Here is a 144,179-nt window from a genome sequence, read left to right on the forward strand (position 1 = left end):
TCTGTTGAATCTCTCTTGAAATACTATTTCTGTAACAAATGCTATAAATTAGTTTAATAAGGCCTAGCCAAATGTGAAGAATGTAAGAAAGGGGTAAAATGTTCTTCACAATAGAATCTGTTAAGGCTCAATTTAAATATAAATGTTAGGTAAAGGTTTTCATATCCTGTCAGTAGGGTTATCTGCAAAGCTTCTTTTTGTTTTCCCTTTAGAATGTAAATCTTCCACTGTTTCCAATAGATACAACGTAAAATAAAATATTAATAAAGTTAAATAAGTTAGAAGACCAGGCTAAAACCACATTTAAAACTACAAATGTTTTTAAAGTATCGAATTAAAAGTTAATTAAAAGCTAAAAACTGAGAACTATAAAAACTAATCAACCTACCAGATATAAGCAGCAGATAAAGCATGAACAAGCCTCTTTAAAAAGATGTTTAAGTTTTTTAAAAACAACAACACTGAGGGAGGGAAAAGGGTGTTTCAGAGATGAGGGGCCACAATTGAAAAGGCCCTGTCTCTAGTTCCCTCCAACTGGATCTCTGTTAGTGGCGAGGCTATGAGCAGGGCCTGAGATGTTGAGCAGAAGGCCCTGGAAGGTTCATATGCGTGAATGACGTCTGATAAGTACTGCAGCCCCAAGCTGTGTAGACCTTTAAAGGTCATGAACAGCACTTTGAATCTAGCCCAGAAACAGACCTATAACTAATTAAGCTGCCACAGGATGGGTGTGACATTCATTAAGCGACTTGCGCCCACAAGCATCCTTGCAGCAGCATTCTGGACCAGTGGAAGCTGCCAAACCATCTTAAAGTCCCACGTAGAGCTCACTGCAAGAGTCCAATCGGGATGTTGCCAAAGCATAAGTGACTGAGGTCAGGTCTGACTTCTCCAAATAGGATTGCAGCTGCATACCAGCTATAGCTGGTAAAAAGCACCTCTGTACACTGCTGCCACCTGTGCCTCCAAGGATAGTTTTGAGTCCAGAAACACCACCAAGCTGCAGACTTTGTCTTTCATGGGAAGCGTGTGCCAGTCTAAGATCAGATTTACCTCACTACTCGGATGATCAGTTTTTCCAGCCCAGAGCACTTCTGTCTTATCTGGATTAAGTTTTAGCTTGTTTGTCCCATCCAGTCCGGAACAGCCTCCAAACTGCAGTTCAGAACATCCACTGCCTCCCTGGTGTCTGCACACTTAAAGGATAGGCAGAGCTGGGTGTCATCAGCATATTGATGGCACCGCAGCCCACACTCATGGATGACTTTCCCCAGAGGAGTCATGTAGATGTTAAGCAGCATAGGGGACAGAATAGATCCCTGTGGCACCCCATAGTCCAAAGGCCAAGGGGTGGAGCAGGCGTTCTCCAGCACCACCCTCTGACTATGACCCTCCAGGAAGGAGCAGAGCCACCATATAACCGTGCCCCCAAGTCCCAACCCAGAGAGACAACACAGAAGGATACCATGGTTGATAGTATCAAAAGTCTCTGAGAAGTCCAGGAGAATCAACAGTCTCACATTTCCTGTCTGTCTGTCTCATGGTCATCAGTCATAGTACAATCCACTAGGGCAACCAAGTTAGCTTCTTTCCTGTAACCAGGTTGGAAGCCAGACTGGAAAGGACCCAAGTAATCAGATTCATCTAGGGCTGCCTGGACTTGAGACATCATCACACTCTTCTACACCTTGCCCAAGAAGGGGAGGTTAGAAACTGGTTGAACGTTATTTAAATCATCTGGGGCTTTTTAAGGAGGGACCTAATGACTCCCTTCTTCAGCTGAGGGGGCACTATGCCCTGCCATAGAGAGGCATTCATCACCCTTGCCACCAATGGAACAAGTCCCTCCCTAGCAGCCTTCACCAGACATCAAGGCCAAGGGTCGAGCACACTCATGGCAGGCTTCAGCCTTCCAAGCAGCCTGCCCAACTCCTCAGGCAACACAGTCTGAAAGCCATCCAATATAACAAGACCAGCAGTCTCATAACAAGACAATAAAATATAAGCAATTTTATCCATAAAATGTAATGCAGATTGATCACTGCAGGCTGTTTGATGGTCTTCGGGGCCCTCACATAGGAGAACCCTAACCACTCAGAAAAGCTCTGCTGGATGACATTGAACAGATGAAATGGTAGTGGAAAAGTTGGCAAAAAGGCACCTTTTAACGTGGTGATTCTCTTTATTTAGCAGGGGGAGAGTAACCTGCCCTATCCACCCCCAGCACAGTACCTCCAGTGATTGTCGCTGGTGTCTATCTTATGTTTCTTTTTAGATTGTGAGCCCTTTGGGGACAGGGTTCCATCTTATTTGTTTGTTATTTCTTTGTGTAAACCGCCCTGAGCCATTTTTGGAAGGGTGGTATAGAAATCGAATGAATGAATGAATGAACAGTAGGATTTCTTCGCTGCCATCACCGTCAGAATAGGCCTTAATATGGGCTCTAGCCTGTGTTAGACCAGGGCATCAACAGGATCATTCACTCTCTCAGCAGGAAAATCCCCAGAGCCTCCAGGAATCCATTAGGATACATAAGCCTCTGAGGGCAGACAATCCTAACTAGTCCCCCACCCCTGCAGAAGAGTATTGGGTTCACCCTCAATCCAATCTCACCAGATAGCGATCCATCCATGACAACAGTATTAAGCCTCCTGGACTATCCACAGAACACCACTGTCCACTGTTGACCGAAAAACTAAGTTGAGTGTATGGCCTGCCACATGTGTGGGATCAGAAATCAGTTGAAACAAGCCCATGGTTGTCATGGAGGACATGAAGTCTCAAGCTGCATTAGACAAAGCGGTCTCATCATGGACATTAAGGCCCCCCAAGACTAACTGTCTCGGGCTCCTCACTGCCATACCCAACACCACCTCAAGCAGGTCAGGCAGGGTCAGGCTGGAAGACTGTTAGATAGAGAGGTGGTTGGTATACCAACAGAATCCCAACTTTGTCTCATGATCCAATCACTGCATGCAGGAACTCATACTGGTCATAATGGCGGACAATACATCTGGCCAGAGGGATGGTCTCCTGATGAACTAGGGCAACCCCACATCCCCACCCACCCTGCCTTGGCCGACCTTGTACCCGGAAACCTGGTGGGCACAGCTGGGAGAGATTTACATCTCCCCCTTCATCCAACCAGGTCTCCATAACCAGGTCATCATGCTCATCTGGGATAACCTCCTGGATGGCTGTCACCTTAGCACGTATGGAACTTACATTTAATAGCATCAGCTTCAGGCAAGGTGGGCTGCTGGGAGAGTTACTGGGATCTCCTCAGATGGGAGAAGGACCAGAGGGTGTGATGGCTTTGATATAGCCAGTATGCTTTTGCCTCATCTGGCATGTCCTACTCCCACTGCCATATTGCCTTCTTCCTCAGTTGGAAAGGTCTCCTTGGAAGTAACACACACCCCAAGTCACATATTGTGAAGAGCAATACCTTAATAATCACAAGACAGAAAAACTCTCTCCTTTTAAAATAGAGGCAATGTTCTAAATAAACCCCACCACTTCTGGTGCTTTGGCTACTGGTCACAGTGTTCCAGGGGCAGGGCTAATCAGCTACTCTGGTAGGTTCTATGTAGCTGCTAAATCTCAAGCAGGTATTGGGGAGAGGGGGTGCTGTTCTCAGTGTTTTTGCTCTTCAGTCCTCCAGGTCTTTGTTGCACTTCTTCACCCTCCTGACTTTTCAGGTCGTCCAATGGCTGTTCCCCACACAGAGCTATGAAGACAAGAACCCTTGTGCTCTCACCCTTAGGCTCACACCAAGGGCTTATGCCCTTGGCCCAAGCTGCTCTTTTATGGAAGGACAAGAGGTACCTGCTGAGGGAGTGGAGCAGATAGAAGCATTCAGCAATCAAGAGAGGGCTCCACCCAGCAGCTGCAGGTCAAGAGGTTGTCAACTTCTCCTTCCTTCCTACATCATGTAGGAGATACTAGCTAGGCTGATTTCTAGTTTACACTAGTTGGTTTAGTTTATTTCTAGTTTATTCTAGTTAATTTCTGAAACTATAAATTAGAATAAATATAAATCAGAAGGTTTCTATACTTAGAGCAGTTTGGTGGCTCACAGCATATCTGGTGGGCCATGAAAAACTGACTGATCATATGTTTATCTTCCTTGTTGTTTCCAGCTGCTAAGTTACACTAAAACACAAATAGTTTCCCATGTTCCAATGATATTATATTTCCAGGTGCACAATTTCTTTAGTTGCCTTAAAGACACTTTGGGAGGAAAGGAAATACGTGTGCAAGCTCAATTTCAGACTATCATGCCATACTAACAAAAGTCTGAGTAGTCCTCCAATGAATTGTCAGTGGTGTTAAAATATGGTATGTTAGGCAAGTTGATATCTTCAGATGAGAAATGCAATAAAGGTGCTTTCTTTTCCCTATTAATTGTTTTTAAATAGTTTTGGAAGATGCTTGTAATGTATGGAGGATCACACAGAGAAAGCAAGACTGATTGCAGTGCAGGCAGGCCTGCATAATTTTGGGCCTAGCAAGCCAAATGCAATTTGCCACCATCTGTATATGGAGGTCCACTTGAAGCTCAATCAAGTTCCTGTTTTTGTTGCCTTAATAAGGAGGTGTCAAACAGTCAGCAGCCATAATAGATAACTGGTAGGCTTCGTAGGTGAGAAGTTACAGAGTCCTGGTCAACTGAGTCCCCCACAACATTTACAAGCCTTCCCTGTTCCTCTTCACTTCATAACTTAAGGAGAGGAAAGCTGGTCTTGTGGTAGCAAGCATGACTCGTCCCCTTAGCTAAGCAGGGTCTGCCCTGGTTGCATATGAATGGGAGACTAGAAGTGTGAGCACTGTAAAATATTCTCCTTAGGGGATGGAGCTGCTCTGGGAAGAGCAGAAGGTTCCAAGTTCCTTCCCTGGCATCTCCAAGATAGGGCTGAGAGAGATTCCAGCCTGCACCCTTGGAGAAGCCACTACTAGTCTGTGAAGACAGTACTGAGCTAGATAGACCAGGGGTCTGACTCAGTATATGGCAGCTTCCTATGTTCCAAACTAACTGTAGTCCCTTCAGTAGTTCATCTCATGTAGCATGGATGTGTTTTGGGGGCATAGGGGAAAGGGCTTCTCACCCTTGCCTGCTCATTAGCATGTCTGTAGAGAGCCTGCCTGCCCCACCCCCGTCCCACATCTGCAACTGTATGTTATGTCTGAATTCCAGATACCAGACACAGCGCTGAGGTAACTGGTTTATTAGGCAGACATGTTGCTTGCTTAACTCTTTGCTTTGTTCTGAATGAATACACTCAGAGCAGCAGAAATCCTTCAGACTTTACAAGAGGCTTGAACATTGGACACGCATGGCACTATACACAAAGAAGCAATATACTCTGTTTCCATGCAGATATGCTAATAAATGCATATGTGTTGGGGTATGGAGCCTGCTGCCATGATGCCCATGTCATACATTCGTTACAAGGGTTTATACTTTGTGTGTGGTCATTGCAGGAAAGCTGCTTGAAAATCTTGTTTGTATCAGCACAGGATCATCCAACGCAGATTAGAGCCCTACGTGGAAAGAGAAATGCTGGAGGTTCAAGCTGGTCTCAGAAAAGGCCGAGGAACAAGAGACATCATTGCTGATGCACGCTGGATAATTGAGAAAGCCAAAGAATACCAGAAAGAAGTCAATATGTGCTTTATTGGCTACAGAAAAGCCTTTGATTGTGTCGACCATGTCAAGTTGTGGAATATCCTTAGGAAAATGGGTGTCTCAGAACATCTCATTGAGAAACCTGTACACAGGACAGGAAGCCACAGTCCAGACAGAACATGTCTGTCTGTAAAACAGATGGTGAAACAGACTGATTCCAGATTGTCAATGGAGTAAGACAAGGCTGTATACTTTCTCCTTATTTATTCAGCCTATATGCTGAACATATACTGAAAGAGGCTGGATTGGAAGATGAGCATGGTTTTAAAGCTGGAGGAAGATAACTTGCACTACACTGATGACACCACTCTGATAGCTGAGAATGTGGATGATCTGCAAGCTCTAGTAATGAAAGCCAAGGGGCACAGTGAAAAAATGGGATTACGACTAAATGTCAAGAAGACTAAACTAATGACAATGGGTACAGCAACCAGAATTGATAATGAAGACATTGAAGAGGTGGATAGCTTCTGCCTTTTAGGATCGACCGTCAACAATAAAGTATCCAACAGTCAATAAATACTCTGCAGACTAGCACTTGGCAGGGTTGCAATGAAGGCCTTGGAAAGGATATTTAGGTGCCATGACATGTCTATACCTACAAAGATTATAATCGTTTGGACAATGGTTTTTCCCGTGACGCTCTGGATATGAAAGCTGGACTTTGAAGAAGCAAAGTATTGACGCTTTTGAACTTTGGTGCTGAAGAAGACTTTTGAGGATACCATGGACAGCCAGGAAAACAAATGAATGGATCATAGAACAATCCAGACTTGTCACTCAAGACACACATGACCAGGCTCAAACTATCATACTTTGGACACATTATACGAAAACCCAGCTCCCTTGAGAAGTCCATAATGCTTGGAAAAGTTGAAGGAAAGAGAAGAAGAGGATGACCAGCAGCAAGGTACATGGACTTGATTATGAAAGCATTGTATGCACCACTGAGGGACCTTAAAGGCCAAGCTGAAGACAGATCATCCTGGGGAGAATCTACCTATGTGGTCGCTAAGAGTTGACATCGACTTGATGGCACCTAATCAATCAGCTCACTGCTTCTGGTAGATGGTTATGATTGTCCCCATTTGTAGGATTAGGCTTTTTATACCACCACCACCACCACCACATGCCTTTTCCGTTTGGTTGGTTGTACTGGATGCTCCTGATGGCATCGACTCTTAGCACCAGGAACCCTATTGACCACTAGGGGCATTAAGGGTAGAGAGAGCCAGTAAGGGCATTCCTCCTCTGACCATGCTTTCTCTACTCTGATTCCCCTTTCTTAGACTGATAGTTTCAGGTTTCATTCTCTCTCCTGAGAGAGAGACTTCAATCTTCTCTCCTTTCCCACTTCCTGTATGTAGCTATAATGAGGTATGATAGATCTTTTCTATCTCCTTGATGGATTTCCTAAATAAACTACTTCATTTAGAACTCCATGTTTCCAGAATAGTAGTGAGCAGTGCTTCCTTACCTGTGTACTTCCTCTGTAGGAGGGGCAGATAAAGGAATCTCCCCTCCTGAGCTCTCTAACAGTTTGTACAAAAACTTAGTTCTGTGTGTGGCCAAAAAGAAAGAAAGAAAGAAAGAAAGAAAGAAAGAAAGAAAGAAAGAAAGAAAGAGGTGTTTAAATCTCAAGATTGCCTTCAAATCACAGGAGTTGAAGATTCAATGTGATGCTGTCTATTCTATTGGGCTGCTTTAGTTAATAGCCAGTTTGTTCACAAATGCATCTAGAGATTATTGTAGAGAGAGTGTGCATGCCTGGTGAACAGGCTGAGGTTTTTTCTTTAAAACCAGTAAAAGAGAATTCCAGTATTAAAAAAGAAAGAAAGAAAGACTCATCTTGTTTTTCATAATGCAAGTGGAGATGTAAGGTCAAAGGGAAAATTGCATATAGTAATAGCATATTCTGTTAGGTTGCGTCCTATATGATTAGCTGTGTCTGGCCCCAGCTTGAAGAGTATTGTATATAACAGAAGGGGAGGCAGGGATAGAAGGAGGTCAGGAGAGAGTGTCTTGGGAGGAAATCAGTGAGAAATAATGCTCTAAAATATGTGTGTTTAAGTGAGGAAATCTACATCTGCTAGCTCTTTGTTCTGTTTTGGGGGGGTTGTTAAAAATATTGTGAGCACATAATAAAATCAGAAAAATATGATCCTGAAGGGAGATACTGATTGGGGAAAAGTTTGGTAGTATCGGAAAAGTAGGAGGCTGCTATGGATAGCAATAGAAGGTAATACTGAAATTTATAAAATTATAGCACCCTGGGCAGTGATCACCATAGCTGTACTGCTTAATCAGTGTTAACAACTGCTTTTTATGTCTTGTAATTTTCAGGCAGCTCTCCAAAAAGTCAGAATACATAGAGCATGCAGTCTGTGCACAGTGTGCAAAGTGTTTAGGATGAGGCAGAATCGTCAGTGCTCTAGCACGTCATATAGCATTAACAGCTTTGCCACATTGGGTGTGCAAATGTTGCCCAAAACTCTGCAAAATGCAAAATGAAAACAATACATTATGGGTGCAACCGTGGTAGAACTTATCCTTACATATGTAGTATCATAAAGGCATTTATGTTTGCCATAGCAGAACCAGCTTACAGCTTTCCTGATATACAGTAATAAGGAGCTGGAATTGGAATAATAACAACAACAGTTAATATACGGCATATCAAGATGAATGTATCCATCATACTGCGTTCAGGATGCTGTCACTCAAAGGGTACATTCTGCCGTATGCTAATTTTGGGATTTGGATTCCTGCATAGTGGACATAAATATTTTTGTACAGCACACATCATACTGGATTAGCTATTACACATTGGCATGATAGCACCTGAAACCATGCACTGTCATGGAATATTCAATATATTGTGTAAGGTATAAAAGTCTGCACTTTAACATCATCCTGCCACAACTACTACTTTCTAAGCTAGGCATCAACTCTTTTGGCAGAAACAGAAGCCAGGATTTGGAGAATTCTGCTGACCTACCAGATCCTGGCATCAAATAATTCATGGGGCACCAGTGCAAATTCCTAGATCCCCTATGAACTTTTCTGCTCCGATATATGGTGTTTTCTGATGTTATTTCTGCATGATGGTCATGTAAAAACTGCATAGGGAAAAGGATTTATGGTAGGCCTGTGTTAGATCCTCTGGTTGCTTTTATTTTCCTTCAAAGATCAGTACAAACAGCTAGGGAAGGTAGGAAGATCCTTACACCTTTACACCGGTATCTATTACCACTGTATGAGCCTGCTCTTATTTTTATGGATTTTGCAGTGGTTTCTCTGTGCCGTACATGCTTCTCTCTCTCTCTCTCTCTCTCTCTCTCTCTCTCTCTCTCACACACACACACACACACACACACACACGTCCCAGCCCTGTATCTCTCAGTGCTCACATACAAATAGGAGACAGAATCTTGGATATCCATCTGTATTTTTGCAACAAACTGCACAGTTCTGATTTTCAAGGGGATATTTTAGCACAACAACTAGGAATGGGTGAACTGGCTTGACCTCAAGCCAGTTTGGCATTGAACTGTCCCAGAGCGGGGTGTGGTGTAGTGCACATAGGGTGCCAGCCACCCCCCAAATGACCAACCCCAGGGGCACTTTGTTGTTTCGGAGGCGTACTTCTGAGAGTAGACTCTCTGGTAGGAAATGAGAGTGGATTCAATGACAAACATTGAATTTGTTTGCCAGTGCCCCGTGGCCTTGTTGGTTTGGGCGTGATTGGCACCCTTTTTGCACTATACCACCACTTGCTCTGGACCACCCTGGTGGCCTCCAAGTGGAGTTATGGGGCTGCTGATATTCCCCATTATTCCCTATGGGAGAAAAGCTTAAAGATATACAAACTTCAGAAATTCTTTAAAAACCACCCCTTTCACCAATTTCTTTGAAATCTGGGTGGTAGCAGGCACCCATTAGGTCACTACCACCTGACCCACTCTTCTGACCCCAAAACCCTTTTCTGCACCAAATCTGCCCCAAAGACATTCCAACTTCAAAAATTCTTTAAAAATCACCCTTTGCCCAATTCCTTTGAAATCTGGGTGGTAGCTTCCTTGCACCCATTGGGCACTACCACCCACCACAACTCACTCTGGGCCACCCTGGTGTCCCTATGGGAAAAAGCTTAAAGAGGCGTAAAGTTCAAAACTCATTTAAAAATCACCCCTTTGCCCAGTTTCTTTGAAATCTGGGTGGTAGCAGGCACCCATTGGGCACTACCACTCAATCCACTTTGGCCACAAAATGGAGGTCCAAATCTCCAAATTTTTTGGGTCCAAATCTGGGGTGATTTGTTTTGTACCCGAATCTGGGCAATTGAGGATAGGGGTGATTTCTTTTGTCTACAAATCACCCAAATCAGCCAGATTCAGGTACAAATCATTTTGTACCTGAATCATTCCACACATCCATACTGGTCACATCCAGACTTGACTACAGCAATGCACTCTGCATTGGGCTGCCTTTGTATGCAGTTTGTTGTTAGTACAGTATGCAACAGCCAGGCTGGTTTTCAGAGTTGCCCAAAGAGATAATATTACACCCACATTTAAAGAACTACACTGGCTGCCAATATGTTTCCGGGTGAAATACAAAGTGCTGGCTATTACCTATAAAGCCCTAAATGGCTTGGGTCCGAGGCATTTAAGAGAGCGCCTTCTTCTTCATCAGTGCCACCGCCTGTTAAGAACCAGTTTGGTTGGTAGCGATATGGAACCAGGCCTTTACTAGAGTTGCCCTGGGACTCTGGAACATGTTTCCTAACGAAATTAGAGTTTCCCCTTCTCTGAATATTTTCAGAAGGACCTAAAGACATACCTATTTAGTCAGGCTTTTAGTTTATAGTTTTAAAGCTTTGGTTTTTTTTAGTTTTTATTGTATTTTATATTGTTGTAATTATGTTAATGTTTTAATGGTTTTATATTGTGAACTGCCCAGGGACTTTTTTTTTGGTATGGGGCAGTATATAAATGTACTAAATAAATAAATAAGTTAAACATTCTTGACAGATGACCACCTAGCCTCTCTTTGAAATCCTCTAGAGGAGGATTGCAGTGTGGAAATGACTTGATTAGCAAGCCAGGGGTTGCCGGTTCGAATCCCCACTGTTAGATTTACTTTACTATCAAACCCCCACTTAGTCTTCTCTTCTCCAGGCTAAATGTGCCAAGCTCCCTCAACCTTCAAAGAAATGGTCTCCAAACCCCTTACCTTCTTTGTTGGCCTCCTCTGAACCCATTTCAATTCATGAATATTCCCATTCAGAAATAACATTAAATGTGCCTACAGGTGTCTATAGACATCTACATATTTTGTTTGAATGAATAAATCCTGTATGCATCCATTTTTAAAATTGAACCTTGGTACATGCCCCCTCAAATGTAGGGTACAGATAAGAAGTGTACTACTGTATTGTGTTGAACATAAAGTGTGAATAATGATGCACATGCAGAGAATTGTACATGCCTACACTGCACACAGATTGTATGTTCATGTGTTAAACTTATCGAGAACAGGGCTTTCTTCATTCAGCTGTGCTGCTTAGGGAGAAACTAGATGTGAAACTGAGGGATTCATTATTAGATTTCCCTCTGTTTTTTAAAAGTTTAATAGGAGCTGTGGGGGTCCAAAATCTGCACTGTTGGGATAACCTTCCCCCCAATAACGCTTTCTCAATGAACATCTCCACAAAGTTGATATGTGCCCTGCAGGACAAAATATACAGGTACTAATATGGTAATTTACCGTATGGGACAAATAGTGGGTTTGGAGGATGAGGGTGATTTTCATCAGAAAATTCCACAGGGAACACACTTAATCCCCCCTGCTGCCCCGTGCCATATCCTGATTGGATTTGGCCCCTACAGCTGCTATTACTTTTTTTAAAAAAAAATCAGCTAGAGATCTGATAACAGATCTTTAAATACCATGTCTAGTTGTACCTTTAGTGCTGGACTAAAGGTAGACGTTTGAAAACTGTTGTTGGGAAGGGTTTGGGGAGAGGTATTCTGCTCTGTAGTGAACATGCATGATCTTTCACAGTGTTTTGTTAAAATAAGACCTGCCCTTTAAAATAAAGGGATAGTTGTCAAATGACCAATTGACCATAAACTGGGGGAAACATTTTGGTTTTGGATGGCTAAATCTAAATATCTGCCTGCCAACCTTTACTATATTAAACCTTTAACATTTGCTAATACCCTGTATTGTTTTCTTTGGCATGTTCCCACATAGGAACTGTTCTGAAGCAAGTGATTTAAGTACAATGGCCCATGAATAACAAAAAGCTGGCCTTTAAACATTACGAACTATAACCCAATTCACTTTAGTTTATTTGCATTTGGTGCACTAGGTTTTTAAATGAAAGAACATATGTCGAAAGCCTGTCAATAAGAGGAGCCACATGCAATAAACAGTGCTTGCAACCTCATTCTAAAATGTACTCCTGCCATTGGGGTGGGGGGTGGGGGGAAGGAGGCGGTGGCCAAGAGGGGGGGAAAGGAATGATTGCTCCAAAACTGGTAAAACAACAAATTTAACCTGTATAAGATCTTTTAAAAGCCAGACATTTTCTACAACCATTTTTATGAGGGCATGTGGCGAAGCTGCAGCAAATATTACTGTTTGTGAATAAAATAAAAATTAGTGCTTTGGTGTTCACCTGTACGTTTTCCTTTAAAGCCAGCGATTGCATTTGAAACCTGCAATTCTCAACAAAAAGAGAGAAGTTCAGTGCTGATTGCTGGATATTTGGACCTCCCAGTGCAAACATTAACTGGCTGAGAGGCACTCTGGAATGTAATGAAGGAAACAATACTGGGAAAAGAGCCAAAAAAGCAGAAACACTGGCGCCTGGAACCTAGGGATTTGCCTCCTAGTAATAGGAGCTGAACGAGGCCCAGCACTTCTGTTAGGCTGGAAATGACATACTGTGATCCTTGACTTAGCCAAAGGGATTTTAAATGGAGGAAAGAGCTGGCAAGACAAAATCTCCTGCACTTTTCACAGTGTTTTCTAAATCAAGCAAAGGAAATAAGGAGAAAAGACTGAAGTCTATTACATTTGATCCAGTTAAGTCAAGAGTAGAAGCTTTTTAACTGCTATTATTTTTTTTTAACTTTCTCATCATGTCACACCACCCAGAAAGCACAGACATAAAGCAGAAACTTGAAACTGCTTTCATTCAAGAAGAAGGGCACCCCAACATTGCATTATTGACAGGAGGTCTGAAAAAACTGACAGCTGCAGAAATTGTACAGTTGAAGTTCAATTCCCAGGAGGAGGAACAATATACTGATGGCATTAATTCTGTTTGGAATTGTTAAAATAAGAAAAGGTTACGGGGCTGAGGAAGGAGCTTGGGCTTTCTCTCTCTCTCTTGTATCAAAGGCAAACCTTCCTTCTTCCCTGGTGTCCTTGGGCTGTCATCTCCAACCTTTTGAAACTGTATCTGATTATCCATGTGGCAATTAATCATAATTAAGCAGGCTTGAGATTTGGAAAGGTACAAAGAAGGTGGCTATAGATCTGGCTTTTGTCCTAAGCACCCCCTTCCCCCTTTTTTTGGCTGCTCAACCTCTAGTTTGGAATCATAAGTAAAACGCTAAAAAAAAAAAAATTAAAACCAGCTTTCCCCCCTTCTTTCCCCTTTTAAACATTATAGCCCCTACTAACTAAGTTCCGCAGAACTTGGAAACAGTTTTGAAGAGGAAGCTAGGTAACAAATTACCTTTCTAATGCCAAGTTATTTGGATCCATTCTTACAAACCAGATTTTTTCAATTTATTACAGGAAAACATTCAATCATTATATGCTGGCACTCTCTCTGGGGCACATGGAATACCATTCTACCCACTCCACCCACATCCAGCTTTTTAAAGGCTTAGTAAGGCCAGAATGTCATCTTATTAAAATGTTTTATATATTTATAATTAAAAATACTGGGCTGGCATTAGAATCACTCTAGCAGATGTAACCCGACACATACCCAGGGTCAGCTTAGAAAACAATGGGTTCTTTTAATCCTGCATTCTGCTCAGGTTTCTCTTATGCACATGGGTCCAATTTGTTCCATTTATGATTAGCTTTAAGTAAACTGATGTGCTATTTATTTAGGAAAATTGCCATTTCAGAATATTACCATATTCCTCTTCACAGATGCATTGCAGTGTGGTTCATTCCAGCACCATCCATTATTAGGCTATTACGGTGCAGAAATGGGCCTCCCAATTCACCAAAACAAAAACAACAACTAACTTGACAGAGACACTAAATGATTTATTACAGATCTCTACATCAGAGTTAATGTGCTGGCTGAACACATAAGCCAAGGAAAGAATCAAAACCTAAAGGCTTAAAGGGCAATGTGCTGGCATGGGAAAGGGATTTAAATGTCTACGTAATTGATTTAAACATCAAGCATGTCTGTTAGACAGGTAACATGAAAGGGCCGGGTTTTGCCACCCATATTTACTGAAGCCTATTGGTAGATGAAGGTGTCAGTCCACCCAAGAAACAGTAGAAGAATTTTGCTTATAATTAAAAACCACACAGCAATTTCCCTGACCCCCACCAGTAAATGAGATGTTTCTTTCCTCTTTACACAAGCCCACATGGCCAGGTGCTGTTACTAATAAAATATTGTTTTGTCTTTGACACAGCAAGGAAATAGGAGTATAATTGGTCAAAAAATATATGGCTGGCTCTTTGCACCATTTCTCCCAGACACATAGACTTACTCCTGCCCTGCATACATTTATTGAAAACCAAAATAATCCTTCAGTAATTTTCTAGTTCCTCTCAGCTGCAGAATTCTATCCTGACCCTTCACTTTTCAAGTGACTCACATAAATTCTTCCGGATATCATTCCTATGTATAACCAGCTGCCAGATCCCTCTTGCTAACCATGATGCACAGGCATGATAGTGGATCAGCAGGTAGAATTTACACGATATAGTTAGCCTACAGCGGATGCATTCCAAAACGTATTAATGCATACAACACTTCTATTTTTTAAAATTAAAATACCCATCCACCTTTGTCAAATTAGATTTAAAAAGAGTTCAGAAGATAAAAGTTTGCTTTTCTTTAAAATAATATGTAAAAATCAGATTGGTGGAGAACAAAAAGGCCCTTACAAGATTGTATGTGCAGGAGGCATCACCACAGTACTGCCATCAATCAGAGGCACGGTTAGAGCAAATGATGCACTTTCATGGAACAGCCTCTCGGGATTTTGTGGACCAGGGGTGGCTGGGAATGAATCGCCAATTGTGGATCAGACCTCCCTTAACACAACCAATTGTGCGGCTTGAAGAACTGGCAGCAGACAAATGACTGTTGTGTTGTTTGGCTCAGTTTGGTCACTAATGATTGGTGGAAGTGGTAGAGTATGCACAGAACTGTTTATGGTTGTTCGGTTCGAATTCGAACTGAACCACTGGTCTGCAAACCAGTTTGATCGAACTGGCTGGCAGTTCGGTCTGTACGATCACACAAATTTCTGTGACCACATAAATGGCCTCTGGGTATGTGTGGAAGTCACGCAAATGGCCTCTGGGCATGCATGGAGGCCAGAACTACACTGCCGCTGCATGGGCTGCACTGCTGCTGGAGTTTAGAGGAGGCACTACCAGTAAGGTGCCTTCTTGCCCCCCTCTGGCCACCCTTTGAAGACTTTTGAAGGATTTCCTCCACCCCTTTGCTTGTAAAGGGGAATCCTCATTGGATTCCCCTTTACAAGCATAGCCCCTCGAACCATTGAACTGGGTCAAACTGATCCATAATGGATCAGGCCCAGTTCAGTTCAAACTTGGACCAGCTGACTTTTTTGAGGTAAGTTTAGTTCAAGTTTGAACCGGTCAAACCAGGCCAGTTTGACTTGAACCTGGTTTTATTTATTTATTTATTTATTTATTCATTCATTCATTCATTCATTCATTCATTCATTTAATAAATTTCTATACCGTCCAACACACAAGTTCTCTGTACTACTCAGGGGTGTCACTAGCATTAGGCAAGGGGAGACAGTTGTCTGGGGTCCCCCAACTGTCTCAAGGGCCCCCCAGAGGCACATCACATGACTCCCCACCTGCCTGTTTTGCACCCCCTATTAATTAATATTGAGTCTCTTGGAAATCGGCACTTCAGCAGTAGCAGAGAGTCAAGAAAGGGTTAACTTTTCTCCCAACCCTATTGGTTCTCCTGGCGTCTTGTGCTCCTCCTCCACTTGGAATTTGTATGGAACTGCAAAGCTCAGGAAGCTGGCTGTTGGCTTGTTGGTCTCCCTCCAAGAATGAAAGTAAGAAGATATTTTGTAGAAATCAACCCTTTGCTGTTTGTTTGTTTTTGTTTGGTTTGTATGTGATTTGTTCCCATTGGTCAAGCTACCATGTTGCTTGCTCTCTTCCCCCACCCCCATGAACCATGTGTGTGTTGTACTTGTGAGAGAAGTCCCATCCTCTGTGTGTGTGTGTGTGTGTGTGTGTGTGTGTGAGAGAGAGAGAGAGAGAGAGAGAGAGAGAGAGAATACTTAAGCTTAAAAAAAAAGTTTTCAAAGTATGCCAAAACTATTCTAGTGCAAACTTGTAAGAAAAACCCTCCCCATCCCAACAGTATACTTTGTTGTGAGGAAATTAGTGCAAAAGTATTAAAAGCTTTGAAAAGAATGGGGGGGGGGGAATGCCCTGACAAATGGATTTTTTTGTTTTTGTTCCTTTTTATTCCTGAAATTACACTGCTTATAGCTCTAATCTGGTCTCTGTGTGTGTTGCTTTCTCTCGCTTATTAAAAATATTTATATGCTGCTATTTTAGCAACAGAATTCTCACAATGGCTTAAATAGCAAAATATGAGAAAATGGTCCTCTCTCTTCCCCCCCCCCCAGTAATTTTAGCTTTATTTGATAAACCTGGATTGCTGTCACAGATTATCACCAAATCATGGTTTACTTTACCATATTGTGGTTTGTTTGGGTTTCACCCACTCTGTTTACCTAACCTCCCATAATTTTTTTTAATATTTAAATTTTTATGGATTTTAACAATATCTAAACAATCACAACACATTAAACAAATATGGACTTCCTGCTCACACCTCCTCGTGAATCACCAATTATAGAATTAACCCTTGCTATAGTAATAATTCAAAACATACATCTAAACCTTATAAACGAGAAAATGGTTCTCTTATGTTTCCCCTTTTAAACATTACTATTTTATTTTATTTTGCTTTGTGCTTGTAGCATGCTCCCCTACCAAAAGTCTATTTTTGTATTGTGTATACTTGCTTCAAAATAAGGCTTTGCAAATCAGTTCAGAAGAAACTCATTTTTAAATTGCACATGGAATGATAGGTTGTCTTTAAATTCTGCAAAATCGGGGTAACTCCATATATGACATTCTGCTGTCCTATTTGAAATCAAAATGTGGCTTTTCTTTCTGTAGCGTATAGACACACTATACAGTGTATATATACTGTAGTATATAGACATACACTATAGTTGCATATGATTTTTTTGCATATGATTTTTTTGCTTAAATGAAATGTACTAAATAAAAGATCAAACTGAATTGCATGCTGCTGCCATTGGTGTAAAAATGCCATTTGAATGTGCTTCTGAGTACATGCTTAGGATTGGAGTGCATGGTGGCTAAAAGTCATATATATGACTTTTATAAGTCAGGGTAGTGTACATGTTCTTCCTCCCCACTTTTATCCTCACAACAATCCTGTGAGGCAAGTTTGGAGGGGAGAGAGAGAGTGTCTCAGCTAAAGTCCCACAGTGAGTTTCATGACTGAATGAGGAACGCAAGTCCCCCAATCCTAGTCTTGACACTCTAATCACTACACCACACTGCTTCTCAGCTGTGTGCGCAGGACACAGGAGAAATCTGATGCAGGAGAAAAAGGAGATTCATTTTTAGCTGTGAAGCAAACTAGTGGGGAGGAGAGTGTTGAATACCTTTAAGAGAGCATGAAAGGGTTTCATTATCAAAATGTGGGGAGGCTGTGGGCCCAAGCCCTGGATCTTTTAAGTATTTGTAAGGGAGAGAGAAAGAGTGATAGGATTTTCCATGCAAAAGCTGGTATTAGCAGGTATGTTCTGAATTTCTTCTAAAAATAAAAAAAAATCAATCTTTCCCTAAGTGTATTTTAGTGTAAAAAGCAGTGAATTCAGCTAATTTAAGGGGGGAGGAGAAAAGGAATGAGAGGAAGAGGAAGATAGGTGGTGTGAGGTGGGCGCAAGGCTATGTGTGGCTCACCAGAGGTTCAGCAGAATCTAATCTGGACCACCACCAAATTTTAGTTTGACACCCCCTGGCATAGTGCATTTGCAAAAGAGAGAAAATCCAAGCCCCAATATTTATTTGGAGGGGATCTTTTATGGAGGGGTATTCTTGTTGCACCCTCTGTAATTTCCTGCTGGATCCACCCCTGTGAACTAGATTCAATGTGAACTAGATATTCACTGTATTCATAATGGGGATGTGAGTGTGAGTGCACTATATATTGTGAAGTGTGTTTGTGTGTGTGTATCAGTGAGGGGCCCATTTTAAAATCTTGTCTCTGGGCCCATTCCAACCTTGCTATGCCCCTGGTACTACTTCCACACACCTCTAATTGAAAGGCGGTTTCTTCCTCAGCCATAGATTTGTACCTGCACTCTAGGTTAACTGATATTGCAAATATATCTTCAAGTTTGATTAATAAGATGTAACCTGAGTTTTAATGCGTACAATGCTGACTCATCTTTTGTTTGGGGGGTGGGGTGGGTGTCTGCGTGTAGTTTTACTACTCCAGCATGATTAAAGCTAAATTAAATAGATAATTTGGAGGTTCCTCTTCACATACAGCATTTGAGGAATGTTGAATGTAGTAGATAGTGAGATGCGTGTATGGCACATCACCAATAATTTTCCATAATATGTTCAATAAATATGTTACACTGCAGCCATCTTTTTTATACCACCAATGTTCTGGGTTCATGTTAATCTTACTGTCATGGGTCTGCAACTTCCAAGGGGTTAGGTGTCCTTTTGAGGGTCCTTTTCTTGTTACAATAATATAAAATGTAATTTCTTCCAGTATCTTTCAACAAATGTTCAGAGAGTATATCTTTATAGTATAATGAAGAAACAGGCAAGTGCCTTACTACAAAATTTGTAATTTATTTGCATTTGAAGCACAAGGCAATTTCTCTGATTTTGGATTTCCATCATCTTAGTGAAACACACAGAGTGAAAAATAAACATACCTTGCTGTGTTGCATGGTTGATAAAGGAACTAGCATGCTTGTGTCAAATACTGAAGCCATGAACACTTTATAAACATCTGTAGTCCTTCATCTTAAACATTCCACATATATACTAATGCATTATTCCTTACATTTAAAAGGTTTTTAAAGCACTTTTTAAAAGTGCATACCCTTTTAAAAGGAAGCATACAACCTAGCAGAACAAATTAAAGACCTTAATCTTATAAACGACAACAAAAAACCTGCCCTTGTTTGGCCAAGTGATTATCTTCCTATTCTTGGCTTGCTTTAAGGCTGATGCAGATATTGCCCCTGGACGCACAGAATACCCAGCACTGATTACCCAGTGACAAAGCCCTCACTGAGATTTTGACTGTCTAGTTGGAAAAGAAAAGCAGACTCTGCTCTATCTCTATAAAATACTTGGCTTTACTGAGAGAGGCTGAATCAAGATATTCAGCAGCCTATTGGCTTTCTATAAAGATGTGTGTATATAGTAACTAGCCTTATATACAGTGTGACATCCTCTTCTTTAAAAATGCCACTCATTTGTGCTACCTGAGATGTTTTTAGGACTTGAAGAGACTCACCAAATTTGGTAGTAGCAACATGGGAGCCTTTTGGGTTATTCAAACAATTGGAAAACACAGCACTTGGCCTACTTTTGAATTCCTATTTGTCTTCTTTAGTTCTCCTGTCTCATCCTTGTCACTATCAGTGGAGTTGGAGCTTTGAAATGCCTGCATCCACATTAGTTTAGGATTGCTTCCAGGTCATTTGGAATTCAAGCTGGGAATTTGATCCAAGAATCGAGTCACATAATGTAGAGCTATGAGAACTTGGGAAAACCTGCTTGGCAGGTTCTCTTTTTTTTAGCTTGGTTTAAAATATCATTTATTTAGAAAGCCGTTTTCTATATTCACCAAGCTTGTAAATCTATCCTAAGCAAAATCCATTGGAGAGTTTTTAAGGAGGGGGTGGGAAGGAGGAGAAGTCTTGACAGCCAGGAAAAAGCACATTTTTAAAGTTAACTGTGGATTTTTCCTCTAATGGATTCCCCCATCACAGCCCCCTGACCATAGTAACTGACATGTGGAGTGTTCTGCAGATGGATCAGAAGTGGCACACATACAACCTCACATAGTTGCTGCACAGATGTTTGGGCATGTGTGTGCCAGACCAACTGATTTTTTGAAAGATCATACACAGTCTCTGTACAGATACACAAAGGGGAGCAGTCCATAGGAACTGATAATCCTTCACATCTAGCCCAAAGGCTCCAGCCACAAAGACTGTCCTTGTCTATGTGCCTTGTTCAAGATGGCACTAGAATTCCCTCCTTTGGAGGAAGATGTGTTTTGTGTTTTTCTCTCTAAGTGTTCAATACTTAGTTTTTCTGGTGTTTTTTAATGTAAGTATTGGTACATTGCCTTAGGGCTGCAGGAAGCTTCCTATTTCTGTCTTCTGGATGCCTCCTGCTATGGTGTATCTATCTAATCTATCTATATATTTATAATAAAAGACCCACCAGAATGTGGGTCACACAGTTGTGGCAATTCGCAATACATGCTGTTGTCTAAGTTTTCACTGTTTATAGTTACCTCTTACAAATTTTGTATCAAAATATTTAAACCCATGTTATTAAAGCCCACACTGGCATCTGCACAACAGCTTGACTCTTATTCTGCTCATGATTGTTAGGGAAAGGAGGATATATTTGATAAATAAAATAAAAAATATATGCAACAAATTTGAATCATCCAACTTTAGGAATCACAACCAACAAGATCCAGTGTAGGATAATGGAGTATTGGTATAGGAGTGAGGAAGACCTGTTCAAATCTTCACTTAGCCACAAAGCTCATGGGCTTTCCATGGGTGAGTTATCAGCTCATGGCCTAACCTACCTTACACAGTTGTGATGATAAAAGTGTGGGCATGTAGCCTGAGCTTCTTGAAAGGATGGGAAAGAAATGTAATATTGAACACTAGCTGTGCCAGGCACAGAGTGTCTGCACCTCTAGTTTCCCCTACCTGCCTGCTGTCGATTTCTCTCCCAGCCCGCCCGCCACATTTTCTCCCCCGCCGCCTGCTTCCCCGCCCGCCCCTGCCCATCTCCGCTGCCATTTTCTCCACCTCCCACCCTGCCACCATTTTCTCCCACCCGTGCCCTCCCCTCACTGCTGTTTTGTGTCCCGCCCCACCCACACCACCATTTTCTTTCCTGCCTTGCCTCCAATGGTGCCGCTTTCCTCTTCCCCTGCCAGCAGCTTGCTCACAAACTCTCGTGAGAGCTGCCACGTATGGGATTAGTGATGGGTACACCTAAGAGAAATATAGATAGATAGATATTATTTTTGAAAATATTACTAGAACTCCTCTTTTGTTGTTACAAATAACTATTCTTAGTTTTCCATGTCTAAACAACAAGAATAGGATACTCTACAGCACAGGGACTGTGTCTCATTGGGAAAACATATGTTTGCAAGTAAAATGATTTTAAAAATTCAGCTACATGTGTGGTTCTGTTTGAGCATCACACACGCACTTGTATGAACCAAATATCACTTTTAAAATCATTATAACAAATGTTATTCTATTAAGCAAGAGCTCTATTTGAGCATGTTTACTACTAGGCCCCAGAATGCATTCATTCATTGTCTGAACTAGTTTTCCAACCATATTAATCAGAGACTTGCATTCTTGAATGTATTTGATTGATCTTCTCCACATCCCCTAATGTATACAGTGAAGTCTACTGTGATTTAAAAAAAATTTGCAGCACTGACTGTTAACGTAACCCCATACATGTGCCTATACGCTCTCATTAACTGTTATCTATTTTCATTCTCACTGGGGATTAGGTAAGCAGCTAGCAGTATTTCCAGCTGCACTTTCTGCATGACTATTTAAAAACCATGCAAACCACAAAGAATATAATATAAGAATAAATCACAATATAAAGATTTGGCAGAGGGGCCTGTTGTATGTTCTGCAAGTTGGAAAGAGGTCTTTGCAGTCTTCAGCAGAGTTCCCAGAAAAATGATGTGGTGGGCAGTTATAATTGCATGTTTTTACATTTTAATGGCAGATATGAATGAAAGTTTCTGCATATCACTCATGTTCTCTCAAAGCCGGAATAATGATATCCCTAGGAACAATTTACCACTGGGTTTTCTTTTTGGAGTCACTTGGTACAGCACTTGGTTTCTAAGAAAAGAGATGCCAGGACCTTGTATGTCTGGAAGCAACACCTAATGATCTGTAAGTCCCTCGTCAAATCTTTGGTGTGTGCTGTAGCTGGCTAAGAAAATGGGCTCTGCATCAGGACATTTTCACCTGCTATCACTTGGTATACTCCAGAATTGAGACTTGACACAGAAAACAGATAGCAAGACTGAATGTTGGTGAGCTCTGGCACAAATTAAGCCCTATTAGGGACAAGCTTAATTTTGCTGCTTAGGCCTCCTGTGATCTCTCAGGATTTGGCTGCTAACAGTTTTTCAAATGGCCAAGTATTTCAGTATCATTCTAAAGCAAATTCCAATCTTGCTTCATTGCTCAGTTTCCCCATCCTAGCCTACCCAACATCGCTTTGTCCTGATGGAGTACAGTATTCCTCTCTGGCCTGGATCTTCACCACCTTTGCTGCTTAAGGCCATTGGCTTTCTCATTATCAGGGGTTACTTTGTGCATGAGAGGCCTTTTTGTGGGACGAGGGAGGGAACTGTTAACTCTTGGCACAGGATGTGCTGAAAGAGAAAAGTGAATGACAGACACCTCCACTTTTTGTGTCCATCAAAATTTGTAGAGGAGGACGTTCTGTTTCTCATCCAGGGCAGAGCGATCAGTAACTGGAGCTCATCCATCTTTCTCTGGGGGAGACAAATGAGTTTTCTGCAGCAACACTTGCTCTTCTCTCTTTTTATAATATATTAATGATTCCCTAATTACTACAAACAGTTGGAGATGCAGCTCCTCCCTGGGTGACCAGATTGGCTGCCCAGATGATTACCGGCTCAGTCACAGAACCAGTGTGAGCAGAGGGGCTTGGGGGCCTCCCAGCCCCTGGAAGTCCCTGAAAGCACCGTGCAAGTGTGAAGTGCATTCTGGGGAGCCTCCCAATGCTGGGAGGTTTGTTGTAGCCACCAAGTCAGGAATCTACTCATGAATCAGTGCAGCACGAAGCCTCACCTCACCAACACACAATCACTTAACCCGCTTTTCGGGCACGCTGGCACCCAAAACTAGGGTTAAGAGGGAGGAACTGAGCCACCTCCAGGAGCCACATGGATCCCATTGGTTCTGACACATGGCTAAAATATGGCTGGCTTTTAGCCATTGATTTTAGCCATGCATGAGAATAGCCTTATGCTCTCTTAGCACCAGCAACCCTATTGACCACTAGGGGCATTAACGGTAGGGACAGTCAGTAGGGGCATTCCCTCTCTGGCCATGCTTTCCCTCTCCTGGCCATGCTTTCCCTCTCCTTCCTCTTTTTTTAAACCGATAGACTCAGGTTCCATTTTTCACCTGGAGAGAGAGAGACTCTTCCTTCCTCTCCCTTCCCCTCTTGCTGTATGTAGTTAGCAATGAGGCATGTATGTCTTAATCTCCCTGTTTAAGGACCAGTTACTTCTACGATTCCAAGACCAATATGGTCATAATCATGGAGGAGATACAGTGCAGTGATCCCCTGTTGCTAATAAACAAAATTTTACTACTTGAAATGTAACATTAGGATATTTATCAGCTAAAAGGATATGTGACATAAAATTCATCTGGATGGCCTGGTAATTTTTAAAATAGTTGAATCAACCTTAGCTGAGAATAAGAGAATATGCATCATAAGAGGACATGAGCAATGGTCTCATCATCATCAGAGCCACATGGGCATAGCCACAGGGAAGCTGGAATTTTACAGTACCTGCCCTCTAGAAGTACTGAGAGGAGAGTGTTAAGATGTGCTCTAGAAAAGGCCCCTCAATACTTAGCATAAGTAAGTGAGAAAATGTTCACTGCTGGGAGAAATCTTAAGGACTGTCTGAGAGATTGGTACAAAGCTGGTTCAATTTAAATCATTATGCAACTCCATATCCCAGATTCATTGATTGATAATATCTGTGGCCTTTTCAAATTTTGAAGATAATAAATAAAGGCCATACGATAGCAGCTTACATATAATGCTCTTCCACCAATTTGACTGGTAATTGTCAGACAGTATTAAAGAGATCAACCCAATCGGAATTAGATTTAGCCTTAATCATGCAGTTAAAATAACTAGCAAAGTCTTAGCTCTTATTCTAAGCAGCCCAGCCACCGATCTCAAGGCTACATTAGGAATTTATCTAGGGGTCAAATACAGATATCTTAAAATCCATATTATACTTTTTCAAGAGGCTCAAAGTTGGAATAAGGGCTTAATTGTTCTCCATATACAAGTTGTGCTGTTGAATTTGCGATAGATAATTTAATGGCAGCTTGAAGACAATTCCCTCCCTGAGTTCAATGAAATAACACTTATTTGGGCCGGGGAAGAGACATAATTAGCTTCGGCAGTCTTTCTTTTAGAAGCCTGGAAAACAACTCACAAATATTTGGAACAGCTAACCAGCTCCATGCCATGGTATTTGTGACTCTTAAGACCATTAGAAAAACCACAACCTTCATTTTTTAAATAGTTAATAACCAACAGCTCCACCTTACAAAGCTGAGCAAGAGCTCTCCTAAGGTCAATATGGGTCTGAAACAAATAACAGCATCATACGCATAAAGCTAGGGAGCTGACTGTCCACTAGTTTTGGAACATGCAAATCTATACTCTGCAGACATTTGCTTAATGAATTCATATAAATATTAAACAAAAAGGGAGCCAATATACAACCTTGTTTGACCCCTTTAAAGGTCATAATTGGATTAGTGAGTTGACCAGCATGGTTACATCTTACTCTTAAGTCTATTATTATCATAAAGATTATGTATAAGCAGTCACAAATGTCGATTGTTGAATTTTAAAGTTTAGCCCACTCTTAAGTCCACAAATGCAGCAAACAATGAAGAGCTGGAACTCCCTGTATATTTCTCTGCTAAATACTGTAGGTCCAGAAATTATTTATTGTAGATCTTCTGACCCTGAAGCCCACTACTACTAGCTACTAATTTTATTGTAATAGTAGTATCACAATCCAATACTATTAGCATTGATCTGATCGTGAGACTATGCAATATGAGACTCAGAGAAGGACAGAATTTAACTGAGCATGTTAAATCCTAGTTAATAACCAGCTGCTCCTCAAGAAGGTGTTCACAAGAAAATGTTAAATTACCAGATCAAGCAGTTATTGGATTTATCTTGAATAGTCTGTCAGAGTGGTTCCAAGTGATACATTATGCTTTGGGATCAAGAAAACAAATTGATTTGGAATTTTTGATTTCTAGACTTCAGGACTTTGATTTAAACTCAGATGCAATTCCTAGTGAGCTCTCTGACCAAAAGAGTAAGGTTACAGCATTCCAAACCAAACGAAAGGGCAAGGTGTGTTGGCCCTGTAAGAAGAAGCCAGGCCATTTGCAAATGAATTGTTCTCAGAACAAAGGCCCTCACCACAGTAGCCCTAATGAAAGAAATTCCCAGAGGAATGATTCATCACCCAGAATCTCTCCAAACCAGAAAAACAGGGCTACAAGAGATTCCAAAGAAAAAGTGCAAAAAGGATACAGAGCAAACTCAGAAATTTTTGAAACTGTTAAATCTGCTGAAAATAATATTGAAAGTGAATTCAAAAATGACTATGGGAATCTAATCGTTGATAGTGGTGCAACTTCAAATCTGATTAAAGACAAGGAATTGTTTACTGAACATAAGAACGATCCTGCTGGATCAGACCCAAGCCCCATCTAGTCGAGCATCCTGTTTTGCAGAGTGGCCCGCCAGATGCCACTGGAAGCCACAGGCAGGAGTTGAGGGCATGCCCTCTCTCCTGCTGTTACTCTCCCCTGCAACTGGTACTCAGAAGCATCCTGCCTTTGAGGCTGGAGGTGGCCTTTAGCCCTCCGACTAGTAGCCGAAGATAGACCTCTCCTCCATGAAGTGATCCAAACCCCTCTTAAAGCCACCCAGGTTGTTGGCTATCACCACATCTTGTGGCAGATAATTCCACAAGTTGATTATGGTTGTGTGAAAAGTATTTCCGTTTCTTGGTCCTAGGTTTCCCAGCAAACGATTTCATGGGATGACCCCAGGTTCTAGTGTTATGTGAAAGGGAGAAGAATTTCTCTCTATGCACTTTCTCCACACCATGCATGATTTCATAGATCTCTATCATGTCTTTCCTCAGTCATCTTTTTTCTAAACTAAAAAGCCCCAGGTGTTGTAGCCTTGCCTCATAAGAAAGGTGCTCTAGGCCCCTGATCATCTTGGTTGATCTCTTCTGCACCTTTTCCAGTTCTACAATGTCCTTTTTAAGATGTGGTGATCAGAACTGTACACAGTACCCCAGGTGTGGCCACACCATCGTCTTATATAAGGGCATTATAATACTAGCAGTTTTATTTTCAGTCCCCTTCCTAATGATCCTTAGCATGAAATTGGCCTTTTTCACAGCTGCCACACATTGTGTTGACACATTCAAAGAGCTGTCCACCACAACCCCAAGATCCCTCTCCTGGTCAGTCACCAACAGGGATGTGCGAAACGTTTTGGATACAAAATGTTTTGTACCCCAAACAGCCTGTTTCGGGTGTTTTGTAGACAAAACAAAACACCCATTTTCCAGATCCAAAAGTTTTGTATACAAAACAAAACGTCCCTGTTTTGGCTACAAAATGTTTTGTTGTTTCGGACCTCCATTTTGTGGTGATCTCTGAGTCAGTCTCCATTTTGTGTTTGACATCTCTTTGAATTTCCCTCCCTTCCAGCCTTCTGACCAGAGACCTACATCATGGGCTGACCTGCTGACAATTCCCTCCTTGATCCCCATTGGCTCTTTTGCTTCTAGCCACTCTTTACTGACCCCACATTGGCCAGGGGAAGGGTTGCTAACTCATGGGGTGCTGGGTTCTGTTGTTTCTGTATTGTTCTGAGTGTAGATTCTCTGGTAGCATATGAGAGTGGATTCTTGTTTTTCACTGAAAATCTCATATGCTACCAGAGAATCTACAATGAACACCTCAGAAACAACAAAACCCAGTACCCCACAGGCTTGTGGGTATGGGGGTGGTTGGCACCCTATGTGCACTACACAACCGCTTGCTCTGGGCAACCCCAGTGCCCCCCTAATGGAATTATGGGGCTGCTGAAATCTCCATTATTCCCTATGGGAGAAATCTTAAAGACACGTAAACTTCAACAAATCACAAAAGATCAGCCCTTTGCCCAATTCCTTTGAAATAATTCTGGAGGTTTCCTTGCCCCCATTGGGCACTACCACCCACCACACTCCGCTCTGGGTCATCCCTTTCCCCTTGATCTGAAGTGATACATTTGCTGGAATCCCCATTATTCCCTATGGGAATTCCCTTTGCCTAATTCCTTTGAAATTTGGTTGGTAGCTTCCACCCATTGGATACTACCATCAACACCCACTCTTTTTGCCCTGGGACCCTTTTTAAAAATCCAAATCGATTCGGATTCAGAAAATTCGGCTATAAAACAAAACAGGACTGATATGGATTCAGAAAATTTGGGTACAAAACAAAATGGGGGTGTTTCGATTCGGATACAAATCAAAACAAGAAAATTCCAAAATGCACACCCCTAGTCACCAACAGCTCAGATCCCATCAGCATATACTTGAATTTGGGGGTTTTCGTCCCAATGTACATCACTTTACACTTGCCAGCACTGAATCTCATTTGCCACTTTGTCGCCCAGTCACCCACTTTAGAGTGATCCTTTTGGAGCGCCTTACAATCTGTTTTGGATTTCACTACCCCAAGGAGTTTGGTATCATCTGCAAATTTGGCCACCTTGCTGCTTACCCCTGCTCATGAATAAATTAAAAAGCACCAGTCCCAACACAGATCCCTGGGGGACCCACTTCTTACTTCCCTCCATTGTGAAAATACTAACCTTCTGTTTCCTGTCTTTCAACCAGTTAGCAATCCACACATGTACTTGTCCCCTTATTCTATGACTGCTAAGTTTCCTCAAGAGTCTTTGATGAGGAACTTTGTCAAAAGCTTTTGGAAGTCCAGGTATACTATGTCAACTGGATCACCTTGATCCACACACTTGTTGACACTCTCAAAGAACTCCAGATGTTTTGTGAGGCAAGATTTACCTTTGCAGAAGCCATGTTGGTTCAATATTGTTCTATGTGCTTTACAATTTTTTCCTTGAGGATGTTTTCCATCAATTTGCCTGGAATGGACGTTAAGCTAACCAGCCTGTAATTTCCCAGATCGCCCTTAGATCCATTTTTGAAAATCGGTGTTACATTTGCTACTTTCCAGTCCTCCAGTACAGAGCCTGATTGCAGGGACAAGTTATGTATTTTAGCAAAGAGGATGGCAATTTCACATTTGAGTTCTTTGAAGACTCTTGGATGGATGCCGTCCAGCCCTGGCGATCTGCTAGTTTTCATTTTTTCCAGACAGTTTAGAACATCATCTCTTGTCACTTCTATCTGACTCAGTTCTTTAGCCTCCATCTCCGAAAAGCCAAGTTCAGGAACAGGTATATGCTCAGTATCTTCTGCCGTGAAGATGGACGCAAATAACTCATTTAGCTTCTCTGCAGCCTCCATATCCTCCTTAATAATTCCTTTCACTCCCTCATTGTCTAGTGGTCCAACTGCCTCCCTGGCAGGTTTCCTGTTTCTGATCTATTTAAAGAATTTTTTGTTATGCCCCTTGATAATTTTAGCTAAATGTTCCTCAAACTGCCTGCCAGCCTGCTGTCTTCAGAAAGCCTGACAACCAACACCTGTGTCGGCCAACAGTTCTTTGTGGCAGAGGGGGCTGTTGGGAAGCTTAGAGACATAAATACTGCTGAAGATACGCTGGCAGCGTGGCCGGCGGCCTGCCTGTAGGCGGCTGCCGAAGCCGGCCGCCAAAGGGGGCCGGCCTTTGGGGCTGGGCCTTTGGGGCTGGGGGATGGTTCTTTTGTGGGTGGGTGGAGTTTTTGGGACAAGTGCTGTTTTTATTGCCCTGAGTTGTGCCAGGCCTAGTTGCTGAGATGTGTTTGGGCTCTCCTGAGGATGATGATGCAGGGGGTGCGCCTGGCAGCCTTGGGGCAGCTATTGCTGTAGTGGTGGGGAATAGAAGAATTGGTGCTGGAAGAACAGCTGGCCGTTACAGGGGAAGAGAAATTAGTAATTTAGTAACTATTTCTACTTCCAACTGTTCTGACAACAGTCAGGCCTTGGGGAGCAGCACCAACTACCCACAGAGCCTGACCTTGCTCCTTTGTAATGCCAGGTCAGTTCAAAGCAAGACCGAAATTGTCCACAATCTAATCATGGATGAGGGAGCTGACCTGGCAAGTATAACTGAGACCTGGTTGGGGGAAGCGAGTGGCCCAGTGTGGGCTCAGCTTCTCCCTCCAGGTTACTCTGTTGTGGAGCAGGTTAGGGGAAGTGGGCAGGGGGGTGGGGTGGAGTGGCTGTGGTCCATAAAAATACTATCTCTCTTACCAGGGCCCCTGTGAGACAGTTGACCTATATTGAGTGTGTATTCTTGAGGCTGGGAACTAGGGATAGATTGGGGATTCTGTTGGTGTACCGTTCACCCCGCTGCCCAACTGACTCCCTAACTGAGCTGACGGAGCTGGTCGCGGAGTTGGTGTTGGAGTCTCCCAGGCTTTTGGTGCTGGGGGACTTCAATATCCCACTGGCTTGTCTGGTGCGGCTCAGGAGTTCATAGCGGCCATGACAACTATGGGCCTATCCCAATTAATTTTTGAACCAACTCATGTTGCCGGCCACACACTGGATTTGGTCTTCTGTTCGGATCGGGGGGGGGGTGTTCCGTGGGTGGGGAATACGGTGGTTACCCCATTGTCATGGACGGATCACTACCTGGTTAAGGTTGGTATCACGGTCACAATCCACCCCTGCAGGGGTGATGGACCGATTAGCATGGTCTGCCCAAAAAGGCTGCTGGACCCAGTTGGTTTCCAAAAGGCCTTGGAGGGTTTTGATGTTGGTGCGGCCGGTGATTCTGTCGATGCCCTGGTGGGAACATGGAATAGAGAACTCACCAGGGCAGTAGATATTATCGCTCCTAAGCGTCCCTCCAGGCCTGCTTCTAAGATGGCCCCCTTGGTACACGGAGGAGTTGCGGGGGATGAAGCGGCTTGGTAGGCGAATGGAACGCAAGTGGAGGAGAACTCGGCTCGAATCTGACAGGATGCAGCATAGAACCCATTTGAAGACCTATGCAATGGTGGTGCGAGTGGCAAAAAAGCGTTTTTGGTCGGCGCGCATTGCGTCTGCGGGCTCACGTACGGCAGAGTTATCCCGGGTGGTGAGGAGTATAATCTCTGCTCCTTCTGCCTCAAATCAGCTCCCGGAGACACTCTGCTGTGACGCCTTTGGTGGGTTCTTTGCAAATAAAATCTCCTGTATTCGGGCCGACTTGGATTCCACTATTTCTGCAGGGTCTGTGAGGGAGGTATCCAGCAATCCCTCTTGCAGTGTTAGGTTGGATCGGTTTCAACCTGTGACTCCTGATGACGTGGACAAGCTGCTTGGAGCGGTACGGACTACCACTTGTTCTCTGGATCCTTGCCCGACCTGGCTGCTTCGATCTAGCAGAGAGATAGTTGGAGATGGCCTAGTTAATATCATAAATGCATCACTGGGGGAGGGTAGGGTGCCTCCTTGTTTGAAGGAGGCAATAGTTAGACCTCTTCTTAAGAAGCCTTCCCTGGGTCCCTCAGTGATTGGTGATCCCTCCAATCTCCCCTGGCTAGGCAAGGTAATCGAGAGGGTGGTGGCTAATCAGCTCCAGGCAGTTTTGGCGGAAACTGATTATCTAGACCCATTTCAAACTGGCTTTAGAATGGGCTATGGGGTTGAGACAGCCTTGGTCGGCCTGATAGATGACCTTTACCGGGGAATCAACAGAGGGAGTGTGACTCTGTTGGTCCTCTTGGATCTCTCGGTGGCATTCGATACCATCGACCATGGTATCCTTCTGGGTTGCCTGGAGGAGTTGGGAATAGGGGGCACTGCTTTGCAGTGGTTCCGTTCCTATCTCTCGGGTAGATCCCAGATGGTGGAGCTTGGTGACAGTCGCTCCTCAAAGCAGGAGCTATTATATGGAGTCCCTCAGGGCTCCATTCTGTCACCAATGCTTTTTAATAGCTACATGAAACTGCTGGGTGAGGTCTTCAGGAGATTTGGTGCTGGGTGTTATCAGTATGCTGATGACACCCAAATCTACTTCTCCTTTTCATCTTCAGGAAATGGCACTCACTCTTTAAATGCCTGCCTACAGGCAGTAATGGCCTGGATGAGGGAGAACAAATTGAAGCTGAATCCAAGCAAGACGGAGGTGCTCATTGTGGGGGCTCAGAATCTGAGGGATGAGTTAGAACTCCCTGTGCTGGATGGGGTTACACTCCCCCAGAAGGAGCAGGTGCGCAGCTTGGGAGTACTCCTGGACCCAGGCCTCACCCTGGTTTCTCAGGTAGAGGCCATGGCCAGAAGTGCTTTCTATCAGCCTCGGCTGATTCTACAGCTGCGTCCATTCCTTGAGGAGGATGACCTCAAAACAGTGGTGCACCAGCTGGTAACCTCTCGGCTTGACTATTGCAATGCACTCTACATGGGGTTGCCTTTGTAGTAGTTCGGAAACTTCAATTAGTTCAGAATGCGGCAGCCAGATTGGTCTCTGGGGTAAACCGGAGAGACCATATTACACCTATTTTGAAACAATTGCACTGGCTGCCGATATGTTTCCGGGCAAAATACAAAGTGCTGGTGATTACCTTTAAAGCCCTGAACGGCTTAGGCCCGAGTTACGTTAGAGAGCGCCTTCTTCTGCATGATCCCCACCACACATTAAGGTCATCTGAGGAGGTTCGTCTCCAGTTACCACCAGCTCGTCTGGTGGCGACTCAGAGGCGGGCCTTCTCTATAGCTGCTCTGGGGTTATGGAATGCGCTCCCTGCGGAAATCCGTAATTTGAATTCTCTATTAGCCTTCAGGAGAGCCCTTAAAACGTATTTCTTTGGCCTGGCTTTCCAGGGTTTTTAAATTCTAACCCAATTTTGGGGCTTTTAATTACTGTAAACTGTTTAATCGCTGTTTTAAAATATTTTTAAATTGTTAATTGTTGTTATATTGTTTTTAATTTGTTTTAGCTTTTTATTGTTTTAGAGGCTTGTTTTAATTGTAAACTGCCCTGAGCCATTTCGGAAGGGCGGTATATAAATCAAATAAATAAATAAATAAAATAAAGAAAGCAAAAAATCAGATGCAAGCTGCCAAAAGGAAGGAGCATAGCTTTGACAATTGAGAAAGCTTTTTATGTTCCTGCACTTGAAAGCAGTTTAATTTTTGTGCCACGTGTAGAGGCTATCAAATAGAGTTCAAGGATGGTTACTGTTACATCAGATACAAACAGGAGTTCTTAATGAGAGGCTCTTTAAAGGAAAGTGGCTTATATGAAATTGATTGCATTAATGAGAAAGCCAATGTTGCAAACAAATGTCTGCATAAACAATGTGAAACATAATGGCATCAAAGAACTGGGCACAGAGAAGTTAAAATAATTTCTCGAGAAGGGGGATTTATCAAGAGGCCTGAAAGTTCAGCCCTGCACAAGTAATAACTCATGATGTGTGTACTGTTTAAAGGGGAAAGCAAACAACCAACAAAGGCTTTCACCAGAAAACAGAATGGGGCTATTCCCATGATCGGGGAAAATCATACTAGGAAAGCCTAGCCCTATTTTTACTGATCGTGAGACCCAGCGGGCTCGGCTGAGAGCCCAGTGGTTCCTAGGCGGGTAACCTGCCTAAGTGCCCCTGCCCTTAGCCTGGGCTTACAGAGCAAGCGCGCCGCAAAACCGGGCTCCCTGATCATAAGTAGCCGCAGTGCGGCTCTGCGCCATGGCTAATCATGAGTAGACCCTCAACCGCGAGGTGAAAAACCGCCTACTGTCTCCGGGGGTCTCCCTAGTATGCCCTGCACGCTCACGCAGGGCATACTGGGGATTCCGGGGGCCACACGGCCCCCAAGCTCCCCAGCCCCCGCCGGCTCCATCACGGAGCTGGCAATCATGTGGGTGGCTGATACGGCTGCTCAGGGCTCCCTGCCCGATTGTCTGCGGGGAGAGCGGGCTTAGCCCGCTCTCCCTGCAGCTTTGCAAAAAGCTGGTTTCACAGATCGTGAGACCCACCTCAATGAGTCACAACACCCCCTTGAGTTGATTCATAGTGATGTCTGTGGACCAATTCAACTGGAATCATGAGTAGGAAATAGATATGTCTTGACTTTCATTGATGATTACTCCAGAAATACTTTTACTTATATGCTAAAAAAGGGGGAAAGTCCAGTTCTGTAGAAATTTAATGAGGCTCTACACATGATCCAGAAAGAGGGTTTGCAGGGAGAGTGGGCTTGACCCGCTCTCCCTGCAGACAAGCAAGGAGCCTTCCCTGAGTGGCCAGATTGGCCACCCAGATGATTACCTGCTCTGTCACAGAGCCAGTTGGGGCAGTGGGGCTTGGGGGCCTCCCGGCCCCTGGAAGTTCCATAAAGCACTGTGCAAGTGTGCAGTGCCTTGTGGGATGCTCCCCCAACACCAAGAGGCTCATTGTAGCCTCCCAGTTGGTAAGGTACTCATGAGTCACTGCAGCGTGGAGCCATGCCATGGCACCACTCAATCTTTTAACCTGGTTTTCAGGCGCTCTCAATCCCAAAACCTGGGTTAAGTGGCAAGCTCCATAGGCAAGCTTGCCACCGAGCCACGTTTGGGAGCTTCTCATGGAGGAGTATGTGAGCAACAGGTTTGACAGAATAAATCAAAGACTAAGAAGTTATAATGGGGGTGACCGTAGGGTTGTGTGTCCCCCCCCCTCTGTTTTATTTTTGGCCTGAATCCGAAACACCCCCATTTTGTTCTTTGTTCAAAATCAGCCAATCCGAAAGACCCCAATTTTGTTCTTTGTTCGAAATTGCAAAATCCGAATCCGAAATGTTTTGGATTTTAAAAAATGGCCCTGGAGAAAAATTAGTGGGTGGGGGTGGTAGCACCCAATGGGTGGAAACTACCACCCAAATTTCAGAGGAATTGGGCAAAGGGCTGATTTTTGGTGAATTTTTGAAGTATAGGATTTTTCCCATAGGGATGAATGGAGGTTTCAGCAAAAGTATAGCTTCATGTTGTGGGGGAAGGGGTGGCCCAGAGCAGAGTAGGGTGGGTGGTAGTGCCCAGTGGGGGCAAGGAAGCTGCCAGAATTATTTCAAAGGAACTGGGCAGAAGTCAGCCCTTTGCCCTATTCCTTTAGAATCTGGGTTGTGGCAGGCACCCCTTGAGGCACTGCCACCCAACCCACTGTTTTGCCCCTCAGGCCTCCTTTCTGCCCCAAACCTGCCCCAAAGACATGTAAACTTCAGAAATTCATTAAAAATCAGCCCTTTTCCCAATTCCTTTGGAATCTGGGTGGCAGCAGGCACCCATTGGGGCACTACTACCTGAACCACTCTTCTGCCCCCAAAGCCCCCTTTCTGTTCCTAATCCACCCCAGATAACATCAACATCACACATTAACAACAGCAGAGCTTTGGAAAATATCAGGCAGATTTCTAAAGGTCATGCACATCCACATTCTCCCCCCCCTCCCCGTCTGAAATGCAATTGATCTACACACAACAGCGTGAAACAATAACAATGAAATGCACACTGCCCCACTGGCCAATGAGGGTAAATGCACACTGCCCCACTAGCCAATGAGGATAAAATTTACACTTAAATTTGCTTAAAAGGAATAAGGAGGCACTTGCCAGCAGATCAGCCCATGCTTTCGCTGGCCAATCTGCAGGCTGGAAGGGCTTCAGATTCAAACAGATGTCAAAGCTCAAAATGGAGACTGAAGAAGAAAAACTTTTTGCGATTGCAAAATGGAGTTCCAAAACAGCCGAAACAACAAAATGTTTTGTAACCGAAACAGGGACATTTTGTTTTGGCTACAAAATTTTCTGTTTTGAGCACTGGGTGTTTTGTTTTTGCTACAAAACAGCCAAAATGGCCTGTTTTGTGCACAAAACATTTTGTATCCGAAACGAAATGCACATCCCTAGGGGGTGAGTTTACATCAAAGGGACAATTCATTCAACATAAATGCACAGTGCTTTGCACCCCACAACCGAATGGCATAGCAGAATCATTCCCTATTAAAGATGACAACATCCATGTTGCAGGATGCAGGATTGGCAAGCAAAAATTGGGCAGATTCAGTCATGACTGCCAGTTACCTACAGAAGAGACTGCCAACCAAAGCAACAGATGCAACACTTTATGGCATAGGAACAAACCCTGCTTAGCACCTATCAGAATGTTTGGATCAAACGCGTATATATATATATATATATATATATATATATATATATATATATTCATTCCTAAAGAGAAAAGAAATAAACTGAACTGAAGACTCTCTGGATATACACTAGGAGGAAAAGGATACAGACAGAATCCTTGATGTGGCCACTAGAACAGTGAGAATATGCAATGTAGTATAACTTGATGAAAGACAAAGGCCAAGTGAAGTGCCAGATATTAGCCAGAGATCCAGACAGAAAAGGAACCAAAAGTAGAAGAAATTCCCATAAGCCTAGAGCTAACAAGCAAACCCAAACCAGAAGTGGAAGCAGAAATTGAGCCAGAAGTGAGACACAAAGACACAACAAAGGGGTTCCACCCAGGAGACTTTCCTACATGGCCAGAGAGACCCAGGAACCCTGCACATGAGAAAACATTGTAAGACTACCAACATCTGAAGCTAAAAGTTGGGGAAAGGCTGCAGAAGAAGAGATAGAATTTCTGTAGAAAAATAAAACTTAGACATTTGTGGAACTACCTGCTGGAAGAAAGTCAGTGGGATGCAAATGGGCCTTCATAACCAAATACAATGCAGAAGACTTTGGGGCTATTCTCACGACCAACAAAAGTCAGGCTAGCAGAGGCTAGCCCGATTTTTGTTGGTCGTCAGAACCACTGGGCGCGCAGCCGAGCCCGGTGGTTCTGGAGCGGCTAACCCACGTGATAACCCCTGGCAAAAAGCAGGTTTGCAGAGCGAGAGCTCCTGCAAACCTTTTTGCTATCACGAGTAGCCGCGGCGTGCCTACTCATGAGTAGACCCCCAGCTGGGAGGCTTCAAAGTAGCCTCCTGGCTCAGGGGTCTCCCCAGTATGCCCTGCATGCTTGTGCAGGGCATACTAGGGCTGGCAGGGGCCGCGCGGCCATCACTCCCCCCACCCCCGCTGGCTCCGTCTCAGAGCTGGCCATCGTGTGGGCGGCCGATCCGTCCACCCAGGGCTCCCTGCCCGCTCGTGAGCGGGGAGAGCAGGCTTAGCCCGCTCTTCCTGCTCACCAGACAAAACTGGGTCTCACTGATCGTGAAACCTGGTCCTTTGAGTGCTACAAAGCCAGATTAGTAGCCAAGGGAAACTTTCAAAAATATGCTGAAGCCTATATGAGACATTTGCACCCTTCAGTAAGAACACTTCTCTGCACAGCAGCAAGAAAGATGCAAGTTGATCACCTAGATGAGAAAACTGCATTTCTGCATGAAGAAAGAGACGAAAATATCTACATGGAGCAGCCACCAGGATTTGAAGAACCTGGTTTTTTACAAGCCTCTCTCTGGAAAAGAGATGCTTGTATGCAAATTCCAGAAAAGTATCTTTTCCTTGAAGCAAGCTGCTAGAGCATGGAATGAGAAGCTGAATCAGATGTTAGTCAAGGAGGGGTGCAAACAAGGAAAAAGTGACCCCTGCCTATACTTGAGATTCAAGAATGACAGGTGGACTTACACTGATGACTTGATTATTTGCTATGAAAGGAAACAAGAGAGTCATAAGATTGTGAAACACCTGAACAAGGAAGTATAAGTGGAAGAACTAGGGAGCATTTCCTATTATCTTGGCATTCAAATAGAAAGAGAATTGGGTGACAGTTACCTTCTCAACCAGAAACAGAAGATAACGATAAATCCTAAAAGCCTAAAACTGACAGAAGCCAATGAGGTCAGAACACCAATGGAGACAAACTTATTGAGGCAAGAACAGGACAGCGAGCCATTGCCAGACAACAGCCTATACAGAAGAGCTACTCGGAAACTTCTGTACATAACAGTCATGAGGAGAGACATAGCTACAGCAGTGGGAATTCTAAGCAGAGGAGTAAGTGCACCAACCAAAAATGACTGGACCACAGTCAAAAGGCTGGGCAATTACCTGAAGGGCACTTCAAACCCTTGATACCAGCAAGCAGCAACCCCAGGACTAGTGGGATACATGGAGGCAGATTAGGCCAAGGACAGAACTGATCGCAAGTCCACAAGTGGAAATCTGTTTTTCTATGGAGGCAGAGCTATCAGATGGACTAGCTGGAAGCAGTCAATTGTTGCACTTTCATCCACAGAAGCAGAGAACATATCAACTGACTAAGCATGTCATGAAGCCACATGGCTACACAAGCTACTGTTAGATTTTGATGAGCCAAACTCAACTGAGATATTTGAGGACAACCAAGGGCGAATCCAACTCTTTCTGATGGAAAGGACAATCTCTCAAACAATAGATGTAAAGCACCAGTGTTTGAGAGGCCAAAGAGAATGGGCTTGTTGTTGTTGTTAATTCGATTTCTATACCGCCCTTCCAAAAATGGCTCAGGGCAGTTTACCCAGAGAAATAATAAATAAGATGGCTCCCTGTCCCCAAAGGGCTCACATTCTAAAAAATCCAGTTAAGCTGAAGTGCTGCCCAATTCAAGACATGATTGCAGATGGACTGACCAAGCTGCTACCAAGAGACTGGTTCCAAAATCTTTAAGATAATCTTGGTGCCTGAGACGATGAGAAGGGGTGTTGGAGATGCAGCTCCTGATGGCATCCACTCTTAGCACCAGCAACCCTATTGAGCACTAGAAGCTTTAGGGGGAGAGATCGCCAGTAATGGCACTCCCCCTAGGTGGCCAGATTTGGCTTTAAAAAAGCCAAATTCTGGCTTACGGACCATTTGACCCACGAGTATACCCCTTAGGTTCTGGCAACTCTGCACTCCCCCTCTGACGATGTTTTATCTACTCTGATTCCTCTTTGTTAGACAGATAGAGGCGTGTCTCGCCATCAATGAAACTCGCCAGATGGGGTTGGGGGAAAGAACAGGCTTAGCCCACTCTCCCCACAGTCGAGCAAGCCTGCATCCCTGAGCAGCCGGATCGGCCACCCACACAACTGTCAGCTCCGTCACGGAGCCAGCGGGGGGCTGTGGGGATCAGGGGCCATGTGGTCCCCGGAAGTTCCAGGATGCCCCATGCAAGCACGGAACACTCGCTCCGTTAACCTTGGCTAAGGGAAGGCGTAGTTTTGGCAGTTTATGGCCGGGAGCTGCACAGTTCCCATGGCAGCACACAATCACCAAAAAGCGGGCTAGGCTAGGCTCCCTTAGCCCTCTTTTTGGTGATCGTGAGAATCACCTTATAGTGTCAGGTTTCATTGTCTCACCTGGAGAGAGAGACTTCCAACTTCTCCCTTCCCCTTTTCCTGTACGTAGAAAGCAATGAGGCACGTAGGTCTTAATCCATCTCCCTGATGGATTTCCTAAATAAACTACTTTATTTGGAACTTTAACTCCATTTCTCCAGATAATATTAATTAGCAGTGCTCCCTTACCTGTGCACTTCCGCTGTAGCAGGGGCAGATAAAGAAATCCACCCCCGAGTTCTAGAAACACAAAATACTACAAATACTTACATATCACTCTTCAACAAAATTTCAAAAAGTACACACATCAACTCTCTGCCCCCAAAGCGCTCACAGTCTAAAAAGAAATGGAAGGGAGCTACCACTGCCACGGAGCTGCCTCCACCAGCCGCTGGAGAAATGCTGTGCTGGGTTACAGAGGAACAATTGCTCTCCCTCTACTAAATATAAAAGAGCCTATTCCCACAATCACCAGAAAATGGGCTGAGGGAGCCTAGCCCGCTTTCCAGTGATTGTTGGAAACTGGTGGTTCCAAGGCGCCTAGTCCACCTAATTCCCCCTCCCCTTAAACAAGGTTAAGGTTTAACAAGGTTTGAGCTCTCCATTAACCTTGTTTTTCAATCGTGCGCTGTCGTGGCGCTTGACAATACATGAGTAGACCCCTGACTGGGAGGCTACAAGTAGCCTCCCAGTGTCAGAGGTCCCCCCAGAATGCCCCCCACACACATGTGGGGCATCCTGGTACTTCCGGGGGCCAGGCAGCCCCAATCCCCGCAGTCCCCACTGGCTCTGTAACAGAGCTGGTAGTCATGTGGGCAGCCAATCCAGCCGCCCAGGGTTAGGGGTTTGATTGTCTACGCCAAACCCCATCTGGTGCTTCACACGGGTCATGTGAAGTGCCTCAAAGTATCACCACTTTAAAATGTACTTCTATTCAGTTGACAGGATTACGTGCTAAGTCTTGGTGGGATCAAGGTATGAGTCAAATATGGTTTCAGGAAACCTCAAAACACAAAGGACCAGAACAGGCCAGCAAACTAGTAGTAAAGTTAGGAACAGGAATTCAGGACAGGCTACAAGTTCAAGCAGAATCAATAGAAAGCATGCAGTGGAAGCAGAAATGAAGGTCCCTCTGAGTTAGAATAAAAGTCTTCTCTGAGGCATAATTAGAACGAAACTATTTCCCTGCTTCATTGTGTAGGGCCTGCTGGAAAGCTGAAGCCAGTGTGCACAATGTAGCTCAGGGTTTCTTAACCTTGTGCCCCCAGATGTTGTTGGACTACAACTCCCATAATTCCCAAGCAGAAGCCATTGCAGCTGAGGATTCTGAGAGTTGTAGTCCAACAACATCTGGGGGCCCAAGGTTAAGAAACCCTGATGTAGCTCATTCAGATTCAGCAGGGCAGTTTTAAGGATTGATTCCTACTTAATAGTCCTTTGATCTGATTCCCCGCCCCCACAAAACACAGCTGATTTTAATATGTCTTTATGTTAGTGGTCCTTACCCCAATTGCTAGTGTTCTCTTAGAACATTAACTCAGCTCCACCCTCAGTTCTTCAAGTTCTCCTTTACACTTGCATCACTTTGCAACTGTTTTGCATTAGTGTACTAAAATGTTTAAACACCTACAGTGTTATCACCAGCCATCTGTACTGCTGATAGCACTAAATCAGTTGGTTGCATATAGACAGGTAAAGTAATTCATTGGTCAGGGTCTGTTTCACTTACAGCAGAAGTATTTGGGACGAAGAATTGAAATATTTAAAGGAGCCCACTTTCCTTCTTGAGTTTGATGTTTTCTGTTACCACATGAGTAAATTCTTTTTTTAATGGAGCAGGAAGTCTTTCTCCACTAAAAGTCTCAGTTAGAAAATATTAAAATTTACCTCATGTTACTAATAGCGTTCTCATTTTAGCTCTAATAGTGATTCTGTAACCATTAACAGCTGTGGGACATGAAGAAATTCAACAGATGCAGCTTTTCCCAGTATGAAACATACATCTAGCACATGAAGACAGTCTTGTATTAGTAGGCAAGCAAGATAAGAAAAATGAAATAACTACCTGATTGATATTTTCCAGTATTAAATCCATTTTTAACACCTCATAAATTTGTTTCATTAGCTATTAATATTTTGGTTAGAGAGTCCAACAAAAATGAAGGGCAAAAGATCTACAGCATATATTCCAGATAAACTAATCATTGAGCAAGTGTTACATTATATCCAGGCTCTTTTGTTTTATTGTTTAGAATTTTGTCCCAGTGGGTATCCTGTAGAGATTGGGGGCGGTGGGAGTGGAGTCAGAACGGAAAAGCGAGGGGAAGGAGAAGGAGAAAATTGAGTTGTTTCTGAATAAACTCTCAATTAAAACTATATAAGATTGCTTTGTGTTTGTGAGAGAAGCTGTAAAACAATTGATGATGAGATTTTGAACCTGCGGTGAGATTTTGAACATGTGAAACTGCAATGCTTGTGATTGTTCCTGCAGCTTCATTTCAGTGCATTAAAGGTAAAGTGTGCCGTTAAGTTGATTCGACTCCTGGCACTCACAGAGCCCTGTGGTTTTCTTTGGCAGAATACAGGAGGGGTTTACCATTGCTTCCTCCCACATAGTATTATTATTATTATTATTATTATTACTACTACTACTACTACTACTACTACTACATTTTATATCCTGCTCTTCCTCCAAGGAGCCCAGAGTGGTGTACTACATACTTAAGTTTCTCCTCACAACAACACCTGTGAAGTAGGTTAGGCTGAGAGAGAAGTGACTGGCCCAGAGTCACCCAGCAAGTATCATGGCTGAATGGGGATTTGAACTCGGGTCTTCCCGCTCCTAGTCCAGCACTCTAACCACTACAGATGCCTTTCAGCATCTTCCTATATCGCTTCTGCCCGATATAGTACCAGCGGGGATTTGAACCCGCAACTTTCTGCTTGTTAGTCAAGTATTTCCCCACTGCACCACTTGAGGTGCATTACTGGGCTTATGTTCCTGATCTGCTTTCTACTATTGCTGCTGCTGATTGTTTCTCTAGGTTCCTGACCTGCACAACCTCTGAAGCTACTTCCTCCTTATGCCTCTAGTGAACAACTCTGTTGTTCACTGGATGCCTACTGCAGCATGGCTCAGATCCCACCACCACCTTTTTTCTTGTCTACCCCAGGAGAACCTGTTTTTCCCTGGAAACAGAGGACTTATTTCTGCAATTATCTCCTCACTATATAGAGCTCTGATTTTACTCCAGTGTAAGGTGATGCATATCGGGACAAAAAAACCCAACTTCAAGTATACGTTGATGGGATCCGAGCTGTCGGTGATTGACCAGGAGAGGGATCTTGGGGTTGTGGTGGACAGCTCTTTGAAAGTGTCAACTCAATGTGCGGCAGCTGTGAAAAAGGCCAATTCCATGCTAGGGATCATTAGGAAGGGGATTGAAAATAAAACTTCTAATGTTATAATGCCCTGATACAAAACTATGGTGCAGCCACACTTGGAGCACTGCGTACAATTCTGGTCACCATGTCTAAAAAAGACATTGTAGAACTGGAAAAGGTGCAGAAGAGCGCAACCAAGATGATCAAGGGCCTAGAGCACCTTTCTTATGAGGCAAGACTACAACACCTGGGGCTTTTTAGTTTAGAAAAAAGAAGATTGCGGGGAGACATGAGAGGTCTATAAAATCATGCATGGTGTGGAATTCTTCTCTCTCACACATAACACTACAACCAGGGGTCATCCCATGAAATTGATTGCTGGGAAATCTAGGACCAACAAATGGAAGTACTTTTTCACACAACACATAATCCTCTTGTGGAATTCTCTGCCACATGGTGTAGTGACAGCCAACAACCTGGATGGCTTTAAGAAGAGTTTGGATAACTTCATGGAGAAGAGGTCTATTAACAGCTACTATTCGGAGGGCTGTGGGCCACCTCCAGTCTCAAAAGGCAGGATGCCTCTGAGTACCAGCTGCAGGAGAGTAACAGCAGGAGAGAGGGCATGCCCTCAACTCCTGCCTGTAGGCTATCAGCAGCATCTGGTGGGCCACTGTGTGAAACAGGATGCTGGACTAGATGAGCCTTGGATCCAGGTGAGCTGTTCTTATGTTCTAAAGCAGAAGGCTATATTACTTCACTGCTTTTGCCCTGAAGGGAAAAAAAATAAAATTATATACATAATTTACCTTTCCTGCCAACTTGGAAGTGGCTGCCAATTCTTATGAAGCTGCTGGTCAATCCTTAGATGGTCATTTCAACCCTACTTTGAATATGATTGCTGACCATTACATGTTATATTCTAGATCCCAACCATCTGGTGAATCTAATGATCAGTATGTCACAGTGTTGCGTGCCTTAAGAGTAACCTGTGAGTTTGCCAACTTTATTGATGAACTGATTGGGGATCAGATTGCTATGAAAACAAAATGCATAAAAACTGCTGTTGGAGTGGAAACATACCTTGGAGAAAATTATAGAGATGGCTAGGAGAGTGGAAACTGCTCTTCACTGTGCCAAAATGTGCTCTTTGGTAACCCAAAATCAACCTCCTGAAGTCTAGGCTGTTCAGTCTAAATCCTTCCAAGTCCAATCTTCTCAAATGGCACTGCCGTAGAAAGTGGCAGCACAAGAAAGAAGGAACTGCCGATGTGGAGACTCTGCCCAGAAAGCCAGTTTTGCTCACTGTCCTGCATGGAAGGCACTTGCAGGTGTAAGAAAAGGAAGCACTTTGCTAAGGTTTTCAGGTCTGCTGTCCGCTCCATTCCTGATTCACTATATGATAAGAGGAGGCAGATGAACCACTTCTGGACAGTGTTTTAAGTATGACAGAATCAGAGCCTGCTTCTCCACATTGTCAAATTAAATTTAATGGCCACGAAGTGCGGATGCTGGCTGATTATGATTCTTTGGGTACTTTCATTTCCCATCTGCTTTACAAGAAACTCCTTACTACGTCAGATCTGCACCTGCAGCCTTCAGACATCCACCCATGGGGATATCAAGGTCCCCCTATTGCCATAAATGGATACTTCACGGCTGTCCTGGAATACAAAGGTTGTATTGCAGGAGGGAAAGTGTACAGGTCACAAAAAGGAGTCTTAATATTGGGCTGGAAACTTCAGAAAGATCTATGGATAGTATTAGACCCAAATAGTACAGAACTCATATTTCGGATGATGGAGCATCTACATGCTGATATGATTGGTGATTTCTCAGATGTTTCTGTTGATACTCCTGGCATTGCCATACATTTTAAACATAAAATTCAGATGAAAGCTAATGCAATACCTGTACAACGCAAAGTGAGGAATGTACCTATAGCATTGCACCAACAACTTAGACAGGAGTTCTTAAGACTATAGCATGCTGACATCATAGAGCCCTTTGATTCATCAGAATGGGCCTCTCCCATTGTTCTTGTGAGGAAATCAAATGGTGGTGCACTTTGAATGTGCATAAATTTAAGAGAAGCAAACTCCAACATGGTAGTAGATTGTCATCAGTTACCCATTATCAATTAAATGCTGCTTACTCTGAAAGAGGTGTCAGTCAGTGTTCACAACTCTGGACTTGTCTTCAGCCTATCATCAAAATCCTCTGCTCAGATGTTCGCACAAATACACAGCCTTCATTACCCCATTGGGTCTTTTTCAGTACATAAGATTGCCCTTTGGATTAGCCTCTGCAGCTTCAGTATTTCAAAGAATGAAGAATGCAGTTTTTGGGAATACAGATGGAATCACTTACCTTCAGGATGACATTTTCGTGTATAGCAAAACCACTGAGGAGCATGATGCTGTTGACTACAACTCCTAGAATCCCCAGCTGCAATGGCTTTTGCTTTGAGATTATGGGAGTTGTAGTCAACCACATCTGAGAATCCCTGTTAGAGAGAACATTGATCCTAATATGTTATGATATTCTGATGATATTGCTAAGGTTTTAAAGCTGCAACTAAACAGCCAATACAGGTGGGAACACTGTCCTATTATGTGTCATGGACCCAAACCACTTAATGATTTACTATTGCTTTATTTATTTGCTTATTTATTTATTACATTTGTATACTGCACAGCTGGCCAATGCCCTCAGTGTGGTTTACAATCAGAAAACAAAAACATACATTAGAATCAAACCTGAAACAATAATACAATTAAGTACAACAACTTTAAAAGCCTAGAACAATATAATGGTCAAGCTTTACCAAAAGCTTTGGTCAAGCTTTTGTGAACTGCCTAGAGGCTTTGGAGTCAGGCGGTATATAAAACGAATGAATGAATGAAAATAATAAATAAATAGATTAAATAAAGAGCCAGCAAAAGCTAATATACACAACAAGGTACAGGTTAAATGCCTGATGGAACAAGAAGGCTTTAGCCTGGCACCTAAATGTAAATAAGGAGTTCACCAGTCCGATTTTCCTGGGGAGGGCATTCCACAGATGTGGGGGGGCACTACTGAAGAAGGTCTCTCTCTGGTAGCCAGCTTTTGCACCACTGTAGCTGGTGGCTCCCAGAAAAGAGCCTCCAAACTTAAAGACTGGGCAGGGCATACTAGAGAAGATGCTCAGGCAGACTGGTCCCAAGCCATTTAGGGCTTTAAATTTCAACACCATCACTTTAAATTGAGCCCAGAAACTGTCTAGCAGTCAGTGGCACTGACATAGCTCTGGTGTAATAAGTTAAAATCAGCCAGTCCCAGTGAGCAATCTTGCTGCTCTGGGATACTGGGTATGGCAAGCGATTCCTGTGAGCAACAGCCCCTGGAAGAACTATATTTCCCAAGGTCCCTTGTGCCTGGGATACTGCCATTGCTGCATTCAAAGGATGGGGGCTATTCAAACTGTGTTTTGTGCAGGAGAAGAAATTCCATGGAAAATGCAAGCATAATGAGTGTTTATATACTGTTTGTTTGTTTATTTCGGTCCAAGGCCAGCATAGAGCATAATGAGTGGAAGAAGTTCATGTACTGTCTCGGGTAACTGCATATTTCAGGGGTACAGAACTACAGATTTCAGGGGTATAGCATTTCAGGGGTACAGCATATGAGGAAGCTCCCCCCCCCCCGGATTTAACTGAACTCTCCCCTACCAAACCTAATAATCACATCTTCCTGCCCCAAAAGTGTCTTTCTTCCCCGTCACCCGTAAAAACTTTAAGTGAGGAGTTGCTCCTCAAACTTTCCCTCTGTCTGAACCCCTGACAGATTTTGATTCCTTCACCTGTTGCAATAGTATGATGAAAATCATCAAAACTACAGGAGCTGTTTCATATGAAAGCATTTTTCATTACTGTGTTTTCCACAGGCTGTTACACCACTGATTGGATGTGTGACTCTTGTGTGTGCAGTCTTGAGCTTGTCATATATACCACTTTGCTGATTGTATCTGTACTGGAACTCTTATTAAATAGTTCTAGAAGCTGTAAGGAAGCTCATCCCATCACACTAACATTTTTGTATTTTTAATTGCTTTCCTCTTAATATATTTGAATATCACAGAAGTAAGATGCTTAAACATAAATGTTGGAGACATCAGTGCCTTTTAAGAGGTTGTTATGGGTTTTTGTGCAAATACCTTTTAACAGAGCTTTTGAAATACAGATCATGTAAATATGTATCTTGGGTCTTTTAAAATGCAGATTGTTGACCTGACAGATCATAAAGAGTCCTCTGGAACCATTATGGAGTACAGTGTCATGCTAACACTTATTTAGACAATTTTTAAAATTTGTGTTAATATACTTAGGGAAAATAGTTGCACGTACAGTGCAGTGACGGATTTTGAAATTAATTTCTCCTTTTTTATGCTTTCCCATGTAGAGTGAAATCTCTTGTGCTTTTTTATATAGCAAGAAATTTTGATGTCCTTCTGTCTCCATAAAGGAAAGCAAGTGGATCATCTAACTGCTTTTTCTACTGTGAATAGACACTACACTAATAGTGAGATCATGAACTTACTTACAGCATGTAAGTAAGCTCTTCACCATGTGTACTCAAAATTAAAACCAAGGATTTCAATATGATATCTAAATATATATGCTTAGGATTGTAACCTTAGGTCAAAATTGTTACTTGGTAGCATGATAATTACCCCGGCACCCAAGAACACACGAGACACAGAGCATTGGTATAAATAAAGGCCACATTTATTTAACTGATAATCAAGTTAGCACCCTGAGCTGTTTTTGGAAGGGCAGTATAGAAATCGAAATAATAATAATAATAATAATAATAATAGCTGCACAAGAACACCTAACAAGCCTCCATAAACAACTATCAAAACAGTTCAATCACATTATGCAAGGACGTGATATTGAACAATGGCTAACAACTGGGAAAACTCATCTCATCATGAGACCCAGCAAAAGGTGCAGTTCCAAGTAATTATAGACCGATAACCTGCCTGCCAACCATGTTCAAATTATTAACTGGAATAATAGCAGATGAAGTAATGCAACACTTATTAACTAATAAGCAGCTTCCAGTTGAACAGAAAGGAAATTGCCCGAACACCAGAGGCACAAAAGACCAGCTGCTGATTGAAAAAATGACTTTAGAAATACCAAATCTAAGTGTTGCATGGATTGACTACAATAAAGCCTTTGACTCATTGCCTCACACATGGATACTAACATGTTTAGAAACAACTGGTGTCAGCAAAAACATTCAGATATTTATTTAAAAAGCAATGAGCATGTGGAGTACACAGTTAACAATCAATGGCGAGACACTTGGACAGGTTAGCATTAGAAGAGGCATTTTCCAAGGGGACTCACTATCCCCTCTGTTGTTTGTAATTGCCATGACTCCACTTTCACAAATACTAAGCACAGGCCTTGGATACCTAAGATCTAAAACATCAAGTCAAATCAACCATCTGCTGTACATGGACGATCTGAAGTTGTATGCAAAGTCCCAGTCAGAAACTGAATCACTGCTAAACACTGTCCATATATTCAGTAGTGATATAGCAATGGAGTTTGGACTAGACAGATGTGCTGCATTAATAATGAACAGGAAAAATAGGAAAAACAGAACTGCCCAATGGAAGCAACATCAAGAACCTGGAAGAGAAAGAAACTTACAAATACTTGGGCATTCTCCAGGCTGATAACATCGCACACACTGAAGTTAAAATAAAAATTGGAAGTGAATACATCAGGAGAGTTAGAAAAATCCTCAAGTCCAAACTCAATGGCGGGAACACCATACAAGCCATAAACACCTGGGCTATACCTGTTATCAGATACACTGCAGGAATAATAGACTGGACCCAGGCAGAGCTAGAGACGCTAGATCGTAAAACCAGGAAAATCATGACCATCAATCATGCTCTGCACCCCCGCAGTGATGTCGATAGGCTATACCTCCCTCACAGCTCAGGTGGAAGAGGAATGCTGCAAGTCCATCAAACAGTAGAGGAGGAGAAAAGAGGCCTTGAAGAATATATCAACTGGGACAGTGAAGAAGATTCCCTTCAAATGGTCAATAACAAGAAACTATTCAATACCAATGAAACAAAGCAGGCCTACAAGAAAGAACAAGTCAAGAACCGAGCAGAAAAATAGAAAAATAAGCCACTGCATGGTCAATATTTGCACAATATAAGTGGAAAATCAGACATCACCAAGACCTGGCAATGGCTTAAGAATGGCAACTTGAAGAAAGAAACAGAGGATTTAATACTGGCTGCACAAGAATAGGCACTAAGAACAAATGCAATAAGAGCAAAAGTCAAAATATCCACCACAAACAGCAAGTGCCGCCTTTGTAAAGAAGCAGATGAAACCGTGGACCACCTAATCAGCTGTTGTAAAAAGATTGCACAGACTGACTACAAACAAAGGCATGACAAGGTAGCAGGGATGATACACTGGAACATCTGCAAAACATACAAGCTAACTGTAGCCAAACATTGGTGGGACCATCAAATTGAAAAAGTTGAAGAAAATGAAGATGTAAAAATATTATGGGACTTCCGACTACAAAGAGACAAACATCTGCCACACAATACACCAGATATCACTGTAGTCGAGAAGAAAGAAAAACAAGTCAAAATAATCGACATAGCAATGCCAGGTGATAGCAGAATAGAAGAAAAAGAAATAGAAAAAATCACCAATACAAAGATCTACAAATTGAAATTGAAAGGCTGTGGCAGAAAAAGACCAAAATAATCCCAGTGGTAATTGGCGCCCTGGGTGCAGTTCCAAAAGACCTTGAAGAGCACCTCAACACCATAGGGGCCGCAGAAATCACCATCAGCCAGTTATAAAAAGCAACTTTACTGGGAACAGCCTATATTCTGCGACGATATCTGTAATAACAGCAACAACACTGACAATAAAATTCAGCCATCCCAGGTCCTTGGGAAGGACTCGATGTCTGGATAAAACAAACCAGTCAATAACACCTGTCTGACTGTGTAAACAAGAAATAATAATAAATAATAACTTTATTAGTACAGGGATTGGCTCTCCACCCCACACAGTGGCTCTCCACCCCACACAAATAATAACTTTATTAGTACAGGGATTGGCTCTCCACCCCACACATCCCTAGGCCATGACTATAGCATAGGGCAACACACCTCAGCTCCAGACAACCCCAATACTCTAGAGCGGGGGCTGCCCCTCTTAGCTGGCCTAATGCCAGGCCTCTGCCATAGCAGCACCCCCTGGTAGCCGTTCCAGTGATTCTGGGGAGCTTAACCTGGCAGAGTAGATCGACCCAAGGCAGATCTCCCTGAGCCATTCAGTCTCTAGAGAGTTGCCCTGACCAACCTCAGGCCAAACGCTTCCCTGAAGGTGATCACCAGCCTCAGATGTTATCTCCAACCGCACTGTACCTGCCATAATGTGACCGAGAAATGGTTGAAACTGCTAGCTAACTATTCACTATCAGTACAGTGTAGAGTAGGTGAAAAAGGATGCACACCAAAAGCTGATCAGGTGAGTGCCCAAAAAATTCCTACCAGTTCGAGCCCAGACTGTACTTCAGGGAGGGAGGGTGGGCAGGTGCCTTCTCAGAGTGGACTGAAGATAGCTGACATTGAAGCCAGCTGCCCGGCTGAAGCTCCACATGGGCCTTCTGGCCAATTAGAAGCCAGGATGCATTGTGATTCTTGCAGTGGGCTGGGCAAACTAGCTACGCAGCCCAATAGGGCTACAAGGAGCATGATTGTCACAAAACAGTCTCCTATTGACCATTTTCATATTTTCTTACTAATGTTTGGCAATCAGAACGTATGATGTCAGCCTAGCTCCATTGCTACTTCTGTTGCCAACACCACAACTCTATCTGTTTGTGAAGTTGAACACTGAACTTTCTTGAGAAGTAACAATATGATTACACCAACTCCAGGTTATCTGGAGATCTATAATGTACTGATGTTCCATATTGCAAATCAAACTTCTTTCTAAATGTACATATTTAGGAGAAGAATATTAATCAACTAATTTCATAGGTCATTTAGCATCTGGATGACTCAGATTTCCAACAATTAGGAGCTGAGAATGGATTTTGATTGATCATTTGTATTTGCAAAATACATGTTGAACAGTGCGCTCTTAAATAAATTTACTTAGAAGTAATCCTATTGAACATACTCCAAGTAAGTAGGCATAGATTTATAGCTTCATTTCCTCTACTGCATATCACTTCCAGGCTCCCAAGCCAATTCAGTAGAAAGATAAAATGACAATGGCATTTAATTTGTTCATAATCACATATGTCATTTTTCCACCTGCCCTACATACCAAAGATTATTATGTTTGGCTCTGTGATATGTGCACAGACACACACACACACACATTCAGAGAGAGAGAGCACAAGAGAGAGCGCTTTCACAGAGTTTGTGTATGTGCTTGAAACCATTTGTGCCAGGTGATTGCTATATCCCTAGAACACAAGACATTGTCTTGATGAATAGTGGTGTAAATGCTCCAGCAATTTTGCACATAAATGTGTCAGCTCTCTTTTACATAATGGAGAGAAGCCCTTTTCAGAGACTGGATAAAATGGGGTTTATGAATCATGTTAAAACATGATTCTCGTGAAGAAAAAATGGAATGTGATTTTTCTCAAGAAAGTCCTCAAGAAGCCATATGGACTCCAGCCAGAACATTTTTTCAGGCTCTTCAGTCATTTTAATAGCCAAGAAGTGCTTTCCATGATGATTAACAAAACTGTGGAATTGGAAAGGAAAAAGCAAGACAGAGGGAAGAACCTATCTACACAGGAGATAGTTTTGTTGGGTCTCCATTCTTGTACTAAAGCAGAAGTACTAAACATTCACTTAGGTTGTTCACACAACTGAAAACTGGGCAGGACAAGTGTTCTACCCAGGCTTAGGAGCTGTGTGTGCTCCCAGCGTTTGGTTGTGTGGAAGCAAACAGCTAGGTAGGAGGAGGGAGAAGTAATTGTGTGGGAGACAGAAGCTGGGTAGGACAGTGCCATCCAACCCAGCTTTCATATTATTTGACCAAGGTAGGAGAAAAGCTGTCCTACCCAACTCCTGTCTTCCACACAGTCACTTCTTCCTCCTCCTACCAAGGTGTTTGCTTCCACACAATCAAAAGTTGGGAGCATGCACAAATCCCAGACCTGATTAGAACACTTGTGTTACCCAGTGTTTGGTTGTGTGAACAGCCGCACTGTGTATTCAGGCATCACAACATTTCCAACAAGTTCAAAAATAATAATTATTATACTACAACAACCAGTGCTGCCATTATCATGTACTTGAATACACATAATTAACCTCTCCAATGTTTATTGTCTAGTCTACCATGTTACCTGACACCTTTTTATTTTAAGATGTCAAGAATTGAACCTGGGAATTTCTACATGCAAAGGATGTATCACTGAGCTATGGGTCCTCTCTTTTATCCTCTTATTTGCTTCGAATCCCACATTTTCACCAAGGTGCTCAGCAGCAACAAACTTGTGAGGCACTGTAATGGCTTGCCCAAGGCCATTCAGCAAGACTTATAGCTGTGTATGAATTTGTTCCTGGATTCCCCATATCGAAACCCTCGCCATTGCACCACAAGTCACTCTCAGTTGAATTCTCTTGTTATGGGCCCACGGCAGTGGGGTGTTCCAGTGCACTCGCAGAGCTCCATCTGCCATAGCTGACAATCAGAAGGCAGTAACAACATGCACATAAGTTTGAGCAGTTAAGAATTTATCTATAGTAGGTAAAAGCAGAGTATCAAGAATACATGTGGAGGGGGCATTGATAGTAGTTGAGTTAGCAGAAAGAAGCACATCCTTTGCTTAGTCCACAGTCTAGTGAGGAAAGCATCCGTATCTGTATAGATGCTTCCTAAAGTAACTTGAAATGGATGAATATAATTTTCTGTTGTGTCATCCGCCCAACTTACATTAGTTTGGATTGTAGTTTTTAATATTCAGTTCTTCAAAGTCTGTGAATCCTATTAGCTTTTAAAAAAATGTATACTCAACATGGGTCAAATTAAAGAACTGGCATCTTTGTTTTTGGCTTGATCTCTTCTTTTTACTCTCGTACTGTGAAAAATGGTTTTAGAACTGATGAGAACAGGGAAGAAGACAATAAAAAGGCAATAAAAGCCTGCTTTTGTTCTGTGTGACTTATTTGCACAGCGAGGGGATTGGGCAAAAGAGCTGCAAATGATTTCAGCATGCTTCATCCCCGTGTTGCCAGAGGTTTCCAGACTCCCACGCACAGATTCATACACACTGTGTTCCCCCTGTTCCGAAGAGTGTGCTGCAGTGGTTAGGGCTGAAAAAGTCTGGATCTGGGACTGGGATTCCTGTTTTTAACACATGCTTTGGATACATATGATACAGAGCTAAATTCTGAGACAGAGCTCTCTTTTTTCGTGAATGCGAAGGCATATTTGCTAGCTCTCTCCTGCTTAAAGCAGGCTTAGCAGTTAGGACTCTCAGGACTCAAAGGGACGGAAGATTCTGCAAGGGCTATAAGCAAGAGAAAGGCAGGGAGATAGACAGCCACCTGAAGTAGCCATTAACCCCTTGAGAGAGAAAGCGGGAAGCTGCTGGTTTCTGCACATATAAGTGACTGTGAAATCCTGTTTTATTCTATTTGAAATAAGTCTGCCAGTTCTTCAAGGAAGTGTTGCTAGATCTGAGAACTCTTAAAAAAATATTTGCCTTTCTAGAAGGCTGCAGACAAACTCTGTCCACAAGCAGGATTAATCAAGCTAATCACACCAGAACTAAAGGGCTTCTGCACTGTAAAAGACATTTTTTTTCCTGAGGATAGAGATATTTCAGGATGTTTTCACACATGATATTAATTCAGCAGTGAGGAGTTTTTATACTTGGGGATGCTTGGGTTTTATTTTGTGTAGACAAAAGACTATTACACGTGTATGTCATTCTTCCTCCACGGAGCTCAGGGTGAGCATAGCCGGGTTCCCCATTTTATTTTCATGACAACTTTGTGAAAGAGGTTAAGCTGAGAGGTAATATAAAGGTATATAAAGGTATTCTGAGAGCTTTATGGCTTAGCAAAGATTTAAACCCAGGTCTCCTTGGTATAAGGCCAATTCTCTATCCACCTGACCACACTGGCATATGTTGGCTTCTCCGTTTGTGGGTTAAGTATATCACTGTGCGCGTGTGCGCACACACACATGAGAGCAAGAGAGAGAAATCAATTACATTTAATCACGGAACAGGAGTTTCTTATGCTCTGTTGTATTTGGGTTGCAACCTTGCCCAAAGCTAGGCTGTGCCATTGGCTTTAATAAGCTGTAAACCACCTAACTAAGCTCTGCATTGCAGATTTTATCGTCAATATCTATGGATATGATCCAGTCAGAGTTATGCTCTTTTAACTTTCCATTGATTTCTATGAAAGATGGTTATGCATGTGTTTAATCAGCCACTGAAATCAATGAGACTTAAGTGTCCTGTTGTCCGGATTGTACCCAATATGCCACCCGGGTGGGGGGGGGGATAAAACTGAAACAGGATTGAAATGGCTTGTAATACTTAGTATAAAACCTAATTTTTAAAAAAGTATTCATGTCCATAAGACATGATATTGCAAAAGAGAAAAATGTATGTGTTGGAAATTAGATAAGAATTTGACCAAATTGCATGTCAAGAGGAAAATGGTGGCCATTGATCATTCTTAGGTTTTTCATTTGGACATCAAAGCTCATGTCATATGTGCTTCTTTAGTAGTGCTCTATCTCGGAATGTAAACCACATTTGGTGTGCAATAGAAGTGTTTATGTACATTTAAATTTCATTGCAAAGACTGAGGGAAAACAATGGAGCGAGATTGCTGTCATGCCACTTTGATGTGGCGAAAATGTAGTTACAAAAACCATATGTTGTTTTATTTCAATTAAAGATTCAATAATGAGCCCTTAGAGGCTGCAAGCCTCTTCTCATGTAAGTAATTCTTACTCATGTGAGTAATGGAAATGAAATTATTCATTATGGTGATAGTAAAGTATGTCAAAGTGACTTGTAACCATAACGTTCTGTATGTAGTTATTACATAGGGAGATTGCAAGTCATTACTAGCCCAGTTCTGTTCATGTAGCAATGAGAGAAGATAGAATGAGGCTATTCACAAGGGGCCCAGCCCGGTTTCCTCCCTGTGTGTGAGCTGTCGGGAGATGCTCAGCTCCCAGTGGCGACCCTGCCTAATTCCTCCCCCCCACACACCGTTAAATGAGGTTACCAGAGCGAGTGCTCCGCTAACCCCATTTTGGTGATCGTTTGCTGCCACGGCGTGACACATGAATAGACCTCTGACTGGGAGGCAATAGCAAGCCTCCCGGTGTCAGGGTTCCCCCCAGAATGCCCCACACACTTGCTTTTTTAATATTGTGAGGATTGCTTATCCTCACAACAACCCTGTGAGGTAAGTTAGGCTGAGAGATACATTACTAGCCCAGAGTCACCCAGTGAGTTTTGTGGTTGAATGGCATGCTGGGACTTCTGGGGGCCAGGTAGTCCCCAATCCCCACCATCCCTACCAGCTCCATGACAGAGCTGGTAATCATGTTGGCGGCTGATCCGGATGCCCAGGAAGGGCTGGATGCTTGTGTACAGGGAGAGTGGGTCAAGCCCGCTTGCCCCGCCAAACCTTCCTCAGCAATCCACACTGCTCCTGTGGAAAGCCTCAACATGTTGTTGGATTCTTTCAGCGTTATACAATCTGTTCATATCTTAAATGCTACCAATAAATGTTGCTGGTGGCATTATTAGTTCCTCTGTAGGTATATTTAGTAAACTGCTAGTTCAGCTATTGCCAGGCTGAAGTTTGAAAAGGTCTATGTAATGACCATCTAAATTTGCATTCACATTTTAGCTGAAGACAATAGAAACCGGGCTAAGGGATCCCAGCCTGGTTGCTAGTGATCGTTAGAACCACCGAACGAGCCCGTGAGCCCAGTGGTTCCATGGCGGCCAGTCCACCCAGGAACCCCTCCCCTTAAACAAGGTTAATGGAGCACTTGCTCCAGTAACTGTGTTTTTATGACCGTGAGACGCCACGGCACAGCTTCGTGCTGCAACGACTCTCAAGAAGACCCACGTCGTGAGGCTCCAACAAGCTTTCCGGCCTTGGGGGTCTCTCCAGGATGCCCTGCGCACTTGTGTGGAGCATCCTGGGACTTCTAGCAAAAAGGCTAGAGCCCTAGGAGTGACGGGGGGGGCGGCTTCCCCCTTCCATGTGATCAGGAAAAAAAGGCTGCTGAAGTATTCAAGGCTTATTGCTAAAGGAGAGGAGCTGACCTTCTGTGTCTACCAAAGCATGCACGCTTGTAGGAATTGTCAAGCCCTTAGTGTCCAGAGCATTACCCACACTCTGGAAGCTCTCTGCAAGATTTGAAATAGATTGCTGAGGCACGAGTTTGCATGCATTCCTGATGGACAAAATAATGGTTAATGTGCAAAGAGCATGTGAGACCACAGGGGTCAATAAGATGCACAGACAGTAAGGACCTAGGAGAAGAAGATTTCTGAGAGTTAGCAAGACCTGGGGATTTGGTGATGCAAGGTACCAAATCACTGCTCCTGGTGATTCATCATGACAAATGCCTGCTTCTGTGTCCACTCCCTTTTTCTTTTGAGCTGAAATCACTGGGCTGCTGAGCCCCAAGGTGGAACAGTAGACTGCAGGCTCCAAATCCACTTGGCTGAATTCATGAACTCTGGGTGCACTTTGAGGCTGTTCACACATGCAGCTTTGTCCAGACGAGGGCAGCCCAGCCTGGGCTAGGCTGCGCATGTGAAGCACCGGAATTGAGCCTGATTCTGGCACTGCCTCCGTGAGAAGCCCAAATTTTTAACCCGGCGTTTACCCTGGTGTTTTAAAACTACGGACTGCTTAATCTTGACCAGCAATCCTCTGGGCGATCGCTGGCAGGTTAAATGCCCCTCCCATGGCCCGCTGCCATTTCCAGCAGTGAGCCAGGGCCAGCAGCTTCTCTCATGAGAGCAGCTAGCGCGCTTATGCACCTTGCGAGTTCCCACCTTCCCCGCAATGCACCCAGCAGCAGCCTTGAGATCAGGTGAGAAACCTCCTTATGTGGGACGCTGTACTGCCCTGATTACTCTCAGCAACCTTAGTGTCATGGTAGTTGCACCCCCAGCCAAGGCACTAGTATGGATGAAGAAAAGTAGGCCCTATTGGGGAGGATTAGTCTTTGAAAGAATATTCACCAATGCATTAAATAGAATTGAAGAGTATTTTGGAGAATAATTCTACTCATGGTTAAATGTACCAGAGGATATTATTTTCCAAGTCTATTTTCCAAATCTAATTAAGTGATGTCTTCTCACTTAATTTCCTAATTGCAGTCATGTGGTTACAAATGAATGTCATCTACGTAAATGAAGTGGATGGTGATATTGACTGGACTGGATTGCAGCCACTTCTGGTCTAGTCAAATTCCTTCCTAAGGGAAAACCTTCCATTGTTTATCTTCTTTAAAGGGACTATATTAATGCACAGTATCATGGGGGTATGTAGATCTGAATCCATTCACATCCTACAAAACTTTAAAACTTTTCTAATCTATTACAAAATTGTTCCAGTCATGCGGGTAGGGAGACCTATATGCTTCTCTTCAAGGACACTACCCAATATGACAATCACATAAAATGTGAATTAATTCAGCAGTGCTGGTGGGTATGCTTCAGGGGGCTTGTTCTAGCTGTTCGAGTACCAACGTGGGATGTTACCAAAACCTGCAGGAACAGTCTGACCTGAGAACATGGCTGGGAGACCAAAACTGAGCTTGTGTGTTGTGAGTAGTGACAATTCTACAACATTGTATCCCAGTTTCTGAAATACTCTCATCTGACATAGCCTTAAACAGCAAGTCAAAGCACACCCTTCAGGGAAAAGTGAAACAAACGTTTGGTCCTTAGCCAATGAAAATGGAGAAGAAATGTCTTTGCAAACCCAAACACATTCTGAACATGAGCAGAACTCATCTACTGAATTATATCCACAGAAAGTGTTTTGAATATAATATCCTACCATCCATCATGCTCTCTCTAGTCATGGTGGCTCCTGATGCCACAGTAAAAATAAAAGAAGAAGAAAACTTAAGCTTTCGTAGAAGAAAACTTAGGGGGAAAGAAGCTCCCTGATCCAAACAGTTCATGTGTGAAATCTTACTTTTGGGTATTTTATTCATAGATTTCTATTGTGCATTCACAGACATACAAAGTGAACAAAAACTTTCTGTGTCTAATAAAAGCTTGGGGGTACTTCTGGACCTGGTGCTGTCCTTGGAGGCACAGCTGGCAGCGGTGTGCAGAAGCTCCTTTTGCCAGCTACACCAATTGCGACCCTACTTGGAGAAGTCAGACCTGACCTCAGTCACTCATGCTTTGTAACATCCAGATTGGACTACTGCAATGTGCTCTACAAGGGACTGCCCTTGAAGATGGTTCGGAAGCTTCACCTTGTCTAGAATGCTGCTGCAAGGATGCTCCTGGGCACAAATCACTTCATGAGTGTCACCCCCATCCTGCGGTAGCTTCATTGGTTCCTGATCCGCTTCTGGGCTAGATTCAAGGTGCTGGTCTTGACTTTTAAAGCTCTACATGGCTTGGGGCCGAGGTACATGTTGGACTAGGAAATAAATCCCATTTAACTCAGTAGGACTTATTTTTGAGTGAATATATTCAAGAGTCAGCTGTTCGCCTGATTTTAAAGCACTTGCATCAAAAACGATACTTACTGATGTTTATCTTGTGTCAGTGAAACAAATATTCTAAATTGATATTATTATTATTTCTTTTTTACACAGTCAGACAGGTGTTATTGACTGGTTTGTTTTATCCAGACATCCAGTCCTTCCCAAGGACCTGGGATGGCTGAATTTTATCATCAATACTGTTGGTTATTATAGATATCGTCGCAAAATATTATTATTATTATTATTATTATTATTATTATTATTATTATTATTATTTTGGAATTGGCTTACAGATTAAACACTATATGCTTGATGTCCTTATGCAGAACTGAGAAACTTTCCCTTAAAAGTATGTTTGAAGGGTGTATCCACTAATATGCAGCCAAACAAGCCATGAGCTGACCAGAGCCAAGGGACTGTGAGGCACTGATATTTTTGCCAAAATGGGATCAACAATCTTAAGCCTTCAGGACCTTAACAAAATGAAATTGCTACAGTAGATAAGAAAGTTTGGACTGACTGTCTCAGTTCCCTGGGTAGACATAAAAAATGAAGCAGAGATATGGCTCTCTGGTCCAAGATACTGTAGCTAGAAAAAATAAGTCCAAATGGCACAGTCAAGTTGAGCAGGGAAAAGAACCAAATATCATCCCAGAGCAGATGGTACCAGATCAACAGGACACTCTTTTAGATAGTAGAAGGACAGTGCATAAGTAGATCATGAGCATGTGGAAAGGATTGAGAAATTGGCATTTTCACACAACCAAGACATACAAGTGAAATAAAATGGCACACTGGTTTTTGCATTCCAGTTCTGGAGTACAATGAAAGTGGCTGTTATTATACCAATAACCTTTAATTTATATTCTATATTTAGAGGGAAAGGGAGAGCTTTTAATAAAAGCTAGTGAAAGAGCTGGGTGGAGAAATAACTATATTTTACTGCAGTTTCATTACCTCTACTTGATGAGAACTAATAAAAATGCTTAATTGAAAACAAGTACCTTAATGACAATACTGTAACCCAAAGTGATATTTCTTATTTATTTATGTATAAAATGCTTTTTTGAAAAACCCTAGAAAATTGAATTTTGAATGGATTGGCCAATATATAATTGGTGGTTTCTGTTTGTGTAGACATGTAAGGGAATCAAATGATACAATCATGTTTTTCCTGAATTGCTAATACTGTGAGATAATTTAATAATCGTTAGTGAAGCATCTGTTATTTCTTTCCCATTTCTGTACTTGGTTTTTCAGCTGTGGAACTGGTGTTTGAGCCAACCATTTGTGACATAGTTAACACCCACAATCATTTCCTGTTATGCCACATATTGACTGTAGCATCCTGCTGTATATTTTTCCAACACCCACTCTGCTGTCTTTATAGTCCGATTATGCCATTAGACAAAGACAATGAATCATTGTAATTGTTCTAATATGTACAAACTGCTAGGAAGCCTTATTTCTTTCAAGGTCCTTTAAAGACTTGTTTCATGTAGGCCTCTGATTAACATGACAAGTGTTCAGAACTCCACGGAAGATGATGAATGTATAAAACATAAGTGACTACTTTGGAGGGGAGGCAGTAAATACCAACAACACATCAATTGTCCTGATCCAGCATACATAACCATGTGCAGAAACAGCTATCTGCAGGTCATTATTCTAGAAGTGGAAGGTAGCTCCAAGGAAGTAAGGAATCCTGCACCAAACATTCTGCTCCCAGAATATAGGCTTATATTCTATTATTATAGAATAAGCCTATATTCTGGGAGCAGAATGTTTGGTGCAGGATTCCATATTTCCTATTATTATAGAATATAATATTGATTATATCTCTATTGCAGAATAGAGATTTAGGGCAGAATCCACATGTTTCTGGATAGGATAACACAATCATTTGTAAAAGCTATTCACATGAGTGGCTCTACCCAGGCTTGGGAAGCCCTACTTGGGTAGGGCTGCTCATGTGAAGCACCAGAATCGATGCCGATCCTGACTCTGGCTTTCCCAGTAGCCTGGGTTTTTTACCCGGTCATTTACCAGGGTTAAAGGGTGCCAGAGCATGTCCAGGGTCATGTGAATGTAGGCGCCTAGAGCACCGTGCACTGGAATCCCCTAATGCACCATGCAGTTTGCATGGTGCATTTTTGGATTCCTGGAGGCTGGGACTTGTTTTCCCGGCCTCCAGTGACCCACGCTGCTCAGAGCAGCACGAATCATGTGGGTGCACAATGGCATGCCAGAGAGGAGATTGTTGATTGTCTGTTGGGTGAAGATGGGTTCATCCCTGCCTTCCCTCCTGCCCTCCCTCCCTCCCTCCCTCTGTCATGGTAGTGTGTAGAACCTTATAGTGGGCTGACCATGGTGACAGTAGCCATAAAAAGAGCTGGGCATTTGTACCCACCAGCCACACAATCAACTGCGCATTATTTATTTATTTTTATTTTATTTTATTGTTACATTTATATATCGCCTTTCATTAAAAACAATTCCAAGGCATTAGCACACTTCCTGTCTCCTAGAATTCAAAATTGCAGGACCTATGCAACATAGTAACACTTGGCTCACCATGTAGCTATAGAGTTATTTTAAAGCAGCTTTTAAACTACTATAGAGTAGTTTTAAGGTGTTTGGTTCCCCTCTTTGACACAGCACGGAGTCCTGATTCATATATCCATCTTCATCACTGGGTGATTGCAACATGTGTCAGTAGGCATATTTTCTTCTTTCTTTCTTTCTTTCTTTCTTTCTTTCTTTCTTTCTTTCTTTCTTTATCAAATTTGTACACCACCCCAAATTTTTGTCTCTGGGCAATTAACAGCAGCATAAAACAAATTAAAAACATATACATAAAACTTAAAACAATTTAACAATTTAAAATAAACCAGAGATTAAAACCTTTTTTTTTTTTTTTTTGAAACTTCGAAAGCTTGGGTGAAAAGATGGGTTTTCAGGTGTTTTTTGAAAATTGCCAGAGATGGGGAGGATCGCATCTCAGCAGGGAGCGCATTCCACAATCTCGGGGCAGCAACCGAGAAGGCCCATCTCTGTGTCGCCATCAAACAGGTTGGCGGTAACTGGAGACGGACCTCCTCAGATGACCTCAATGGGTGGCGGGGCTCGTGGTGAAGAAGACACTCTCTTAGATACACAGGACCTAAGCTGTTTAGGGCACAAAGTATATTGGACAGAAAAAAATCCTGAACCAATAAAAAATTAACTAGCACTTTGTATTTTGTCTGGAAACCTATTGGCAGCCAGTGTAGCCCCATTAGTAAAGGAGTAACATGGTCTCTCCAAGATGACCCAGAGACCAACCTGGCTGCCGCATTCTGAACCAACTGAAGTTTCTGGATGACGTACAAAGGCAGCCCCATGTAGAGCACATTTCAGAAGCCATGTCTGGAGGTTACCAACAGATGTACCACTGTTTTGAGGTCACTGATCTTGAGAAATGGGCACAGCTGGCATATCAGCCGGAGCTGATACGAAGCACCCCTGGACTTGTATGAATGGGCCATTGAAGGTATAACACCAAAACAGTCACCTCAAAGCAAATGTAGCTGGTACAGCAAGAAGGTGAGACTGCTATTGGTTTACCAGTCCCATTAAGCCAGCACTCCACAGCTCCTCTTGGTCCCATCCACTCAAAGCTCATCCTACCTGCTAACTGAGCAAAGAGACACCTTTAAAGTGGTGATTCTCTTATATTTAGCACGGGGAGAGCAACTGGCCGTATCCAACTCCAGCACAGCATTCCTCCAGTGGCTGTTGCTGGTGTTTATCTTATGTTTCTTTTTAGATTGTGAGACCTTTGGGGTCAGGGGACCATCTCATTTATGTGTTTGTTTTTTCTATGTAAACTGCTTGGAGAACTTTGGTTGTAGAGTGGTATATAAACATCTGTTGTAGTAGTAGTACCTGTTATCCCGTCTCTGTGCTCAGACAAACCCATCCTATGAGCCATGTTAGGTAAATGGAGCCTCAATTTTAGGCAGAATAGAACACTAGTTACTGGGACATCCAACATGAGGCTTCTGTTGCCTTTGTGCCCTGCATGTAAACGTTCTGATCAAACGATCACTGCTGATGGAAAAGAGCGCTGCACCAGAAAGAGATGAGAAACTCATCCCAAGTCCATAAATCGAGTACAAAGCATGGGGGGGGGGTCTGACCCTCCCAAACCGCTCCTTCACCACTTCATTTCCTGCAGTGCTGTTATATACCATGTGAATTGCTCATTCCTGCCACTGGTTTCCCATGTTTGCAGAGACAAAAGGAAAAACAAAGGCAGCCTAATAAATCAATGCTGCACACCTTACTTGTGATGGGCAAATCTGCCTTAGCTCACCTTGATTTCTACCTTGTTTTTGCTATCTTTCTTTGAGTATCTTTGAGCACTTGCAAGAAAAGATCACAAAACACATATTTCATTCTTATTTCCATGTTTTCAATTTTAACTGTGTACATTGAGCATTATGGTCTGGAGGCCCTTGCATCATTAAAACCTTTCCCACTGTAGGGGACAATGAATGAACAGAAAAAAGTAATAAATACACTGATAGACGGAAATACATTCAAAACAAGAAAAATAATTGGGAAAATCTAAAAGAGCAAATGCAAGAACAAGCAAACATGAAAATCCAGTGTCCCCTAGGGATAAACTATATATGTATATAATTATGGGAGGTACTGATGTGGAAAACTGAACATTTTTAAAAGCCAGGAAAGCTTTGGAAAAAGTGATGTGCTGGGGTAAGATTTAAAAATTGATGTCATGAAAAAAATATGCAATGCAATGCAATGAAATATATTAATTTAAAATTTGTACTAAAGCAAATGTGATTAGCTTGAGAAATAAAGGAACCAAAGAACTGGATATGGCATCATTTTTAGGATACTGATATTAAAAGATACTTCTGTACACTTTAGCTGCTTTTAATACATAATCTCCAGTACAAGGCAGACAAAAGGTGCTTTGAATCTTTTGCTTACAATCTATTGCTAATTCAATTTTCCAGAGATAGGATGGTTATACATTCTGCTGAACAATTACCATGCGCTTCCCAGTCCAGAATTTTAGGCTACAATCATTAAGCTTCTTGTTTTACAACAGTCCCATTGAAATAATTAGGACTTCTCCAGAGTAAGGGATTTGAGGGATTTAATCCTCAGTGATGAGCTAAGTGAGCCCTGTGCTACAGCTAAACTACTGATTATATATCCCAGCTGTAGTCCAGGTCAAATAGAAAGCTAATGTAATTGCCCATAAGAACTGCAAGATAACTCAGATTGGCTAGATCACCGTAACCATATTTGTTTCCACTGCAAGGTGCCTTTTTGTGGTCACTTTTGGGTGGGGATATGGCTGTCATGTGAATTGTTCACCAGACATTCAACATGTGAATGTTCAGTAACCAGGGTACACCACTCTTCAAATTTCTACCTGTTTTGGAATCTCCATTTCAAGTTGACATCAAGCAGTGAATAAGTCTCTCTCTCTCTCTCCCTCCCTCTCCCTCCTTTGATTGATTTGCTTGCATTAAATGCTAAAAAGATGAGTGGAGATTAAAATGTCTGTGTCTAAAACTGCTGACAGATGTGAAAAAGCTTCAAAAGAACCAGAAACGGAAGAAGGCTTTCCCATGTATTCCAGAATTCCCATTGTTGTCTTCTTGTAAATATCTACTCATTGTTGTCTACTTGCAGTATCAACCACAGAATACATTACCATGAGCAAAAGTGCTTAGCTTCGTAATACTTCAGTAGCCTATTACAGAGGGCATGTAGTATTATTCCTAATATACTACAGATGGGAAGATGAAGCTTGCCATAATCCACCCACTAAATTAATAACTAAGTGAGACTTTAACTGAGAGCTTTAAACCATTGTGCTGCATTAGTTTCCCAATATATAAAATAAGTACCTTTGCTACACTATAAGGCTGTTCACACGAGCAGTCTTACCCAGGCTTGGGCAGCCCTACCTGGGTAGGACTGCTCATGTTAAGTGCCAGGATCAAAGCCAATCCTGGCGCTACCCTCTCAGGCAGCTCAGGAATTTAACCCGATAATTTACATGTGTGGAAGGGCACGAGCCTAGAGGCCTAGAGAGCCTGACTCATGGCAGGATCCTTCAATGCACCATACCCACCATTGCATGTGGGATTGCATTTTGGGATATACAAACCACGAACCATTAACCAGGGTCGGTTCGTCAGTTCAGTCATGGACTGAACTGGGGGTGGTTCGGTCTGTGATCGAACTGAAACAAGTCCAGTTTGGACAAACTGGTTCAGCATGATAAGGGGGCCACGTTGGGCTGGCGAGTGAGTAAGTAAGCTGATTCCCTGGCTGACATGGCTGCCGCTGCTCGCCACCACTCGCCCTTCCAGCAGCCCCACCCACCCTTCCTCCCTCTTTCACCAAGCCAGCAGCTCAGCAGCAGCTCAGTAAAAGAGCGGGGTGTACACTGCTTGGGGCCACTGGGAGGGCGAGCAGGGATGCCGGCAGCTGTGCCAGCCAGGTAAGCAGCTTACTTGCTCATTTGCCACTCCCACCCAGTCACCCCTTACCCTTGAAAGGGTCCCCCATCTCCTGCACTTGTAAAGGGGAATCCTCACCAGATTCCCCTTACAAGTATATCACCCGAACGGGTTCAGCCCAGTTCAATGGTCGGATCACACTGGACCCAGTTCGGGTGGACACAGAGCCAGACCAGGCTGGGTCAGTTTGAATCCAGTTCAGATTCAATCCAGTTCAGATTCAAACCAATCAGGCTAAACCGTTTCCGTGAACACCCCTATTGAAACTGCTGTTTTAAGCAGTCCCTGGCAGCTGGTGGCCAGCTTTGTCACAGAGTTCTCATAGAGAAGGGCCAGTCAGAGCAGAGATGCTGCTATAGTGAAGGCTACCTTCTAATGGGAACATAATGCATAATAGGATACTTTGGAGGACACATCTCCCTTTTCTCATTATGGAGCCTGCTGCTGCTGTGTTCATGTGTGAGGTGAGTTAGCAGAACCAAGTGGATGCTTTGCTCATTTGTGGGAATCACAGTTTGGACTCTTCCCTCTCCCAAACCACCCCCAGATGATCTTCTTACAGTCTTGTTTAAAAAACGGCTTCATTTATGTCTGAAAATGTTTTTGAAATTGAAATCCAGAACATTCTGAAAACTTGTATAACAGCCCCCAAATTTCCTTGCACATACTCCTTGCCAGCCTTCTGAGGAACCTACATAGACTATGACAAAGTTGTCTGAAAGCCACTATGTGGGTTGTCCCAAGTGTTCCTCATTCAGGTTCTAGGATCTGGGCCAGCAGTAAAGGAAACAGCAGACTGAAAAGGGCTGAGACTTCATAAAAGAAATACGAATTAAAACAAAGGGTGCCTCCTACCTACTATTTGGAATGTTTGTGCCACTTAATGGGGTTGGTGTGGGTGGGTGAAAACATATGGCTTAGATATATGAACAGCTGAGATGAAGAAAGGCAGGGCATCCAGCCAGGGAATGGCAAATTTATACTTCGAAGTGATTACTCCCTACTGCTGGTAGCACTTCTTTACATGGCTGCCCATACCTGATAGCATGACAAGTACAAAGGGAAGTTTGTGCTGGCAGTTTAATAGGCTTGTTTTTGAAAGCAAACAGAAAGCTGGGAAGGAGGGCTTGTGTTTATAAGAGAACAGTCACACACATTTTGCTTAAAAAAAAAAGATTGTTGTGCTCAGACTTTGTTGAGAATAAACCCTTTAATTAACAAAAAAACAAACATGCTAAGGCTGCAAATACAAAGAAGTCAACCACCTAGCATAATTAAAAATATAGAAAATTTAGAATGCATGCATACACAAGAGATCCCTTATCACTAATCCCGTGATCTGCCTGGGTGGTGACTTTATTATTTAATCTTCTGTGCAATCCAATTATTTTCAGGCACCAATGAACAAGATTTGGGAAAGTGTCAGTGCCTTCAGAAGAGGACAACTCATTCCGCGGCTGAAGCACTGGATCCCATCTTGGGATATGAAAAACCTTCCAGTTTTATCTCACAATATATCTGCTTCCCTGGACATTGGAATCACATTTGGTAATGTTCACAGATCTGTGACATTTGAAACTCACCAAAGATGCTTTTTCTGTGTTTCATGTGATCTAAATTTACTTGGTTGGGTTGCCTCATTTTTCAGTCAGACCAAAAAATACAAATACAAATACAATAAATATTTATATACCTCTTTTGAACAAAGGTTCCCAAAGCAGTTTACATATGAATGAATGAATGAATGGAATGCAATGGCTCCCTGTCCCCAAAGGGCTCTCTCTCTCTCTCTCTCTCTCACACACACACACACACACACACACACAAAAGAAACATAAGAAAGACACCAGCAACAGCCACTGGAGAGATGCTGTGCTGGGGATGGATAGGACCAGTTGCTCTCCCCCTGCTAAAGAGAATCATCACTTTAAAAAGGTGCCTCTTTCCTCAGTTAGCAGGGGGCCCAAACATAATTTATTTTTAAATATTATTATTTTACCTTATGAATTTAATTATTTATTTACTTATTCGATTTCTATACCAGAAATGGCTCAGAGATTGCAATTTGACTAAACTGACTGCAATGTGCTGAACTCCAAGGAATCCAGCATCTCTGGAAGCCAGTTTCTTCTACCCCCAACATCAACTTCCTGCCTGCCACTCACAAACTGTCAAAAACTGTTTAAGAGAAGCAGGCAAAAAATCAATGCCGAAAACAGAAAAAACCTAGCCCACATACAGTGCTCCATCCTGCCAATTGAAGAGTGGGGTGAGCACAGTCATTCCATGCATCCCCAAATCACAGCCTCACCTCTGCCAAGCTCACAGAGGCTCCACCACTACTAGTGACTGTGTCATTGCTACAGCTATTCCCAATAGGAAGCTGGTCACTGCAGTGACGATGCAATTCCTATGAGCCCTGGAAGCCCTGCAAGCCTGGTATTTATTTACTACATTTATATCCCTCCAAGGAGCTCTCAGTAAAAGTGAGACTACTGACTAGCTATTGTGCCTTCATCTAGCCTAATTTAAGTTCATCATAGTTCCCCATTCAATCCACAGGTTGCTACTTATTCTGACTTCCTCCAACACAATTTATGCCTGTTATACTTCCCTATTCATATCTCAGTCCATTTAGCTATTGTGCATCCACCAGTCCAACTAATGAGCATGACAGTTTCAATTTCAAATAACAGACTGACTAGTAGGGATATGCACAAACTCTCAAAGTCAAACTGGTTCACATCAAACTGGGCCTGTTGGGCAACTCAATCATGAACCAAACCAGGGCAAGTTCAGTCCATGAGCAAACTGAACCACGCCCAGTTCAATTGGACCCATTTAACTTTGAGAAGTGGCAGAATGGTGGAATGGCGAGAAAGGTAGTCTAAAATTCTTACCACCTGGCCTGGCCTGGTGCAGCTGCTGGTACCACTGCTTGCCGCCCTCTAGTACTGCCCAAATGCCACCACCTCCATTTTTAAGTAGGCCACCTGTGTGGTGGCAGCATGGTTCCAGCTTCCTCAGATGCTTGGAGGCCATTTGTATGGCGTCCATGCATGCATGGGTACCATACAAATGGTCCTTACACATCTTCTGAGGCTGGAACCGTGCCTCCACCATGTGGGCAGCATGCTTAAAGATGGAGGCGGTGGTGATTGGCCAGTACTAGAGGGTGGCAGCTGTGCCAGGCCGGGTGGTAAGAACTTTAGACTACCTTTCTCACTACTCCCCCACCACCCTTTGCAGGATTCCCCATCCCCTTTACTTGTAAAGGGGAATCCTCACCAGATTATCAAGTATTGGCACTCAAATCGCCGAACCAGTTTGGCCAAATGGACTGGATCGGACAGTCGGTTCAACCAAACCAGTTTGGCGGGATGTGTTTTGATTTGGATTCGATTCTATTTTGAACCAAACCACGTTTTGGGTTTTGTGCACATCCCTGCTGAATAGTTGTATATCCAAGTAGCCTAACTAGTGCTCCTTTGTCATTCTATAAAATTGGCTTAAACTGCACTACATCTTGCCATTGGTTGAGTGGCAACTTTTTTCATGGATCCATGACAACTTTTTTTCAATCCTGTTGCTTGATTTGAGAAACACCATTAGGTGTGGTGCATATTTAAATCCTCAGGAGCCTCTGGAAGGGCAGCAAGGAAGAAAGTAAGTGGAGTAGAATGGAAAAGAAACAGGCTGTATGATCCACAAGAAGCAGCTTGAAATAAAGCTTCTATCACTTCTATCAACCCTCTTCCATTAGAAACAGAACTTAAATTCTTTCTACTTCAGTAAATAATATGCTTTTGCATAACCAAGTACTGCTTAATTTAGAAAGATGGCACTTGAACTCAAATATTAGTTGAAGTGGAACAGCAGCTGCTTTTCTTTATTATCAGAAAACAGTGATCCTGCTATTTAAATGAAATATCTTCTTTTGCTTGATTTACTAACATAGCATTTGCTAATTTGCTATGTCAAATGTTAAGAATGTGAAAATATATTGCTTTAGATTATTTGCAATAATCATAGACTAATGTGTACATTTGCACTGCTCTTTGGAGAAAAAAGATTCTCAGCATTTACTAAAGTGTAATTCACAACTCAGTATAATGGAAAAATGTTTTTGTGGCATCCTAAATATAATCTGCAAGTGATTACCATGCTACCTTGATGAGAGCCCCAAAGGTTAAAATGCTGAGGTTATATGCTATCTAGACAAAATGATTGCCAAAAATATGCTGTACAGATAGATAGATAGATAGATAGATAGATAGATAGATAGATAGATAGATAGATAGATGTGAATGTTACAAGTAAAGTGCAGTATTATGGGGCAGCTATTGTATTGTTTTTCAAAAAAAGTGGTGGAAAGGGCAAAGAAGAAAGAATCAGGAAAAGATCAATGCAGGATGGAGTATTTTATTAAATTCCCGAATGGTATGGTCTTACACTTGAAGGCATGGTATGATCAGAGCAGATTGCCTTGGGTGATTTGACTCTGAAGTTGTCCAAATATCTGACATTGGTCATGACATATTTAATCTGAAGTAGAAGTTCACATTTAGTGGTGGAACTGAAGTGGAACGAGGAAGGAAGCACATAGCCTGATTTTTCTATGAGTTTTTGGAGCAGAAATGTACAATTCTACTGTTTATCAAACCTCAAAAGGAACTTCATGTAGTAAAGTAAGGCCTTGTGGAGACTGAGGAAGTGCACAAGGGTGGGATTTGGGGTGGATTTGCTCTTGTGAGATGCATATTAGATACCCAAGCTATTCATGTTTCCCTGGGGTCAATGGGTAGTTGGTTCCAAAAGAAGCAACTTAAGGATCACAACCTAACACACCAATCCTTGATGGATATTGATAAATCAGTCCCATAATGGGGAAAATTGGGAATTCACAGGGAAATACTACCATAATTGATCTGTAGTTTGAAGATATTCCTGAACAAAGTCTACTTGGAGCAGCAATCTTTGTTTAAAAACAACACTTTTCTTGCTGTATGATTAAGAAAATCTATCTATCTATCTATCTATCTATCTATCTATCTATCTATCTATCTATCTATCTATCATTTTCTATATCACCTGACATATACACCCCTAGGTGGTGTACATAAGTTAAAATACAATATAAAATCAGGATAAAACAATTAAAACACATATGATATGAAATCAATTACAATTAATTAAAAGCCTGAGGAAACAGGTACATCTTAAGGATCTTCTTAAAAACAGCCAGAGATGGAGAAACTTTTATTTTAACAAGGAGGCCCAGTCCAAAGTATCCACCAAACGAACCGGTGGCAGCTGTAACCGGACTTCCCCAGATAATCTTAATATTTAGCAGGGTTCATGACAAAGGAGGCACTCTCTTAAATACCCTGGATCCAAGCCATTAAGGGCTTTATAGGTATTTATCAGCACTTTGTATTTCATTGGAAACATATCTGCAGCTAGTGCAGCTCTTTTAAGGTCGGTGTTATATGGTCTCTTCAGGTTTTCCCAGAGACAAGTCTGGCTGCTGCATTCTGCACCAACTGTAGTTTCAGACTCTGTACAAAGGCAGCCCCACATAGAATATGTTACGGTAGTCAAGCCTGGAGTTTACCAGCTTATGTACCACTACATTAAGGTCATTTTCCTCCAGAAATGGGCATAGCTGACATATCAACCGAAGCTGATCAAAAGTGCCCCAGCTGTTGTCTCAACCTGAGAGACCAGAAAGAGTTTTGGAGCTACATACTTGTTCTTTCAGAAGCAGTAAGCCCTTCCAGAACAGGCAGATCTAAACCATCTCTCAAGTTCTGACCTCCCACAGTCAGTACCTCTGTCTTACTTGGATTCAATTTAAGTTTGTTATCCCTCATCCAACCCATTACCACCTCCAGACAGGCAATTAAGGAAGTTATTTATTATTATTATTTATTTATTTTTACAATTTATATCTCGCTCTTTCTCCAAAGAGCCCAGAGTGGTGTACTACATACTTAGGTACACAACAACCCTGTGAAGTAGGTTAGGCTGAGAGAGAAGTGACTGGTCCAGAGTCACCCAGCTAGTATTATGGCTGAATGGGGATTTGAACTCGGGTCTCCCTGGTCCTAGTCCAGCACTCTAACCACTACGTCACGCTGGCTCTCTTATCTTCAAGTGTTGAATACAAAGAAGAACTGTATTCTTCAATGTTATGCCATTGCCTGATGAAGTTGATATGGATAAATATATTTGGGTGTCATCAGCATATGGAGACTGCCTTGGTCGGCCTGATGGATGATCTCCAACTGGGAAATGGCAGAGGAAGTGTGACTCTGTTGGTCTTTTTGGACCTTTGGAGGCTTTCGATACTATTGACCATAGTATCCTTCTGGAGCGTCTGAGGGGGTTGGGGGGTGGGAGGCACTGCTCTGCAGTGGTTCCGCTCCTACCTTTCGGGCAGGTTCCAGATGGTGTCCCTTGGAGACTGTTGTTCTTCAAAATCTGAACTTTTGTATGGTGTCCCTCAGGGCTCTGTATTATCTCCAATGTTGTTTAACATCTACATGAAACCGCTGGGAGAGATCATCAGGAGATTTGGTGCTGGGTGCTATCAATTTGCTGATGACACCCAAATCTATTTCTCCATGTCGGCATCATCGGGAGAGGGCATAACCTCCATAAATGCCTGTCTGGAGGTGGTAATGGGCTGGATGAGGGATAACAAACTGAGACTGAATCCAGATAAGATGGAGGTACTCATTGTGCGGGGTCGAAACTCGAGAGACGGTTTTGATCTGCCTGTTCTGGATGCGGTAACACTTCCCCAGAACGAACAGGTACGCAGTCTAGGAGTGCTTCTGGATCAAAGTCTCTCTCTGGCATCCCAGGTTGAGGCAGTGGCCAGAAGTGCCTTCTATCAGCTTCGGCTGATACACCAGCTGCGCCCGTTTCTTGAGATGAACGACTTCAAAACAGTGGTACATCTGCTGGTAACCTCCAGAGTGGATTTCTACAATGTACTCTATGTGGGGCTGCCCTTGTACGTAGTCCGGAAACTACAGTTGGTCCAGAATGCAACAGCCAGGCTCGTCTCTGGATCATCTAGGAGAGACCATATTACTCTTGCATTGAAGGAGTTACACTCGCTGCCGATATGTTTCTGGGCAAAATACAAGGTGCTGGTCATAACCTATAAAGCCCTAAAAAGCGATGTCTTCTTCGTCATGAACCCCACCACCCATTGAGATCATCAGGAGAGGTCCGTCTGCTTTTGCCACTGGCTCATCCGGCGGTTACTCAGGGTCAGGCCTTCTCCATTGCTGCCCCGAGGCTTTGGAATGCGTTCCATAGTGAAATAAGAGCCTCCTCATCTCTGACAATTTTTAAAAAGTCTTTAAAGACACATCTGTTCAACCAGGCTTTTAACTGATATTGTTTTAATTGTTTTAATGTTGTTTTTAGAATATCGTTTTTTAAAATTGTTTTTAAATTGCTGTGTTTTAAATTTTGTTTTGTTTTGTTTGTTTTTAACTAATGTTTGATCTTTGTTTTTATCTGGTTGTTAACCACCCAGAGATTACGTTTTAGGCGGTATAAAAATATGATAAATACATACATACATACATACATACATAAATAGATATATGAATGAATAAATGAAAATATGGATAACACCTGCACCAAATCTCCTGATGATCTCTCCTAGTGGTTTCATGTAGATATTAAAAAGCATTGGAGACAGTATGGATTCTTGTGTAACTCCGTACATTAACTCACATTTTGCAAAGCAAAGCTCCAAGTGACACAATCTGGAATCTGCCAGAGAGGCAGGAACGGAACCACTGTAAAACTGTGCCACCCAATCCCAACTCCCTCAGGTGACCCAGAAGGCTACCATGGCTGATGGTATCAAAAGCTGCCGAGAGATCCTAAAGGATCTACCCCTGCTAACTTGGCAAAGAGGCACCTTTTAACATGGTGATTCTCTTTATTGAGCAGGGGGAGAGTAACTGGCCCTATCCACCCCCAGCACAGTACCTCCAGTGACTGTTGCTGGTGTCTATCTTATGTTTCTTTTGAGATCGTGAGCCCTTTGGGGACAGGGATCCATCTTATTTATTTATTATTTCTCTGTGTAAACCACCCTGAGCCATTTTTGGAAGGGCGGTATAGAAACTGAATTCATCATCATCATCATCATCATCGTCGTCGTCGTCGTCACACTCTGTTTGTCAATACCAAATTGGAGATCATCCATCAGGCTGACCAAGGCATTCTCAACCCCATAGCCTGCTTGAAGCCAGTTTGAAATGTGTCTAGATAATCCGTTTCCTCCAAGACTGCCTGGAGCTGAGAGGCCACCACCCTTGCAATCACCTCACCCAACCATGCAAGATTGGAAACAGGTCTGTAATTAGCTAACTCTGAAGGATCCAGTGCAGGTTTCTTCAAGTAAGCTCTAATAGTAGTCTCCTTAAGGCAAGGAGGCATCCTTCTGTCCCTCAGTGAAGCATTTATAATATGTACCAGGTCATCTGATAATACTATTGGCAGATGAAATGAGCCAAGTAAGGCAAGGGTCAAGAAAACAGGTGGTAGGATGCACAGTCCGAAGAAGTTTGTCCTCAGGAGTCACAAACTGAAGGTGATCCAACTTGATATCATAAGAAGAATTGCTGGACACCTCCCTAGTAGACTCTGCAATAAGTGTGGTGGAATCCAGTTTAGCCTGAATACGAGATATTTTATCCACAAAAAGTCATTAAAAACATCACAGCGGGTGAACACAAATTTCAAATTTGAGTTCAAGGGAGAGGGGGCATGTACTACCCTCCTTACAACCCTAGATAACTCCATTGGATGTGAACTTGCAGAAGCAATGTGGGCAGCAAAGAACCGCTTTGTCACCCAAATTGCCAGAGCACTGTGTTGTAATCCATTGGATTCACGTTGAGTCTTGCTCCACGTGTGCTCTACTCAGATGAGTAGAGATGTGTTCTACTCAGAATTACCTTGCCACTTCAGCTCCTGTAATTCTTCCAAATACCATGGTGCTAATTTTGAAGCAGGTTGGAGAAGAAGCTTAGGAACAATTGTGTCAAACACTCTAATCAGTTTGTTATTCCATGTTTGTACTGGAACATTGACAGAATCATCAGCAGAGCCAACTCGAAACCCTTCCAAGGCTTATTGGAATCCTATTGGAATCCTATTGGATTGAAGGTTATCCTAATCCAATAACCTTCTTGGGCAGAGTAGCCTAATAGGTCCTTCACCCTTGCAGAGGTGGGCTGCAGCTACAAATCCTACCTTAACCAGATAGTGGTCCATCCATGATGATGGTAAAATAACAGGAGTTATTTTACTTCTTTATTATAGGAGTTATTATATTCTTTTACTTCTGGATCTAACCATTCTGATTTCCATACAGTAAGTGATTGTACTGTATTCTAGAAAGAGACAAACTGAGTGAATAATAGGCACAATTCACTGAAATTAGGCATCAATCCCACTTATTTCAGGGGGAATTACATGCTGAACTTTCCCATTTTAATAGGATTTAAATGGAATGTAAAAGGCCTTAACCTTTGATGGTTGGAACTTACGAGAAATATAATAAACATATTAGGCATAATGTGAAGCATTTTTTAAAGAAGTTTTAACTTAAGAGAGAATTTTCTCACTGTGAAAGCAGAGCAAGCACAGAAGCATGCTCAGAAAAGCCGCCTATAAGTAATAGTAGTAGATGTTGGCGTTGTAGTCAAAGGCATAAAATATCTAAAAGGATTTTTTTCAGAGAAATTATTAACACTATGGAGAATATACATTTCCGTATTACTGGGGTTATATATTCATATTTTTTGATAATTTTATGATCACTCCCAAAATATTAGCATGTTCTGGATTTTGAAAATTTAGTATAAACTAGCCAGATGAATAGCCATTTGGAGCTGGAGTCTATGGTTTTCCAAAGAAGACGGCCGTGGTGATGAAAGGTCATGGTGCCAGTGATGAAATTCAGAATCTTAACATGTGTGTGTGGTGAGGATTCATGTGGGTCTTAGCTTTCCCTTCTCCCCTAAAGCAATTTTTGGGGCAAGGGAAATGGCGAGGGAGACTATGATGACAGACTCCAATATCCAGCATAAGAAGGGGACATTTAAATCTCTTCTCTGTGTGCTACTTCTCCAGCCCTGGACCTTAATGCTATAAAAGGGGAGGGGTTGGGGGGGGCGCTGCATGGCAAGTTGCTCAGTCAAGCTAGCCCCAACGTCAAAAGGTATAACCATTCACTACATTCACTGCATTGGAAAGTTCAAACTCCGCAGAAAGCTATGCAGGCATCCCAGATCAGTGCAATATAGCACAGTAGATCAATATCTTGGAGGGAGGTTTTAGGATGCCAGTGTAGCCAACCCCAAACTTGAACAGCATAGTTGGGGAGGCAGCCACTGGTAGAGCTCCTTTTCCTTAGTGGAGAAGGGGGAAAACTGTCCCCTGTTGGACCAATCTAGAGCACCTTTCTCATGAGGCAAGGCTACAACACCTGGGGCTATTTGGTTTAGAAAAAAGACAACTGTGGGGAGACATGATAGAGGTCTATAAAATCCTGCATGGAGTGGAGAAAGTGGAGAGAGAGAAATTCTTCTCCCTCTCACATAACACTAGAACCAGGGGTCATCCCATGAAATTGATTGCAGGGAAATTTAGGACCAGGAAACGGAAGTACTTTTTCACACCATGCATAATCCACTTGTGGAATTCTCTGCCACAAGATGTGGTGACAGCCAACAACCTGGATGGCTTTAAGAGAGGCTTGGATAACTTCATGGAGGAGAGGTCTATCAATGGCTACTAGTCGGAGGGCTATAGGCCACATCCAGCCTCAAAGCAGGATGCCTCTGAGTACCAGTTGCAGGGGAGTAACAGTAGGAGAGAGGGCATGCCCTCAACTCCTGCCTGTAGGCTTCCAGTGGCATCTGGTGGGCCACTGTGTGAAATAGGATGCTGGACCTGATAGGTCTTGGGTCTGATCCAGCAGGGCTGTTCTTATATTCTTATGATCTACACACACACACACACACACCATTTTATAACTGCCAAAGCTATGAACTGTTTTTAATTTCCTGTTCCCTCGGGAGGGTCTGTGCAATGCTTATTGGAAGGCTTTCATTAAACTGGGGTGCAGCTGGGGTGTTCCCTCAAGTATGTAGAAAACCCTACCTTGGCTGTGAGTGGCCCTGTTTATTGCCCTTTTGTGAGTAAGATGGTTCTCCATTAGAGGGAAATGATTATAACTATGATTTAGTTGTGGAGGAGAGGGTTCTTTCCCATTCTCCTATCAAACAGTATGGCCACCAACATCACCCAGGTATACCTTAAAAATGATGTTTTATTCTGTTTTTTCCCTATAAGGGGACCATTGTAGATCATGGGGGAAATACAGTACACCAGAGGAATTCCTTTTCTTCCTAAAGGACATCTGTTGATTGAGAATGTTGTGTATGGGAAAGTCCATTAGGCCAAGATTCTAGGTCACTTTGGTATAAAACCTCAACCCACAATGTTGGCTTTCCCACAATATGAGAAATTCCATATATTGATTTTCCAGCCTTAGTGCTTTTGGCCAAACATTTATTATCCAAATGAGGACACGCTGTGTTGTTGATTTAAGAAAAGAGATGAAATCGGAGAACTAGTCTCTGTTAGTCTACCATAAATGACAGCAAGGCATTTCCTTGCTTCATAGTGGTAGGGCATTTCAGCCTGTATTGGAGCCACCATGAAGATATGCTGTAATGCAGTCACAGGTACTACTGGAAAGAGCCTACAACTCAGTAGGAGAGATGGACTTTGTGTGTAAAGTCCTAGTTTCAATCCCTGGCATTCCCATTAAAAAGATTTCATGTGGAAGTACCTGGAAAGAGCCCTGCCTGCCCAAGACCTTGGAGAGCCACTGTCAGTCAGACTTGGCAACTCTAAACTAGTCTGGACTCTTGTATATGAGATTCAGATGTCCTGCAATTGAAAAGAACACACTTTAGTATGTAAAACACCAGTGCAACAGGAGTTCAGCCATGGATTTCAGCTGTGTTGGATTCCAGCCCTGTATTCCAAAAGTTTGTCTGTTTCTATAGCAGTTTGGCAAGGAATTTCCAATTTATGCAAGCAGTCCAGGGAAGCAGAGATCAGATGTTTCATAGTTATTGCACATAGTGAAATCACATATGGTGACTTCTTGGATTGCCTGGTGGGTCAGATTAATAGACTATTGCATTCCTATAGCTAATTCCCTCTGGAAAATTTGGAGGCTATTTTTGCCCATCCAGTATGTAAAAGGGGAAAACACACATAAAGGTTTCTCTTCTACTGTCTCTTCCTGAAATGGGCTTCAAAAATGTACTCTAAGAAAACCTTGACATTTCCTGTTTGTGGTCCTTAAGAATAAACAAAGGATCTAGGTAGTTCAGAGGTTATTGAAACCCCCTTCCTGAGTTATTCCATGTTTTCCAGTGCCTCTCATTTCAATCTTGTGTTACATATAGTGATGCTATCTGCACCACATGCCTTGTATAAGTGACTTATTATCAGAAATATTTGCATTACACTAATCTTTCATATGATCGATGTGACATCAAAAGGCCTTTCACATGATCATATGGGGTGGTTTGTTGGGGTGGGTGTAAAGAGCTCCTATCCTGATGAGTCTGGGTGGGTCTCTAGGTGGGTCTGCAAAAACAGCACCCAGGCAATCACGGCCGCCATGGTCTCCATTGCTGAAAACTTGAGTTGCGGCGGGGGGGAGGTCCTCCGAGGATTGGCAAAACCTTCCCATCATGCTTTGCTCTGTCAGCAGCCCTCATTGCATCATCAGTTGTCCTCTGATGGGCTGTGAAGGGGCCAGAGGTGGACCCAGCCCTACAGAAGGCATTGCTAGGAAACTGCTGTGCAGTGTGGCACGTTCACAGATGGTGGCCCCGGTAGTCATAATTCTCTATTACAAACATGACCATTCAGAGTGAGGGGCTCCTAAAAATGGCAAATGCATCCACACAATGAACATAATGAGGTAGGATGGCTTCTCTAGGAAGCTGCCTTATAGTAGTCACACCACAGGTCCATCTAGCTAATTATTGTCTACCCAGAGGGGCAGCAGCTTCTCCAAGGCAAGAGACTCTCCAGCCCTATCTGAAGATTCCAGGGAGGGAACTTGGAACCTTCTGCATGCAAGCATGCAGATGCTCTTCCTAGAGTGGCCCCATCCCCTAAGGAAAATATTTTATAGTGCTTACACATGTAGTCTCCCATTCAAATACAAATCAGGACAGATCCTGTTTAGCAAAGGGGACAATTCATGCTTGCTACCACAAGGCCAGCTCTCCACTCTATGTTCACCCTACCTCAGTAAAGAACAAGGTACTAGGGTTCACCCTACCTCAGTAAAGAACAAGGTACTCAGTAAAGAACAAGATACATCTGGGCTATCCACATTTGAGCAAGCAGGGCTGGAAGGATTTGCATGGGTTCTCACAAGCCTGCAAACCTGGGCTGCATGCTTCCTGCCTTCATCTTGATAATCATGTGAACAGCTTTCAAGTGTGAGCTCTAATGAAAATTATTCAGAAGCATTCATTGTGATACCAGAATAAAAGGAGAAAACATTGTGAAATATGAATCCTACACAATGTTTGCCATTTTCCATCATCCTGCAGACACACAGGGTTCCAGACTGTTTACAGACTTTCACTTATATGCTTGAGGTTCTTACTACTGAAAATCACACTTGTGTAACATCACGTTCCTGTAAGAGGCACTCATAATGATATATTGATATCCACTTGATCATTTAGATCACTATGATTCACTGAGATAGAATTAAAAGTTAAATGTAGGACAGAAGGCTGATGTAGTGGTATGTTGTTGTTGTTGTTGTTGCCCAGAAGCACATTCGTTATTTTTACTGTGAACTTTCTGATAAAAGTTTTAAAGAAAACAATAGGGGAGCTTCCTTTTTTTAAAAAAGAAAGGGTTGCTAAAGGGGAAAAAATAACCTCTTTCTCTCCAGCAAGTTGTTTTGACTTATAAAACATAAGGTGTGTGTTGGATGCAACAGGTTCCTTCCTACGAAGCGTGTTCTTACATCCCTCACACCCCCTGTAGGCTTTGAAATCAGTGTTCAAAGTGGACTTTCTGAATTCATGAAAACCCACAGGTCTGTAATACATCCCTAATGGAAGTCAAACATGACACCCTAGAGATAAAACACAGTGGCCTTACCCTCTGTTCACAGTAGGTGTCTGTGTATAATAAATATTTTATTTTACTACAAAAACAAATAACTAAACATACCCCCTGTGTTTGTTCTGAACTCTACTGTAGCTTTTGTGAGTTTGCTATATTTCAAAGCTGAGAAAGGCAACCACAAAGTCACATCAGTTACATTGCTTGCTTGCACAATAGAAAACCAAAGCTGCTTTTATTTTATATAATCTCTGGGTTCATTACGCAGGCATTGACGAGAGCCTGTCAGTGGCATTCCTGGGTAGAACCCACATTTTTTGAAGGTTTGCTAGATGACATTGTGCTGCATAAAGTCACTTAGACCAATTGCCTGGATATCTAGAGTAAGCAGATATTCATAAAAGTGGCAAAGCTATATTACAGCGGAATGCAATGAACCTTCTGATTCCATTCAGACAATGACACTGAGATCATTCACACCCATTTTGAAAGAGCTGCACTGGCTACCAGGTTGTTTCTGGGTCCAATTCAAGGTGCTGGTTTTGACCTTTAAAGTCCTTAATGGTTTGGGCCCAGGATACCTGAGGGAATGCCTGCTCCCAAGGGTTGCTGCACACTTGATGAGGTCATTTGAGGGGGCTCTGCTCTGGGTGCCAACAATGAGGGAGGCTCGATTGTCATGCACTCGGGAGAGGGCCTTCTCTGTTGCTGCCCCCAGACTCTGGAATGCTCTCCCGGTGGCTATTCGTTCCTCAGTCTCCATCACAGTTTTTAGAAAGCGTGTTAAATCTTGGCTTTTTAGCCAGGCTTTTATATGATTGTCTCTATTGCTGCTTCTTTGTATTTTTTACAGTTTTTATGCTTGTATTTTAAATCTTTTTAGTCAGATTTGTTTTATATTCTAGCTTAATATTTTAATTGTGTCATTTTTAGAGTCTTGTTTTTAATTTTTGTGTAAACCACATTGGGATTGTTTTAATGAAAGGCAGTATATACATTTAACAATAAATAAATAAAATAAGAAATCAAACACTGTTCTACCCGGGCTTGGGAACTGTGTGTCTCCCAGTTTTCAGTTGTGTGCTAACAAGGTAAGATGAAAACCTAGTGATTGTGTGGAAGCAGGGTTAGAGGAAAAGCTATCCAGGTTTTCCTCCTACCTTGCTTCCACACAACTGAAAATTGGGAGTGCACACAGCTCCCAAACCTTGGTAGAATACAGTTTTGTATGAATGGCCTCATAGCCTTTGAAATTAAAGGCAACAGAACAAGGGTGAAATTGTTTCCAACTATTTTAGAGCATGTTTGCAAGCATGTTTGCATTCACACGTGACATTTTTCCTTTGAAAACTTGTTCATTTAAACATCTGACATATCTATAATCCATTTGTACCATCATGACATTGGATAAAAACTAACCTTAGGAAATGACTAGTTTAGCCCACGCAGAGCATCTGTGTGCCAGTACTTGATTTTTCTCCTTGCCTCCTGCTGCAGCTCCTCTTTTTTGTTCAGTGTCATACATTTCTTCATACACTCATTTTTGATCAATTGATCTTACTCGTGAGAGACCTACATAAAGTCTCCTCATTGCCCGCCACAGCCCCCTTACCCCAGAGAGTTCCCCACTGCCACCTCAGCCCCACTCCTCCTCTTCCCTCCTCCTCTTCGCTGGGCCTCCTGGAAAGGGCCTCCTCCTGCCCATCCTCGCAGGGCCTCCTCCTCCTCTTTCCTCCTCATCCTCACAGGGCCCAGGTGGCAAGTTAACAGTGCAACTGTGGGGGGCAACAATGCAATTGGCAAGAGACTGAGCAGAGCGGTGGGGTGGGGCTCAGTCAGAGCTGGAAGGAGAAGGTGGTAGGCCTGGCAGTGGGGGTTTGATGCCAGGGGAGGTGGCAAGAGACCGGCAGGGGAGGGAAGAGAAAGACAGAAAGAACCGAAGGAGGCTGCATGACTGACTGCCCGCCCCCTCCAAGCTACATCAGAGTACCTCTTGGGCCGAAGTCCTGCTGTTGCCACCCCGGCAACCCCAGCAGAGAAGCGGGCAGGTGCCTTGGGCCTGCTTTTCCGGCTGCCGCATTGCCTGATCCCTCGCCTCAGCCTGATGCGGAGCAGTGGGAGCTGCCTTTTGCCTCATCCTGCTCCTCCTCCCCCTTCCTGCCCTTCCATATGATTATTGGCACACACACACACAGTCTCTTGCCATCTTCCCCAGTTCACCTCCCCAACAGTCAGTCCACCTCCTCCTCCTTCCACCTCCATCTGCCCCCCCCCTGGTTTTTTGCCATCCAAAGAGATCTCGCTGCTGGGGAAACCTACTGGTCCTGGTAGCCCTGCCCACGCATGCCTCAATTGGACCTCTAATGTCACTCCCTGACAGCTGCCGATTGGTTTTGCACTGCAAGGGCAGGGCTTGCCACATACCATCTAAGCGTTTTACATATATAGATTGTTTTGATGCAAGATGTCTTGAACATTGTTTAAACAGAAAAGTGAAGTCAATAAGTTTAATTAATTAATAAATAGCACTGTGGTATGCTCATTTTGTGTTTACAACTCTCTGTGGGAATAATCCCCATTAATCCTGTGTTCTTCCATGTTGTTTTGATTCCAGAGAGAATTACTTAAGCTTTTCTCTCCCAACCACCATTCTAGATGAGTTTAAAATGGGATTAGACAAATTCATGGAGAATAGGGATATCAATGGCTACTAACTGGATAGCTGTATATCTTCTTTTTCTCATGTTCTTTTACTCTTATAAGAACATAATATATAAGGCATCCATCAAAAGAACCTGGAAGTGACGCCAGCATGATCACTCAGCCAAGCGCAGAGATTTGTCAGGGAAGCTCACTGGGACACAGTTGCAGTTGAGCAAGGAGAACCTCCCAAGGGCGGGGAAGGGTCAAACTTTCACAAGTTTATATGGTTGAGGGAGGGGATATTAGCCAGTGGTGGAAGAGGCTGAGAAAGAGAGCAGAGTGGCAGAGGATGGATGGCCTTGACTACTACTCCTACAAATATTTATATACCACTTTCCACAAAACTTCCCAAAGTGGTTTACAAAGATAGATAGATAGTCCCCTGCTTACAATCTAAAAAGACACATAAGATAGGCAACAGCCACTGGAGGGATGCAGTGCTGGGGTTGGATAGGGCCAGTTGTTCTCCCCATGCTAGATACAAGAGAATCACCCCTTTGAAAGGTGCCTCTTTGCTCAGTTAGCAGGGGATAACCTAGACAGTGCCAGAGAATCCGCTCTCCACTCCACTACTGAGGAGGAAAGAGGAAGGACAAGGCAGACACCACATCCACACACCTTGAAAACTACTACTACTACTACTACTACTACTACTACTACTACTACGAAGCTGTAAATCAAAAGTTAGCTGTTTGAGTGTTTCTAAATTAAAATTTGTTAATCTTGCAAGTGTCCCTTCAATTCCCTATGACAGAAATGTGACCTTTCAATGAACAGGTGATTGGACATATGGACACCAATCAGAGGCGTAACTAGGGAAAACGGCGCCCGGGGCAAGCACTGAAATGGCGCCCCCCGCCCCCCCAACATACTACATTATAGGCGCCAGCAAAGCAATGGGGGGGGCACGGGCAGCGCAGAAGGGACCACTCGTGGGGGAGGGGGCGCTGATGTGCTCCCTTAACTGCTGCAGTGCTGTTGCACTGAGCAGGAAACATTTGTATTAACAAAAAAAAATTAAAAAAAATTTTTTTTGTCATGGCGGTGCCCCCCACGTGACCAGAAAAGATGGTGCCCAGGGCACGTGCCCCCCCGCCCCCCTATAGTTACGCCTCTGACACCAATCCTCACAGGAGCTTCATGTACTAGTGTATGAGGGTTTTGGTTTTTGTTTTGGTAGAACAGATTGGAAGATTCTCAAATATATATGGTGAAAGACACAGGAATGGTCATTTTTGTAGAACAGACTTGGAAGATCCTGCACATGTTAGGGTCTCCATCACAGGCAGCAAGAGCCATATAAACAACGGAAACATAAGCCCTAGACTGTTCCAGCATGGTATGGTAAAATAAGTTCTGTAGTGTTCTTTTAATCTAGCATTTCATGTATAAGTTTATATTATTTCAGTGGCTTATCTCCTACTCATGGCACTAAAATTTACATGTCTTTTTCTTAAATAATATGTAGTGTGATTTTTTGGTAAGCTCTAGGTTTGTTTTATGACCCATAAAGTTAGACAATATATTAAAATCTCAGAGGAATTTAATATCAGTAGGAGATTATCCTTTTTACAAAAAAAAACCCTTCTTTTTTCCCTGTCCTACAGAGACAAAGGAATATCAAGTATGTAAAACGGTTTAATAGCTGTTAGTAAATTTTACAGCAACTGTCAATAAATTCACAATATATGGGGGCAGTTAATAGGTCAAGGCAACATATTTATATCTTGCTATAAACTATTTACCCAAGAACAAACTAATTTCTAACGATAATGAAACATGAAGCCAATAAATATTAATTTTCACTTTTTTCTCTAATTTAGTGCAAGTTTTGAATATCTGTCATGAAATGTTTGCTAGGCAGATTCCGAAGTGTGTGTGTGTGGGGGGGGTTGTGTGTGTGGGTTCTTTTCCCCTTTGAGGGCTGGACATAGTTGGCAAAATAATGCTCATTCTTTGGTTGCAAAATCTCACTAGTACCAAGTAAATATCCTTAGGAAATGACTTCACAACAGCTCTCCAAAGGAAGACTGGTATGCCTCAGAAAAACTAGTCAGTACTATCAAACTATGTGTATCAGAGCACTTTATTTTTAAAAAGTGCAGCCTTCATTGTCACAGAAATAAAATCTGAAGATATTTAATCAGTTTCTGTTGAGTGCTTGGGAACTAGAAAGACATCAGAGTAGTACAGATCACTGCTTCTGTATCATAAGTCCAAATTCCCACCCATGGCATCAGTTCTTTGACCTCAGTATTCTTAGGATTTATCTATACTACGGCTTACACACTAACATTATTACCAATTTCACTTCTATAGCTTCCCAAAATAATCCTGGGAATCATAGAGTAGTGAAGATGCTGAGAATTCTCACTTAGAGATCTCTAGCAATCCTTATAGAACTCCAGTCCCCAGGGAGAGGAGAGCTGGTCTTGTGGTAGCAAGCATGACTTGTCCCCATAGCTAAGCAGGGTCTGCCCTGGTTGCATATGAATGGGAGACTTGATGTGTGAGCACTGCAAGATATTCCCCTCAGGGGATGAAGCCTCTCTGGGAAGAGCAGAAGGTTTCAAGTTCCCTCCCTGGCTTCTCCAAGATAGGGCTGAGAGAGATTCCTGCCTGCAACTTTGGAGAAGCCGCTGCCAGTCTGTGAAGACAATACTGAGCTAGATAGACCAATGGTCTGACTCAGTATATTGCAGCTTCCTATGTATTCCTGCAGGAGAAGATGGATTTTAAACCAAATCCAATCTCTAGTGTAGATATAAACCAATTCATCTGAAAACTAATCTGTATACTTTCCTTTCACTTTCCCTACAACTGGACTAAATTTGGTCCAAATCACTTAGGAGGTTCACAAGTTAGCCCACTTGTGTCTCAAATGTTTATGTGTCTGCCATCTTGAATTGGGGTGGATGGCATCATCACTAACTATTCCTTTGAAGTTTCCTCATGTGTCCGTAGAGCTGTAGCAAATTTGCTTAAAATCAGTTAGGTGGTTCAAAAGTTAGCCCTCGTGTGCCTCAAATGTTCTTGTGTCTACCATCTTGAAGTAGGGTAGAGGACATCATCACTAAATACACCGTTGAGGTGTCCCTCTGTGTCACTCACTGCAATTGCACCAAATTTGGTCCAAATTGGTTAGGTGGTCCACAAGTTAGCCCACTTGTGCCTAAAAAGTTCACAAGTCCACCATCTTGAACTTGGGTGGATTACATCATTAAAAACTATGCCCTTGAGCTGTCTTCCTATGTTCCTATAGCTGAAGCAAATTTGGTTCATATTGGTTAGGCAGTTCACAAGTTAATCCTGTTACATTTGGCTCTAATCAGTTAGAGGGTCCACAAGTTAGCCCACTTGCAACTCAATCATTTATGCATCCACCTTCTTGAATCAGGGTAGATGATGTCATCACAAACTAGGCTGTTGAGGTATCCGTATGTGTCCCTACACCTGTAGCAAATTTGGTTCAAATCGGTTAGGCAGTTCACAAGTTAGCCCACTTGTGCCTCAAACGTTTACACGTTTGCCATCTTGAACTGGGGTGGATAACATTATCACAAACTACACCCTATGTGTCTCTATGTGTCACTCACTACTACGATACCAAATTTGGTTCTAATTGCTTAGACAGTACAAAAGTTAACACACTTGCACCTCAAATGTTTATGCATCCACCATCTTCAACTGGGGTGGCTTACACCTCAACAAACTATAACATTGAGGTGTCCCTATGTGTTCCTACAACTGTACCAAATTTGGTTCATATTGATCCAGGCACTGCGAAGTTGATAAGAACACACACACACACACACACACACACACACACACACACACACAGCTGGATGATTGTTAAGCATATAGAAAAAAGAGGCCCTACTGAGGGAGAACTAGCATGGCTTCTGCAAAGGTAAATCTTGCTTCACAAACCTCTTGGAGTTCTTTGAGAGTGTCAACAGGTGAGCAGATGAAAGCGATCCAGTTGACATAGTATACTTGGACTTTTAAAAAGCTTTCAACAAAGTTCCTCATCAAGGACTCTTGAGAAAACTTAGCAGTCATGGGATAAAGGGACAGGTTCATGTGTGGTTTGCTAACTGGTTGAAAGACAGGAAACAGAGGGTAGGTATAAATGGAGAGTTTTCACAATGGAGGGAAGTAAGAAGTGGGGTCCCCAGGGATCTGTACTGGGACCAATGCTTTTTAATTTATTCTTAAATTATCTAAAAGTAGGGGTAAGCAGTGAGGTGGCCAAATTTGCATATGATACCAAACTCTTTCGGGTAGTGAAATCCAAAACTGATCGTGAGAAGCTCCAAAAGGATCTCTCTAAATTGGGTGAGTGGGCAACAAAATGTCAAATGTGGTTCAGTGTTGGCAAGTGTAAAGTGATGCACATTGAGATGAAAAACCCCAAATTCAAGTACACGTTGATGGGATCTGAGCTGTCGGTGACGGACCAGGAGAGGGAACTTGGGGTTGTGGTGGACAGCTCATTGAAAGTGTCGACTCAATGTGTGGCAGCTGTGAAAAAGGCCAATTCCATGCTAGGGATCATTAGGAAGGGGGTTGAAAATAAAACTTCTAATATTATAATGCCCTTATACAAAATTATGGTGCGGCCACACTTGGAGTACTACGTAGAATTCTGGTCACCACATCTAAAAAAGGACATTGTAGAACTGGAAAAGGTGCAGAAGAGGGCAACCAAGATGATCAAGGGCCTAGAGCACCTTGCTTATGAAGCAAGGCTACAACACCTGGGGCTATTTGGTTTAGAAAAAACAACAACTGCGGGGAGACATGATAGAGGTCTATAAAATCATGCATGGTATTGATAAAGAGGATAAAGAGAAATTGTTCTCCCTCTCACATAACACTAGAACCAAAGGTCATCCCATGAAACTGATTGCCAAGAAATTTAGGACGTACAAAAGGAAGAACTTTTTCACACAATTTATAATTAATCTGTGGAATTCTCTGCCACAAGATGTGGTGACAGTCAACAGCCTGAGTGGCTTTAAGAGGGGTTTTGATTCATGGAGGACAGGTTTATCAATGTCTACTAGTCTAAAGGCTATAGGCCACCTCCAGGTTCAGAGGCAAAATGCCTCTAAGTACCAGTTATAGATGAGTAGCAGCATGCCTTCAGCTCTTGCCTATGGGCTTCCCAGGGGCATCTGGTGGGCTACTGTGTGAAAGGATAATTTGAAGAATGGTCTTCCAGGAAAACTGGGGTACAGGCAAAAGCTGACTTTGTAGGGAACTCTCTTACACAAAAGTACCCCCATGAGGTTGGAGAACAGAGAGTTACCCACAGGGAATGCATTTTTATGCTCCATTGATAGAGGCAGGGATGGATTTACAGCTCTTTGACAGAGGCAGGGATGGATACCCTATAAAGTGAAGTGAGTTGACAGTCTCAGGTGGTGAGTTCACCACGTGGCACAACTATCCTTGAGGTGTCCCTAATACAGAAGGCAGAGGGCCATTTCAGATGAACATAGGCCTCTACATGGGATAATGTCAGGGAAACAAAGAACATGCCTGCCCTGATGTCACTGATAAATCAACATTTGCTTCCCCTTGAAGAGTCAACTGGTAGTAGGGATGTGCGAACAGGTTCAACCCATTTGACGTTGAACCTGTTCGGTTTGAAGGTTCAGGGTCAAACCGAACCATCCTGTTTGGTTCAACCCCGGACCGAATACCCCCAACAGTTCTGAGGTTCACAGACCTTTTTAAACACTTTTTAAAAAGCAAACTACATAACCCCTTCAGAGTAGTTGTTGGAGACAGCGCGGGGGTGTGTGTCCATGGAGGGAGGTTCCCCCTCCCTCCACCAGCCTCTCTTGTAGCCCAAACCAGCATGGGGGGTGTGTCCATGGAGGGAGGTTCCCCCGCCCTCCACCAGCCTCTCTTGCAGCCCAAACCGGCCCATTCGGCTGGCTCTTTGGCCCGTTTGGGCCCTTCCCCTCTGGTGTGGTGGCCATTTTGGAGGCCACCACACCTGCACAGTTGGCCTCTGCATGGCCTGGATCATGCAGAGGCCAATTGCAGGTGCAGCGGCCTCCAAAATGGCTGCTGTGCCAGAGGGGGAAGGCCTGAACGAGCTGAAGAGCCAGCTGAACAGGCCAGTTTGGGCTGCAAGGAAGGCCAGCAGGGGGAGGGGAAATCTCCACAGACCCTTCTGCCACCTCCAACAACTACCCCGAAGGGGGTAAGGTAAAAACATTTTTTTAAATTCTTTTTTTAATAAAAACAGTTCGCGACCGAACCGAACCAGTTAGGTTCGAAGGTGTGCAGGACTGAACTGGCTTGGTCTGGTTCAAATCCAGATCAGACTTGAACCAAACCGGTTCAGCCAGTTCTGTGCACACCCCTAACAGGTAGTTGTTCCAGGCCCTATAGAACTGAAGTTTGGCCTTGCTTTTTTCTCTGTGGATATGTTGTCCGGAACCCACATCTGAATGATTCAGCTGAAGTTCAGTGCCTGTGAGGTCTGACTTATCACTATGTTAGCAGGTCAGTAGTTGAACAGGTAGTGGTTGAGTGGTGTAATCTTAGCTAATGGTTACTCAGTTTCTGTTTGACACCAATTTATTTATCCTTGTTTTGTATATTGCTATGATAATACAGTTATATTTTGGAGCATTACCAGATCCAGAAAGATGACTGAATTCCTCTGTTTTAATTATGTTTCTACACTGAAAAAATTATCTATAAAGTTCCTTTGTCATCACACTGAATGAGAATTTCACCAGATGATAGATAAAAAGGCTGCTCTCATGAGCAGCCTAACCTAGGCTAGGGCAGCTTAGCCTGGATTAGGCTGCTTGTGTGCAGCAACGGAATCCACATTGATCCTGGCACTGCCCACCTGTCTAACCCCACTTTGCAGCCCAGCCTTTGGTCGACGCCAGGATCGTGCACTTTGCTCATCGCACGGTGCATTGAGGATATCCAAAGGCTGGGGAATGAATCTTGGCCTCAAACGATCTGCACTGCATGGAGCAGCAGTCATCTGGATGCCAGTGTGCCAAAAACCTGGCAATTGATTGTCTGGGGGGACGGCAGGACAAACCTTGTCTCCCCGCCATCGCTGCCCTCATCACCCCAGCGGGGATTGTGTGAATGGCCTTGAAGAGATGGTAAGAAAACAGCTACCTAGTTTCAATAGCCTATATTCTCTGCAGCATTACAAGGGTGGAGTACAAGTTCTACCATCACAGGAAGTTAGGACACTACTTGCACTGAAGACCTCCAGTGCAGCTCAGTTATCAGGAAGGGGGATGGGAAACATTTTTGTTAGATTCCTCTCCCTGAAAAAAACCCTTTTCTCTGCCAGAAATATGTCCCTGAAATTTGTTTCCCATCCCGCTCCTTATGCACCGGGCTGCACTGGAAGCCTTCAGTGCAGGTAGACTCCTGGCTCCTTGCAAGGGCAGAGCTCTTGCTCTACCCTCATAATAGTGCGTAGAATGTGGGCTAATGTATTTAAATCTCCAGGACTAGATGAAATACAGTACATCCCATGGTCCTGATGTGGGACCCAGTTGTGTTCTCAGAGCCAGTATCTGTAAATGTTGAGAACTCCTGGGAAACAGTCAGATGTCAGAAGGCTGGAGATGAGCAAATGTCTGCATCTTCATAAGTGGGGGGGAGGAGGAGCCAGGAAACTAGGTATTAGGCAGTTTGACATTGATACCTGGCAAGATCCTATAACAGATGAATTCTATGAGCACTTAGTAAACAATGTGATTAGTAGGAGCCAGCAAGTAAAGAACAAGTTATGGCAGATGAATCATATCTCCTTTTCTCACAGAGTTATTAGTTTAGTAGTAAGTATGGGAGGAGAGCTGGTCTTATAGTAGCAAGTAGGGATGTGTGAACTGATTCGGGTACAAAATGATTTGTACCTGGATCTAGATGATTCGGGCTATTTGTAGACAGAACAAATTGGTGTAGTGGTTAGAGTGCTGGACTAGGACCGGGGAGACCCGAGTTCAAATCCCCACTCAGCCATGATACTAGCTGGGTGACTCTGGGCCAGTCACATCTCTCTCAGCCTAACCTACTTCACAGGGTTGTTGTGAGGAGAAATGTAAGTATGTAGTACACCGCTCCGGGCTTCTTTGAGGAACAGCGGGATATAAATGTAAAAATAAATAAAATAAATAAATAAATCACCCCTGTGCTCAGTTGTCCAGATTCGGGTTCAAAACAAATCACCCAGATTCACACCTGAAAAAAATGTGGGGATTCAGACCTCCATTTTGTGCCCACAGTGGGTTGGGTGGTAGTGCCCAATGGTTGGAAGTTACTATCCAAATTTCAAAGAAATTGGGCAAAGGGGTGATTATTTTAAAAATGTGTTAATTTGGCACGTCTTCAAACTTTTCCTCCATAGGGATTAATGGGGATTTCAGAAGCCCCATAACTCCACTTGGGGGGCAACACGGTTGCCCAGAGTGGGTTATGGGTAGTGCACATAGGGTGCCAACCACCACCACCCCAAACCATAAGCCCATGGGGTACTGGGTTTTGTTGTTTTCAATGTTTGAGGTGTTCTGAAAGTATATTCTTTGGTGAGAAATTAGAGATTCTTTCTAAGTTCATTCATCATTTTGCACCAAAATAGATTATGAACAAACAAAGATGAGCAGTGATAGTGGATTCTAAGTTCATCATTCTAGTAAGAACTAATTTGCCTACTTTACTTTCAAATCAAGGTCCACAAGTTAGATCCCTTGTGTCACGCCCTCGATCTCAGACAGCAAGGAGGAAGGGGAAGCTGTCAACTTTCCAGCCGATGCCAGGGTGTCTGAGGGGCAGAGCCCGGCTGTCAGTTTCCAAGAAACGGCTGAGGCAGATGAGCAGGCACAACAACCTGAGACAGCAGAAACCGTGACAGACCAATCAGAAGAGGAGCTATGCAAGCAACCTCCACTGACTCCACAACAGAGGCGTATTACAAGGCGCAGAACTCAGCTTGAAACTATCAGGAGGAGTAAACGCCTCTTGCAGAGGGCTGATAAGCCTTGAATTCCTGCCAGCTGGGAGCTCTTGGCTGGTGCTATAAATTATATCACCAGCTTTCTATTCACTGCTGGAAAGCAACGTTTGTCAACTTCTGTGTCGACAGCTTGCAGCCAAGCCCGATAAAGAAGAACTGTGTCCGAGCCGTATCTTGTTTCTGCAGCTCCGTCTTGGATCGGGGTGGATGACATCATTACATTGAGGTGTCCCTGTATGTCACTCACTACAACTGTAACTAATTAGGTTCAAATCGGTTAGACAGTCCACAAGTTAGCCCACTTGTGCTTCATACATTCACACATCTGCCACCTTGGATTGGGGTAGATGACATCATCACAAACTATGCCAGTGAGGTTTCCCCATGTGCCCCTACAGCTGTAGCAAATTTGGTTTATATCAGTTAGGTGGTTCACAGGTTAGCCCACTTGTGCCTCAAAATTTTACACATCTTCCATCTTGAACTGGAGTGGATGACATCATCACCAATGACACCATTGAGGTGTCCCTACAACTGTACCTGAATTGGTTCATATTGATCCAGGCATTGCGAATTTGGCGGGGGGTGGGTGCACAAACACATGGGCACACGGACACACAAAATGCTGGGTGATCTCATAAGCCTACTGGGAAATAGGCTAAATATATATGAGCAAGGTGGCTAACCCCTGTACAAATTTCAAATATTCTCTTGAGTCCAGCCTCTCCAGCTCTGCCTCCATCTGTAACTAGAAACTTGAGTTTACACTGGTCTCCTGTATAGTGTCATGTTAAAAGCCAATGAATAGTACCCAATTAAATTTTTATATTTAATATTAGATTTTTATTAATCTAGTATTTTATTAATAGAATTAGTAAATATTTAATGCATGGTTTTTATATATAATACTCAGTCTTATTAATCTAGTAAATTTTATTAATAGATTTTTAAAACTTTTTTTTGCTACTACAGATTGTCTGATTAAAAAATATTATGGTGCCTGATTAAGGCTAACATTGCACATTCTTCTGAAGTGTAGCAGGCACTGTGGTATTTTCACTAATCTTCTTCTTTGTCCCATTCTACTCTAATGTACTCAGGCTTACCCTGTATTTTTCTTACTGTGTATTTGCAGGAACAGCATCAGAGCTCTTCTTTGTGTCTTCAAATTCAAATAAATACTCAGTTGTGTTTGTGAGTTGTTAATAGTTCCTTCAGTATAAATGACCTCTCCAGAATTAAAAGGTTCTTCAGCTACACACACCTTGCATGCTTTATGGAATACTATTCTGTGCATTATCTGCTTTTTCTCTCTTCCAAATTAGTACCACAGTCACATAGCCAATTGGAATATGCATGTAGTTTCTGCACTGATATGCCATTGCCTTCTCCTCTTGCTGACACTTTTGATGTTGCTCCCTTTCATCGTCGTCATCATCCTGCTCCTACAACAGACTTAACATCTAAGGCCTTATATGGGGCATAATTGGAAACTGCAAGGCCTAGCTACTAAGGCTGGGTCCTTTTCTCAAACAGACTGATGAGGCTGCATCCTGGCTTATATAGTTGTGTGTGGATGGTCCCAGTACTGATACTATGGAGTTGATTAGACTACTTTTGAAGTAGTCTCCTTATAACCCAATCCAGCATGTGAGATTTGGCCACAGGAGCTGACTTCTGCACTATAGTCCTTCCTAGATTGGGATCTGTGCACACGATACATTGCTGTACATGTGACTGACTCCCATAGCTTTAAGTGTGTATCCAGAGACCTGGGCTCCACTTGTGCATACTGAAACTGTGCAGGAAACCACATATGGTGCCCGGCATAAACTGAGGTACAGTATAGCAGATGCAGATCTAGATGTGTGTACAGATGGTGACACAAAACTGAATAAATGTAGTCCCCATACTATCTAGTGTCGTTGGAAATATACTTTCCCATTTATTTTGTACTGAAGATGGGAATGCATGTTCTTACTTGCTATCTGGAGCTGCTGTGTACACAGGAGTCTACAGAGGAGTCTAAAAACATCATTCACACTATAGGTGTTTGCTGTTAGAGACACTGGTGTAACACCAGCATATCTTCAGCAAACACAAATGTGAAGTGTTCGCAAGAGGTATTACTACTCTCCTCCCCTTTCTTCTCTGGCTCTGGTGCTGCTGGAATGAGAAGAAGAGAATCTTACTGTGCTGTCTGTTCCAAGAATTTTGATATTTTGTGCATGGTAAGAGGAAAACCTCAGAGCAACCTAAGCTTTCAATTTCTTTACTTTTGTCAGCCTCATTATTATAGCTGGGATGTTATTAAAATGCTGCTCTTCATCTACTAATAATCCTTTCACTCCTCTATCTCTGCCACATGAACTTTACAACATTGTGAAATGTTTTTTGTAGTTAACGTGTTTTTTCCCCCAAGTTCATTGATCAAACATTTGTACATTTTAATGTTTTAAATAATTGAAGAGCCTTCATTTTCAGTGTTAAAATTAAGTTTTCTGTTCTGCCCTTTAAAACTAGAACAAGGGAGAGCATAATTTAATCCATAAAAGGCTGCAGAATGCAAGGGACTCTGCCTTACTCTTGTATATGAGACTCTCTTCATTTTCACTTTGATTACTCAGAAGAGGAAAACGTGACTAGAGAGGCTTCTGCAAAACAAAAAACAAAAAAAAATCTTCCAGTAGGTTACTTGTCAAAGGAATTCACCTACTTCTTGGTAATGCTTGAAGTGTAGACACACTAGGCTTTGGAGAAAATACAAGGAGAATATTTGAAGTCACCACATGCTGTAGACATATCAGCATTTTTTAAAAGGGCCAACTGCAGCAGGCAGAAAACATAACATTAATGGAAAATTGATCTGACCGATTGTTAGGTCTATCGTGTTTGTTATTTCTCCACCCAGATACTTGAATATGATTCCATTGTGTGTAGCAGATGGATACAGTTGGAAGAACACTGATGATGAAAAGTCCAATCAATGAACAGCACATATTTAGAAAAGAGAAACATCCCATGGGTAAGATGCATAGGATTTTATCTATACAATTACCCCAGAGAACACCTGTTAACATCACAGAAAAACTAGGGGACCTAATATATAAAAGGTAGTTTAGTGGCAAGAAGAGACTGATTTTACTACTAGTTTATTGTTTGTTTAGCACTTTTAATAGGCAAAATGCTTTAACAATAATTATTGTATTTGCCACCAGAACCACTAAATGAGACAAGTCACTATTATACCTAGTGAGTGACCAGTCCTTGATAGCAATTTCAACTGAGAAGAACTTGAATCTAGTTCCAAGCCTTACTTGCCACCACCTGTTTGTTCATACAACATGGTGTTTAACTGTGTCACATATTGAGAACAAAAGAACCCAGTTGGGGACTGCGAGTTGCAATCCAGAAGTGTTCAAGAGGCAACTTGTGTGTCCCCATTCTTCCACTATAATCTTCATTTCAGCAAGCCCCCACCCCAATCTGCAAAACATTTGTAAATTTCCTTTTTTTAAAAAAACCCTACTCAAGAACAAATGTATTACAAATATATCTGAATATTGTTAATATTCGGGGATAGGTTCACGTTATGGTCGTTTGGTGGCAACTCGTTTGGTGGCAACTCAGGACTGGGGCTGCCCCAGGGCTGTGAAACATGCTCCTTGCTGAAATAAGAGCATCTCCTTCTCTGTTTGTTTTTAGGAGGACCCTGAAGATGTACCTATTTTCCCAGGCCTTCAACTGAGACCACATTTTTAAATTTTAATGTGTTTTTATCTATTATGATTTTTATCTTTTTATGGATTTTAAATGTTTTATATTTTATATTGTGCTTTAATTCTGTATACCACCTGGAGATTTCTATATTAGGTGGTATAAAAATTCAATAACATAGATAGATAGATAGATAGATAGATAGATAGATGATGGAAAATAGAATACAGACATTTTTGAACTCATCTGTGCTCCAGATACAGTGAGTATAGATTGGGGTAATGCGAAAACCAGTTTGAATGTGATGTGTGCAGATACCCTATAGCTGAGATCCTTGTAGAACTCAGAACGCATTGCACTGAAATGTACAGAACTTACTTCCAAGTATGTGTAAATGAGAATCAAAGTGTAAAATTTGAATATTGGTAATATCAAACATGAACTCTAGATGTAAGCTGCAATTCTGAACCTCTCCCCCTAATGGAATCTGGATTCCAAAGCTGCCTCCTACGCTTTCCTCTAATCATTTCCAGTTTTATCCTGCAGCTGGATCTGCCACTGAACTGAATCAGCATTATAGATAGTGATGAGCAAACCTTATGCTTCCAGTTTCTAGATGAGTCTTTCAAACAGATGCTTATCAAAAGTTGTTCAACCCTCTTTGGTTGCTGGGAATTTCATGAGAACAAGCTCCCAGGAGACATTTCTTCTCCTTCCTGGCTCAGGCTGAGTGGAAAATATTGTGAGAACAGCAAATTAAATATTCTGAATTCGTTAACTCTGCTGTTAGCAACAGCCTTCCAACTGCCTGCTGTCTCCTTCTCTGGAAAGAGAGAGGAAAGAGAGAGAGAGAGAGAGAGAGAGAGAGAGAGAGAGAGAGAGAGAGAGAGCGAGAGAGAGAGAGAGAACTGCATAAAAATCACCTGTTGCTCCAAATATAGTGTATATATTTATACACAATAAAAACTACCCAGGTAAAAGAATTGCATGAGAATTAGGATGAAAACTATGAATCTTCATAATAAGTTATGAAGACTAGTTGTTTCTCCTTCCCCCTGGCTGCTGTTTCACTCACTATGAATTTTATGAAAGTTGTGTTAAGGGAAATGCAGATTTACAGGAAGCACTAAAAACAGTGTTGCTTGATCCACTTATCTTCAGACTGAATACATTCAGTTCAAAGCAAAGATTGCTAGCATCTTGCTGGTATTTGGTGGAGACACATAAAGCCTGTTCTCATGAGTAGTCTAACCCAGGCTAAGGCAGCCCAGCCTGGCTTAGGCTGCTGGTGTGCAGCACTGGAATCTGCACGAACCCCAACACTGCCCATTCCCTAACCCTATTTAGGGTTAATGGTGCAGGCACACCCTTAATGCCGGGGTTGTGTGTGTACACAGACTGCTTGCAGCCCAAGCACATATAGAGTCAGGCACCTAGTGGGGGGTATACCCCATGGGGGGTATACCCCAATACACTACACTCTTCATGAGGTGCATTGTGGGAAATCTGGAGGCCGGAATGCATTGTCCCAGCCTCCGGAGATTTGCGCTGCCAGGAGCAGTGCGGATCATATGGGTGTGCGACTGCATGGCGAAGAATGGACCAGCTATCATCTGGGGGAAGGTAGGTTCATCCCTGCCTTCCCCACCACATGTTCTCCCACCCACCTTCTGGATCATGTACATAGCTTTATTGAATCATAGAATGATAGAGCTGAAGAACTGTAGGGTCTTCTAGGCCAACCACCAGCTCAGTGCCCACAAGCATACTTAACAATATAGCAATGCCCAACACATTGATTCTACAGACTGTTGTACTGTGCCACAACAAAGATGTATAGAATTGGATCTCACACATTGATGCTTTTCACTTGTTTCACTTGTGGCAGTTTTGTGCTGCACACAGCCATGGGGGCAGATTCAGAACATTTTGTAAGAGTAGGTGTGAGCCAATGGGCAGTGAGTTTTAGATCTCAGGATTCCCTCTGCCTTGAACTTACGGAGTGGCCTTCAGCCGCACTCTCGTCCATTATTTCTCATCAGTTGTATAGTAGCACTAGATAGCCTTTTCCCAAGACAGTTGTGAAGAATAGAGTAGAGAAATTCTAGAAGTTTTCTTGCCATCGCTAATGCATGAAATGTGTTGGCAATATAAATATACATGGCCAGATCAAGACATTTTGGTACTTGAGTAGAAAATCATAATACACAACTCCTTCCATTAATTAACATGGGCAAGATTCTTTAAGAAGTTTTCTTTCACCAGCCTCACTGAAGTAAACATGAGCAATATAAGAGTACTACCAAGAAAAGATGCCACCTAATGGTGCAGTGGGGAAATGACTTGATTAGAAGCCAGAAGTTGCCAGTTCAAATCCCCACTGGTATGTTTCCCAGACTATGGGAAACACCTATATCGGGCAGCCGCCATATAGGAAGATGCTGAAAAGCATCATGTCATGCTACATGGGAGATGGCAATGGTAAACCTCTCCTGTATTTAGGGATGTGCATAAAACCGGTTCTCCCGGTTCGGTTCGGGTCCGAACCGGGTCCGGACCGGACCGGGGTGGTTCGGTTTTGGTTTTGCCAGACCACCCCCCCGGTCCGGTTCGGTTTCGAACCGGTTCGGATCCGAACCGAACCGGTTCGGATCACAAAAAGTGGCTGGTTTTGAAGGAGACATTGTGTTCTACCTGCCACCCAAATTTCAAGTCGATTGGACCTTCCTCTGATTTTTTACAAATTTTTTTCAAAAAATAAATTTTTGCCCATAACTCACAATGTGGAGCCCTTAGGGGCAAAAAAGCTGGGGTGGGTGGTAGCCACCCATGGGTGTCCTCCACCCCAAAAATCCCAAGGCAATTGGTGGCTCCTAGTATTATTGGTGAATTTCTGAAGAAAATTTTTTTTCCCATTGGCTAGAATGGGGGTTCGGGGCTGCCCCAGACCCACCTCTGTGGGGTGGCAGCACCCCCAAAGTGGGTCCGGGGCCATGGCAAAAATGCCCTCAGTCCCCCCCAGCAATCCCCGTAGAGATAGGAGTGATGGTTCTGTTGTTTTTCTGAGGTATTCTGAGTGTAGATTCTATGATAGCTTATGAGATTTCCAATGAGACACCATGAATCCACTCTCATTTGCTATCACAGAATCCACACTCACTCAGAACACCTCAGAAAAACAACAGAACCATCACTCCTATCTCTACGGGGATTGCTGGGAGGGACTGAGGGCATTTTTGCCATGGCCCCGGACCCACTTTGGCGGTGCTGCCACCCCACAGAGGCGGGTCTGGGGCAGCCCCGAACCCCCATTCTAGCCAATGGAAAAAAATTTTTTCTTCAGAAATTCACCAATAATACTAGGAGCAACCCAACAATTGCCACCCCATCTTTTTGGCCCCTCTCTCTGGGCGCCCTAACACGTAACACCTAGTCAGTCCATCTTAATGCCTACCTACTACCACCACTCCTATCCAAGCAAGTAAGAGGAGGACACTCAGAGAGACAACACCCACTCTCTGATCTAACAAAAAGGCCACTGCTGTGCTGCCTGCCAGCACAGCAGCAGCAGCGGAGCAGCACACTAAGCACAAGAGCAGCACACACAGAGAAGAAGCAGGAGGCGGAGCAGCAGAGCAGCAGACCTGCCGCTCTGCATGATGGGTGACGTGATGCCCAAAGGAACCACCGCCTCACTCAGTGCCTGCCACTGACTAGGCCCGACAGACAGAAGCCAGCCAACCTGCTCTGCTCTGCTCTGATGCTCCCCATGGATGATGCACACACACCCTACATCTGCATCCCAATGACCAGACCAGACCAGACCAAGTGCGCAGAGTCAGCACAGGCCAGCAGCCACCAGCCCAGCAACAACAACAGCTACTACTGCTACCACCACAACCAGTGTTGCCGCTACAATAACATTCCCAGTCCAGTCACGCGCGCCACAGCCTGAGCCTAGCACACAGCCAACAGCTGCTGCCAGCCAGTGCCTGGCAAGCCCAGCCAACATGAGGAGGAGAGAGCTAACAAGTAGACGGCGCACGCACATCACCAACCCATCACGACGGCGCAACTGCAAGGGGAGAGGGCACAATTACAGGCAGGAGGAGGAGGAGGAGGAGGAGGAGGAGGAGGCGGGCGAGGCAATCCTAGCACAGATTTGAAAGTTTAAAATCCACCAGGACATCTTCTAGAATCTAGACTTCTGTTTTTTCTACCACCAGCTGTAGTGTCTAGTTAGTCAGTGTGCTGTGCAGCTGAGCTGAGCTGAGCTGAGCTGCGCTGCATGTGAGGAAGGGTGATTGTAGCTAGTTCTTTAGTTTCAGCAGACTGAGCATTGAGCATGGGCAGTGGCCTTGGGAAGCAACACAATTACACGACACTCACCTGCTGCTGCTGGTTCTAGAAGTTGCCTCTTCTCGTCTTCACCTCTTCGTGTGTGTGTGTGTGTGTGTGTGCAGTGAGTGCATGCCTTTTGCCTTGCTGGAAAGAAATGCTTCTCTGGTCCACCACCACATATCTGCTCAAGGACACAGAGGCCCAAGGCAGAGGTGGTGGCACCAGTGTGAGTGCATGTGTGCTGGTGGTGTTTGCCACCACAGGTGTTTTGTGTGTGTATGTGTGCGCTGCTAGCTAGGAGGGGGGAGGGAGGCAGGGAGGGAGGCTGGGAGGCAGGGGGGAGGAAAGGGGAGGGGGAGAGGGATGTAGAGGGGATTGAAGGGGGGAGGGTCCGGCTCAGAGTTGGTCAGCCACATATTTGTGCACACACGTGCTCACGTGTGTGCTTCGGTGGGAGAGACCAGACTCTCATCATCTGCCAGACCGGGGTTGGGGGCAGGTGAGGCGGTGGTGGGCTGGAAGGGAGGGAGGATGGAAGGTGGTGAAGAGGAAGGGGAGAGGATGAGAGGGGAAGGATGGAGGGAGGCATGGGGGGGAGGAAAAAAAACATGTAGACAGACACACACCACACTACACACAGAAAGCATCCACACACAGAGACAGTGCTAGGCATCCATTCACACAGACAGACAGACAGACAGACACACAACAGGAAGAGACAGACTGAGCCTGCACCACACACACACACACAGACCCAATTCCCCCCCTGCACAGTTATCAATCAATATGTTGTGTTGGCAGCCAGTTCATTGCTATTCTGATGGTTTTGGGTTTTTTGCCATCAGCCAACATCAACAGTGACCACAATCAAGATGAACATAAGATGATAATAATTCATTCGTTTCATTTCAAAAAATCACCCAATCATCTTCTCCATGTAAACCAAGCCCCCCACACATGATTTCTGGTGACATTTTCAATAAAATCAATTCATTTGGCATTCATCATTTTGTTCTCCCTTTGTCACCTTTTTTTCTTTCTTTTGCATAATTTTGAGGCTTGATTTTGACATGGGGTTTTTAAAGAAAAAATTATTTACATGTTTATTTACATACAGTATTTACATATCTACACTGCATTTTTGAACGTATACCCGCCGCTGCCGCTAAGTCTAGTACTCCGTGGGCTGTGCTACTTTGGGGGGGTGTGCCGTGCCCACGCCAGGTCCCCAAATGCTGACAGGTGGATAGATAAAGGGCCTGTGCTGGTCAGCATTGGGTTTCTTTTTAGGTGGGCGTGGGCATTGTAAACATCTGGCCAGTCGCAGCACTACAACTACTACTACAACTGCATCTCTGTGTGGGCACACTACACGCTGCGACTGGCTGGCACGGCTCAGCATCTGTCACGTCAGCTCAGCTAGAGGTGGAAGGGGGGAGGGTAGGGATAAGCACAGAGTTCGAGCCAGGCAGGTGACCAACCATGGGGCAACCCACGGTAATCACTCGCCCGTCTCAAACTGCAGCTTGGGGTAGCCCAACAGGGGGAGGTTCACCTTAAGGAAGACCAGCTGCTCCACCAGACCAGGGTCCAAGCGGGAGCGAGAGGGTGTCACCACGTCCCCGGCACGTGAAAACACCCGCTCGCTCTGGACACTGGTTGGGGGGCAGGAGAGGAGGCGCACAGCCACCACCGCCAGGTCCGGCCAGACTTGGCGGCGGCTCGCCCAGAACTGTGCGCAGTCCACGCCGTCTCCCTCCACAGGCTCCTCCAAGTACTGCGCAACGCATTGCTCAGCACTGGAGGGGGGCCTGGCAGGTCGAGCCTCCCGCATACCAGGCATGGCGCCATAGCAGAACCGCTGAAACCACTGGGCGGATCTCGAGTCGGTAGCAAATGGCTGCTGCGATGGCGCCGCCTGGGATGCCGCGCTGCTGGACTGGGAAGAGGGAGGGGAAGGGGAAGCTGACGCCGGCTGGCCGCCCATGCTGCTGCTGGGTGCGGGTTGGGCCGCGAGGGCTGCCCCCGCACCACTACCAACACCCTGGTCTCTGCGGGCCCTAGCGGCCTCCTCCTCCCTAACCTTCTCGACCAGGATGCCCTTCCACCTGGGCAAGTCGTCGGCACTCACGGCATTGCCCTTGAGGGCTGGGTGACAGAGACAAGCGAGGACATACTCCTCCCTGTCTCCCAGCACATCAACGAGCCGCTTGTCAACCCCAGACCTCAGCCTCCCAGCCAGAGCACGACCCTCTGGCGTGGTCAGAGAGATATGGAGTCCACCCATCAGCTTCTCGAGACCAACAGCTGTGGGCAGCGCCTGGCTCAAGGGAGTGGTGTCGCCACACAAGCCCTTCGTGGCAAGCTGGAAGGGCTCGAGTGCCGACACCGCCTCGGACATCTGCTTCCACTCTGCGTTCGAGAAGTCGCAGACATCCAAGGACTCGTCCCTCGCCAGGGCGACAAGGGCTCTCTCCTGCTCCAACAGGCGCTGGAACAGGAGGAAGGTGGAGTTCCACCGCGTCTCCACATCCGTAGGGATGAGATGGCGAGGAAGGCCAAGGTCATCCTGCTTCTGGCGAAGCAGTCTCCTGGACTTCTCGCTGCGGTGGAAGTGGGCGGCCAGCTTGCGGGACTTATCCACAAGCGTAGCCGTGGCAGCAACAGCACCTGCGATGGGGCGGGCCCCCTTCTCCTGGGACGCCCTCAGCTCCTTAAGGCCAAGGGCGTCCCTGACGGTCAGATGGAGCGTGTGTGCCATACACCGTATGTTCACACAGTCCATGACTGTCTCGACAGCGGCGGTAACGTTGGCTCCATTGTCGGTGACAATGAAGCCGCGGGAGAGGTGTGGACACCCGCCAATCCACTCCTCTATCTGGCGGTCGAGTACGGCCGCCACCTCCTCCGCGGTGTGCCTCGTGTCCATCGTCTCCACGTGCAGGACGGCCCACCTGTGCCGTAGTGCATCGGGAGCCGCGCCGGACCCGGAAGCATCGCCCGCGGAGGTCCCCTCACTCTCCGGTCCCCACCAGTGGGCAGTGAGGGCCAGGAAAGAAGCGTGCATCCCACTGACACTGGTCCAGAGGTCAGTCGTGAAATGCACGCTTGTCCCGGCCGGAGCTGCACGCAGCTCGGCCGACACGAGCTCCCTGCACCGGCGGTACAGGGAGGGGACCACGTTCCGGCTGAACGTCGTCCTTGAGGGGATGACGTATTCGGGAGCCAGGTATTGGAGAATACGGCGGAAGCCGTTGTTCTCGACCACCTGAAACGGCTGGTCATCGGTGGAAATCATCTCCCCTATGAGGCGGGTGAGGTGATGATGGTCCACGCGAACAATACGCTGGCTGCCCGAGGACTGCGTCCACCGCTGGACGGGCAGTGTAGCCTGCCTGCTGGCTGGCACACTGCCGCTGCCCGCCCTAGTGGCAGATGCACAAGGCGCACTAGCGCTGCCAGCCTGTCCCCTGAGACCTGGGTGGTGACGCTCTAGGTGTCTCCACATAGGCGTCGTACCCAGGTGCGCAGGGTCCCTTCCACGGCTGACAAGCATCCTGCAGTGGACACAGCGGGCGTGGAATGGGGCATCTTGAGGGACCTCAAAATGCACCCATGCACCACTGCCCTTGGCCTCCTGCGCCCTGGGCGCCGTCCTAGGCCGTTTCTCGCAGGGTGGCTGCAGTCCTAGGGGGGGGGCGGCCGCCGCTGCCTGCCCACTGCTGCCACCCAACCCGCCCCTTCCGCCCTCCACAGCGGAGGAAGGGCCCGGCTCAACTGGCATCGGAGAGGCAGGCCTCTCCTCCACCACCTCGCCAGACCGCTCCCCACCAGAGTGTCGGGCTTCACGAGGGGGGGCCCCACTGAGCGGCGAAAGGATAGGGGGAAGGGGCCCCAGAGGGAGGGAGAACCTGGCTGCATCGCTGCCAGCCGCATGGTCCTCACCGCCCTCTACCTGCTCTTCCAACTCCACAGTCTCCTCCACCTCAACAACTGGCGGTAGCTCAGCAGCACCTGGTGCCGCCGGCGAGGAGGGACCCGCCACAGCCCTAACAGTGCCTCTGCCTCTGCCGCGATTGGCGGCAGCAGGCGTGGGGAACTGAATCCTGCGCACCAAAGATGGGGCCGGAGCAAAGAATTCTCCAATGGGGAGAACTGGGGTGTCCTCAGGCTCCCCGCGTCCTCTCCCTCCCCGTGCCGCAGGCGCACCCCGCACCTGGCCTCTCCCACCTCTGCCTGCCAGCCTTGAGCGAGCCCTGCCCACCACACGGCGCTCAGACATGCTGCTAGGTCAGAAGGAGGGAGACTTTAGGAGGAAGGCCAGACAGGGTCAAAAAAATAATTTGGAGGGGCTTAGGGGCCAAAAAAAAGGCAGCTGATTTGGAGGCGGCGGGGGGGAAGTTTGTTTTCAAAAAAGGAAGCCAATTGGGGGGAAAGGAAGACTTTTTGATATGGGGGGGGAAGCCAATCGAAGTGAGGGGGAGGGTGTCCTTTTTGAATTTGGGAGTCAACCACCAAGCCAATTGGGGAGATGGGTCTGGGAGGGTTTTTTTTTAGAAAAATAGGGGGTTAAAGGGTGGAACCCCGGTGTGGGAGGGTGGCACGGGCAGTTGGGTGGAGTAGTTGTGGTGTGGGTGGCAAGTTTTTAGCTTTTTTTGGGGGGGAGAGTGGATGGGGGGAGGGCACAGCACCTACCGGGGGTGGGGGAGGGATGCAGTCAACGCTTGGGAACCTGCAGATCAAAGGAGGAAACCCTTATTTAGTGAACTGGAACACAAAGTGTGGGTTCTGGGGGGTGGTTCTCAAGTAATGCTCCTGTGGGGGGAGCATCAAACTCAATGCAGCCTATTTAGTGACTCTAAATTGCACACAACCAAAACCAGAACCCAGTCACACCAACACAGAGGTTGAGCCCACCCACTCTGTGACTCTGCCTGCCCAATGCCATGGCAAGCAAGCAGCAGCAAACACTTGATGGCAGCCTCATGGATTGAACATCATGATCATCATCATACGTGTGTATTGGCCCAGCATGTAGTGGCAGCATCAGAGCCCAGCCAGGACCCCACTCAGACTGCCCCAGAGGCAAGGAAGCACTCTGGCATGGCATGGGCCCAGCATGTAGTGGCAGCATCAGAGCCCAGCCAGGACCCCACTCAGACTGCCCCAGAGGCAAGGAAGCACTCTGGCATGGCATGGGCCCAGCATGTAGTGGCAGCATCGCATCAGAACCCTGGACCCCACTCAGACTGCCCCAGAGGCAAGGAAGCACTCTGGAAGGCACCTGTTCAAAAACCACCTGCAAGACGCATGCAATGCAACGCAACACACAGCAGCAATTTCTTTACTGGGCATGGGCATGAAGACACAAGTTTTACAACAGTACATCTCCTCTCCAAGGTTCCCTCCCTCCTCCCCACACCCAAATGCATTTCAGAATAGGGGTGTCCCTATTTAAAACCGCCAGCTAGGGAGAGAAAGGGGCAACAAAAGGTGCACAATCGCACACGCACTAACCCCTCTTCTTCCGGTCCTTCTCCTGCCGCTCACTGCTGGTCACGGATTCGCCGCCGCCAGCCAGCCACCCTGGGCTGAGACACAGCAGGGCGGCCGCACGAGGCACACAGGCAACCGGGGTAGTTCAACAACGATGGAGGGGCAGAAGTGAGGAGACAACACTATTTGTGTCGCTCAACTCACCCCCAAGCAGAGACAAAATCAACCAAAAACTATAAAAAGAAAAAAAAAACCGATGGCAGCCGCCAGGTGGGTAGGCTACTGTGTGCGGCTGCAGCTGTGGGAGAGGAGGTGGAAAGTGAAGGGGAGCAGAGAGAGAAAAGACTAAGAGAGAGAGAAAAGAGAGGGGGGGAGGGACAAAGAGAAAGAGAGGAGAGAGAGAGAAAAGAAAGAGAGAGAGAGGAGAAAGAGAGATGATAGAGAGAAAGAGGAGAGAGGAGAAGCGCAGCGCAGCAGGGAGGGGGGATTCAGGTGTGGGGGGAGGACACAGCAGTAGCAGCGGTCCAAAGAGGTGGGGGGAGCAGAGAGGGTGTGTGTGGTTGGGGGCTAGTGTGTGGCAGGGGGCCTGGGGTAAGTGGAGAGAGTCGGGGGCAAGGAGAAAAAGAGGTGGGGTGGGGGGAGCAGAGAGGGTGTGTGTGGTTGGGGCTAGTGTGTGGCAGGGGGCCTGGGGTAAGTGGAGAGAGTCAGGGGCAAGGAGGAAAAGAGGTGGGGTGGGGGGAGCAGAGAGGGTGTGTGTGGTTGGGGGCTAGTGTGTGGCAGGGGGCCTGGGGTAAGTGGAGAGAGTCGGGGGCAAGGAGGAAAAGAGGTGGGGTGGGGGGAGCAGAGAGGGTGTGTGTGGTTGGGGCTAGTGTGTGGCAGGGGGCCTGGGGTAAGTGGAGAGAGTCGGGGGCAAGGAGGAAAAGAGGTGGGGTGGGGGGAGCAGAGAGGGTGTGTGTGGTTGGGGCTAGTGTGTGGTAGGGGGCCTGGGGTAAGTGGAGAGAGTCAGGGGCAAGGAGGAAAAGAGGTGGGGTGGGGGGAGCAGAGAGGGTGTGTGTGGTTGGGGCTAGTGTGTGGCAGGGGGCCTGGGGTAAGTGGAGAGAGTCGGGGGCAAGGAGAAAAAGAGGTGGGGTGGGGGGAGCAGAGAGGGTGTGTGTGGTTGGGGCTAGTGTGTGGCAGGGGGCCTGGGGTAAGTGGAGAGAGTCGGGGGCAAGGAGAAAAAGAGGTGGGGTGGGGGGAGCAGAGAGGCTGTGTGTGGTTGGGGGCTAGTGTGTGGCAGGGGGCCTGGGGTAAGTGGAGAGAGTCGGGGGCAAGGAGAAAAAGAGGTGGGGTGGGGGGAGCAGAGAGGGTGTGTGTGGTTGGGGGCTAGTGTGTGGCAGGGGGCCTGGGGTAAGTGGAGAGAGTCGGGGGCAAGGAGAAAAAGAGGTGGGGTGGGGGGAGCAGAGAGGGTGTGTGTGGTTGGGGCTAGTGTGTGGCAGGGGGCCTGGGGTAAGTGGAGAGAGTCGGGGGCAAGGAGGAAAAGAGGTGGGGTGGGGGGAGCAGAGAGGCTGTGTGTGGTTGGGGGCTAGTGTGTGGCAGGGGGCCTGGGGTAAGTGGAGAGAGTCGGGGGCAAGGAGAAAAAGAGGTGGGGTGGGGGGAGCAGAGAGGGTGTGTGTGGTTGGGGCTAGTGTGTGGCAGGGGGCCTGGGGTAAGTGGAGAGAGTTGGGGGCAAGGAGGAAAAGAGGTGGGGTGGGGGGAGCAGAGAGGGTGTGTGTGGTTGGGGGCTAGTGTGTGGCAGGGGGCCTGGGGTGAGTGGAGAGAGTCAGGGGCAAGGAGAAAAAGAGGTGGGGTGGGGGGAGCAGAGAGGGTGTGTGTGGTTGGGGGCTAGTGTGTGGCAGAGGGGTGTTGGGGGGAAGGGGAGGTGGCAACAACAAACAGCAAAGGAGAAACTGGAACAACTCGGGCAGCAGCAGCGATTAGGCTGGATGGGGTGGTTGGGGGAGGAGCTGGGCCTGGGCTAGGGTAGGGTCTGGGAGGAGGGAGGGTGGGGGGGGCAGGCAGGGGGGGGAGGAGGAGGAGGAGGGTAGCAAAATATATAAAGCAATATATATCAAGAGAACACAAGCCAGAAGTTTAAAAAAAAAATTAAAAGAAAGACTATAACCAGCAGAAAAAACTTGGGGGTGGGGGTGTGGGGAGGGGGAACCAAACACAGACTCTGAGGGGGGCCACTAAGTGAACAGAGACAATGAAACCACAATTGCTGCAAATTAATAATAGCAAATGAATAAGTGGAACCAAGCAAAGAAAACTGGACTCGGTTTGGCAGCAGCAAACTTGGGAGAAGGCTGGATGGGGTGGGGTTGGGGTGGGGTGTGGTTGGACTTGGAGGGGCAAGTTGGGAGCAGGGAACCAAAACTGATTATATGGGACAACAAGAAACAACAACAGAATCCTCTGGGGGTGGGGGGGAGGGATTCAGGGAACCAACTCGCAGGGCAGCAGCAGTCAGCAGAAACAAACAAAATGGTACAATTTAAGCAAAACCAGCAAGCAATATATAACTGAAACCAATGGAATGCAATGTGAAAATCAAAAAGTTGGACAACAACAAGGCAGGACAAAGAGCAATAATTAATGGAAGAAGATTTAAAGCAATGAGGATGCAGTGGGTGGGAGTGGGGGAGGGGGAGGGTAGGCCCAAAGGATGAGAAGGGAAAGGGGGGGGAGGGGGGGGAGAAAAGCAGACAGACAAGGAACAGGGAAAATTGGGGGAAATTAAGAAGAAAGTAAAGTGAAGTAACACACAGTATACAGACAAGAGACAGACAGAGAGAGGAGACACACAGAGAGTCACAAAGGGCAGGTGGACAAAGGATTAGACAGAGCACACACAGAGAGACACAGGACACAGTCAGGACTCACAGAGACACCAGAGCAGCCAGCAAAGGGCAAGCAGGTCTCAGAGATGATCCCACAACTGCAGCCAAGAGAAGTTTCCAGAGAAGAGGCTTGGGTTTATATAGGTTTGAAATTCCCTCCTTTGGGAGCCCCCACCTTTGCACTCCCCCCACGGCCAACAGGGTGCCAGCTCTCAACAGTGCAACAGCCAAGCAGCCTACCAGACCAAAGGACTCATTCTGGCCAATCAAGGATCAATAGCGCAGCCAATACAATGCCTGGAAATAGCATCACAAAATGGATGCAAGGAGGAGCAAAAGTTTCGGGAAGGAGACACAAAATGGAGGACACACTTTAAAGAGACACTGAGTGAGACTCAATTTCATTCCCGAACCGGTTCGGGAAACCCGAGCCGGTTCGGTACCGAACCGGCTCGAATTCGGTCCGGCTCGGTCCCCGGGAGGGCCCGATTCGGTCCGGGATCGAGCCGCCGGATCCGGACCGGTTCGGACGAACCGGTCCGGATCCGAACCGAACCGCACATCCCTACCTGTATTCTACCAAAGACAACCACAGGGCTCTGTGGTCACCAGGAGTTGACACTGACTCAACGGCACGCCTTACCTTTACCTTCCTTAGAAAAGAACTACTCTTCTCCCATGCAGCTCCCATACATTTTAGAGGGCCATGCACAGGAAAACAGATTGTAGCTTATGGGAGTGAATCTTCCATTTCATCACCCACAATGGCACCCAAAATCTCTTGTATAAGACAGCTGTATCATATTTTCTTATGACAGACGTGATTCTTAAAACATGCATTTTAATTTAAACCCTTTGGGTACAATCAGTTTGGGTACTATTGGGTGGTATAAACCTCTGCTAAGTAAGCAAAGAGACACCTTTAAAAGTGGTGATTCTTTTATATTTAGCAGGGGGAGAGCAACTGGCCAAACTAACCTCAGAACAGCAACCCTCCAGTGGCTGTTGCTGGTATCTGTCTTATGTTTCTTTTGAGATTGTAAGCCCTTTGGGACAGAGGACCATTTTATTTATGCATTATTTATTTTTCTATGTAAACCACTGTGAGAACTTTGGTTGCAGAGCGGTATACTGCTCTGCAACCAAAGTTCTCAAAGTGGTTTACAATCAAAGATTCAATCCCAAAAGGATTCTTTTAGGGTCCTTTTCAGGGAATCCTGGAACTCTCAGGCAGTCAAAATACAATAATAATATTGTAGAAGTCTGATATTACAAGTTTTCCCAGGGATTCCTATTAACTAATCAAAGTGGCACCGTTTAAACCAGCAGTTCTTTCATAGTTAGCAGGGAGAAAGCAACTGTCCCTATCCAACCACAGGACAGCATCCTTCCAGTGGTTTTTAGATTGTAAGCCCTTTTGGAACACAGAATCATCTTCTGTATTAATTTCTATGTAAACTGCTCAAAGAAGTCTTGTTGGAAAGTGGTATACATACATTTGTAATCATCATCATCATCATCATCAACAGTCAGGGCAGTACACCAGGTGTCCCACTTAAGACACGCTCAGAACTAGTAACTCTGAGTGATTCTATATCCTTCAGTCCAGTGTTCCAAGTGGAGGCCCATTTGCCTCCAGTAGCCTAGTGATTTCAGCTCATAGGGAAGTGGTTAGCAAAGCAGACTCTTGTCTGGATGAAGCTCTGGTGCAGTAGCTGATACTGTGTGCCACTGGAGTCCCACAGGGCAGTAAGCTTAAAGATCCATGTCCCAAAAGCAGAATCATGCCCTGGCCAAAGATCCAAGCACTGACCAAAGATAGGTTGAGGTTTTTTATAGGACTTATATAGACTGGTGTAAAACTCTTACAAGTTTTCCTCTTACCTTGCTTCCACACAACCTTGCTTCCACCCAAGCTCTCCTCTTACCCTGCTTCCACACAACCAATAATTGGGGACACACACAGCTCCCCAAACTGGGTAGAATACAGTGTTTGGTTGTATGAATGACTTCATAGTTTCAGTCCCTGTTCAGGTGACAGGGGTTGAAAAAGGTGTGATGCCTATTCAGATGATGGTTGGAACAAAAGGGTGCTGTTGTTCCAATCTGCATGCTCAAAGAGATTTCCTGAGGTTGATTACATCTCTATGTACTTTGAATAGGCTGAGGCTCCTTGTGGACTTGGATGCTCTCAGGCACATTAACATTTTCTTTGTCCATCAGACCAAGGGCTTACTCTAGGACACAAACTATTCACAGGTGAATTTCATTTGACTACCAGATCTCCTGAGAACATCAGCTGGCCTCAGAGACTGCCTTGGAGTGGGCAAGCCAAGAGATTACCCAGGGAACCTGTCTGAAGGTGGCACTGAGCTGAGTTTGCTGGCTCACTGATTGTTGAGGTACTGTCTCCAGTGACACTGCAGAAGGCCTGTGAGACTCCAGTGGGATTCTAGAACTGGAGCAGGAGAATCTTGGCAACAAAGCTTCAAATTATTGAGAGATGTTATAGGGCTTTTCCATGAGCATTGTTGGGAATCTGGGAACAGGAAGGTCTCTTACACTAGCAAATTTGCAAATCTACACAAGCAACACAACTTGGAAACACTGATAAGCTAACCATATTGGGGTGTGTGTGTGTGTGTGTGTGTGTGTGTGTGTGTGTGTGTGTGTGGTGCATACTGAAGGCACTCCTTCCCCTGGGCACTGTTTATCCTAGTGCTGTATTGGTAGCCACTGAATAATGGAGTTTGTTTACTTGTATTGATTATATGGAGAAATACAAGAAAGATAGAAAATAAATGTGCATTACAAAAAAGTCCTTTTCTGAAAGAGGATTATAATATCATGACAGGTGCATTCACCTTAAGTGGAAATGAGCTGCATAGAACTTAATGCCTGTGTTTGTCTGTGTGCGTACACATGTCTGTATTTCTGAGGTCACTTGTTTTCTTTTTAGATATTAATCAGAAAAATTGGAAAGCTTTATTGTAAAAATGACAAATGCTACTGTGATTCAAGTAAAGGTTGCATACAGGATGTGCAAGCTCATACTTATTGATTCAACATGGTGACTATGAGCTGCACCTTTAATGAGGGAAATAAAACATCTTCTTAATTGGCTATAAAAGGATGTACAACACAGACTTACAGAAACATTAGGCTCCATAGTTATCTATTTTTAAAAAAAATATACATCTTAATGAATATTATTTTCATTGGTTGCAAAAATCTAAACATTGGTTCGAGATTTTGGCAAAGAAGTCCCATTTTGGTTTGAAACACTTTTTAAAGGTAACATGGAGGACATCATTCCATGCTTCATGGTGTGATTTAGATGCTTTTAGCGTTAATGTTCCAACTATAGACATATGTCTGGTGCTAACACAGTAATACAGAATGCAGGTGCCTATCAACTCAAGAGAAGCAATTTCTGACCTTATATCTTTTCCAAAAGAAAGAGTTACAGCTTCCTTACCAATGCTCTCTTGTTGCAACTTTGGGATCCAAATGCAATTACAAATGCAATTACAAATGCAAACAGATCTCTATGTAATAAGACAAAACATGAAGGTTGTCTGTTTTGTTTTTGGACCGAATCTGAAACGCCCCCATTATATTCTTTGTTTGAAATCAGCCAATCCGAAACACCCCAATTTTGTTCTTTGTTCGAAATGGCAAAATCCGAATCCAAAACGTTTCGGATTTTAAAAAATGGCCCCTGGGCAAAACTAGTGGGGGTTGGTGGTAGTGTCCAATGCGTGGAAGCTACCACCCACATTTCAGAGGAATTGGGCAAAGGGCTGATTTTTGGTGAATTTTTGAATTTTAAGATTTTTCCCATAGGGAATAATGGAGGTTACAGCAAAAGTATAGCTTCACGTCAGGGGGAAAGGGTTGGCCCAGAGCACAGTAGGGTGGGTGGCAGTGCCCAGTGGGGGTAAGGAAGCTGCCAGAATTATTTCAAAGGAATTGACTAGAGGGCTGATTTTTAAAGATTTAATGGAGTTTACGCATCTTTAAAGTTCTTCCCCATAAGGAATGATGGAGGTTTCATCAGCCCCATAACTGCACTTGGGAGGCACCAGGGTGGCCCAGAGCGAGTGGTGGTATAGAGCACATAGGGTGACAACCACCCACATGGGTGGCTAACCCATGGGGTACAGGGTTCTGTTGTTTCTGAGATGCTTTGAGTGTAGATTCTCTGGTAGCGTATGAGAGTGGATTCATGGTTTATTGTTGAAAATTTCATATGCTACCAGAGAATCTACACTCAGAACACCTCAGAAACAACAGAACCCAGCACCCATGGGTTAGCAACCCATAGGGGTGGTTGGCACCCTATGTGCACTACACCACCACTTGTTCCCGGCCACCCTGTGCCCCCCAGGTGGAGTTATGGGATCTGCTGAAATCTCCATTATTCCCTGGGAGGGGGAACCTAAAAGACACGTAAACTTCAACAATTCCTAAGAAATCAGCCCTTTGCCCTATTCCTTTAGAATCTGGGTTGTGGCAGGCACCCCTTGAGGCACTGCCACCCAACCCACTGTTTTGCCCCTCAGGCCTCCTTTCTGCCCCAAACCTGCCCCAAAGACATGTAAACTTCAGAAATTCTTTAAAAATCAGCCCTTTTCCCAATTCCTTTGGAATCTGGATGGCAGTAGGCACCCACTGGGGCACTACCACCCGAACCACTCTTCTGCCCCCAAAGCCCCCTTTCTTCCCCAAATCCACCCCAAATAATATCAATATCACACATCAACAACGACAGCAGAGCTTTGCAAAGAACCAGGCAGATTTCCAAAGGTCATGCACATCTACATCCCCTCCAGAAATGCAACTGATCTACACACAACAGTGTGAAACAACAACAAAATGCACACTGCCCCACGCAGTATGCACACTGCCCCACTGGCCAATGAGTGTAAATGCACACTGTCCCACTGGCCAATGAGGGTAAATTTTACCCTTAAATTTCCTTTAAAGGAATAAGGCAGCAATTGCCAGCAGATCAGCCCATGCTTTTGCTGGCCAATCTGCAGGCTGGAAGGGCTAGGAATTCAAAAAGATGTCAAAATTCAAAATGGAGAAAGACTTTTTGCGATTGCAAAATGGAGTTCCAAAACAGCCGAAACAACAAAACGTTTTGCATCCAAAATGGGGACGTTTTGTTTCGGCTCCAAAATTTTCTGTTTTGAGCACTGGGTGTTTTGTTTCGGCTAAAAACAGCAGAAATGGCCTGTTTTGGCACAAAACATTTTATATCCACACATCCCTACAAAACATAACAGTAGTTGAGTCACATTTGCTGAGTTAAATAAAGGAGGGAGAGCAAAAACCCAACCACAGCAAAAGACAGAAAAGCAAATTAGACTCTTGAACATACTCCACATTTTATGAAGTGTAATTAACAACAGATAAGGAAACAACTTTAAAATATATGATGTTTAGAGTATCACTTAAAACTTTACAGTACTACACAAAATGTGAAATAAACTTTTATGTTTTAAGAGTAATTTAGAAACCAGTTCCAGTAAAAACACAGCCTGGCAACGAATTTCATCATTTTTCTTCATTAAAGTACTGCTATATTACAGAAACATGTGAAATGAAGACATGAGAATACATTTTATGCAATGATTGATCTTTATGTACAACACAGAGGATTCTAAGTTTTCCCCCAGAGTGAAAGTCCTACTTAAAGACCCATCTAAAGAGTTCCTTAGAAATTATTCAAGATATGACACCAAATTACCAGAGAGATTAAATCAGTTATTTGACCAGCATGCTTGTCAACTTGTGGGAAGCTTCGGCTGTTGTTGTCAGGCATTCTAGATTGGTCAAGACAGCCCTGCCTCCCAAGAGCATTACCTTGGTGTGGAGAAAAAAATAATCACAAAGGAACCTCCAGAATGTGAAAGGCAAAAGATATTCCACAACAGATCAGCCAGGACTGTGTTGTTTTGAAAATCTGTGAAACAAAATCTGTCAAGTGATCTGTCTGTAATGATTAGTTTTATCTGGAGTAACCTACTACATTTTATAGCATACCAAACTCTGTTGAATAAGTATCACTATTACTTCCTCCTCCCACCACCCCACAAGGGGCACAGATTCATTGGATAAGGCCTTGATAGGCTTACTGGGATTTGGTAGACAATAAGGCTATTCACATGACCAGAGGCAGGGAGGGCATGCGTTTAGCGGGGAAGGCTGCACTGAAATTACCTTTCCCCCAGACAATTGCTGGCAGCTCTCCCAGGAGCCACACAGCATCAGATATCCCACAATGCACCATGAGAATGAGTGTGGTGCATTGACGGAATCCCTCAGGAGGAGGGTGCTCTAGGCACCCATCTCTGTGTCTTCATGGATTGCAAGCAGCCTGAGAGGCCATATGAGCAGTTATTCAGGCACTCACACCCTTAACCCCAGTTAAAAGTTGGGGCAGAAAGGCAGGTTTGGCAGCTTGATATTGCTGGGCTCGGGCTCGATCCCAGTGGTAATCATACACAGTCTAACCCAGGCTGGACTTCCCTCATCTGAGTTAGGCTGCGTGTGAGAACAGCCTCAGTGGCTGAAATCCTGACTAATGAAGGACATGTGTAGTGAGGGACTGCAGGGACATGGCTGGAGCGTGTGTGCAACTCACCCAATCCCTCTTTAACGCACAGTTGTACAAGTGCTCTGGAAAAGAGGAAACACATTACTGATCCTGAGCAAAGTGCTTCCTCTCTTTCAGAGCGCATTAGGAGCACGAGTAGAATGGGGACATTTCACCCACCTGCATGTAGTGTGCATGTAGAGGGACTGGAGGAGTTGTGCGTGAGCACCAGTCATCTCCCCACAGTCCCTCATTACATAGGAACAGCCCTGCTGGATCAGGCACAAGGCCCATCTAGTCCAGCATCCTGTTTCACACAGTGGCCCACCAGATGCCTCTAAGAAGCCCACAGGCAAGGGGTATGTGCATGCCCTCTCTCTTGCTGTTGCTCCACTGCAACTGGTATTCAGAGGCATTGTGACGCTGAGGCTGGAGGTGGCCTATAGGCCACCAGACTAGTAGCCATTGAAAGAATTGTCCTCCATGAATTTGTCCAAGCCCCTTTTAAAGCTATCCAGGCTGGTGGCTGTCACCACATCTTGTGGCAGAGAACTCCATAGATTAACCATACACTGTGTGAAAAAGTAATTCATTTTGTCTGTCCTAAATTTCCCAACCTTCAGTTTCATGGGATGACCCACGGTTATAAAGTTGTGAGAGAGGGAGAAATATTTATCTCTGTCAACGCTCTCTACTCCATGCTTAATTTTATACACGTCTATCATGTCTTCCCATAGTCAGCGTTTTTCTGAACTAAAAAGCCCCAGACGCTGTAGCCTTGCCTCATAATGTGTTCCAGGCCCCTGATCATCTTGGTTGCCCTCTTCTGCATCTTTTCAAGTTCTACAATGTCCTTCTTAAGATACAGTGACAGAACTGTATGCAGTACTCCAAATGTGGCCGCACCATAGATTTGTAAAAGGGTATTATAATACTAGCATTCTTATTTTCAGCTCCCTACCTAATGATCCCCTAGCATGGGATTTGCCTTTTCCACAGCTGCCGTGCACTGAGTCTACACCTTCAACAAGCTGTCCACCATGACCCCAAATCTCTCCCCTGGTCAGTCACCAACAACTCAGATGCCATCAGTATATATGTGAAGTTGGGGTGTGGGTTTTTTTGAACCAATATGCATCACTTTACACTTGCTAACACTGAACCAGATTTGCTACTTTGTCACCCACTCACCCAGTTTGGAGAGATCCTTTTGGAGATCCTCACAATCTGCTTTGGATTTCACTTCCCTAAATGTCATCTGCAAATTTGGCCACCTCACTGCTTACCTCAACTTCTAGATCATTTATGAACAAGTTAAAGAACTTGTTAAAGATCCAAGTACCAATCCATGGGGGTCCCCACTTTTTACTTTCCTCCATTTAGAGAACTTTCTATTTATTCCCACCCTCTGTTTCTTGTCCTTCAACGAGTTAACAATCCAAAATGAATTTGTCCCTTTATCCCATGACTGCTAAATTTACTCAAGAGCCTTTGATGGGGAACTTTGTCAAAAGCTTGTCAAACGTCCACGTATACTATGTCAACTGGATCACCTTTATCCACATGCCTGTTGACACTGTCAAAGAACTCCAATAGTTTAGTGAGGCAAGACTTGCCCCTGCAGAAGCCATTCTGGTTTTCTTTCAGAATGGAAATAGAATAGCCTCTTCTTCTATATGTTTTTGTTGTTGTCCTTAAGTATGCTTTCCATCAATTTATCAGGCACCAAAGTTAAGCTAACTGGCCTGTACATATGTGCTTTGTTAGTCAGGATGTTAGTCACTGCAACCAGCAAAGAGTGGATAAATAATCACCTCTTACTTCACAGCCCCAAATCATAAGATATGCGCAGGAAAATCTAGTTGATTCCAGCCATATTCAAATTCAGCAGTGTATATATAAATCATGCTTTATAAGTACTAGAATATAGATCTGTGCCCAAAGGAATAGCAGCATCGTGTCCAAGATACCATCTTGCATATAAAATGGCAGCACACATAACATTTTACAGCTACAGTAACAAAGAACATCATGCATCCTACAGCACCCACATATTCATGTGCACTATTGATTTATTAAGATATTTGGACAGAGGTGCTCTTATCCCTGGACTTCAGGGGCCGAAGTCCAGGGCCTCCACAGCCACTGGGACCCCCAAATCCTCTTTAGTCTTTCCCAGGTGATGTGGTCACCCGGCAGGGAATGATGATGCTTAATTTGCAGGGGAGAGAGACCCCCAAAGAGCTTTAGGTCCAGACTCCAAAATTACCTAGATGTACCTCTGGATTTGGAGGTAAGAGATCTTGGGAAGCAAACACTCCAATATTGGTGGAGCAATGGGTAGCTAGCTACACAGGCAGGTTTGTGTGACCTTGATTCCAGAAAAGCTTCTAACGACACATGAAGAAATTGATGTAATAGAATTTGGTCAATGGTCAACCGGTGATGGGATCCCATTGGCCTTGCCATATCCTAAATTCAAAGCCAAATTAAGTGGGATGATGGCTTTATGGAAAGTCACTGTGGTGCAGTGGGAGGCAAGTTGGTTATGGGCAACTCAGGTTCATATACATGGTCACCTCTGAAGTTTCCAGGGAGCCTGGGGAGGTCAGTGCCTTTCAGACTATCATAAAGGTCAGGCCATTTTTGGAAGGGCGGTATAGATATAACAACAACAACAATAATAATAATAATAAAGTGTGCCATGAAGTCGATTTAAACTCCTGGTTCCCCCATAGCCCTGTGGATGCCTTTCAGCATCTTCCTATATTGCTGCTGCCAGATATAGTAGCAGCAGGGATTTGAACCAGCAACCTTCTGCTTGCTAGCCAAGCATTTCCCCACTGCACCACTTAAGGTGGCTACTCAGACTATCATACAAGAGTTAAAACAGTGTCGAGTACTCCTCTGAGAAATAGCAAAGTCAGATGTAACAAACAATTACAGTAAAGGAAGTGTCAATAATGCTGGATTTGTTATTTAATTTACTCAGCTCCAAGCATGACAGTGAATGTCTTTGGTATCTGAGCAAAAAGGAATTTTTTTTTAAATTCCAGTGCATAATTAAATAAACATTTATACAAACTCTGCTGAATCCTAAACTTTTCCCCAAGTAAATCCTATTTTAAACAGGACATTTTAATTCAAGAGGTATAATAAATGCTCATTCTTTTAATTTGAACATTACTGTAATCTAATGTGAATAAAAAGTCACTTGAGATATGAGAAGGCAACAGCCCCTTTAGGGCTAGTGTCATAGCACCAGAAACAAAAGGGAAACCCTTGTTAATCCACTGGAAATATCATGTTAATAAATGAAAATGAGATAATGACTTTTGTGGCTAGCTGAATCTTGTCTAAAGCCTCTTATGAGCTTCATGTGTCTCAGTTAGGGACTGTGTCACATGGCTAAAAACAAGACAGAAAAAGTTCAGCTGCAGGCTGAGAGCACAGTTTAAAAAAACAATTAAATGAATGAGGAAAGGGATTTGCTGTTATTGTTGCTCCTTTCTTTTGTTGTTGTTGGTTTTTTGCATCCAAATTTTCTCCTGTCTGACTTATTCCAAGATTCTTTTGTAAATTTGTAACCGACATTGAAAAAAACAACAACAACAACAAAAACCACACCCCAAAAAACCCAACAACCCCCAAACAACAACTTCTCAAGAATTCAGCTTACAGTTGTTTGGTTTTTGTTTCTCTTTCTAGTTATGTAAGTAAATCAACAAAATTTCATTTCATACAAATCAACCAAAGCTCATTTCATTCATTCATTCATTTCATACCCACATATTCTGCAGCCATGGGAGGGCAGAAGAAGGGCTGTGGCTTCACAAGGAGGCTTCAAGAAAGGCTTCTTTCACAGCTGTGAGTTCGGGTGGAGAGGAGCGGTTTTCACGTCTCTCCTTTCCCTCTAAAAGTACTTTTCACTGCCAGGAATATGTCACTCAGGGACATATTTCTGAATGTCAAAAGGATTTTAGGAGGGGAGATAAGTGAAAATAGTTCCTCCTCCCCCTGTGCACATTCGGCTAGAGAAGAGTTCTTCTCCACAGGTATTCAGCAGCCTTTTTGTGAGGGTGCAGCCCTTTTCCTGTCCTCCTACGGCTGTAGAACATGTGGGCCTCTGTGAAATAATGCATACGCCACAGATTCTTGCCAGTAACTGAAACACTACCATTAAAAATGCCATAATCTGGCTAAAAAAGGACATTTTCCACATATACGCAAGGAATTGCAATATACTTGTATATTGCATATATGTCCATCTATATGCAAAAAACACATTTCATGGGAATCTGGAGGTATTTTTGCAAACTCAGATTATTCATTTTTCAAAATAAGCTTTCAGAGAAATATTTCCCTGTGTATGTATGTATCAAATAAATAAATAAATCATAAATAAATAAATTTACATTTTGTTCAGTTAAAAAAAATGAGAAGAGGAGAAGGTGTGGGATACAGAAGCACATACATTTTTATAATAGCCATACAAGAATGTGATTTATGTATCAAAGTTAGGGATGGATTTGGGGATAGATTTTCCTCTTCTGGACTCCACTAGAGTTCAGGTAGCTTACTAGCATGGAGGGTTCCTTTGTGAGATGGAGCAGACACTGGTATGCTCATATGATGTCACTGGATATATAGTACTAAATTACAGTCTCTAAATATAGGAGACTTCTGGAATTTGGTAGATCTATGGTAGATTTTGGAGAATCTCCCTCCAAATTCTGAGCAAATTCCCATAACTGCTGCTAAAGTTCCTTACTGTTTCTAGTTCAGTGGCAATTCTGATAAAATTCACTATAGACACTGCTAAATTTCTAAACTCTTGAGTGTGGGCTCACACAAGCAATGATCTTTTGTGAGCCAGTAGATCATGGGTATCAGCCATCTAATTTCTTGTTTCATTTTTAGACACTCTTTCATTAATTGTTTCTATGTCACAGGACAGAAACTGGTAGTGAATACACTAGTCCTAAGGATATATTCTAGGGCTAAGCCCATGTGAACTCCATCTCAGTGAGTATAGGCAATTCTGTTTTTGGAAGAAAACTGGGTAACCATTCATGGAAGTAAACATATTAAGAATATTTTAAGTGTTCCCTGCTAAAGAAAACAGCAACCTGGTTAGCCTGTGCTGCAGCATAACACTGGTCATATGACATGGGGCATTTACATAGTGCTTCCCAGGCATATGATTTTCTTAACCTTTATGGCTGGAGACATAGAATTTAAGTGCTTTTACAACTGCTCTCAGACCTGAAAATGATCCAGGTGGTGGCAGCATCAGAAAATAACACCAGGAGGCACAGAAGGAGAAAAACTTTGTTCCACATGTTAGATTTATGGCAGGTGGGAACCAAAAAAACCTTTGTATATTTCATATTCACACTCCCATCATTAACATGTTTTCTCTTAAATACATCCTATCGATTTTACTGGGATTAAAAGTTCTCTTCCCCATCCTAGTTCTGTCACAGAGAGATGCAACTGAGCACAGGGGAACTAGTCTTTTTATATATTAGTTAATAATGGCTGACATCCTGTGCAGCCTTCTAATGACAGGAGGATTGCTGGTTCACTAGGGGCTTCAGCGACCCTGAGCTGAAGACTTCTTGCACAGCAGTCTTGATGCAGAGAGAAGGGGTGAGATGCAAAAATGGCTTCCCTCCATTCTGCTGCACAAGAAGCCTTCAGCACTGAGACGCTGAAGGCTCCTTGTGGACTCAGCCATCCCCCATCCCACTTCTGTCACCAGAGGGCTGTGGAGAATATCAGCTAGTAAAAATAAAAAATCACTCTTGAGTCTGTAAACAGATGCACTCTTACCCCTGGACTTCGGGGCCAAAGTCCAAGGCCTCCCCAGCCCCTGGGGGCCCCCAAATCCTCTTTATCCTGTCCCGGGTGGTGTGGTCACCTGGCCAAGCTTGATAATGCCTAATTTGCAGGGGAGGGTCTCCAAAGGCCTTTCGGACCAGGCTCCAAAATTACCTAGGTGCACCTCTGTCTGTAAAAGTTACAACTGGGGATGGAGGGGTGAATTACTTGAATGGGGGAGTACCAGTCCTCTCAGCACCACCTAGAGAACCAGGTCAAATATGGCTGTAAGAAATGAACATACAATGACACACTTTCCTTCCCACAATCTTCTCAGTGTTCATTTGCTGCTTAAAGCATCTTAACACAGGCTACTATTTCTTATTGTGAAACTATCTTGAGAAAATATTCAATCATTTGAATTCACCATTGAGCAAGTATACTATCTAAATAAATATTAATTAGCATAGAGCATATGAGAGAGAGAGGGAGGAAGGGAGAGATCATCACAGGCCTAGCCAGAAATCATCACAGGCTACTTGAGTCTCTGAAAATGCTTTGTCCAAATATAACCTCTTCAAAATATAATGAGGTTAATTTTCCCATTATTTCTGGCATTATTTTTTAAAATGTAGCTCTTTAAGAGTCCAGTCATTATATGTTAATTTGGTATTCATAGGAAGAACAGTGATCATAATGAATTCATTTGGTATTCATGTGAATGTCATATGCACTTCCATAGAGATACTACTGTAATTCTACTTTAGTGGAGCTATTTTTCCCCCTTTCCCATTCACTATTGCTATTTTTGTCTTTTGTTTTCTACAGAAGGGAAGAACATTCCTGAGGAAAGAAAGAAGTTTGTTCACCTACCTGGATTACTTATTTGACTCTGGACAAATAACCAAATTACCTCCAAACCTCATTTGACAATTCATAACTCATGTATTCCAGAGAGTGGTCCCATTTAAATAAGTAGCACTACTCTAGTGTATGTGGGTTGTGACTGAGACACATATGGAACATATGCAGATATATTGACATATCAGATGTATGTAGCACATAATGGTGCTTTACACTGGATCCTCTGGTGTATTCCTATTCAGGGGAATAAAATTCCTAAACAGAACTATGCAAGGATGATGTAATGAGAAAGTGGAGATTTATTACAATTAATTACAAAAGTAAATCTATGCCTCCTGTCTACCTCCATGTGCTTTTCTTTAAAAACAAAAAGGACACCGTTTAATGTCAGCACCACTTCCACTCTTTCTTCTCCCTGGCCCTTTATCAATCCTCAGTCCACTGAGTGCAGAACATTAGATTTGTGTCATCATGGCATAACCTTTGTGTAAGGTAAGAGGGCCTTGGAGACTGTAGCTGCATTAGGATGTGTCCCTGTGTGCCTGGTGTGCAGCTACTCTATTATGAGTCAGCTAATTTGCATACTGGATTTGCAAAAATTTTACCTGTGCACTGAAACCTATTTAGAATGATGCTTAGCATTATTACAGTGGCAGGAATAATGTCACAATAATGCAGGAATAGTGAACCTTACAGTGCATTATATCAGTAATTTTTCTACAACAAACTTGTATGGTGGGTCAGTTTTATTATACTGATGATGCTTTCCTGAAACAATTTACAAATGTTTCAAGGAAACAATAACTAGTAATAATTAGTAATAATTAATCAATAGTAATTAGCATCCCCCAGCACAGCATCCCTTCAGTGGTTGTTGCTGGTATCTACCTTGTTTCATTTCAGATTATGGGCCCTTTTGGGACAGGGAACCATCTTATTTATTTATTTTTCTATGTAAACTGCTTTAAGAATAACTTAGATCAGGAGTTCGCAACCTGTAGTATTCCAGATGTTGCTGAACTACAACTCCCATTATCCACAGCTACAATTTTTTCATGTCTGGGGCTGATGGGAGTTGTAGTTCAGCAACATCTGAAGTACCACAGGTTGGAAATCCCTGACTTAGATGAAGGGGTAGAGAGAATCCTCATCAAATTTGTGGTTAACAAAAAACTGGGGAAAACTCTTCAGAAAACAGGACAATAAAGGGGTGCACAAAACCAGAAAACCTGGTTCTGCTCAGATCAAACTGGACTCAAGTTGAACCAGGTCCAGTCTGGTTTTGTGCACACTTGAAACAGGCCCAGTTCAGTTTGAACCGAGCTCAGTTCAGGGGTTTGAAGCCATACTGGTAAAGGGAAATCCAGTAAGGATTCCCCTTTACAAGAAAAGGGGAAGCAGGGACTAGGGAACTTAGCTAAAGAGAGTTGGGGTGGAAGGGGAGTTAAATGTTACCTTAAAGTTGCCAGCAGCAGCTGTGGCAGCCGCAGGGGTGGGCAGGGGTGGCAGCGGGGACTCCCCCCAGCAGAGCAGGCAGGTCCAAATTTATTGACCACCACACATGTACAGAGGCCCAAATCAGGCCCAAACTGCACCTGCCTGCACTGGCAGGGGTGGGGGGAGTCTCTGCCACCACCCCAACCTACCCACATGGCTGCTGCAGCCAGTGGCGGCAACTTTAAGATAAAATTTCGCTGTTCTCCCATCCAAACTCTCTTTAGCTAAGCCCCCTGGTCACCCCCTTTATTGGTAAAGGGGAATACTTGCCGAATTCCCATTTAACTGTTTGTTCCAAGACAGTTTGAGCCAAACTGGACCCAGTTTGACTTGACCTGAAACCCGTTGAACCAAATGGCTTGAAGTGGAGCCAGCACACACAACCCTACAGGGCAAAAATGTAGGGATGTACACTGAACACTGGGTGGTTCAGAATTGGCGTGGGTGGCACTTCAAGGGTGAGGAGGATGCACTTACCCCTCCTGCCATTTTTCCCCCACCGGTGTTATTTTTTTCTTAAAAACCTTCAGGATGGCAGCGTACCTCCCTGCCACCCCATTGCCCTCCTTGGCCAGATGTAGCATGTGCACCCAGTACTTCTGGCCACTTCCAGCTGAGGAGGGCAATGGGGCGGCAGGGAGGTACACTTCCGCCCCAAAGATTTTTACAAAAAAAAAAATGCCAGAGGGGGAAAGCGGCAGGAGGGGTAAGTGTACCCTCCCTCCACCCTTAAAGCACCACCCCCACCCCTGGGGCCTTCGAACTTCAAACCCGTCCCATGTTCGAACTTGTTCAGAGGCCCATAAAAGGGCCTCCAAACAGGTTCATGCAGAAACCTACAAAAATGCAGGAACCTTGATGGAATGGAAAACTGGGTTGAAACTAACAGGCTGGAATTGTACAGAAGCAAATGCAAAAATCCAGCACTTGGGGAAAAGGCACAGAAGGAAGGATCCCTGACTTGGCAGTAGGAGGATGCCAATAGGATTTTCTGGGCCCAGTCTGCTGTATGTGGATTGGGTCCCTTCCCCCACAATTTACTGGCAACTGTGTGGTAAGCTGTTGTGTACCATCTTGCACACTTTGTTCACTGAACAGTTATTTCCTCCACCACTACCACCACCCGATCAGATTTCCTTCCTTCCTTCTTCTTCATCATTATCATCGTATAAAAAATACCAAATTTGTTAGCCATAACCCATAACAAATTGTTCTATGGGCATCAAACAGCACAGCATTAAAAAATCCAATAAAAACACATAAAACACATCAAATCACAACACAAAAGAAAACAAAAATACAAAATACAATTCAAAATAATTTTATAACTTTTTTTAAGGGAGTTTGACTCTGTTGATCCCAAGGGAATTTGACTCTGCTGACTCTGCAGCTTTCAATACTATTGGCCATGGTATCTAGACCCCCTGAGGGAGGTGGGATTTGGTGGCACTGTTGTACAGTGGTTCCATCCCTACCTCTCTGGTAGATTCCAGATGGTGTTGCTCGGAGTCTGTTGTTCTGTAATGTGAGAACTAAAGTGTGGAGTTCCACAAGGCTCCATACTGTCTCCAATGCAAGTGCATTAACATCAACATTAAACCACTGGGAAAGATCATCAGGAGGTTTGGTGCAGAGTGTTATCAATATACTGATGACACCCAGATCTAATTCTCCATATCAACCTCATCAGGAAATGGCATATCTTCCCTAAATGCCTGCCTGGAGGTGGTAATGGACTAGATGAGGGATAACAAACTGAAGATGAATCCAAATAAGATGGAGGCACTGACTGTGGGGGATCAGGACCCGAGAGATGGTTTAGATCTGCCTGTTCTGGATGGGGTCACACTCCCCTTGAAAGATCAAGTATGTAGCTTGGGAGTGCTCCTGGACCCAAAGCTCTCCCTGGTCTTTCTGGCTGAGACAATGGTCAGGAGTGCTTTTTATCAGTTTTGACATAAAAGAGGACAATGTTTTGTTCTCTGCTGCCCCAGAGGGCTGCATACATAATGGGTTTAAACTATGGCGGATTAATGCAGTAGCAAATGTAGCATTTGCTCCGGGCCCCACATTTTCGAGGCCCCTGCACACCCGGCTTCCAATAAATATCCCTTTCCTGCTAAATGTGCCTTTTAAGAGAAGTCCCAGCACAGCATCTGTCCAGTGGCTGTTGCTGGTGCCTACCACATTTTTATTTTTAGAGTGTGAGCCCTTTGGAGACAGAGAATCATCTATCTACTCTTTATTTTTCTATGTAAACCACTTTGAGAATTTTGATTGAAAAATGGTATATAAATGTTCACTGTTGTTGTAGTAAGTGTGAGTTTGTGGCTTGGTCTCCCATACTCCAAAATATAGCAAATGAAAAAATTGAATTACTTTATTATGCAAGTAAATAATTTATGTTTTAATATTTATGTGCATTTTTTTAAACTTAGGGCCCCTTAATAACATATGCTGCAGGCCCCACACTAGCTTAATCCAGTCCTGGGCTTAAGTTAGAAGAGAGTAGATTTTGGTTGAACACTAGGAACTTACCTAGAGAGGATGTGTTTTCTCTTGCTTTTTCTGAGTATATGGTTCTCTGCCTCAATGGGCTCACAATGTAAAAAGAAACACAGGAGAGACAGCAACGGACACTGGAGACACTATGCTAGGTGGATAAGGGACAGTTGCTCTTCTCCTGGAACTTTCCGAGACAGGCTTTACTGCGGGTTTTCTGAGAGGCTTTAGTATGAGTTCAAAGTTGCTCAAAAAATCTGAAGCAAAAAATGGATTTTTTAAGCCCTGATATAAATCGGGCTACACTCTAATTAACAGATGATGAAAACCCCAAATTGTGTGTGAAGTGCTCCCTGATAATTCACAGGGACTTTGGGGTAAATTTAGCCGATATGTGAACATACACCTCCATTCCGGAGAAGATGCAAACTAAAAGACAGGTGTGAAAAACTTTCTGCTAAATATACGAGATCTAACATTTTAAAAGGTACTTCCTTTGCCCAGTTTGCAGGGTCCCCTCCCCATTCATGGCCATTTCCATTTCTCAGCCACAGAACAGGTGCACGAGGTGACAAACCTGAAAGGGGTCCATCATAAATAGATCCAAATCTTTTGGAACCATGAGTCACAACCTATAAACCAAAATAGCACAATGAATTGCAACACAATCATAAGCGAACTGAACTTCTTAGGTTGAAATTTGGGTGTCTGGGCTTAAGTGAGTTCTTTGTTGTTTCATTTGCCCTAGTAAATCGAAATCAATGCCAGATATAGCAAGTGAATTTTTCTAGCAAAAAGTGTGAGAGTGGTTAGATAGCTTACACATAGAACCTGATAGAAAAAGTGATGTTGTTGTGTTTTTTTAACATAGACAGGAATGTTCTGCTTTTCTGTTATGGCTCACATCACATCAACAAGGTCATTGAGCAAGGAGCTGCAGTATTTCTATTTTTGTGCATAAAGTTCAATACACATTTGATGAGTGCACATGTATGTGTTTTCTGTTGCACAAAAATAAGTGTTATCTTTCTTCAAACATTAGTTTAGCATAAGTTATTACACTGTTAGTTTTTCAAGTAGCTTTATTAACTCCTCAGCCATGAGGTAGGGGTGTGTGTGTGTGTGTGTGTGTGTGTGTGTGTGTGAGAGAGAGAGAGAGAGAGAGAGAGAGAGAGAGAGAGAGAGAGAGAGAGCGCAATAAAGGCATTAAAAACTAAGGTCATCAAAAGGTTGTAATAAATCCTTAGCTAAATGTCTCTTTTAAAAACTGGGTACTTCAGTACTTCTTGATTTGCTTTCCTCATTTCAAGAAGATCTCTTTGCCCAGGAAGTCATCCAATTTTAAATGTTGATGTAAAGAATTTTGAGAGACAGAAAACAAGAAACACTGTCCTGCCACAGCTATGGCAACTGTAATACAAATAAAGCTGATTCAATCTGTAGTTCTCACCACTAGCATAATTCAATAGTTACTTCAAACATTTTTACACCACTTTTTCATGTAACATGCCTGGCTTACAAAAATAATGCAATTTAATGGAAATGCAAAACAAAGAAACAAAAACCTCACAAACACTTCCGGCATAAATACTTCTATTTTCTCCCTATACTCAATGTATCCTCTTTGTGTATTTCTTCCTTTAGTGAGTCTGCTGCCAGCCATGGTTGGTGACTGAGAGCTTTTAGAGAGACTGATAGACACTTTCCCCATTTGGCCTTCATAATTAAGATAGTTCTTCTGTCTGGAAAGGGAAAAATACAGTGAGGGAGCTGCAGCTTGTGGGGTGGGCATAGCCCAACTTATCTCCCTTTCTCTGGCCACCATTTTTGTGAGAAATTATATTATGATTTTATATTAGGTGGTGCCCATGGCCATCAAACAGTGAAATGGGTATAAAAATAAGGAGTATGGACATTTGGGAGGTACTCTGCAGTCAAATATTACAGTCTCCTGCTTAAGCTTATTACCTTCCTCTTGTCCACAGTGCAATGCAACTCAAGAGGTACAAATGGGCAGAAAGACTTGAATAGTGATGGGATTTTTATATTATATCTTTATATATTGTTCTCCAAGGTATACCCGTCACTAATCCCATGCATGGCATCTCTCATGAGCGTTTGCGAGCAGCTGCCTGGATAGCGATGGGAACGGGGGAGAAAATGGCGGCCATGGCCGGCTGGCCAGATGGCTAGTAGGGAGGGAAAGTGCCAGCCAGGCCGCAGAGCCGTAACTAGGGAAAATAGCGCCTAGGGCAAGCACTGAAATTGCGCCCCTGTCCAAACAGGAATGATGGGACTTTAATCAACAATATCTGGAAATCCTTGTTAAAAGGAACACTGTACCATCTAGACATGGTTGTTGATCAAAACCTGAAAACATGAGCCATCTCTGTAAAAGACTTAGAACAACAGTCAGGATTCCAAGTGTCATTTTCTCTGTCTCATCTCATTCTTTTTAAAAAACATGACTTTGTCCTAGAGGATCACCTGCCCAGATAGCCACTAGCAAAATAGGGGAAGAAGAAGGTGGGGGGGGTCTATAAACCAGTGAATGATTCCTGCCAGCCTTTGTCTTATGATGACCGTTGGCACATGATGGGGTATATGTGCATTCACCACACCAGTGCTTACTTTGACATCAAGAGGAAGGAGGATACATTAGTTTGCCACACTAGACAGAGGCAGTTGAAACAGGAGCAAGACAGCCAAGTTCTGCCAGGGCCAAAACCAGCCCCTGCCAGACTAAGAAATCATTGTAATTTGCCCCTTCCTGTCACAAGCAGTGTGCTGTACTTTTATTATTGACTCTAACTCTCAGATATCCCAGTCATGGATGGAAAATTCAGGGTCAATTTACAAGAGACACATTTTCTACATGGAAGTTTCTTCTGTGCAGGCGTTGTACAGAAACCCATGTGTAGTGACCACCAGGGGCATAGCAAGGTTGGAATGGGCCAAGATGAGATTTTAAAATGGGCCCCCAGCCCCTCAAAGTCCAGGGCCTCCACACATCCCAGGCCCCCAAGGATTTAAGTCTGATATTTCAAAATAAGTATTCTGCCTGGAACTACATTTCACTGAATACACACATGCACACTTCACAGTATATAGTGATATACATTGAGTACTATATATTTGTGCTACTTTTAATGCCTGGAACACACTAGCAATGCTAATTATTAAAATGGCCCCCTCGCTGCAGATTAGCAAAGGAGACTTTCAACCATGCAGAGTGAGCCTATGTTTGTTTTCTCAGAATTCTGAACAAATTCAGTAAAGTTTGATTCCAGGAGGTTTTTCACAAGAGGCTTTTAAAGCGCTTTAACACACATCTCCTCTGGAATGGAGGTGTTGCATTCACATGTTGGCCAGATTTACCCTGAAGTCCCTGCAAGTTATTGGAGAGCAGTTCACACACAAGAAAGGAAAAAAATAAAATAAAAGCACCACACATGCGTCACAGTTCTCACTCAGACCTTCTGGGTTGCAAAACAACTTGAACATAAGTGCATTTATAAATGAATGAAAGAATGAATGAATAAATAAATATTTGTTCCAGAAGTTTTTGTAATTTTCTGACATGAAACAAGCCACTTATAGGCCTTAGATAGTTTTTGTTTTTAAAGCCAGCACATTTTCCAGTCTGTTTTAAATTAAATATTCAGAGACTTCTCAGTCTCGCCCCACCACCCATATCAAAGCCCTATGGCAAGCAGATCCCTATATACGGGGGTAACCACAAAAAGGAATTCACAGCCTACCTTGCAAAAGCTCTGCTGCAGGGAGCTCTGCCAGCCTCCTTCCTGGCTTGCTTGGGGCCTACTCGAGTTCAGGCGTCAGGGAGGCCTACTCGGAGGCCTCTCTGGAAGCCCCGCCCACCCACTGATCAGCTGAGAGGCGGGGAGAGAAGAGCTCTGCAGTTTGCAGGCCTTGCGGATCCTAGGCCTCTTTGCCGATCAGTCGGAACTGGAGGCAAGTGGCTGAAGGGCCCTGGGGCTGGGCAGGTGGGCAATGGGGTGGGGGTGGCAGGAACTGGCGTGGTGCCCCCCCCAGTGGCGCCTAGGGCATGTGCCCTGCCTGCCCCGCCGCCCCCCCCCCCGTTCCGCCTATGCCAGGCTGGCAAGAAAAAACACTGCCGGTGGGCGGGGAAGGAAAGCACCAGCTGGCAAGGAAAGGTGCCACCGGCGGGCAGGGAAGGAAAGCACCGGCCAGGCCAGCCAGAAAGGGAAAGCACCTGTGGTGGGCGGGGAGGGAAAGTGCCGACGAGGCTGGGAAGTGGGGAAGGAAAGTGCTGGTCAGGCTGGCTGGTGAGGAAAAGTGGACGGGGAGGGAGGAAACGAACTGGAGCTGAAGGGGGGGAATGGACTGGGGCTGAAGGGAGGGGGAAAATGAAGATGGGGAGGAAGACAGGGAGAACTAGGGGCACAGATGCTCTGCACCAGATCAGCTAGTTATCATATCATATCATATCATATCATAGACCTGGTGTGTGTTTGCCAGCTTCACAACAAATTCTGTACTAGAGAAGCTGTTTACCCTGTAGACCATGACAGGGGAAAAAATCCCCATTACTGCACAAAGACAAGTGGCATTTACTTGTACTGTCTAACAGGAAGAGAAGTTGGTTAGGAATTGTGGAATTGTGCAAGGCCACATGAGAACAGCACTTGTATATGGGCATCCTCTAAAGGCATTATTATCACATTGCAGACCAGTGTGGGGAGAGGTTAATACCTTGGCCTCATTTGCTCCTGTCTCCTTCTTCCAACAGCAGCAGGTATCTTTCCTTTAACTCCCAGGCACCACATGCCATGTAGATTGCTGTGGGGGGGGCAGGGGGCGGGAGGTGAGTTTATTTCTTAATAAAACCCCAGTAGTGGAATGTCTGTTCATTTAATGACCTGAATAGGATACATGTCCTGATAAATACTTTACAAGATGCTAGAATAATTTAATATTTTTTCCAGCACTTGTTTTCTACTTCTGCTGTTTTAACAGTGCATATTAGCACGGGTTGGAAATGGTTTTATGTTTACTGTCAGATCAATGACTATTTCCTGCTCTTTGTTGTACAAAATGTCAGTTTAACATGTACACTCTCTTTGCTTCTTACATAGGCAGGAAGTAACAAACCATTTGTTCCACTCAGTTCTTCTATCTTGTCTGGAACAACATGTGAGATTTCATTTCTCCATTTAATGGCTAACATGGTGGCCTATGCAAACATCAATAGCTTCTCCAGAGCACTTAGTTTTATCTATACATGCAGATAATTCCTTTTCCAGATATACACCTTAGAGGCAGGTTGCACTGGGATCCTAAACATACACACTCAGAAGTTCCATTGACTCCAGTGTAAGATACTTTTTTATGTTTGTAGAGGCTTACAGTTTTCCATCTTTATCCTCCAGTGCAAGGATCTATGGAACTTCAAATGAGCTCATATAATTCTAGCATGCAATACTCACTTCAATGTCAGGGGCACCTCCACTCATCTTTTGCCATTGAATACATGTGAAAGCATTAACACACATAGGAGTTCTGTGTGTGCATTGAAGCTCACATTTGTGCATGGGTAACTTCAATGCAGTCAGTGCATGCAGTCTGCAGACAGTTAAAGTATGTCTAAGGCTCATTGAAGTCAATTTGGAGTATGCTCCTTCTGCAGACCCAAATGCCACTGATTTCATGAGGACTTATGCCCAGTCCTCCTTTCATGAGGACTTAGGAGGACTTATGCCCAGTGTCAGGATCCAGCCCTGAACCTAGAGGTCTCTAGAAGGGAAGAAGAGCTGGATTCTGCTGTAGTGTTTGACACTGTTAAAGACGACATGACTCCATAAAGACAGCAATCAGGACCAAATGGAATCTGACTCTCCTGAGGCCAATTGATCTGCAGAATCCAAAACATGGAGGGAATCCTCTAGACGCAGTTACACAGTTTTACACACACACACACACACACAGTCACTCCTGGGATCCCAAGTGGCATGGCTGAGGGCCAGCCGAAGCCCAGAACTATCAATGAAGCACCTATTTGGCTGCCTGAGGCTTTGTTCCTTTAGCCTTACTCACATTGAGCAGGCAATGAGTCCATGATTTGGGCCCAGTCCATGATCCAGGAAGGGAGGGAGCATCCAGGCACTGTAAAACCTGGCACGGTCTGTGAGACCTTCCTTGTGCAATGGTATTTCCATTGAGAGCCAGCTACTGCTCTAACTTCAGCTGTCGCCTCTTGCTCTGATCTTTCCTTTGTCCTTGCTCCCACTATTACTTTCGTTCCAGCCACAACATGCATCCTGTGACTGAGCTTCCAGGGATCCCCTGAAGTTCCCTGGAGTAAGGTGTGTGTGTGCAGTCAGCCCATGCATTGCCATTATGGTACAGGAGAATGTTGAATATGATCTTATGCTCAGTTACTATTTGTAAAGACGAATCGTGTGGGTTGGACCAATAAAATTACTGGAGCAGGATGGAACCTAGACAAGGGGAGGACAACCATGTCACACCAGTATTGTATCAAATGGCATTCACTTTCAGCAAGTAATATTTGTAAAATATTCATTAAAAGTACCTGAAATATAACTGCCACTGTGCAAAAATAAAAGTAATAAGGTCCCATCGGCAGGCTCACTATCTGAAACGTCTTTAAATAAAATACAATTAAATTTCATAATGTGGATTTTTGATACTTAATGACATCTATGTACTACCGCATATTCTTCATGAACTCCCCCCACCAATCAATACAATAAAACTATTACAATTAGATCTAATTTCACCTACTTAAATAATTATTTTCCTTTCAGGCCAGCGTCTTCAAATATAATAGACTTTAAGTGTCCAGTGCATTGTCCATGTCTGTAGTCTACATTATCTCTCTTCAAAAAAGAAAAAGAAAAAGAAAAAAATTCCATTCCATTTGTCAGACAGGATTTACCCTTTGTGAAATGGTTCTAGCTAGTTTATTTCTCCAGATGTTTTGTGATCTCATCCTTTATTAATGCTTCTAGAATCTTGCCTACCACTGAGGTCAGACATACTGGTCTATTAATTCCTAGTTCTTTTTCCAAGCCCTTTTCTTTCAGGCCAGGGTTGTATTTTCTTCTCTTTAGTCCCTTGATGTCTTCCCTTTCTCAGAGGAGTTATGATAAAATCTCCATTATTGAACCAGTAATCTTTTCAGTGATCTTGTTAAAGATTCTCCAGTATATACTCTCTTCCATCATGAAATTTCTAGCCTCCTGTGAATTTAACTTACACAAGACTTATTCTGATATGGAACTATCATGTCCTAGAAACTTTGCTTCATTCAGCTTCATGAACACAGAGAAGAAAAATAAGCTCGGCTATGGGGATTTTGATTTTGCCATTAAAAGTAATGGGGTCTATGCAACCAAATCCCATCATGGGGTTTGGAGTGTCCAACCTAAATGCTTTCCTATTGCCATGTCTTCTGTCTGTGAGCAGGTGCCCAATCTACATCTATGCACCTGTCTAAGAGAAGGTCAGCTTTTTTACCTTTGACAATACTGATCATTTTTGAAGTTGTGGGGCTTAGATTTAACTACATGCCTTCAAATAGGTAACTCATGTTGGCAAAGTATTAGAGGATAGGCATAAAGACTTTCCTTAGCAGAGACCACCATGTACCCTGACTCAGATGCTAACCGTATGGGATCCAGTGTGCCCTCTAAGGCATAGGAACATAGGAAGCTGCCATATACTGAGTCAAACCATTGCTCTATCTAGCTCAGTATTGACTACATGGACTGGCAGCAGCTTCTCCAAGGTTGCAGGCAGGAATCTCTCTCAGCAATATAGTGGAGAAGTCAGGGAGGGAACTTGAAACCCCCTGCTCTTTCCAGAGTGGCTTCATCCCCTGAGGGGAATATCTTATAGTACTCACATGTAGTCTCCCATTCAGATGCAGCCAGGGTGGACCCTGCTTAGCTAAGGGGACAAGTCATGCTTGCTACCACAGGACCGGCTCTCCTGTGTGTGTGTGTGTGTGTGTGTGTGTGTATGTGCGTGCACACACAAGCTCACAATATTTTTTTAAAATGTCTGCTCAGTTAATTTTAGATTCCACTTAGGTTAAATCATTCTGAATGCATGTGTGCACACACTACCTTGATACTGCTGCCCAGAACAAAACTGATTCCACACACAAATGAAAAAGATTGTCAGAAACACTGATGGGATCTTTCTTACCTCCTTCAGTGTCTATTGCTGGATGGGGATTTTCCCTAACCCTCAGATGGTTGTACCAGTCTTATAACCGTGTTCAGTCAAATAATCAGTACGTAGTGAAACAAGAATCCTGCCTGTAAGTTTTTATAGTTTTCAAGAAAATATACTTTAAAGTTAGCCTAGCAACAGTGGAGACTGAAAACACACCTCACTGGCTGATGTGCCACCAACTCCATCTCCACTTCCACCCCTACTCCACCACCCCTGCCAAAAAAGATTCCATCAACTTGGAATCCCTGCTCGTTAATCCTGGGTGTGTGGTGGGGGACACTTTGCAATTCATGATGGTAAAAAGAAAAAGGCATTCCGAATCGGAGCTGCCACTGCCTCATATACCAAAGACCTGCAGTATTAGAGAAAGAGATTGTTCCTCAGGACTCCTTTGTCCCAGATACTGAGGCTCTTCTCACGATCCGTGAGAAGAGCCTCTGGGGGGTTAGCGGGGTGAGTGGGCTTAGCCCGCTCTCCCCGCATACGAGCAGGGTGGCAGCCCTGGGTGGCTGGATTGGCCGCTCTGCAAACCCGGTTTAAGGGGAGGGGTACTGTAGCGGGTGACCTGCTTACGAACCACTGGGCTCACAGCCGTGCCCGGTGGTTCACACGATGGGAGAAAATCGGGCTAGCTTCCCCTAGCCCGATTTTCTCCCATCGTGTGAATAGCCTCACTGTCTGCTGCTTGCCTTATGCTCTCCTCCCCGCCCGCCCCCGCACTCTCCAACCCACTCCCAGGATAACTAGAAACAGTAGTAGAGTAAGATTTCCTCAGCTCCCCTTCAATCCCTTAGTTTTCTAACTAAGTAAAGAGGCACCTTTTAAAAGTGGTGATTCACTTTATTTAGCAGGGGAGATTAACTGGCGCTATCCAGCCCCATCACAGCTTCCCTCCAGTGGCTGTTGCTGGTGTCTCACTTATGTTTATTTTTTTAGACTGTGAGCCCATTGGGGACAGGGAGCCATTTTATTTATTTATATTTAAGTAAACCACTTCGGGAATTTTCTTGTTGAAAAGGAGTATATAAATTTTTTTTAAAAAATTCAGAGCTGCCACATCCTGCAGCCAACAAAAGCTTGCAGTATCAGAGAAAGACAGAGTTCCTCAGTCCCATTCCCCCAGAATCCCAGAGCTGCAACCTCCTCATTAGTTGGTAGCAAAGTTGGATGAATCCCACACTTCCCCCCTCTTAGTTTTCCACCTTAATCATTTTGGGGCCTGTTAGTTGGCCTCAAAGAAGAAGGCAAAGAAAACCCAGTAGAATAAGTTGCTGTATCTCTGCCCCAGAAAAGAACAGGAAAGCGATGTCATAATCACATCAGCCAATGGGATTGTGTTTTTACTCTCTTTCTGGGATTGCAGGATTGCAGTTTTCAGCCAACTTTAAAGTACTTTTTAAGGAAAACCATAACATCTAGAGCACTTATTCTTTTTTTCTATAGGTATTGTATGAGTAACTATTGCCAACACAATGAATTCTGAAATTTAGGGGAAATCCCCTTTGGGGCAATAACCTAAAACATAAAGATAGTTTCCAGTATCTTAAATAAATAAAGAGATATAGGAATTCTATATATCGCTATATTTTGTTACAATGGGTAAATTCTCATGATGCATGGGAAATGTGATTGCTGTGAACCTCCAGTTCCCAGTGAGCATGTGTTCCCAGTATGGCCCATGCTCCAGTCCAATGTGTCAAGCAAACCAGCTAATCACAGGCTGCCAAGCCGCACCCCCCTCCACCACCCGACATCTGTAATCAAGATTTGAAGTTCGGTGGTAAATGTTGAGAGGCTGTAATAACTGGCAGCAGGTCTGATAGTCTTGAAATTTCTAATTAGATTGAGACAGAAAGGCTTTGGAATCACCAACTGTACCTCTTCCAGCATATCTTATAATGCTTAAGAATTCAAGAAAAATGGATGGTACCATATCACTGGGTTTTAAGAATACAGGGGCACAGGAAGCGGCCATATACTGAGTCAGACCATTGGTCCATCTAGCTCAGTATCGTCTATCCAGACTGGCAGCAGCTTCTCCAAGGTTGCAGGCAGGAATCTCTCTCAGCCCTATCTTGGAGCTACCAGGGAGGGAACTTGGAACCTTCTGCAGGCAAGAATTCAGGTTTCCATGCGGCTCCATTTTGAGCAGCTTAGCCCAGCATCAGCTTCCAGCCAGGCCAGGAACGCATCTCCCTGCCTTTTAAAGCAGGGAGAGCTTCTCCCGGCCTTGCTGCAAACGTGGCATTGGCCGGGAGTTTGCTCAAAAATGGGGGGGGCGCGGCCCCATTTGCGAGCAAAATCCCACCCCGTGTGTCTGACGTCAGACACTGCACCTGTCGCAGACGCAGGGGGCATTGCGGTGGGGGGGGGCAGTGGCAGGAAAAACAGGGGCTGCTGCTGGCCTCCTTACACACCTGAGCACCTGCATGCTTATGAGCACCTCCACTGCATGAGCACCTCCAGTGGTCTGACTCAGTATAAGGCAGTAAAACCCAGTGATACCATTTATTTTTCTTTGATTCTTAAGCATTATAAGATATGCTGGGAGAGGTACAGTTGGTGATTCCAAAGCCTTTCTGTCTGGATCTAATTAGAAATTTCAATACTATCAGACTTGCTGCCAGTTATTACAACCTTTTGGAAAATAAAATCTTTAAAAGTCATTATTTTAACAGCAATCTGAGTTGTTTGTTACAAGATGGTCTCCAATGACACTACCAACTCACAGTTAAAAGGCTGCAGGATATTAATATTAACAACATAAATAATGGACAATACTTCAGAGGGCAAAGGAAACTTGTCCCTAATTTTCAAAGGATATGGTTTAGTTAACTAAGGCTAATTAGCTGTGATCCTCGCATGAATGGCAAAATATAATTTTTTTAAAAAACTAAGTAGATAAATGAACAAACTATATTCTAACTCAGACTTAAATTAATGATATCATGTTCATAAAAGAGTCCAGGATTTTCATGCATTTGACCCTGGAATTCTGAAAATAACCACAATTTCATCTAGTCAAATATAATATTCTGGGCAATCCATGCAGAATTCTTACTGCTGCTACTATATTTCTTTTATGTATACTCCTACCAAAAAACAAAACATGTATGAGAAACTAGACTTGTACAAGCCATGTTATTTCGAACAGCTTTTGAAGCATCATATTTTACATAAGGTTTGTACAAAGTGGGTGCTGCTTTTGTAACATACAACGTAATAGCTGACTGGGATAAAATGTACTCCCTGTAAGAAAGCACTGATCTGCTTTTGTGCCATAAGGGAAATGTGTGTGCTCACATGTAATGGGGTTCATTCCATGCAAACGCTAATGTGGAATCTGTCTGTTCCTAATAGAAGCTGCCACCTGAAGCCCACAGTGTGAAATTAAATACTGCCTCTTGTTCCCCACCACCCCAGCCCATTCACCTTATTCCTGGTTTCACTTTTTCCTCCTTCCAAATATGTATGCATTGTATGAATGTTTTTTTGTGTTCGTAGGAAGACTAACCCTTTTCAGACTCGTTAAAAGTTCCCTTTCTCACTTTATTAATTACATACTTCATCTGTGAGAAGGGAGAGGAATGATCTCATGCTTTTTTAGTGGCTTAGCTAAGACATTACTGGGTTTATAGCCTCACTAAGCCAGGGGGTTCCTGTAGCTCTGGTTACAAGGTTCATATGCTATCAAATCCATTTCATGTTTTATATGCTTTGCAGACTGTCTCTCCTTCCTGGACGATTGTTGCTGTAATTACACAAATGATCTGCTCCACTGTCACATCCAGTCAAAGGTGTCATCTAAAATTAAAAATTCATGTAAAAACTAGAAATGTTGCTTTAAAAAAAAAAAAGGCAGACAGTGCAGACCTGATCTGTTTTCACAATGTTTTGTTCCATTTCTTGGGTAGCTTTTGTCTCTACCTCAGGCCATCTAAGCCAGCAGATGAGTTCTAGAATTCTGTGGACTGGCTGCTCAGAATAAATTGCTTTTGGATTGTAGCCATCTATTGATATGAGGCTAGATGTGATGGGCATGTGGTCAGCTGATGTCTTTAAGACGAAATCAGATACCATAGTAATGCAGGCCAGCTCCTCTGAATGTCCTAGAAACCACATCCAGTGCCGCACCTAGGGATTTTGGGAGCCCGGACCTAAAGGGTTTTGGAGGCCCCCTTTCCCCAAGAGGCCCACCTCCCCCCACAAGCCTCCCAATGAGTGCCCCCTTTAGGGAAAACTGGAAACTTTTTTTTTTTAACCTGCACTTTGCAGTGTGCACACCATTCTCCTGTCCCCAGGGGCCTCTAGCTGTCTTGGGGGGCCTCCCCTGCTGCCCCCCCCCCGCTACTGCACCAATCTCTTTTTTGTGGGCTGCCATGTGTGCGGCCTGGGGGTGAGAGTGTGAAAGATGTGCACAACCCCTCCATGGTGGCGGCACCGGATACAACTGATGAGTTCTTGGAGCAGCCTGGAGAAAAGTGGATGGCAAAGGAAGGCATGGGAAAGGGGGCAAGACTGGTCAAGAGAGCCACATTTTGCGGTGATGGCGCTTATGCCATAGGAAGGCACCACACGTGGCTCCTTTGCATACCCTGCAGGGAACAAGGTGATCCCCATTCTTCCTGCAACCTGCCCAGATTATGCGGGCTGGCAGGAGGCCCCCCCAGTCCATTTGGAGGCCCCCCTGGACTCACGAGGCCGTGGACCGGCACCCCAAGTTCCGGGGGTAAGAGCACCTCTGACCACATCTGGCCTATGAGCCACATCCGAGTTATCTGAAGATTTACTCCAATTCACTTCCCTCCTCACATCCATTCTCATTATTCAGGAGCCTAGATAATGGAGATTATGGAGAAACTAAGTAGGCACTGCTGCACAGGCTAGGGAAAATGCTTCAGTGGTCTGGTTGTGACCTGCCACCTGGAAGACAAATAACTTTTTCAGATGTTCCAATGAACCAGTGTGCCAGAGAGGATGCTAAAGAACAATAGAAACTGATACAAATGACTAATAATATTTAGCATACATGTTCAAGTATTCAATGGGCTTCAGGAACATAGTAAACTGCCTACACTGACTGGCAGCAGCTTCTCCGGGGTTTCAGATAGCAGTCTCTAACTTTGATTGAACCTGAGACCTTCTGCATGCAAAGCAGCTAGTCTGAGCAATGGCCCCAATGCCACAGGTGGCATGCATTGGTCTCTCATCCAGGCACTGACCACACCCTGCTTACCTTCAGCAGTGCAGTTTTATTATTTGCCCTTAGAACGTGCTATGGAACTGTGGAAAAGTGGTATCCTCCTTACATTTAGGGGAGACCAACCACCCCTGCTAATGCTGGCCTAGTGTCCCTCCAGTGGCTGTTGCTAGGTATTTTGTTCATTTTAAGATTATGAGCCCCTTTGCGACAGGGTACCACCTTCTCATTCCTTTTTGTTGGAAAGTGTATATGCATGTTCGTATTATGCATTAATAAGCATTCACGTGCATTATAGCAACTAGGGGTGTGCACAAAACTGGTTGGCCCAATTTGGTTTGATTCCGAATTGGACCTGAACCGGACCAGGTGAGTTCGGTTTTGCACCCCCTTTTGCACCCCCAGTTTGGTTTGGTTCAGCCCCATATCATCCAGTTCGGCAGTCTTCAGCCCCTTTCCGGGCCTGTCCTCCATCACTGTGGCCATTTTGGAAGCCACCACACATGCCCAATGGGCCTCTGCATGGCCAGGTCATGAATCAGCCATGCAGAGGCCCATTGGGCATGTGCAGCAGCCTCCAAAATGGCCACTGCAACAGAGGACAGGCCCAGAACGGGCTGAAGATCACCCAACCCGGGCAATTTGGGGCTGTAATGGAGGCTATTGGGGGGAAGGAGAGCCTCTTGAGACCCACCATGGCTGTGGCAGTGCCTACCAGAGGGGGTAAGTTAATTTTTTTTTTAAAAAAAAAAATTGATTTAATTTTAATTTAAGTTAAGTTAAGTTCAGTTAATTTTTTAAAAACACACCTTAGAATCCCCTGAATAGGTTGGGGGGTGTGTGTCTGGCTCGATATCAATCCATCAATCCATCGAACTGGTTCATTCTGAATTAGTTTGCACATCCCTAACAGCAACCTTAATGGTACATATGGCCATTTCCATATTGCAACAACAACAACAAATATTTATATACTGCTTTTCAACAGAAGTTTCCAAAGTGGTTTACAAAAGAAATAATCAATAAATAAGATGGCTCCCTGTCCCCAAAGTGCTCACAATCTAAAAAGAAACATAAGGTTGACACCAGCAAGAGTCACTGGAAGATCTGTGCTGGGGGTGAATTGGGCCAGTTACTCTCCCCTTCTAAATAAAGAGAATCACCACATTAAAAAGGTGCCTCTTTGCCCAGTTATTGCAAAGGAAGTTCATGCAGAAATGAGATTTGAACCAGGAAGTTCCTGATCTGAAACCTCCTAAATTCCACTAGCTTTTATAATAAGACAAACAATTAGGGATGTGCATGAATTGATTTTTTAGTTTTAATTTGTACCTGAATTGAAACACCCCTAATTTGTTTTGGGTCTGAATCTGATCCCCCCACCCCTACCCCCGAATCACCCCAGATTAGATTTGTACCCAAATTTTCCAAATCTAAATCTGAATTGATCCAGATTTTTTTTAAAGGGTCCTGGGACCAAAAGAGTGGGGGGTGGTAGTGCCCAATGGGTAGAAGCTACCACCCAAATTTCAAAGGAATTGGGCATAGGGCTGATTTTTAAAGAATTTTGGAAGTTTATATATCTTTAAGATTTCCCCCATAGGGAATAATGGGGATTCCAGCAACCTTATAGCTCCACGTGGGGGGCACCAGGGTGGCCCAGAGCGGGGTGTGGTGGGTGGTAGTGCCCAATGGGTGCAAGGAAGCTCCTATCCATATTTCAAAGGAGTAAAGGGCTGGTTTTTACATATTTTTAAGCTTTTTCCCATAGGGAATAATGGGGGTTTCAGCAGCCTTAGTTAGAACTCCCTGGGGGGGGGGTGGCACCAGGATGTCCCAGAGTGGGTTCTGATGGGTGGTAGTGGCCAATGGGTGCAAGTAAGCTACCACCCAGATTTCCAAAAAAAAAAAAAGAGGCAAAGGGCTGATTTTTAAAGAATTTTTGAAGTTGGCATGTCTTTGGGGCAGATTCGGGGCAGAAAGGGGGTTCTGGGGGCAGAAGAGTGGGTTGGACAGTAGTGTCCCAATAGGTGCCTGCTACCATCCAGATTTCAAAGGAATTGGGCAAAGGACTGGTTTTTAAAGAATTTGTGAAGTTTGTGCATCTTTAAGCTTCCCCCCCCATAGGCAATAATGGGGGTTTCATCAGCCCCATAACTGCACTTGGGGGGTACCAGGGTGTCCCAGAGCGAGTGGTGGTGTAGTGTACATAGGGTGTCAACCACCCTCATACTCACAAGCCCATGGGGTACACGGTTTTTTTGTTTCTGAGGTATTCTGAGCGTAGATTCTCTGGTAGCAAATGAGAGTAGATTCATTGTTTGTCATTGAAAATGAATCCACTCTCATTTGCCACCAGAGAATCTACACTAAGGCCATAGCTCAGTGGAAAAGAATCTGCATGCTTGCAAGAAGGTGGTCCCTGGAATCTCCAGGTAGGTCTGGGAGAGACTCCTGGCAAAGACATTGCCAGTCAGTATAGACAATACTGAGCTAAATGGACCAATGTTCTGACTCAGTAGAAGGCAGCTTCCTATTCTCCTATGTTCCATATTTGTATGGTGATCATTGTAGGACTATTTATATGAACCCCTTGTGTTCAGGTGCCTTTTCAGTGTTCTGTCGCAGATTCCTTTCTGCTTTGCATGACATATTTATTTCCCATCCTTACCATGACATCTGTTTATGACCTTTCTTCACATAACCTTTCATCTGTTTTGTTTCTCCATGTTCCTGAAGGAGACCTTTGCCTTTGCAATTCTTCCATCTCTGTTCACTGCAAAGTTTTCCTTCTCCATCAAGTGACTCTGACCCTTTTCATTGGCAGTCTTTTGCCCTAGCTGAGGGCATCTAGCTTTGACAGAACTGTTTAAGAATTTGTCTCCTTGCCGGATATCATGTCCCTGACAATTTTGTCAAAGGCATCCTGCAGGATAATTGGTAGTTAGTATTGATTTAAATGCTGGCTGTTCTTGAAAAACATTTTTCCTCAGATTTCTTAGCACAATGCATACAGTTTTAACTAGTCACATCTGGTTCTTCATGTCATGTTAGATTATTACTCTTTATGGGCAATTAACTGGTTGGGTATGAAAACACCCATGCTAGTAATGGGTCAGTGGACACATCCAGTTTCAAAATTCAGCTGAACTGTAGAAATCCGTCTCCAAAGAAAAGTGTACTATCTTTATTCAGATAATTTTTGACAAAACTGTGCTACAATAAATCGAAATACAAAGCTCTGTCGCTGGGAGTGGATTATTTCACTGTGCTTTCAGAAACGACCAGTGTCCATGACAAATGCAAGGATTTTATGTCATTGCTTTGTAGTGATCTCAAAAACAATTCCCAAGTATGATCCAGTAACACTAACATTTTTGTCTCAAGAGTGAAACAAGGGGAAGTTAACAATGCATTTATCTGTTTAACTATAATATTGCATACTGCCAGAATGTGCTTTCTTGATAGATTTTGCTATATGTGGTTCCAAAGCATGCTTTAATAATCTGAACACATTCAGTAAGGACTTTAGAAGCAACCACCCTCAGTGTGTTCTGGAAGAATTTGGTACAGGAGTGGGAAACATATTTTCATGTATTTATTTAAAGCATATCTCATATTTCTACCACAAGGTATTCAAGGTGAAAAATATGTTTTAAAGTACACAAAGGAGGGGGACAGAGCCAAAACCCAAAGCTTTTGTCTAACATAAAATTAAGTATAGGAAAGATTGAAGACGATTAATTTTTAAAACACAGCAAAATCTGGCAATGCAGAGAGAAACCAGTGGATTGTGCTACATCAATTAAAACGATGAAAAAAATGCTGAGTTAGAAAAGAATACAGTTGAAAGTAAGCACATTCTTATTATTTGAGTATCCGTGCTGAATTAAGTTAATTTGAATTATGATGGATTATGCTAATTTTAGACCAGATGAAGCTAGAGGAAAGACTACAGATTCTAGCAGGGATACACATATTTTTGGCATATGTAACCTCTCCACTTTTTCCTTTCATGATCTGTAACACAAAGATCTCAATCTTCACTGAATAGGAGACATTCCTCCCTTTTGTTATTGAATGAAGACAATCTTTGACTTTTGTCATTGAAGGGACAAAGTCATCAAGGTATAGCCTTAAACCCATTTTCTCAGGTGACCAGCTCAAACCAGGCCTGCCTTTAAACATGTAAGTTCAGATCCATCAAAGCCATCAACCTGGATGGCTTCAAGAGGGGTTTGTATAACTTCACAGAGGAAAGGTCTATCAACAGCTACTAGTCAGAGGGCTATAGGCCACCTCCAGCCTCAAAGACAGGATGCCTCTGAATACCAGTTGCAGGGGAGTAACAGCAAGAGAGAGAGCATACCCTCCTGCCTGTAGGCTCTCAGTGGCATCTGGTGGGGCCACTGTGTGAAACAGGATGCTGGACTAGATGGGCTTTGGGCCTGATCCAGCAGGCTGTTCTTATGTTCTTATCCATTAAGGAGCAAGAACCTCCAGTTTGGGGGGGGGGGGGGCGGGGTGGAAACTTAAGCCAGGATTGGCCTAGGACCAGTGTTATATCAGAGATACACTGGCTCTTTTCATTGGATCCCAGAGCTGCCTCCCGCTCTTTAATAACTATAAAATAGGGGCCAAGACTTTTGTAAGCAGTACAGCCATGAGTTGCCAGTAACCAGGCACAATGTCACCAGGTGCTACTAGTGTCCTAAGGGAGTTGCTATAGAGATTAATGCTCTCTTAGCCAAGGATCTGCCTACTGCTAGACTAAGATAAAATGCAGTGCTAGTTGGTTAGTTAGTTAGTTAGTTAGCGGCCATCCCCTAAGCAGGGATGCACAAGTCAAATACCCTGGTGGGCCAGAACCAACCACGACTTGGTAGGCAGGGGCCAAGGTAAATTTTCAGCACATTAATGATTAAATTAAAATTAATTATTTAAAAATATTAATGAAAGCAAGCAGAGGCACTCTTACCCCTGGACTTCAGGGCTGAAGTCCAGGGCCCCCAAATCCTTTTTAGTCCATCCCGGGTGGTGTGGTCACCTGACCAAGCAGGATGATGCTTAATTTGCATGGGGGGGGCCTCCAAAGGCTTTAGGTCCAGGCTCCAAAATTACCTAGGTACACCTCTGAAAACTAATATTAGTTACCCACAACATGAGGAGGGAAGAGGAGATTCCTAGTAAGCTTTCCTCTTCCTTCTCCCCCATGCATTTTAAATACCTTCAAAAGTCAGTTTTGAAAGGGAGCTGATTCCCACCAGGTCCTTGGGGCAAGGAGGCATTTTGCACCTCATCTCAAGCACCACAATACTTTGGGCCAGCCCTGGGGCCAGCAAAAAGTTCCCCATGGGCTGGATCTGGACCCCAGAACTTATGTTGTGCAGGCCTGAAGGGGATTAGTCATCTATCCAAATGCAAACCACGGCAGACCTTGCTTAGCAAAGGGGACAATTCATGCTTGCTAAACCTTTACCACAAGATCAACATGTTTGTGGCCAAGCCACACTCATATGGAAGTGTATTTGTGGGTCTTGGGCTATTACCTACACATGGGTGCTGTTAAAGCATGACTGGGATTTCTGCAATTGCAGACACTCTCAAAAGTGTAGCTCTCTTTTCAGAAATCATTGTAGTTGCACATCCAGCATGCATATATATCTTTCGTGAGGCCAGCCCATGCACAAGCTTGTGTGATATTGACTTGTGTGATAGTTGTGTTGGATAATGGTGTCCCCAGTCTTCAGTCAGAAGCACTTCCCAGATATAGTAAAAACATGAAGAGTTTATCCTCAAGTCAAGAAGAAGTAGAAAAGCTTATCAAATGTGATGAAATTCAGAAAGACCTCCAAGACTCTCCTGTTTTCACAGGCTTTTAATTAGAATTAAATTTAATAATTTTAAAACCTGTTTTAATAACTATTTTATTGTTTTTATTGTCATGTATTTTAATCTGTAACTTTTAAATATTTTAAATTTTGTATATCACCTAGAAATGTACATATCGGGTGGTATAGAAATATGCTTTAAAATATGCTAAACAAACACACACACACACAAAGTGGGCAGAGTAGAAGCAAAGATGGTAGCCAAGTTTTGATGATAAAAACTGGAGTAGGGACATAGGAAGCTGTTGTATACTGAGTCAAACCATAGGTCCATCTAGCTTAGTATTGTCTACACAGACTGGCAGCGGCTTCTCCAAGGTTGCAGGCAGGAATCTCTCTCAGCCCTATCTTGGAGAAGCCAGAGAGTGAACTTGAAACCTTCTGCTCTGCCCAGAGTAGCTCCATCCCCTGAGGGGAATATCTCACAGTGCTTACATGTGGTTTCCCATTCAAATGCAACCAGAGTGGACCCTGCTTAGCTAGGGGGACAAGTCATCCTTGCTACCACAAGACCAGCACTCCTCTCTAAAGAGGAGTAGGCAAAGTATGATGAGCAGAAGCCAGAGAGGAGACTGCCACAGTCATGGGAGTTGCCAAGATGGGAAATCAAAGTTTTGCCATGAGAAATGGAGGTGAAGTGGATATGGAAGCATTAAACTGAGGCTTTCTTTATCAATACTTTACTTTCTTTATCATTGCTGCAAGTGGGGGGGCAGCAGTACTCTGCAACAGACCATTTAGGAATGGAAAATGAACCAGGCCAGCTGCAAAGAAGTACAATATGTAAGTGTTGGGAAGCAAAAATCAGCCTGTCTACAGATGGG

Source organism: Hemicordylus capensis, chromosome 3 (genome assembly GCF_027244095.1).
Source record: "Hemicordylus capensis ecotype Gifberg chromosome 3, rHemCap1.1.pri, whole genome shotgun sequence".
In the NCBI taxonomy this organism is placed as follows: domain Eukaryota; kingdom Metazoa; phylum Chordata; class Lepidosauria; order Squamata; family Cordylidae; genus Hemicordylus; species Hemicordylus capensis.